The 140135-nt window shown below is 44.5% G+C and overlaps 1 protein-coding gene across 2 annotated transcripts; it reads right to left on the bottom strand.

The window, feature by feature from the left end:
• Positions 1-19258: 19258 nt before the first annotated feature.
• Positions 19259-75761, bottom strand: ELMOD2 (ELMO domain containing 2). Of its 2 annotated transcripts, XM_073549763.1 has the most exons (10): positions 75592-75761; positions 65721-65829; positions 65131-65276; positions 63790-63818; positions 62471-62568; positions 62232-62361; positions 52661-52794; positions 45424-45492; positions 43530-43663; positions 19259-19754 (listed from the first exon to the last, which is right to left on the bottom strand). In XM_073549763.1, the coding sequence occupies exons 3-10, from the start codon at positions 65273-65275 to the stop codon at positions 19615-19617; spliced, it is 879 nt and encodes a 292-aa protein (XP_073405864.1). In that variant the 5' UTR covers position 65276; positions 65721-65829; positions 75592-75761; the 3' UTR covers positions 19259-19614. The 2 variants fall into 2 exon arrangements, with proteins under 2 accessions (XP_073405864.1, XP_073405863.1); XM_073549762.1 differs by lacking the exon at positions 65721-65829 and having other exon boundaries at positions 75592-75760.
• Between the last annotated feature and the right edge of the window lie 64374 nt (positions 75762-140135).

Genomic DNA, 140135 nt, shown 5'->3' with positions numbered 1-140135 from the left:
AGGTCTAAGAATGTTGATCTAGCCAAGGATCAATTACTTTGATCATCCAAGATAGCATACAGTCTTACAGCTTTGCCTCTATGACTCTTTGGGTACACTCTGACGAGGCATATTTTTGAACAGGACCTACTGTCTATTGTCCCTTTACAGACTTCAGTACATTGTGACGTGATCTCTGGCGTAGCTGCATCAATGCTCCTTTCCTCCCCGCCATGCTCACTGTCAGCTGGCGTGTTTTGTGCACTCCATGGAGCTGGCCCAGGGTGTAAAGCAGTGTTATGATCTGTGGTGCCACATTCTGCGCATTTTACACTGACCTTACAATCCTTGGTGAGATGAGTTGTGGATGAGCAGCACTTGTAGCAGATACCATTCTCTTTCTGGAAGCTTCTGCCATCTGGCATAGATTTTCCCCTGAAGGCTCTGCCTTTCAGGAGAGGATGAGGCTTCTGATGGAGTGGGCACTGCTTGTCAGGGTCCTGTACCTTTGTCTCTGATTGAGTGCGGCCAGCAGACCTGTAATTGGAACTTGGAGAAGAAACATAAGTCTTGTGCACTGCCACAGATGTTCTGCGTGGGTTTGCAACTGGTGACGGTGTGGCATATGACATTGCAAAATCAAAGCTGGGATCATTTCTGATTGTCGCTTGTTCATGTATAAAGTCTACAAAAACGGAGAAGGGAGGGAATGGAACACTGTGTTTGTATTTGTACGTGGAACCACGTGTGAGCCACCTCTCCTGTAGATTGTAGGTCAACTTTTGGACTATAGTATAGGGTTAACACCTTTGGCTGTGTCAAGTAATGCAAGTCTTTGTAGGTCGCCTTCATATTTGGCAACTAGGACTTCCTTTAGCAGGTCACCTAGTTCTCTAAGTTTCTGGAGACCTTTGTTAGATATTTTAGGAAAGTCATCGATTCTTTTGAACAAGGCAACATGGTGGCTCAGTGGATAGAATTGCAGCGCTGGGGTCCTGGGTTCAAATCCCACCAAGGACAACATCTGCCAGGAGTTTGTATGTTCTCCCCGTGTTTGCGTTGGTTTCCTCCGGGTACTCCGGTTTCCTCGGTTTACAGCAAATGATCTACTAGCTAGAAATAATATCTTCACCAGCAAGCTAGACAAATACTAGAAATTAAAACTAATAAACTTTATTTTAATTTGATTAAAAAGGGACTTAGTCCATTTTAAAAAATGCACATGTACAAAAACACCAACACAAACAAAAGAACAGCTAAATGCGGTAAGACCAAACTTCAGAAACTTTCCGGTTTACTCTTAGTGTCGTAGTCCAAATAATACACAGGCACTCCTTCAGAGTATCCGCTTAGTATAAATTTGTTTGGAACAAGCACTCTCTTATAGTGCCGTAAATTGTCTATATTAAATCCATTGCTTTTAAATCGATGTGTTACTTCTGTGTTACATCCATCATTCACACTCACAATGATTTTTGACAATTTTTACAACAACAGCCTATACTATACACAATGGCATGGCACACAGTCTGAGATTCTTCAACTCGGTGTGAACCTATACATTGCTCTACTTATGCAGTTCACCACCTCCACAGACTTCTTTTAGAAAAAAAATCTCGTGTATCATGGAGAGATCTCACCCAAATATTACTCAGTAACGGGTTCCTCCATGTGACGCTCCCATCTCCCTACGCGTTTCACCGTCCAGATCATCAGGGGAGTCTCTGGGTCAAACTTAATGCCTTCATGGAAAAAGTGCCATCACAGGGCTGTTCATTTGCTTGCTTTTTATAACATGCACTCATTAGTATGTTCCCGCCTCCTACAAGTAGGCCGGGTGTATGCCCATGACCACTTCCTGTTGATGCGTTACCATAGTGATAGACCTATTACTCATATGTTTCCAATACCACCTTCTGACTCATTCAAATTAAACCCTTATCACAGGTGTACTTAGACATATTACTAATCTATGATTGCGCAGGAATCAACCTTCTCATAGGGTATAAACTCATGCGCGCTCTTTATACTTCGTTCAGCTTATCGGGTTGCCTGGTAACGCGCTGACGTCACTCCTCTCTTCTTCCTTTCTGGCGTGGACGCACCGCGCCTGCGCGCTCTACCGTGTCAAGTCCAACCCTCTTTCCTATGTCAGAGCGCCTATTTCCTCCCATCACTGAGTCACCATCCAGGGGCACACCGCGCCTGCGCACTCCATATGCAGCCGCTTCTTACAAGCTCCATCCTCTGAGTGCATATAATCCCATCACAGGGTTATCACACGGGAGCATTTGTATATCTATCTACCCTTTACATGCGCTTCATCTAACACTTTCTTTGCGTCTGTCAGCTTATGTCAATTTTCATATAAGTATAATCAGCGTTATTTAACGAAGCGACAGTATATGAAAACTTTAGTATTTTTTTAAAAAGTCAATAACGATCTATAACCGCATATAATTACAATTAACATATTTTAGCGTTATATGGCAGATGTCCCCTGCTATTTGATAGTAAATGGCATATATATACTTTAATCACTATTATTAACGGAAGTGTTCCCTCTACAGTCCCCAGGATACATGTGGGCATAGATTTTACCCTTGTATAAGATATTGGAGTTAATACATAACAGTCATTTTGGGCATACTTCACAAATTCATCATCCGATATTGAGATCTTTAAGTAATAAAACTCTGTTTCAATACTTCTTGATTTTCTCTTTTCAGCTATCTCAATCGATCACCTAGGACTATGTACAGTACTTGACTTGGACTTGATACATCTACCTTCGAGACGAAACTTCTTGTCGTCTCTTTGTCTCACTTTAGTTTATTAAACGGCTTACCCCACACTTAAGGGAACAAAAAAAGACCATAAGTCCTATTAAAAAGGTGTAACCCCTTTTACACCTTTTTAATAGGACTTATGGTCTTTTTTTGTTCCCTTAAGTGTGGGGTAAGCCGTTTAATAAACTAAAGTGAGACAAAGAGACGACAAGAAGTTTCGTCTCGAAGGTAGATGTATCAAGTCCAAGTCAAGTACTGTACATAGTCCTAGGTGATCGATTGAGATAGTTGAAAAGAGAAAATCAAGTATTGAAACAGAGTTTTATTACTTAAAGATCTCAATATCGGATGATGAATTTGTGAAGTATGCCCAAAATGACTGTTATGTATTAACTCCAATATCTTATACAAGGGTAAAATCTATGCCCACATGTATCCTGGGGACTGTAGAGGGAACACTTCCGTTAATAATAGTGATTAAAGTATATATATGCCATTTACTATCAAATAGCAGGGGACATCTGCCATATAACGCTAAAATATGTTAATTGTAATTATATGCGGTTATAGATCGTTATTGACTTTTTAAAAAAATACTAAAGTTTTCATATACTGTCGCTTCGTTAAATAACGCTGATTATACTTATATGAAAATTGACATAAGCTGACAGACGCAAAGAAAGTGTTAGCTGAAGCGCATGTGAAGGGTAGATAGATATACAAATGCTCCCGTGTGATAACCCTGTGATGGGATTATATGCACTCAGAGGATGGAGCTTGTAAGAAGCAGCTGCATATGGAGTGCGCAGGCGCGGTGTGCCCCTGGATGGTGACTCAGAGATGGGAGGAAATAGGCGCTCTGACATAGGAAAGAGGGTTGGACTTGACACGGTAGAGCGCGCAGGCGCGGTGCGTCCACGCCAGAAAGGAAGGAGAGAGGAGTGACGTCAGCGCGTTACCAGGCAACCCGATAAGCTGAACGAAGTATAAAGAGCGCGCATGAGTTTATACCCTATGAGAAGGTTGATTCCTGCGCAATCATAGATTAGTAATATGTCTAAGTACACCTGTGGTAAGGGTTTAATTTGAATGAGTCAGAAGGTGGTATTGGAAACATATGAGTAATAGGTCTATCACTATGGTAACGCATCAACAGGAAGTGGTCATGGGCATACACCCGGCCTACTTGTAGGAGGCGGGAACATACTAATGAGTGCATGTTATAAAAAGCAAGCAAATGAACAGCCCTGTGAAGGCACTTTTTCCATGAAGGCATTAAGTTTGACCCAGAGACTCCCCTGATGATCTGGACGGTGAAACGCGTAGGGAGATGGGAGCGTCACATGGAGGAACCCGTTACTGAGTAATATTTGGGTGAGATCTCTCCATGATACACGAGATTTTTTTTCTAAAAGAAGTCTGTGGAGGTGGTGAACTGCATAAGTAGAGCAATGTATAGGTTCACACCGAGTTGAAGAATCTCAGACTGTGTGCCATGCCATTGTGTATAGTATAGGCTGTTGTTGTAAAAATTGTCAAAAATCATTGTGAGTGTGAATGATGGATGTAACACAGAAGTAACACATCGATTTAAAAGCAATGGATTTAATATAGACAATTTACGGCACTATAAGAGTGCTTGTTCCAAACAAATTTATACTAAGCGGATACTCTGAAGGAGTGCCTGTGTATTATTTGGACTACGACACTAAGAGTAAACCGGAAAGTTTCTGAAGTTTGGTCTTACCGCATTTAGCGGTTCTTTTGTTTGTGTTGGTGTTTTTGTACATGTGCATTTTTTAAAATGGACTAAGTCCCTTTTTAATCAAATTAAAATAAAGTTTATTAGTTTTAATTTCTAGTATTTGTCTAGCTTGCTGGTGAAGACTCCGGTTTCCTCCCACACTCCAAAGACATACTGATAGGGAATTTAGATTCTGAGCCCCATTGGGGACAGCAATGATAATGTTCTTAAAGCACTGTGGAATATGTTAGCGCTATATAAAAAATAAAGATTATTATTATAACAAGGCTCTCTCTTTTACCTCTGCTGAGCCATAACACTCATTGAGCCTCTTCCAGATCTCTTTGAGGCCAATGTCTCTGATCCTTACTGCATGTTTGACTGACTCTTCCCCTAGGTATTTGACTAAGACCTTTTGGAAGGAAGCTTTCCAAGCTCTGTAACCTTCAGCGTGGTCAGTGAATTCCATGAGCCCCTTGGCAACCAGATCACGTTGTGTGAAGAATCTAGCAAATTCTGTTGTGAACCGGTTGTCAGCAGAGTATACTGGTGATGGGTCACACTGATAGTGATGTGAGGTGCGTTCATACCTGTTAGTATCCTCAGGGTGGTGCCAGCCGGTGTCATATTGCTTCGGTCTAACGTGCGGTGTGTCAGCACAGTGATTCACATTGGTTACCTGGCGAGGGGCAAGGTAGACATTAGCAGAGTTGTTTTGTTCCACGTTTTCCTGGAGCTGAGCCTCATAATGACTCTCACTCGCTTAACTGGATATGTCGTGTTCTTGGTTATAGTTTGGATCAGGAAGTTCATTAACATATTGAGATGTGCATTGTGGTGAATCTTGCAATGGCAACTTCAGACTTGACATACTGCATCGGCTATGCAGCTCAGGGTTTTACGCAGCTTCTAGTGATTCTGCTTCGGCTAGGGCTGCGGCGGCTTATTTTGCTGCTAGGCTCTCTAAGGCGGCATCCACTCGTGCCTTTTCTAACTGCGACCTTCTCTCTTGATCGTCTCTCTCGTTATCTATGCATACCTTCTCTAACTGTGACCTTCTCTCTTGATCGGCTCTCTCTTCATCTATGCGTACCTTCTCTAACTGCGCCTTTCTCTCTTGATCGGCTCTCTCATTATCTATGCGTGCTTTCTCTAAAGGGCCTGTCACACTAAGAGATATCGCTAGCAATATCGCTATAACTTGTGACGTTATAGCGATATTGCTAGCGATATCTGTGTGTGTGATACTTACCTACGACCGGCTCCCCCGCTGGTTATTGCTGATCGCGCGAGAACATCCTGGACTGTTTCTCGTCATCAGCTTCCTGCGGCGCTTCCTGCTGTGAGGATGAGCGACGTGTGGAGCCGGGCGGGAGGATGCAGGATCGCCTAGTGTGACAGGTAAGTAGCGATCCCCGTCCCCAGCGATGTCGCTGGTGAGATCTGCCTGTGTGGCAGCTCACTAGCGACCACTTAGCGATGTACCAGCGATCCTGACCGCGTCATATCGCTGGTCGAGATCGCTGGTACATTGCTAAGTGTGACAGTACCTTAACTTAAGTTGCATCTCTTCTTCAGCATACCTTGCTCGCATTTTGGCAGCTTCAGCATTTGCACGGGCAATGGTGACCGTGCTGCTAATGGATACAGTCTTTGAGGAGACGGAAGTAACAGATTTTGTCCTGTGTGATTTGTGGGACATGGTGTCTTGGGGGAAATGCTTGGCTGTGCAGAGATTGATGTAGCTGTATCTTATAAGTCTCTGTGTAGCCAGTGACTTGAATCTCACTAGGTGGATTTCTGCAGTTTCACTAGTTCCTGCAGGATGGAAGACTCCTCTTTCTCTGAGTTCCCACTAGCTGGATAGCTGCTGTTTCACTGTTCTGTCCTCACTAAATGAAACAGATTTCACGTAGCTATACAGGCAGCTAAACCGCTATACCGGGGTCCAATAAGGAGACTGTAGGTTGAATCTGTGCTTTATTGAACGTAATGGTATATTGATGCGGTGAAACTACAAACAAAAACATATATGCAATCAATACTGGGTTCATCAGGGATTCATATATACATAATACATCGTCTGCACTAATAGCTAGCCGGTGGAGAATTAACTAAGCAGGCTAGTATGAGACAGGAATTGGATACAGGAAACATAAATACTTACGAGCGATGCTGTCACAAGGGGAGAAGAGAAATGAGATGCTTCCTGAATGCAGGCAGAAGGAAAATGGTGGACTGGAGGGAAAATGGGGGATGAACTAACCATAATCCTTTGCAAAAGGCTACCATAGTGCATTGCAACCTTACCAGAGTACACTGTAAACGGAGAGAAATAGAAAGTGAAAGTAAAACACACAATAACACTGTGGTTATGACTCTGGTCACTAGATGAAGCCATAAAACACTGTAAACATTAACAAGCAGATAATCAGGGATTATGAATTTATGAATTAAATGTCGGAGACAGAACACTGCTTGCTTATGCATTGAATGCAAGGCCTGCTCTGCACCAAAGTTACACGCACCCCAATAAGCTTTTGAACCGAGGTACTAGATGGCCACATGCAACCAAAGTACCAAGTATTCATTTGGTACTCCCATAATGTTTTCTTATGCCATTGAATGCAAGGCCTGCCCTGCCCCAAAGTTACACGCACCCCAAAAAGCCTTTGAACCAAGGTACTGGATGGCCACATGCAACCAAAATTCCCAGTATTCATTTGGTACTCCCATACTGTTTGCTTATACACTGAATTCAAGGCATGGCCTGCCCCAAAGCTACACGCACCCCAATAAGCCTTTGAACACACATACTGGATGGCCACAGGAAAACCAAGTTCACATTATTCATTTGGTACTCCCATACTGTTTGCTTATGCATTGAATGCAAGGCCTGCCCTGCATCAAAGTTACACACACCCCAATAAGCCTTTGAACACACGTACTGGATGGCCACATGAAACCAAAGTTCCCATTATTCTCATTTTTTTAAGTTACCTAAAGTTTGCCCATGAAGTGAATACAAGGTCTGCTCAAAATTTCACATACTCCAATCCCCCAAGGAAGAAATGTGGAGGATGGTCTCCGAAAAATGTTTTCCCAATTTAAAGGAGTGGGTCTCCTATACTTGTAATGCCCATGCACTAAGCACAAGGGCTGGCAAACATTTCCCCTGGGGGTACACATAAACCTACTGAGTAAATATTTTTTTTACGACCATCATAAACACCCTTGCAAAAAACTATAGTGGCTGTTGCATCATGGACCACGATTACCCTGGTGATCTAGTGATAGTGTCGGAAGAGACATGGAGGATGGCGTACTAAAACTGTTTTTCCAGTTTACAGGAGCAGGTCTCGTATACTTGTAATGCCCATACACTCAGTGTATGGGCTGACAAATATTTCCCCCTGGGGGTACACATCAACCTACTGTGTAAATATTTTTTTACTGCCATCATAAACACCCTTGCAAAAAAGTATAGTGGCTGTTGCATCACAGAACATGTTCACCCTCGTGTTCTAGTGGTGGTGTCTGAAGAGACGTGGAGTATGGCCTCCTTTAAACTGGGTCTCCTATACTTGTTATGCCCATACACTACCTCAACATAGTGTAAACATTTTTGGAACGGGCATCATAAACACCCTTGCAAAAATTTCTAGTGGCTGTTGCATCACGAACCAGGGTCACCATGGTGATCTAGTGGTGGTGGATCATGAGGAGGAGAAGGAGGAGGATAACAGCAAATAGCCAAAATCAGGAAGTGTAAAGGTGCATGGGAATATACCTCCCAAAATATACCTCCCAAAAAAAGACACTGGATTTGAGGTTAGGTTTCACTGTTACCACGCGGTGGTGTAATCCAGCCCTTGTTCATTTTTATAAGAGTCAACCAGTCAGCATCTTCAGTTGTCAGGCGCTTGGGCTTATTAGTTATAATTCCACCAGAGGCACTAATGACTCACTCTGATAAAACGATAGCGGCAGGACAGGCCAGGACCTCCAAGGAGTAGAGAGCGACTTCATGCCACATATCCAGCTTTGAGACCCAATAATTAAAAGGCACAGAGGAATCTTTGAGGACTTTGGTACGGTCAGCAAGGTACTCCCTCCCCATCTTCCAAAACTTTGCACTCCTTGTGAGAGTACCCCACACATCAGGGCCACTGTGATGGGAGGGTCTGAGAAAACTCTCCCAGAACTTTTGCCAGTGTTTCCCTGCCTCTGCTGGATTGGAGTTGTGTCTCTCTTGCCAGTACTCCTTGGTTGTCCAACCGTGACATCTGCCGCCAGCGTTTTCAGATGGGAATTTTTTTAATAATTCCGCAACAAGGGCCTTCTGGTACTGCAACATTTTAGTACACCTGTCTGCCTCTGGAAGAAGAGATTGAAAGCTCTCCTTGTAGCGTGGGTCTAGAAGTGTCACCAGCCAGTAATGACTGTCAGCCAAAATATTGACAATACGAGGGTCACGGGAAAGGCAGCGCAACATAAAGTCAGCCACGCGTGGCAGACTGCTAACAGGCCCGACTTCCGTGTCCTCACCAAGAGGACAACTGACCATGCTCTCCTCCTCCTTCTCCTCCCTGTCCTCAGGTCATCCATGCTGAACAGACGGTATGACAGTTGTGCTTGTAGTACCGTCTATAGCGCATGAAAGTAGCTCCTGTTCTTCTTCCTCCTCCTCTTCCTCATTGTTAACCAATCCACATTGGGATGACATGAGGCTGGGCTGTGTGTAATCACCCTGTATGATTCCTTGCTGCATCTCATTGTACTCAGCCTGCAATGCATCCTCTTTGATTGTGATCAGAGAGTGTTTCAGAAGACAGAGAAGCGGGATGGTGACGCTAGTTATGGCATCATCGCCGCTCAGCATCTTGGTGGACTCCTCAAAGTTTTGTAGGATGGTACATGTCTAACATCCATGTCCACTCCTGAGGTCTTATGTGTAGGGTCTGAACTGAACACCGACAGCCTTGCTGATGATGGTAGTTAACAACTGCCCTCTTCTGCTCACAAATCCTTTCCAACATGTGCAGTGTTGAGTTCCAATGTGTGGGGACATCACACACCAGCCGGTGAGCTGGAATCTGCAAACGCTGCTGAAGCACGGCAAGGGTGGTGGAAGCTGGAGCTGACTTTCTAAAATGGGCACACAGGCAGCGTACTTTGACAAGCAGATCCGGAAGCTCCGGGTAGGTTTTGAGAAACCGCTGAACCACGAGGTTAATCACATGGGCCAGGCATGGTATGTGTGTGAGCTCGCCTCACCTCAGAGCCGCCACCAGGCTCCAACCAATGTCACACATGACCATGCCTGGCTATAGGTTCAGCGGTGTCAGCCACACATCTGCCCACAACTCTTCAGCATTGTGCAGTTTGTCACCTAAGCATATTAGCTTCAGTACAGCCTGTTGACGCTTGGCTGAGGAAGTGCTGCAGTGATTCCAGCTTGTGATTGATGTGGTCACTTCAGAGATGGAGGCTGAAGAGGAGGAAGAGGTGCAGGAGCTGTAGACTGTGGGGCAACCCTGATTGATGTAGGGCCCGCAATCCTTGGCGTTGGGAGAATGTGTTCCATTCCAAGTTCCCTCTGGGTCCCGGCTTCCACTATGTTAACCCATTGTGCCATCAGCGAAATGTAGCGTCCCTGCCCACAAGCACTTGTCCACGTGTCCATGGTTATGTGGACTTTCCCTGTAACAGCATTGTTCAGAGCACGGGTAATGTTGTGGGACACGTGCTTGTGTAATGCCGGGACGGCACATCGGGAGAAATAGTGGCGGCTGGGGACCGAGTACCTTGGGGCGACCGCAGCCATCAGGTTGCGAAAAGCTTCCATATCCACAATCTAAAAAGGCAAAATTTCGAGCGCAAGCAGACAAGAAATGTGTGAATTTAGTACTGTGGCCTGTGGGGCGGTGGCTGCGTATTTACACTTGCGCTCCAATGACTGGGGTATGGACAACCGAAGGCTGCGCTGGGACAAGGATGTGGACGTGCTTGATTATGGTGGTAGTGGAGTGTGGGCAACGACAGGTGCAGGGCAGGAGGCATCGTCACATGCAACGTGGACAGGGGATTGGCTTGCATGCACAACAGTGGAAGAAGCAGTGTTTTCACCCACACACACTGTTCCTGGAGCCTGGTGTTTGGCCCACAATGTCGGCTGCTTTGCTGCCATGTGCCTGATCATGCTGGTGGTGGTCAGGCTGGTAATTTTTCTACCCCTGCTGATGCGGGCATGGCAGGTGGTGCAAATGGCCTGTTTGGGGTTATCGGCAGATTCTAAAAAACAACCAGACTCAGGAAGACCTAACAGTTGTACTGCCAACTTCCATCATGTTGGTATTACAGGGAATGGTTGCCGCCTTCTGTCTACAGACACCACACTGGTTCTTCCTGCCTGTTGGGGTGCTATGCCTCCTTCCCCCTGTATGCTGCTGTCCTCTGCATATCCACCTGCCAGTTTGGGTCAGTTACTATATCAGCCACCAACTGGGCTTCCACTTCTGCACCCTGGTCATCCTCCTGACTTTCTGGCAATTGTGTCTCATGATCGTCCACCTGTTGTGACACGATCCCACCGTTGCCTTCGTGTGAACGTGGCTGCTCAAATATTTGGGCATCGCTACATGTGATCCCATCTTGCCCTGGTTCAAGTGGACCGGATTCAGTTACTCTATTGCGGGCGCACACAACAGTAGTTAAAGCTGCCAGCCAATCGGAGGCTGGCAGCTGACGTCAGTGCACGCTTTCAGGTTGGGGTGAAGATCACTCGCTGCTGGAGCGCGATTACAGGGAACGGTTGCCCGCCTTGTCAGTCGCCGGTGAGTGCACGCTTTCAGGTTGGGGTGAAGATCATTCACAGCTGGTAAGGAGAAAGGTGTTTTTTTTAAAATTAGTATCGAAAGTGGCAAGCCGGCAGGATGGAGATGGGGCAGGATTGGAGACACTGGGGGTAGGATTGGAGACATGGGGCAGGATTGGAGACACAGGGGCAGGACTGGAGACACAAGGGCAGGATTGGAGATACGGGGGGCATGATTGGAGACACGGGGGCATGATTGGAAACACAGGGGGCAGGATGAAAGACAGGGGGACAGGATTGCAGACACAGGGGGCAGGATTGCAAACAATGGGGCATGATTGGAGACACGGGGTAGGATTGGAGACACTGGGGGGATGATTGGAGACACTGGGGGCATGATTGGAGGCAGGGGGCAGAGTTGGAGACAGATAGGGCAGGATCATGGGGCAGGATGGAGACAGATCGTGCAGGATGGAGACATATCATGCAGGATCATGGGGCAGGATGGATACGATAGACAGATGGAGCAGGATGCGGAGATCATATGGGGCAGAATGGATACTCATGAGGGCAGGATGGGAGAACATAGGGCTGAAGCCACGAATGAGACACAAGGGGAGCTAATTAAAGGATATTATTACTGCAGTGATGTATTTTATTTTTTGAGTATACGGTTTTAAATGGGGGAGGCGATCCTGTTACTGTGCAGAGTGATACTATGTTGGCTTTTTTCTTCATGTGGTGTAAAGTAAAAGCTCGGAAAAAAATAAGTAATGTGTTCTGCAAGCGGAGCTCTAGATAATTGTGTTATTTCATGCAGAGATGAGCCCTGGCTGGAAGAAGTGATGGCGGTCTGTGCTGGATGAAAGATGAAAAGCGAAGATGAAGGACTTCAGCTAGAGACGTCACTGGTGAGTCAGTGTGTTACCTATACACTGACACTATACACCAGAGGTCTCAAACTACATTCCTCAAGGGCCGCAAACAGGTCATGTTTTCAGGATTGTATTGCACAGGTGATAATTTAATCACCTGCACAGATGATTCCAGCACCTTGTGCAATGCTAAGGAAATCTTTAAAACACGCATGGTTTGCAGCCCCCGAGGAATGCAGTTTGAGACCCATGCTATATACTGTATACTATATACAGAGGTCCTGTGTATATCACCAGTGATCCCTGTATTACCTATACATTATATACAGAGCTCCTGTGTATAATGTTATTGATCACTGTATTACCTGTACAGACACTGCATACTAAGTACAGACCTCTTGTGTATAATGACACTTATGGTGATAGTATTGTTTTTTTTTTTAATACTGATCAGTATTGTAGTATTCAGTCACTATGTGGTGGTATTATGTGGTCTGGACATGGTGTTGCGGTATTTGTCCCTTGTATATGATATTATTCGATCACTGTGGTGGTAATATGTGGTCTGGTCATGGTGTGGCGGTATTTGTTCCTTGTATGTGGTATTATTCGGTCACTGTGGTGGTAATATGTGGTCTGGTCATGGTGTGGCGGTTTTTGTTCCTTTTATGTGATATTATTTGGTCACTGTGGTGGGAATATGTGGTCTGGACATGGTGTGGTGGTATTTGTTCCTTGTATGTGGCATTATAGGTTATTATGTGGTGGTAATATTGTGTCTGTACAAGGTGCGATGGTATTTGTCCCTTGTATATGGTATTATTGGTCATTTTAAAAATTGAAAAATAAAAATATACCTAAATTGTATTGCATATTTTAACAAATATTTAATAGGTTACAGTAGAGTAGAGCTCGGCCAAAAGTGTCTACCGTGTCGTGGTGGGGGCTTAAAAAAATCTTTGGCCAAAACAAAAGCTGCTGGCTATATGTGTGATCTGGTGATGAGAACTGTTAATGTGTGATTGGTGAGAAGTGGAGTTTTTCCAAGAGAGAGCGCTGGGGCTGTGGACCGTTTGAGGGGTGGAGGTGGGGCTGGGGTGGAGCCTGGGCGGAATCTCAAGGGGGGCCCGAAATTCCTAGTGGCAGCCCTCTTACCGTACCACCATCTTTACCAGCTTTCAGTGTTGGTCTATGAGAGTCTCGTTGTGGCTGTCAAAGACTAACGTTGAGTTGTGACTTCCTGATCGCCCAGCAAAGCCAAGGGCTGGGAATTTAAATTAGTTGTGCCATTCTAGCACTGCAATAAAATTTAAAAAAAACACACTGGAGTGGTGCTTCAATCAGGTTTCAAAGTAATGACCAAAAAACCCAGAAAAACGAGAAAAGTGTATGAAATTGTTAGGCCCCACCAACACAAAACAAAATCAAATGTTTAATAGATTTTAGGTTCTTAAAGGGAACCTGTCACCCCCTCAGGGTGTTTTTCAGTGAAAGAGCCACCTTCACAGAATGCAGCCTTAGTGCTGCTCTTCTTTTTCTGATCCCTAGTATCACTGAAATATCGACTTTTATAAATAGCTCCTCATACGTGTAATGCGTCCCATAGGTATGGTGTGTCCCCCTGTATCAGCCACCTACCATCCGTCCATCATGCCTGCCCTGTGTCTCGGCAACGCCTACCATCCGTCCATCATAATGCCCCTGTGCGTCGCTGCCTCCTCTGTTTTGAATGCAGGCGCCTGCGCTGTGACAAGAGCTCTCGGGCATGCGCAGTGCGCGCTGCCCGAGAACCGACATCAGGCTATTGCGTCTGCGTGTTGTGGAGGCCCCAGATCCCGCCCCACAGTGTTATGATGTATCATGATGGACGGATGGTAGGCGGCTGATACAGGGGGACAAAACATACCTATGGGACACATTACAGGTATGAGGAGCTATTTATAAAAGTCGATATTTCAGCATTACTAGGGGTCAGAAAAAGAAGAGCCACCTTCACAGAATGCAGCCTTAGTGCTGCTGAAGGTGGCACTTTTACTGAAAACCACCCTGGGGGGTGACAGGTTCCCTTTAACTATTGATTGTTACATTCCATCTATTGCAGTTTTGCAATGTGGACCCAGTCTGTAGCCATCTACACTAGCTGAATTGCACTTGGTGTTCCCTCTGGTGGCCACATTCCTACATGACAACTAAAAGCATAAGAAACATAATCCCTTCTTGGCAATTTGTACATTGGGTAAAATACAAATTTTTCAAATGAGATGAATTATCCTATGCTAATAAGAAGAAAAGGAAACAAAAAAAACACATCAGCTAGGAAAAAAAAGTTTACTATGAGTATAAAAGTATTCTGGTAGTGAAGAAAACAATATCTATATGGGTATATAGTACAAGAACAAGATACACAGTGACCAGCAGAAACTAGAAGAAATGTAGTTTAAATGCAAAACATAATGGCTCTACACAGAGGAGTGAAGAGGAGCAGAAATTAAACAGATTGTTTTAAAATACGGTACTTCTTATAATTGCAAATTATGTTTCTGAGATGTTACGTTACTTCAAGAATTCTTCAGCTCAATGTTTGATCTTGTCTCTTTGCACATAATGGTTGCATTGGACTTCAAGTGTAAACTGGTAATGTTTCAAAAGTAAAATATTCGTCAGTCTTGCCCACACTTTATGTATATATTATATTCATGCTTTTTACACTTAATGACAAAATATTTTAGAAAAAATACAATCCAGGTAGGGTGAACTAACGTTCCACAACTATGAAAATATATTTGTAAAATTAGGTTTATACGAAAGCCCAATGGCAGTGTAGCTCTGAGCCCTCAATCATTGAGTACTGGTAACTATATAAATCTCTGTATTGTCTGCACGGATTCTCCTGCTCCACAAACAGGGGGTAAAACATATGTGATTGAAACTAATAGTTCTAACACTGTAGCTGACCATCCCATGGAAATTTGTAACAAATTAGCAAAATTAATTTGTGGTAATTGTAGTAGATGTTAGCAAACTGTCAGACTGATATTGTTCTAAAAAAATCTAGATATCCATTAAAGGTTGTCTGGTTGAAAAAATATCTTTAGTTGTGCTCCTAATTTAAATATATAGAACTTCATAATATACTGTCATTTCAAAAGGCTCCCCAATCTTCAGCTATCAGCCTTGGTCCTGGTAGCTCAATGTTCTGCTTGGGTTTGGCATAGGGGTATTCTGGTCTTGGCATATAACTAGTGATATATATAAAGGGAACGAGCTTATTGCTTCATTTTAATAGAAAAGTCAGTCCTTTTCTCCATCGATGCCTCAGCATGACAGCATACGCATCAATGATGATGTGAGGACACAGGAAAAGGGCAGCCTGATACCTGAAAACTGAGATGACTTAGGAAATTCAAGTGGATTAGTAAATTCTACACTTCTAGATCTGGAACACAAACTAAGACAGCAGAACAAGGCCTTTAATATCAGGAGTCTGAATCAAGTTCTGAATGTCAAGAAATATTGAGGTTGACGTGATTATTTTACTAAAGGTATGGATTGTAAATTGTGAAAAATATCAAAACATGTTTTGATTTGCGCTTTTTAGTCATTAGGGAAGAAGGGACTATGCCACTCTTCAAAGACCTCAGGAGGCTGTCTCCAGGCTAGACCTTTATTGCTAGATCCAGCACCACATACTGCAGAGATCTGATTTCAGGGTCTAAACATTAAGCTAGCCCAATAGCATGTGATCTTTAAAGAACAAGCGAGCAATGGCCTCTCTAATTAGAAGAGATGGGATAAGTCGTCCGAATCTGCAGAAGATTTCAGCCGACCATCTCATGTGTATGGGGAGCACCTGACTCTCGCCTGACAGATGACGGAATTTTAAATGCCCGATCCTTTTGTTTTAAGGGAAGACAGGAACTGCCAGACAGATCTTGTAGCGGTTCTTCCTCCTCTCGCCACTGAAAACAGTGCAGGGCAAGAGCTGTCAGTCAAAAAACAAAAGACTATCTCATGTTTTGGAGGAAAGAATTACAGTTCACCTAAAACACACGATGGCAAGTAATAGTACAAGGAATTAGTAGTGTAATAAGGTTAAACATTTGAGCCCATTGCCAGCAATGGACAGCACTCAACAATTAAAAAATAGACTAACTTTAAGAAAGCCCATTGATTTTGGAGAAAAAAGAAAAAACAAGTGACACTAAAAACTTTCTTCATAATAAATCAAAATGATTTTTCTTAGTATTACAGGGACACAAATTTTTACTTTCATTTTAACAGGAGATCAAAATCCAGTGAAATTGTCTCCTTAGTTGTGAGATCCCAACTGTGAAGGGGCTGACTCTTTACAACATTTGAAGGTAAGTGGAGCTTTGTGCACAAATCTTGCAGGACTTTGGGTGATATCATCTATTTTAAGCTTAGCTGACTTGAAGCTACATCACAATCTCCCAATGTAAATCTATGAGAGCCAGAACGAGGCTCTAGTAGACCTGCATTCAAGAGTAACCTCTGGCTCACGACATGAAACACTGGAGCTGCCGGCAGGTAACAAACTGCAGGAGATGGACCGATGTGGCAGCGAAAACGCTGGAAGGTTGGTATCAGACTGGGGGCAGGGAACTTGGAATTTAAGCACCACCCCAGCAGTTAAATAACCCCCCCCCCGCTGGAGTGGTGCTTTAATGTTTTGCCAGCGTTATCGCTCATGCTGCTGCTTCTAGCCAGCTGCTACTCCAGAATACACAGGAACCCATCTTCCATTGCTGCATATGTAACTACAATGAGTATGAAGTGAGGCAGCACAGATGGCTATTGTATTCACATGCTGCCCTCTCACAGCCTCACTCCTCACAATGGTGTCAGCAAGTAAATCTACAATTTGCTGCCTGGAGCAAGCCTGACTTCAGTGTCCCTTTTTTTCAAATGACCAATGCTTTCCATACTACTTCAAGAGGCTTTTCAGGAGCCGACAGGCCATTTTTAAACTAAAGACATAAACCAAAGACATAAAACAAATTCAAATATGTGTATGTTATTATTAAAGATTTCTTAAAGGGAATCTGTCACCCTTTTTTTGGCTTTGCAGCTGCTGGCATAGACATCGGGGGCTTATCTACTGCATTCTGTAATGCTGTAGATAAGCCTCAGATGTAACCTGAAAGAGAAGACAAACACGTTATATTATACTCAAAGAGGTGGGCGGTCCGGTCCGATGGGTGTCGCCGTCCCGTCCGGCGCCTCCCTTCTTCATGCGATGACGTCCTCTTCTCCCATCCTGTAATGGCTCCGGCGCAGGCGCACTGCTCTGCCCTGTTGAGGGCAGAGCAGAGTCCTGCAGTGCGCAGGCATCGGGAGAGGTCTGGCGCCTGCGCACTGCAGAACTCTGCTCTGCCCTCAACAGGGCCGAGCAATGCGCCTGCGCCGGAGCCATTTCAGGACGGGAGAAGAGGACGTCATCGCATGAAGAAGGGAGGCGCCGGACCGGACCGCCCACCTCGGTGAGTATAATATAACGTGTTTTTCTTCTCTTTCAGGTTACATCGGGGGCTTATCTACAGCATTACAGAATGCTGTAGATAAGCCCCCGATGTCTATGCCGGCAGCTAATAGGGGATAAAAAGGGTGACAGATCCCCTTTAAGAGTGCTTACTTAAAGGTGGCATCTGCTTTTAACTACATCATAACCATTAGAGTAGTTTGAGGTATGTGCCCATGAATGGAAATAAAAACGATATTACGTTAACACAAACAGCAAATTCAGTAAAAATAAAATGCATTGAAAAGGGAATATCACATAAACAGATCCTCTGACATCGAGTTCCAATGTAATGAGCTGGTTGTCCTATAGGGCACCTTAGTCCTTTCATTGTAGGTACGTTATCCAGACTTCATCCACTCTTTCATAGGTTGGAGCCCACCAACACCAAAAGAAACGTCTTGGTGAGAGATCATTTCATTCAGATGAAACTGCAGCAAGTACTGCAAAACAGTTTGGAGACCACTACTAACATGGAAAACAGACATAACCCGTGGAAAACATACAAACCTTTTTTAAGGCCTGAATCCAGAATGCTAATGGACTAGAGATTACTGATGGGTTTTGAAAGGGAACATATGGCATCAGATAACGCTATTAACCTGCCGATATAAGGTTAATCTGTGGGTTAATTGTGTTAAAAAGCTGCCCAGTTGCCATACTGAAAGCAGGTTCCCAGGAGAAAATTAAATTTATTCCTGCCGGGAGCCACTGGATTTTAGTTTTACAGGCTTACCGGTAACGCTACAGTCATCATTCAAAGCACTGAAAGTGATGGTTGTAAGCACGCCCCGGCACACTGATCTGCAGTGTAAATGCCACGGTGTGCTCACAGGTATTTATCACGGTGTACTGAGGAGTGACTGAACACTTGCTAGCATGCCTTTATGACTGAAAGCCACCGGCTACTAGGAGGAAAAAAGTTAATTTTCTCCCCACTTTCAATACAGCAGCACTGCACCTTTCTAAGGCTGGTTTCACATTTGCGTATGGAGGAGCTGCGGAGGGATGCAGACTTCCTCCGTGAAACTCTGCCCACGGCCGCACCTCCTCCGGTCAGCTCCGCCTTTGTCAGCTTGCGGCCTGCGTACCCTATCTTTAGCATTGGGAACGCAGGCCGTGCGGATGTATGCGGATGCCTCTGCATGCGTTGTTTTGACGGTGCGGCAACCGCACCAAATTGCAACACGTTGCGCTCGGCTCAGGTCACTGCACCGTCAAAACGACGCATGCGGCGGCATTCACATACATCCGCATGGCCTGCGTACCCAATGCTAAAGATAGGGTACGCAGGCCGCATGCCAATGGAAGCGGAGCTGACCTGAGGAGGTGCGGCCGTGGGTGGAGCTTCACGGAGGAAGTCTGCAGCCCTCTGCAGCTCCTCCATATGCAAATGTGAAACCAGCCTAACACTATTCACCTGCAGATTAACTATATATCTGCAGAATAATAGCATCATCATACGTGACAGGTTCATTACATGACGAAGGATCACAGTCAATTGGGAAAAAGGTGATGGGTTGATAAACTTCTATTTAATGTTACTAGGAAAAAATTTAGTTTTCTACAGTAGCCTCTGCACCATAAACATGGATGATGTCCCTATTAGCACTCCAAAAATAATATTCATTTATAGCATCAGACTACGTGGGAGATGAAGAGTAGGTTAACTCTGGAGTGGTGGGCAAACCCATTGTGATGATAATGACTTTGCCCAATTTTCATACAAACATACATAGAATCTGATTGTCAGTCAGCCTTAGTAAAACAAATATACACATTGATGAAAACAATACATAAAGGACATTTTCATTAAATAATTCAAGATAGCCAGAGCCTCGAATACATAAATTATGATTATGTTAGTGCTGTTAAAGAGTCAGTATGACATCGGGGTCACTGAGGAGATGCTTGATCTGATCATGGAACTTTTCTCTGTATTGGTTGAAATGCATAATACTCTCAGGTTCTTCTTTAAACCAGAACTTGTCAAATTCATACAGAAGATAGCCTAAAAAAATAAAAAAGATACACTTTAAAAGAGGTGTGTTATAAGAAAATCAAATATTACAAAAATGTACAAGCACCTCCTGGAAGGTCAATGCTGCAATGATTACACTATATGCAAACCAAGGAATATAGCAGCACCCTGTATATGCCACGACATGTGCAAACTGCATTACTGCCGTTTGGAATAAACTCATAAATTGAAGGCACATAGGGCCTGATTAATCAAGTGTTTTTGTTTGTTTTTTTTTCTTTACAGTAACTTTTCTTTTTTCTTATCTTGTGGTATTCACTGTAGTTTAATGTGCCAAATTCTAAAAGGTACGCACATTTCATGAATTCTAATTTTACGCAAAGTAAAAAAATGTTTTTTTTTCCTGTCTTTAACCCCTTACTGCCAGCTGACGGAAAAGTACATCAGCTGGCAGTATCCCCCTGCTTTGAGATGGGCTCCGGCGGTGAGCCCACCTCAAAGCCGTGACATGTCAGCTGTTTTCAACAGCTGACATGTCCCCGCAATAGGCGCAAGCGGAATCGCGATCCGCCCGTGCCTATTAAGTAGTTAAATGCCGCTGTCAAACACTGACAGCGGGCATTTAAATGCACTTCAAGACGCCGATCCGGAAATACGCGCAGAGACGACCCCCGTCACGTGATCGGGGGTCATTGCTGTGTTGCCATCACAACTAGAGGTCTCCTCGAGACCTCTATGGTTGTTGATGCAGATTGCTATGAGCGCCACCCTGTGGTCAGAGCTCATAGCAATGCTGTAATTCAGCTACATAGAGGTGAGCTATGCATCACCTCTATGTAACAGAGCCGATCATGCTATGGCAGCTTCTAGCCTCCTATGCTAATGAAGCATGCCAAAAGTTAAAAAAAAAAAAAAAAAAGTGTTTAAAAATATAAAAAAATAAATAAAAGTTCAAATCACCCCCCTTTCGCCCCAATGAAAATGAAACAATAAAAAATCAAACCTACACATATTTTGTATCGCCGCGTTAACAATTGCCCGATCTATCAACAAAAAAAGGATTAACCTGATGGCTAAACAGCGTAGCGAGAAAAAGATCAAAACAGAATTACGCTTTTTTTGGTCGCCGCGACACTGCATTAAAATGCAATAATGGGCAATCAAAAGAACGTATCTGCACAAAAGTGGCATCATTAAAAAGGTCAGCTCGGCACGCAAAAAATAAGTCCTCACCCAACCCGAGATCGCGAAACATGGATTTTTGTGATAACTCACCGTAAAATCCTTTTCTCCGAGATGCTAATTGGGGGACACAGATACTGTAGGTGTATGCTTCTGCCGCTAGGAGGCTGACACTAAGTGAAAAAAAGAGGTTAGCTCCTCCTCCGTCGTATACACCCTCGCCCCTATTGCGGGCGGAACTCAGTTTGGTGCCAAAGCAGTAGGAGGACAACAAAATCAGCTATAATACAAGTACACCATGTCCAGAAAAGGACCACCCTTATATCACATAAATAAATGCGTATTAACTAAACAGAATCAGAGCCAACTGGCTAATAGGGTGGGTGCTGTGTCCCCCAATGAGCGTCTCGGAGAAAAGGATTTTACGGTGAGTTATCACAAAAATCCATGTTTCTCCTTCGCCTCATTGGGGGACACAGATACTGTGGGACGTCCTAAAGCAGTCCCTGGGTGGGAGATTGACTCACCGATCCAAGCTACATGCACGTCGTTTAAAAGGTACGCCACCGCTGCTTGGAGAATCCTTCTATCCAGATTCGCATCCGCCGAGGCCTGAGCATGGATATTATAATGTTTGGCAGGATGGACCAGGTTGCTGCCTTGCAAACCTGTTCCGTCGAAGCCTGGTGCCGAAGCGCCCAAAAGGCGCCCACTGCCCGGGTAGAGTGCGCTCCGATCCCTGCTGGAATCGGTGTGCCTCTAATGCGGTAGGACTCCTGAATCGTCCAACGAATCCATCTGGCTATGGTCGATTTTGAGGCAGCGTGTCCCTTCCTACGCCCTTCGGGGAGCACAAACAGCGTGTCCGTCTGACGAAAGGGTGCCGTCCGCGACACGTACCTCCAGAGGGCTCTTACCAGGTCTAACGTGTGAAGAGCCTTTTCCACATGGCGCACCGGTGCTGGACAAAATGAAGGCAAAACAACATCTTCATTAATGTGAAAAGAGGACACGACTTTCGGCAGAAAAGGAGGGGCTGGTCTCAGGACCACATTATCCTTATGGAAAGTGAGGAACGGAGCTCGGCAGGATAGGGCCGCCAGCTCTGAAGCCTGCCTGATGGAAGTGATGGCCACTAGGAACACCACTTTCCAGGAAAGGTACCTCAAAGAGATATCCTGAAGCGGTTCAAATGGGGCTTCCTGCAGAACACAGGACCATGTTAAGGTACAAGGCGTCCATAGGCGCCTTATAGGGAGGTACCAAGTGGGAGACTCCCTGAATGAAAAGTCTTCACCTGCAAATTGGTAGCAATTTCTGCGCTGGAACAGGACAGATAAGGCCGATATTTGTCTCCTGAGGGAACCTGGGGCAAAGCCTGAGTCTAATGCTCTGCCGACTGAGCTATCCGGGATCTCTAAGCCCGACTGGAGAAAAGCTAAGATGTTGGGGATCGAGAATCCCAGCGGGGAAACACAGCGGCGTCGACACCTAAGCAAAGAACACCTTCCAGGTGTGGTGGTAAATTCGTGCTGAAGCAGGCTTCTGGGCGCTAATCATTGTAGCGACCACCTCGCTCGCAAACCCTGCCTGGGTTAGAATCCAAGATTCAACGGCCATGCCGTCAAACACAGGGTCCCTGAGTTCGGGTCGCAAATCGGCCCTTAATACAGTTGATCTGGGCGCTCTGGCAGGCGCCAAGGAACGTCGGCGAGCAGCTGCATTAGATCTGCGTCCCACGCTCGACGGGGCCAGCCTGGGGTCAGCAGGATTGCCGGCACCCCTTCCGTATTGATCTTTTTGATGACTCTCAGAAGAAGTGGCAGTGGGGGAAATAGATATGGGAGGCGAAACTGGTTCCATGGCAGAACCCACGCGTCCACCGCGAATGCCTGCGGGTCCCTGGCCTGAGCGACATATGTGGGCACCTTGGCATTCACTCTGGAAGCCATCAGGTCCACATCCGGAGCCTCCCACAGTTGACAAATCTGCTGAAAAACTTTGGGATGTAGAGACCACTCTCCGGATGCAAGACCCTGCCGGCTGAGAAAGTCTGCCGCCCAATTTTCCATGCCCCGGAATGTGGACAGCCGAAATCACCGAGTGGTTTGCTTCGGCCCACTGAAGAACGAGCTCCACCTCGCGCATGGTTGCTCTGGTGCGGGTGCCCCCTTGATGATTTATGTAAGCCACTGCCGTGGCGTTGTCCGATTGAATCCAGATGGGGCGGCCTGCTAGAAAGTGAAGAAACTTCTGCAGAGCCAGCCGAATTGCTCGTTTCTCCAATAAGTTGATCGGGAGGCCTGCCTCCTGTGGCGACCACTGTTCCTGGGCTGTGTGGTGGCGAAACACCGCTCCCCCACCGAGGAGACTGGCGTCGGTTGTCATTACCAGCCAATGATCTGGGGGGTAAAGGTTTCCCCTGGGCCAGAGAGGAACTGGTTAACCACCATCCGGGCGACTGCCTGACTTGAGAGGACAGTCGGCACCCCTGATCGAGCGTGAAAGAATTCTTGTCCCAGGCTGACAAGAGGGTTTGCTGCAGGGGGCGAAGGTGGAACTGGGAGACAGGTATTGCTTCCATTGCTGCCACCATTTTCCCTAGAATCCTCATCCCGGATCAGATGGTACGAGGGACTGGTTGGAGGTGTCCGGACTCCCTGCCGGAGAGCTAGCGCCTTTTCCTGAGGGAGAATTACCAACCCTCGGCAAGTGTCGCAGATCATTCCTAGGAAGGAGATCCTCTGAGCTGGCACAAGGGATGACTTCTTTGCATTGCCAACCATCCTAAGCGGGCAAGAGTATCTAGCGTGATGTTGACCTTTTCCTCGCATGCCCGTATTGACAGGCCCTTGACCAAGAGGTCGTCCAGATAAGGCAAGACGACTATGCCTCAAGAATGCAGTGTGGCCATGACAACTGCCATAACCTTTGTGAACACTCTGGGAGCCGTGGCTAGCCCGAAGGGCAGCGCTACAAGCTGAAAATGTTGATCGCCGATGGTGAAGCGTTGAAACCTCTGATGAGGAAAAATGGGAATATGCAGATATGCGTCCTGGATGTCTATTGAGGCCAAGTATTCTCACTGTTCCATGGCCGATATGACTGAACGGAGAGATTCCATCCGGAAATGTTTGATCCTGATGAATTTGTTCAGAAGCTTCAGGTCCAAAACAGGCCTGACAGACCCGTCCTTTTCGGGAACCGCAAAAAGGTTGGAATAGAACCCCTGAGCTCTTTCATGTTCCGGCACTGGAACAATGACTCTGTTGTGCTGGAGTGATTTGATGACTCCCAATAGAGCCCTTGCCTAGGTATCCACCCTGGGAAGCCGGGAAGAAAAAAACCGTCTTGGAGGATATCTGACAAATTCTATTCTGTAACCCGAGGCCACCTATTCCTTTCCCCATGCGTTGTGAGCGACATTGACCCAGACAGAGTGAAACCAGAGTAGGCGGCCGCCCACCTTGCCGGTGTCGTCTGGTAAAGGCCTCGAGTCATTTGGCCGATGATCTTTGGGATCTGGATCCCCTCGATCTGGGCTGCTGAGTATGCATTCTCCCCAATGGGTGGGCTCTATATGAGACCTGCCACTCCCTATCCTGGTTGGGGCGGCCTCAGGCAGCGGAATTGGCCGCTGTAGTCCTCCCGGGGTTGCGAAAGGCCCGAAAACGTGCCTGAAAACGGGTGACGAAAAAGCGTTTTGACCTTTTGTTGAGGGAGAAACCCGCTCTTTCCTCCTGTGGAGTCGGAGATAAGTTGATCCAACTTCTCCCCAAATAGGTGGCCACACTGATAAGGCAGGGAAGTCAAGGACTTCTTAGAAGTAGAATCGGCTCGCGATGTCCTTAACCATAGGGCTCTTCTGATAGAAATTGCATTAGCGGCAGCAAGTGCCGAGCAATTGTCCGCATCCAAAAACGCATTGATTACATAGTCTCTGGCCATCGCCATCTGACCTGCGACCTCCGAAATCTCTGCAGCTAGATCCTGCTCCTGCGCGACCTTGTTTAATGATTCTGACCATGACATCATAGCCTTGGCTACCCAAGTTGCTGCAAATGAGGGAGCGAGCGCTGACCCTGACGCCTCATATACTGAGCGAGCTACGCTCTCTATAGGGCGATCTGTGGGATCCTTAATTGAGGAAACACTAGGGACGGATAGCAGGGTCTTAGTGGCTAGGCGCGAAACCGGAGGATCCACAACGGGGATTCCATCCATTTTTTACGGAGGTCCGGAGCAAACAGATACCTTGTTTCGAGTGCCTTTTGACCCGAGAAACGCCTGTCTGGACGTTCTCTGTGCCGCTGCACTATTTCCTCAAACTCCGGGTGAGAGGAAAAAATTCTGTGCGGGCGCTTCACTTGCTTAAATGCCACTTCATGCCCCGTAGCCGCTGCGTGACGTTGGAGTATCCAGGTCAAGGGGCTCGTCTGAGTCGCATTCTGAGGTCTGCTCGCTTTCAACCACTGGTGACAGGGAGCGAGAAGCAGAACTTACGGATGCCAAGGCACCGGATGGACTGGGCGACACCGTGTGGATTTGTTTCCCTCGGGTCTGCCTGGAGTGAGAGCGGCCCTTGCAGGCGAGGGGCTCTTGTGAGGTGGAGGTCCCCTCTAAGGCCGGCGAGCCACTGTCCCTGCCGCCATCTGAGGCCTGAAGGGACTCAATTGCATGAACTGTGACAGTGATAGGACCCACTCTGGGGGGTTTGGCACACTGGTCGCGGTCGCAGGGGAGGACGGACACTGAGGTTCTGTTAGGCGTCGGGTTGCGGGCGCTGTACAGCGGGAATCCCGAGCCTTGTCCTCTGTGGTCTGCCCACACCAGTATTGTGGGTTCGGTCGCAGGGGAGGGCTCCGGGGCGCATTTGGAGTCGCCGGCTTTGCATAATCGCTTGTTCTGCGCCCGCGGAAACGCAGACCGACAAGAGATGCATGCTGCTTCTTCAGACATGCTGTATCTGTCCGCTGCTGGGGATTGGGGGAAGGAGGTAGCACCTCGTTTTCCCTGTGGTCTCCCGGGCAGCACTTACCCTAGTCCTGTGCCCCCCCATTTCTGGATGCCTCCACACAAATATCGCACGACACCAGTCGTGGGGCGGACCGCCAGCATATAGACTGGTCCAGGTGCGGTATTTCCAGGTCTGCGGCCTAGCCGCGCTCCGAAGCCGGGGACTAAATTTATCCCCCGCCGCCCAGGCCTGGGGGACGGGCCGCCGGAAGTGAACTTCCGGTCGCGGCCTAGCTTCGGCTAAAGCCGCGGCCTCAATTTATCCCCTGCCCGCAACGGGGGAGGGGGGGACGACTCCATGGCGCCACAAAAAAATTGCACTACTTACTGGCGCGGGCTTCCCCGCACCGCTATGCAGCCACTGGCCGATGGCACCTGACAGCTAAGGGCCCCAGCCCCGGATCTTCGCCGCAGGAGCCCTCCCAGGCCCTCTCCTCACTGACGATCCTCTTCAGCTCCCCAGCTCAGGTATGTGAGGGGGCCTTGACAAAATAGGACGGTGCAGGCACTCTAGCTCCATCTAACCCCTTCAGGGGGTGAGGAGAGGGACCGTCCGCCGCCTTGCAGCACCGCAGTCTAAGCATTGGTGGAGCAGTGGGGGCTGCACGGACTAGTCTTGTGCCTCTGTACAGTCCATGGTTTCAATACCTAGGGGTCGTCAGGGCTAAGTCCGGCATAGTGTCCCACGTCGCGGGAGAGGATACGTGGAGGGACACTTGCACGTGCTCGCCTGCTGATGGTTTGGGGAAATCGGACCCTTTCAATAGGATCCATTGCCCCTGTCTCATCTTCATAGACGGTAAAAATAAAATAAAAAAAGGTCTGGGGGAAAACAGCCCAGATATGTCCCAAGGTGAGGGAGAGGATACGTGGAGACGATACTCAACACGTGCTCACCCGTTGATGGTTTGGGGAGATCGGACCCTTTCAATAGGGTCCGTCCCCCCTGTCCCATCTTCATGGAAAAAAAAAAAAAAGAAAAAGTCTGGAGCGAAACCAGACGTGTGTGCCTCCATGGACACTAAGCAAAAAACGGAGTTCCGCCCACAATAGGGGCGAGGGTGTATACGACGGAGGAGCTAACCTCTTTTTTTCACTTAGTGTCAGCCTCCTAGCGGCAGAAGCATACACCCACAGTATCTGTGTCCCCCAATGAGGCGAAGGAGAAAAATGGAGACGCTACGGGTTTTGGAAAATGGCGCAATTTTTTTTCTTTTTTTTTTAGCAAACTTTGGAATTTTTTTCACCACTTAGATAAAAGAGAACCTAGACATGTTTGGTGTCTATGAACTCATAATGACCTGGAGAATCATAATGGCTGGTCAGTTTTAGCATTTAGTGAACCTAGCAAAAAGCCAAACAAAAAATAAGTGTGGGATTGCACTTTTTTTGCAATTTCTCGGCACTTGGAATTTTTTCCCATTTTCGAGTTAACGATATGCTAAAACGAATGGTGTCGTTCAAAAGTACAACTCGTCCCGCAAAAAATAAGCCCTCACATGGCCATATTGACGGAAAAATAAAAAAGGTATGGCTTTGGAAAGAAAGGGAGCTAAAAACAAAAACGAAAAATTGAAAAAGCTCCTGTCATGAAGCAGTTAACAAAAACTTGCATCTTTTTTCAAAATGTTGCAGAAATTGCTCAAAATCGAATGGCATAGATAAAAACACTCCAGTGGTAGGGGGGTCTGTAGTACATTTGCATCAAATTTTGCAACTTTTCGAAACGTCTCTAATGATGAATCAGGTGCAAACATCTGGAAACCCTAAATCATGACCACAGTGGAGAACTTAATATATACAAAGAACAAAAAAGGCCAGAATGTACAAAATGGACTTAAAGGCGCAAATGGAAACAATGAATTTTGTGCAGGAAAAGAACCACCAAAAACTTGCCCACCAACCATGAAAAGGTGTACCTTTCTCTGACAAGACCCTAATCCTAATATTTAAGAAACATGCCTCTCCTGGGCTAAAAATCTACAAACTTAAAGGGGACGATAGAATCCAGCACTAATTAAGGAGCTATCCTTAGGCCGATGGACGCAGAATAGGAAAATAAAATATTGTTTAACCCCTTTTTCTGACTAAGCCTGTTTTCTATTCTATACTAACATGCACCCCATACTAAAAAAACTTCCCAACTTTCTCTTTCCATATACATAGCCATATCAGGGCTTGTTATTCATAGGATGGGTTGTAGTTTTTAAAGACACCATTCACTTTACCATAACAAGTGGGAAAGAAATTGCAAGTGAAGAGATAAAGTGAAAATTAATGCCATCGGGTTTTTTGGATTTTGTTTCTACGATGTTCATTGCAAAATTCGCTGGGCAACTTGTAACTGGTAACTCTCCAACTGCTTTTCAAAAAACTCAAAGTTTTTTTTTTTTCTAAAACGCATAACACTTTGATCTGTATGAGAGCTTGCTTTTTTCCGGGGCTAGTTATCTATTTTATTATTACTATTTTGGGTTGCATTTGTCTTTCTGATCACTTTTTATTCTGTTATTTTCTTGGACAATTGTAAAACAAAATTCTGCCGTTTTGATTCTTTTTCTTTATGGTATTTCAATTATGGGTTAAATAATTTTGCATTTTAAAAGACGGAGCTACCAAATGTGCTTTGTTATTTAGGAAAAAAGTGGCAATTTGAACTTTGTAAGTTTTTTTTCCACATTCTTTTAGGTGGATGATGGCCAAGGATTCCCCTACACACACCTACATCAAAACAATGAAACAATGAGTTTTTAGTGAGTTTTTGATGCAGCAAAAAGGCAACATCTTAGGCTAGTTTCACACTAGCATATGGAGGAGTTGCGGAGGGATGCGGACTTCCTCCATTCAGCTCCACCCACTGACACTATCTTTAGCATTGAGTAAGCAGGCCGTGCCGATGTATGCGGATGCCTCCACACGCGTCTTTTTAACGGTGTGGCGATCACAACAAAATGCAACACGTTGCATTCGGCGCAGGTCACCGCACCATCAAAACGACGCACACACCGGCATAGTTCCAGCGAAGTGGAAGATATTTATAGAAATTTCATGTCAACGGTGCTTTTTTTTTCACAAGCAGATTAAACTGACCTGCGGTGTGTGTTTCAAATACTTAAATATCAACTTCTCTTGCAGGAACTTCGTGACAGAGCCAATTTGGTACTTAATGACCAGGTCAATTTTTATAATTCTGACCACTGTCACTTTATGAGGTTATAGCTCTAGAACGCTTTAACAGACCTCAGAGTTTCTGAGATTTTTTTTTATGAAATATTGTATTTCATGTTAGTGGTAAAATTTCTTCGACATGACTTGCGTTTACTTGTGAAAAAAATGGAAATTTGCCAAAAATTTAAAAAATGTTGCAATTTTCAAAATTTAATTTTTGTACCCTTAAATCAGAGAGTCATATCGCACAAAATAGTGAATAAATAACATTTCCCACATGTCTACTTTACATCAGCACAATTTTGGAAACAATTCTTTTTTGTTAGGACGTTATAAGGGTTAAAAGTTGACCAGCGATTTCTCAATTTTCCAACAAAAATTTCCAAAACCATTTTTTAGGGACCACATCACATTTGGATGGAGTTTTGGGGGGGTAATATAACAGAAAATACCAAAAAGTGACATCATTCTAAAAACTGCACCCCTCAAGGTGCTCAAAACCACATTCAAATAAGTTTATTAACCATTCAGGTGCTTCACGAGAACTAAAGCAATGTGGAAGGAAAAAATAAACATTTTATGAGTACTTTTTTCACAAAAAATTTACCTTGGAACCAAAGTTTTTTATTTTCACAAGGGTATCAGGAGAAAATGGACCACAAAGTTTGTTGTGCAATTTCTCCTGAGTACGTCGATACCCCGTATGTGGAGGAAAGCCACTGTTTGGGCGCATGGCAGGGCTCAGAAGGGAGGGAGCACCATTTGACTTTTTGAAGGCAAAATTGAATGGCATCAATGGAGTGCCCCATTTGGTGTTTGGAGACCCCTTGATGTAACTAAACAGTGGAAACCCCCCAATACTATCTCCAACCATAACACGACCCTAACCCCAACACACCCCTAACTATAAGTCTAACCACAACCCTAACCCCAACACAACCCTAACTTCAACTCTAGCTCTAACACTAGCTCCAACACTAACTATAGCTCTAGCTCCTTACCCTATTGGAAAAATATACATTTTTTTATTTTATTTTTACCTAACTAAGGGGGTGATAAAGGGGGGTTTGATTCACTATTTTTTTTATTTTGATCATTGTTATAGGGTCTATCACTGAGATCAAAATTAACCAATAGGAGAAATCCCCTATTGTTGCCGGGTGCCAGCTGGCAGATCTCGGCGGGTGCACTTGCGCATGCTCCTGTCATTTTCTTCCGGGAAGAAGACACCAAGGGCCGGGGGACACAGCCGGAGGGACCGGGGGCCACCAGAGGTACTGGGGGGGCCTCAGGGGACCCCATTTCTCTCTCCTCTGATGTGCTAGATCATATCAGAGGGGAGAGAAATAAATAGGAAATCTGACTTTTTTTGGCGGTCAATGGTGATCAAAACACTGGGGTTGGTAAAAACTGACCCGAATCATGTTCTACGGGGTCTCGGCTACCCCCGATCGCCGAGACTCCAGAGATTTTCAGATGCTTGGGAGCATTTTTAACTTATTTCTCAGTGCCGTTAAAAAGCGGCGCTGAGCAACAGGTACCCTTAACTGCCGCTGTTAAAAGGGGGCATCAGCTGTTGTTAAGGGGTTAAGTGCAGACTTTCCCCATAAAATTGCAATAGATATACAAAACATTTAGGTGGTTAAACAGCATCAATAGGTTCTAGCTTCCATCGGTGCTGTAAGAAGTCAGCAATTTTCACGTGGGGCGAGGGGACAGCTCACAGCTCTGGAATCTGCTCTATACACTCTCAATACCCAAAAGATGTTTATTTAGGTTATATACTCTAAAACACGCCCATCTATTTTAAGTGCCTTTTCAGAAAAAGACGTCATATGTGTACATAAGGAGCAGAACTATTTCTGGCTACTGGAACAAAGAGGAGAGAGCAGCACTGTAAACATGTCATTCATGTATGGGTGCAAAGCATCCAAGGGTCCAATATATATGTATACTTAGATTTACGCTGTGTCAATATGTGCAACCCTGCCTAATCTATGACATGGCAATCATGGGGTTACTTTCCTATAATGGCTTTATACATACAGTTGTGGCCAAAAGTATTGACACCCCTGCAATTCTGTCAGATAATACTCAGTTTCTTCCTGAAAACGATTGCAAACACAAATTCTTTGTTATTATTATCTTCATTTAATTTGTCTTAAATGAAAAAACACAAAAAGAATTGTCCTAAAGCCAAATTGGATATAATTCCACACCAAACATAAAAAAGAGGGTGGACAAAAGTATTGGCACTGTTCGAAAAATCATGTGATGCTTCTCTAATTTGTGTAATTAACAGCACCTGTAACTTACCTGTGGCACCTAACAGGTGTTGGTAATAAATAAATCACACTTGCAGCCAGTTGACATGGATTAAAGATGACTCAACCTCTGTCCTGTGTCCTTGTGTGCACCACATTGAGCATTGGGAAAAGAAAGAAGACCAAAGAACTGTCTGAGGACTTGAGAAACCAAATTGTGAGGAAGCATGAGCAATCTCAAGGCTACAAGTCCATCTCCAAAGACCTGAATTCCTGTGACTACCGTGCGCAGTGTCATCAAGAAGTTTAAAGCCCATGGCACTGTGGCTAACCTCCCTAGATGTGGACGGAAAAGAAAAATTGACAAGAGATTTCAACGCAAGATTGTGCCGATGTTGGAAAAAGAACCTCGACTAACATCCAAACAAGTTCAGCTGCCCTGCAGTCCGAGTGTACAACAGTGTCAACCCGTACTATCCGTCGGCATCTGAATGAAAAGGACTGTATGGTAGGAGACCCAGGAAGACCCCACTTCTTACCCCGAGACATAAAAAAGCCAGGCTGGAGTTTGCCAAAACTTACCTGAAAAAGCCTAAAACGTTTTGGAAGAATGTTCTCTGGTCAGATGAGACAAAGTAGAGCTTTTAGGGCAAAGGCATCAACACAGAGAATACAGGAGAAAAAAAGAGGCATTCAAAGAAAAGAACACGGTCCCTACAGTCAAACATGGAGGAGGTTCCCTGATGTTTCAGGGTTGCTTTGCTGCCTCTGGCACTGGACTGCTTGACCGTGTGCATGGCATAATGAAGTCTGAAGACTACCAACAAATTTTGCAGCATAATGTAGGGCCTAGTGTGAGAAAGCTGGGTCTCCCTCAGAGGTCAAGGGTCTTCCAGCAGGACAATAACCCAAAACACACTTCAAAAAGCACTAGAAAATGGTTTGAGAGAAAGCACTGGAGACTTGTAAGGTGGCCAGCAATGAGTCCAGACCTGAATCCCATAGAACACCTGTGGAGAGATCTAAAAATGGCAGTTTGGAGAAGGCACCCTTCAAGTATCAGGGACCTGGAGCAGTTTGCCAAAGAAGAATGGTCTAAAATTCCAGCAGAGCATTGTAAGAAACTCATTGATGGTTACGGGAAGCGGTTGGTCGCAGTTATTTTGGCTAAAGGTTGTGCAACAAAGTATTAGGCTGAGGGTGCCAATACTTTTGTCTGGCCCATTTTTGGAGTTTTGTGTGAAATGATCAATGTTTTGCTTTTTGCTTCTTTCTCTTTTGTGTTTTTTCATTTAAGACAAATTAAATGAAGATAATAATACCAAAGAATTTGTGTTTGCAATCATTTTCAGGAAGAAACTGAGTATTATCTGACAGAATTGCAGGGGTGTCAATACTTTTGGCCACAACTGTAGTTCCTGCTAATATATTACATTCAAGGGCCCAGATCGCTATGACCGCAGTGGAACACCTCTGACCGGAGCATTCTGGTTCCCTGATCACCTAGGCAGAACGGGATTTCCTAAGACTGAAAGGTGGAGGGTTAGCGAAAATCTGCCCAAAAGTGAACATTCTGAGTATGACTGGGGGTATTGCCAGGAGGGGCAAGGTGAGATAAAACATTTGAGGCGATATATAGGAAGAGATGCAGAGGACTAAACTTGTTTATATTTCTTACTATTTTATTTATGGTCTTTTAAAAGTTATAAGTCATCAGAAATTAGCCCCATATGAAAAGCCCTCCTCTATTGCTCTATATTATCCTGCTAAGTTAGTAACATTTATGGTTAGCAATGAATAGGACCTGACAGGGTCAGTCATCGCTGAGCAGGGGCGCCATCTGCGTGATTAATAGGGTGCCACCCTCCACGGGCAGGTAGGGCCATCTAGGGAAAGACACAGGTTATATTCTTGGGTATAATTTGGTAATTGTTTTTTTTCTGTGGTAATACATATTTATTTTATATGTTCATCTAAGATATATTTGAGTATCTAGTATTTATAATAAAGGTTAAATTTTAGAGAGTTAATTTTTTTGTAAGCTGTAACCAGAAATGTTGGAACCCATCAGAAGTAGAACAATTGCAGTGGCAAGGAGTGGGATTGTGACCGGGCCCAGAAGGGCCTGGAGGACCCACACAGAGCCAGCAGGTTCCATTGAGTGAAGAAGGAGCGTGGCTACTCCTGCAGTTACAAGAGAAGCAGGCAGCGAGCCTCCCTCCAGCACTGCAGCCTCTGTGATCGCCTGCACCTTTGTGACAGAGCGTCACTAAGCTAATCAATCCACGCACTGGGATGTGGGGTTGGGTTGGGAAGGGAAGGAGGGCATGTTCCCCCCAGGCTGGCCTTCTTTACGATGTTTAGGACTGTACTGGCAGCGGCACACATGGCCAAACTAATTACTGATCTCAGGCAGCTTCAGTCCCTGCTGCTCGGGGGCAAATGCTTCTTGGTTCAGCCTATCAGCGTTTAGCAGACAGGAAACTCAGCGCTGATTGGCTGCCGGCATCTCTCTCACACTTGACTCGGCTCCAAGTTTGTGTGACCTGCATGCTGAGGTGGGGTACACATAGTGCAGCACATGAGTGGGGGTAGAGGTGCCACAGAATGACGTGTGGTTGAGGGGTGAGCGATGGGGGACCTAGTCAAAAGTTTGTTCTGGTGCCCATTGTAATCTAGTTACTACTGGCACCTAAGCATTGAGTGACAAGGAGGTGTGGTTACTGTGCACATATACATTTTTTATAGGAGGAATTGACTTTATACAGCACTATGAAAACACCTAAAAAACACTTACAAAATGCTAAAAAAGATGTTCAAGATTTTTTGTGGTGTCTATTAACTTCTATTGTAAAGTCTGCAGTATTTTCACAGCAGAAAAAGCCAGAAAAATACTACAGTCAAATCTTTTAAACGCTTAGTGTTTTTAGAAACATGAAGCGAATATTAAATCTTAAAAAGCTCGAACAAGAAGCTATTTTTTAATAAAAATTATCAAGAAGAGTCTTTCAAGTGTTTTTTCTTTTCAGAGTGAACCGGTACTGAAAATATTTGAAAAAAAGCTGCGTGACCATGCGCTTTCAAGAACCATAACATTTTTCCTATCAATAAAGCCATATAAAAACTTGTGAGACTAATTGCTGTTTTGAGCGACACCATTCACATTAATGGTAAAATAAAAATAAAAATGTAAATCTACAATTTTTTTTATAGGACTCATGACTTTATATTTTGAATGTATGAGAGCTTTTTTTTCCCAATGCAGGATGTAGCTTTTATTGGTATAATTTTGAGTACAGACAACTTCTTGTTTACTTTTTATTTAACTATATGGAGAAAGCAATGTTTTCCGAGATTACACTATTTTGGTCACGGTAAGGCTGTGTGCACACGTTGCTGATTTTGATGCATTTCTGCAGCGTTTTTGAATGCCTGGAACTGCATCAAATCCACAGTGTAGTAAAGTACCAATGATAGTCAATGAGAATTTGAGAATTGCTGTGCACATGCCGGGGAAAAATGCGCGTGAATTTGCAGCGTTTTATTTTTCGCAGCATGTCAATTCGAAACGCAGCGTTTCTGCACCCATTAACTAAACATTGAGTAAGGCAAATCCGCACAACAAAAAACGCATGACAATCCACAACAATTCCGCAAGTAATCCACAAGAAATCAGCATCAATTACGCAAGAAATCTGCAAGCATTTTGGCCTGCGTTTTCTGCAAAGAGATGCAGATTCTGTGCGGAAAATTCGCAACGTGTGCACATAGCATGCACCAAAAGCCTCCCACCAGAATGGATAGGCAAAAGAATGTATGGTTTAAAAATACATTTTATTAATCTTACAAATTCATTACAATAATATAGTAAGTCCAATTATAATGATGCCTCTAGTCAAAACAGATCACGCTTGATTCCTAACTAGATATAAGAAATCACAGAAGCTAAACAAAGTCAGAGTTTAAAGACAATTTTTATATGGACTTTTTCCCTTTACAACATATAAGGTGCCACATGACACTTAGTACACCGCAGGTAATGTGCAAATAACGCCAATGCAAAGTGCTAAAGTGTCTATAAACTTTACCAGTATACAATAACTGTTAAGCTAAAGGATCACCATTAAATAAATCAAGACAAAATACCTAAGTACATGTACATATTGCTAGCTAATGTGATCAAAATAAAGTGCTTCTCTAGATTAATTACCTTAGTAGAGGAACCGCACAAGACCTGCCACCCACCCCAACGTACGTTTTGATAGATTCTTCTTCTGGAGGCGTGGTTGACAGAGGGAAACATGGATTTTTGTGATAACTCACAGTAAAATCCTTTTCTCCGAGACGCTCATTGGGGGACACAGATACTGTGGGTGTATGCTTCTGCCGCTAGGAGGCTGACACTAAGTGAAAAAAAGAGGTTAGCTTCTCCTCCGCCTTATACACCCTCGCCCCTATTGCGGGCGGAAATCAGTTTGGTGCCAAAGCAGTAGGAGGACAACAAAATCAGCCTTAATACAGGTACAACATGTCCAAAACACCACCCTTATATCAAATTAGTAAATGCATAGAAATTTAAACAAAACAAGAGCCAACTGGCTAATAGGGTGGGTGCTGTGTCCCCCAATGAGCGTCTCCATGTTTCTCCTTCGCCTCATTGGGGGACACAGATACTGTGGGACGTCCTAAAGCAGTCCCTGGGTGGGAGATTGACTCACCGATCCAAGCTACATGCACCTCTTGATTAAAGCTGCGCCACCGCTGCTTGGAGAATCCTTCTACCCAGGCTCGCATCCGCCGAGGCCTGAGCATGGATATTATAATGTTTGGCAAATGTGTGCAAATGTGTGCAGGCTGGACCAGGTTGCTGCCTTGCAGACCTGTTCCGTCGAAGCCTGGTGCCGAAGCACCCAAGAGGCGCCCACTGCCCGAGTAGAGTGCGCTCTGAACCCTGCTGGAATCGGCGTGCCTTTAATGCGGTAGGACTCCTGAATAGTCAAACAAATCCATTTGGCTATGGTCGATTTTGAGTCCCTTCCTGCGCCATTCGGGGAGAACGAACAGCGTGTCCGTCTGACGAAAGGGTGCCGTCCTCGACACGTACCTCCGGAGGGCTCTTACCAGGTCTAACGTGTGAAGAGCCTTTTCCACACGGTGCACCGGTGCTGGACAAAATAAAGGCAAGACAACATCTTCATTAATGTGAAAAGAGGACACAACTTTCGGCAGAAAAGGAGGGGCTGGTCTGAGCACCACCTTATCCTTATGGAAAGTGAGTAACGGGGCTTGGCAGGATAGGGCTGCCAGTTCTGAAACCCGCCAGATAGAACTGATGGCAACTAGGAACACCACTTTCCTGGAAAGGTACCTCAAGGAGATATCCTGAAGCGGTTCAAATGAAGCTTCCTGCAGAACACTTAGGACCAGGTTAAGGTCCCAAGCATCCATAGGTGCCTTATAGGGAGGTGCCAAGTGGGAGACTACCTGGATGAATGTCTTCACCTGCAGATTGGTAGCAATTCTGCGCTGGAACAGGACGGATAAGGCCGATATTTGTCACCTGAGGGAGCTTGGGGCGAAGCCCGAGTCTAGGCCCGACTGGAGAAAAGTCAAGATGTTGGGGATCGAAAATGTCAGCAGAGAAACACTGCGGCCTCGACACCAAGCAAAAAACACCTTCCAGGTGTGGTGGTAAATTCGTGCTGAAGCAGGCTTTCGGGCGCTAATCATTGTAGCGACCACCTTGCTCCCGAACCCTGCCTGGGTTAGAATCCAAGATTCAACGGCCATGCCATCAAACACAGGGCCCCTGAGTTCGGGTGGCAAATCGGCCCTTGAGAAAGTAGATCTGGGCGCTCTGGCAGGCGCCAAGGAACGCTGGCGAGCAGCTGCATTAGATCTGCGTACCATGCTCGACGGGAGCCAGTCTGGGGCCAGCAGAATCGCCGGGACCCCTTACGTCTTGACAATCGGTAGTAGTGTCAGCGGGGGAAATAGATATGGGAGGCGAAACTGGTTCCATGGCAGAACCAACGCGTGCCTGCGGGTCCCTGGCCCGAGCGACATATGTGGGCACCTTGGCGTTCACTCTGGACGCCATCAGGTCCACATCCGGAGTTCCCCACAGCTGACAAATCTGCTGGAAGACTTCGGGATGTAGAGACCACTCTCCAGACGCAAGACCCTGCCGGCTTAGAAAGTCTGCCGCCCAATTTTCCACACCCGGGATGTGGACAGCCGAAATCATCGAGTGGTTTGCTTCGGCCCACTGCAGAACGTGCCCCACCTCGCGCATGGTTACTCTGCTGCGGGTGCCCCCTTGGTGATTTATGTAAGCCACTGCCGTGGTGTTGTCTGACTGAATCCGGACAGGGCGGCCTGCTAGAAAGTGATGAAACTTTTGCAGAGCCAGCCGAATTGCTCGTATCTCCAATAAGTTGATCGGGAGGCGTGCCTCCTGTGGCGACCACCGTCCCTGGGTCGTGTGGTGGCGAAACACCGCTCCCCAGCCGAGGAGACTGGTGTCAGTTGTCATCACCAACCAATGGTCTGGGGGGAAAGGGTTTCCCCTGGGTCAGAGAGGAACTGGTTAACCACCATCCGAGCGACTGCCTGACTTGAAAGGACAGTCAGCACTGCCGGACGAGCGTGAAGGGATTCTTGTCCCAAGCTGACAAAAGGGCGTGCTGCAGGGGGCGAAGATGGAACTGGGCGAACGGTACCGGTTCCATTGCTGCCACCATTTTCCCTAGACTCCTCATCCCGGATCGGATGGTATGAGGGACCGCTTGCCGAAGTGCCCGGACTCCCTGCCGGAGTGCTAGCACGTTTTCCTGAGGGAGAATTACCAACCCTCGGCGAGTGTCGAGAATCATTCCTAGGAAGGAGATCCTTTGAGCTGGGCAAGAGTATCTGGCGTGATGTTGACATTTTCCTCGTATGCCCGTATTGAAGGGCCTTTGACCAAGCGGTCGTCCAGATAAGGAAAGACAACTATGCCTCGAGAATGCAGTATGGCCATGACAACTACCATAACCATTGTGAACACTCTGGGGGCCGTGGCTAGCCCGAAGGGTAGTGCTGCGAACTGAAAACGTAGATCGCTGATGGCGAAGCGTAGAAACCTCTGATGAGGAGGAAAAGTGGGAATATGCAGATATGCGTCCTGGATATCTATTGAGGCCAAGTATTCTCCCTGCCCCATGGCCGATATGACTGACCGGAGAGACTCCATCCGGAAATGTCTGATCCTGATGAATTTGCTCAGAAGCTTCAGGACTAAAACAGGCCTGACAGACCAGTCCTTTTTGGGAACCGCAAAAAGGTTGGAATAGAACCCCTGATTTTTTTCGTGTTCCGGAACTGGAACAATGACTCCGTTGTGCTGGAGCGATTTGATGGCTCCCAATAGAGCCTTTGCCTGGGCATCCACTCTGGGAAGCCGAGAAGGAAAAAACCGTCTTGGCGGGTATCTGACAAATTCTATTTTGTAACCTGAGGCCACCAATTCCTTTACCCATGCGTCATGAGCGACATTGGCCCAGACGTGGAAAAACCAGAGTAGGCGGCCGCCCACCTTGCCGGTGTCGTCTGGTAAAGGCCTCAAGTCATTTGGCTGACGATCTTTTGGGATCTGGATCCCCTCGATCTGGGCTGCTGAGTACCCAATCTCCCCAATGGGTTGGCTCTATATGAGACCTGCCGCTCCCTATCCTGGTTTGGGCGGCCTGAGGCGGCGAAATTGGCCGCTGTAGTCCACCCGGTGTTGCGAAAGGCCCGAAAATGTGCCTGAAACGGGTAACGAAAAAGCGGTTTGACCCTTTGTTGAGGGAGAAACCCGCTCCTTCCTTCTGTGGAGTCGGAGATAAGTTTATCCAACTTCTCCCAAAATAGGCGGCCACCCTGATAAGGCAGGGAAGTCAAGGACTCCTTAGAAGAAGAATCGGCTCGCCATGTCCTTAACCATAGGGCTCTTCTGAACGAAATTGCATTAGCGGCAGCAAGTGCCGAGCAATTGGCCGCATCCAAAGACGCATCGATTACATAGTCTCCGGCCATCGCCACCTGACCTGCGACCTCCGAAATCTCTGCAGGTAGATCCTGCTCCTGCGCGTCCTTGTTTAATGTTTCTGACCATGTTATCATAGCCTTGGCTACCCAAGTTGCTGCGAACGAGGGAGCGAGTGCTGACCCTGACACCTCATATACTGAGCGAGCTAAGCTCTGTATAAGGCGATCCGTGGGATCCTTAATCGAGGAAACACTAGGGATGGATAGCAGGGTCTTAGTTGCTAGGTGCGAAACAGAAGGATCCACCATCGGGGATTCCATCCATCTTTTACGGAGGTCCGGAGCAAACGGATACCTTGTTTCGAGTGCCTTTTGACCCGAGAAACGCCTGTCTGGACGTTCTCTGTGCCGCTGCAGTATGTCCTCAAACTCCGGGTGAGAGGAAAAAAATTCCGTGTGGGCGCTTCACTCGCTTAAATGCCACTTTATGCCCCGTAGCCGCTGTGGGATCATCCTCAACCCCCAGGGTCTGATTGACGGCTTCTATGAGGCTTGTCCACTGTTTCACGTGACCCTGGAGTGTCCAGGTCAAGGGGCTCATCTGGGTCGCAATCTGAGGTCTGCTCGCTATCAACCACTGATGACGGGGAGCGAGAAGCAGAGTTTACGGATGCCAAGGCACCGGATGGACTGGGCGACACCGTGTGGATTCGTTTCCTCCGGGTCTGCCTGGAGTGAGAGTGGCCCCTGCAGGTCGGAGGCTTTTGTGAGGTGGAGGTTCCCTCTACGGCCGGCAACCCAACGTCCCTGCCCCTATCTGGGGATTGAAGGGACTCTATTGCTCTCGTAAGCGACGCCATGGACTGTGACAGTGATCGGACCCACTATGGGGGATTTGACACATTGGTCACGGTCGCAGGGGAGGGCTCCTGTGCGCGTTCGGATTCGCAGGCTTCGCATAATCGCTTGCTCTGCGCCCGTGGAAACGCAGTCCGACAAGAGATGCATGCAGCGTAAAAGAACGTGTGCGTCGAAGCCTTTGCGGACATACTGTATCTGTCCGCTGCTGGGGATGTGGGGAGGAGGTAGCAGCTCGTTTTCCCTGTAGCGTGGCCTCTCGGGCAGTACTTACCACAGTCCTGCGCCCCCCCCGTCCTAGCTGCTTCCTTCAAATCGCGCACAACCAGCTGTGGGAGGGAGCCAGCATGTAAAACCGCTCAAGGGGCGGTGCTTCCGTTCTGCGGCCTAGCCGCGCTCCGAAGCCAGGGCCTAAATTTCTGGGCCGCCGGAAGTGACGCGCGGCTCCAGGGGCGGGACTTACGGCCGCTGCCTAGCTCCGGCTGAAGCCGCGGCCTCAATTTTTCCCCTACCCGAGCGGGGGGGGGGGCTTCAGCTTGAGCGCAGGTATGTGAGGGGGCCTTGGTAAAATAGGACAGTGCAGGCACCCTAGCTCCATTCAACCCCTTCAGGGGGTGAGGAGAGGGACCGTCCGCCACCTTGCAGCACCACAGTCTACGCATTGGTGAAGCAGTGGGGGCCGAAAGACTAGTCTTGTGCCTCTGTACAGCCCATGGTTTCAATACCATGGGGTGGTCAGAGCTAAGTCCGGCATTGTATCCCACGACGCAGGAGAGGATACGTGGAGGGACACTCGCACGTGCTCGCCCGCTGTTGGTTTGGGGAAATCGGACCCTTTCAATAGGATCCGTTGCCCCTGTCACATCTTCATGGAAAAAGACGAAAAAAGTCTGGAGAAAAAACCAGACGTGTGCCTCCATGGACACTAAGCAAAAAACTGATTTCCGCCCGCAATAGGGGCGAGGGTGTATACGGCGGAGGAGGAGCTAACCTCTTTTTTTCACTTAGTGTCAGCCTCCTAGCGGCAGAAGCATACACCCACAGTATCTGTGTCCCCCAATGAGGCGAAGGAGAAATGGGAATGCTTTTATCATGTCCACTAACCAATCAGTGCTCCCAGATACCTCACATGATCTAGTATTACATTTAGGTAACCAATTATTAACAATTGCATTGCTTGCAAAAATAGGACCTTTCCGGACACACGAGACGTAATTTCTTTTACTAAGCGTCTCAAAAATAGGACCTTTCCGGTCACATGACTCGGCATTCCTATTGAGCATGTCTAAAATGGAGCGCACTGCGCTCCAAACAGCAGAAGTGCCCGCCTATCTGACATCAGATACTGGCCCATGTGACCTCAGCACAATTTTCAAATCCAGAACAAGGAAAGCCAGTGACTGGGTGCAGATGTTTATAGCCTGGGAAGGGGGTAATACCCATGGAGATTCCCACGCTATTAATATCAGCTCACAGCTGTATAATTAGCCTTTACTGGCTATTAAAATAGGGGATCCCCCAAAAAATAACGTGAGGTCCCCCTATAATTAATAGCCAGAAAAGGCTATGCAGGCAGCTGCGGACTGATATTAATAGTCTAGGAAGGGGCCATGGATATTGCCCCCACCAGCTGCAAACACCAGCTCTCAGCCGCCCCAGAAATGGTGTCTCTCTAAGATGCGCCAATTCCGTCACTTAGCCCCTCTCTTCCCACTGCCCTGTTGGGTTGATGTCACCTTTGTATTGAAAGGTGACATCAAGCCCGGCTTAGTAAAGAAGAGGTGTCAATAAGACTCCTATCCATTACTAATCCTATAGTTGTTAAGGGGTTAAATACACAGCCAGAATAAATTTAAAGAAATAAAACACAACACAGTTTCCCATATTTATTATACGCCTAATTCCATGCAACTCCCTTGTTCTACTGCAAAAAAAAAAAAAAAACAACACAAATACTCCCTGTTCCGATGTAATCCATTTAAAAACGAGTGTCCCACGACGATCTCCCCTATAGAGCAGTCACATCGGAAGATGTGACCACTCTACAGGGCCTCCAATGACACACTGAAAGGAGATAATACTCCCGCAGTGTACGTCATCGGATTTCATGCTCTCACTTTACAGCACCACTGCTATGTGAGAATTTTCTCACGCAGCGGTGCGGCAAGTGACAGGATGAACTCAGGTGACCTCTAGGTGGCGGAGTGATCCACTGTGGGAGGATTATCTCTGGTCACTGTACACCGGATCCACTTTAGAGCGGTCACATCTCCCGATGTGACAGTTCAACATGGGAGATCTTCGTTGGACAATCGTTATTAAATGGATTACTTCGGAACAGGAAGTATACTGTTGGTTTATTATTTTATTTTTTTGCAAGCGATCGAGGGCGTTGGGGATTAGCTGTTTGGTGAGTATGTACTGTATGTGTATATGTGTTTTTTTTTTTTACTATTTCAACACAGTAGCCGGATGATGGGACTACTACTGTCCCATCATCGGCTAATGGTGTCACTGTAGCAGATATAGCCGAATTGGACGATGCCTGCCTACACACAGACTTGCGCGCGCGCACACACACACACCCGCAGACCCCCACGCGCACACACACACAGACCTGCACACACCCGCAGACACACACACAGATACACATAGACACCCGCACACATTCTCTGCACACACATAACCTCCTCCCACACACTCTTCTTCCTCCCTATCTGCAGCGTTTCTCACACGCAGCTACGCAGCAGAACCGCAAATCTTTTTACACCTGCGGTTTTGCTGCGGATTTGACTGAATCAATGGAAGTCAATGGGTGCAGAAACGCCAAAAAAGATTCACAAAAAGAATTGACATGTTGAGGAAAATAAAACGCTGCAAATCCGCGCATATTTTTCCGCAGCATGTGCATGCACACCAATTCTGAATTTCCCATTGTCTAACATTGGTTGTGCACTACACTGCAGATTTGATGCAATTTCGCGCCTCCAAAAACACTGCGGTTCCGCATCAAAGATCGCAACGTGTGCACATAGCCTTAGATCCCTCACTACTCCAGCATTGTTACACCTGTGCCCCTATCTGGTGCTTGTTTTCATGGCTATAGCAACCATATACCACCTACACATATGCCAGCTGCAGCCAATCATTCATCTCAATGAGATCTTCCTATACACCGCCAGCACAATTTTTATGTTGCTTCAAGTATGTGTGTACAAAAAAAATATACATATACACATACTATACTAATACACTGTGTACAATGCTTAGGAGATAAATAATATTATACAAAAAAAGAACAACTTACAAAAAAACTGATGAAAGCATTTCATCTCCGGGAACCCAGGAACCATGTTATAAAAGTGAGACTTCAGAGCATCACTCTTTAGTAAACTGTATGCCATTTCTGTCAGATTGATGCCAACAATAGCATAGGAATACCTGGAAAACACAGCCTTATTAATTATCACTTTATTAATTGCTGCAAAAAGAAATACTAGATGCCAGCAGACCCTATCAATAGCAGCAAGTAGTTCGTTCAGAAGATGCATCCAATCACAAAGAAAATGTCTACTGTGGGAAAAAATTATATAATTTACCCCACATCCTTTTAAATCGGAATACCGTATTTTTCGGATTATAAGACACAATTTTCTTCCCCCAAATTTTGGGGGGAAAATGGGGGTGCGTCTTATTACTTGAATATACCTTACCGGCCGCGGTGGAGCAGAGTCCCTGCTGGAGAAGGCAAGAGTGGCGCGTTGCTGCAGGCTGGCGTAAGGGGGTGCGACACTGCGGGTGTTCGGTGGTGCAGGAGCTCCGCCGACATTTTGTCAAAGTCCGGGACCTCCGCACTTCCATGGTTTACATTGCAGTGGACTCCGGGAAAATGGCTGCCGTGTGCAGCGCACGCACAGATGGAGATCTCGGCACCAAGATCTCGGGAGATGAGATGTCAGTGCCAAGTTCTCCATCTGCGCATGCGGCGCCCCCGGCGGCCATTTTCCCAGAGTCCACCGCAAAGTAAACTATAGAAGTACGTTCGCTCTGGGCTTTCACAAATAATCAGCGGAGCCCCCACACCACTGAACACCAGCAGCGTCGCACATCCGAACACCCCTTTCTCTCAGTCTGGAGTCCGCAGCATCGGCCAACTCCTGCCTCCAGCAGCAACGACCATGGGATCCCACTTCACCTCAGTTACCACACCCGGTAAGCAATAAGTTGCATGAATTGTAAGAAGCAAAACCATTTTAATAAAAAAAAGGTTTTTTTCCAACTCAAACTTTGTGGTGTGTCTTATAATCCGATGCGTCTTATAAACCACAAAATACGTATATCAAAATCATAAATTGATATTTTGTAATCCTATATAACCAATTTAAGGGGTCTTCTCAGACTAGCATTGATACTGTGTCATTGAGGAGGTCATCAATGTTTAATGACCAGAATCCACCCTTTAGGACAACATTGTGCCCCAGATTTCTTTACACAGGCAAGACCCATTTTGCTTGTATACCAAGCACCCCCTGTACAGAGAAGCAGCATTGCCAGTATAAACGACCCAATGCCTCTTTAGTATGCGGATTATCAGAGATCTCAGAAGTTTAACAGTCACTGGTCAAATATTGAGGGGCTATCCTAAACCATCAATGTTGACGTCCTAATGAAACCCATTGAAGCTGAGCAGCGACATAACATACTTGTCACCTGACCAAATGATCATAATTTCCATGGCTACTACATTGACACATATATTATCTCTTTGTAAGGATAGAAAATAACCAGAGTATGTGGTTAATTTTTACTATACTTGTCAAACTACTACAGGTGTCTGGAATTCTGTACCCCAACATGTCCGATTATCCACGACATTCGGATCCTTCAGATGGAACCTGAAAATTCATCTCTTCAAGAAAGCTTACAGCCTGCAATGACCCCGCTGCCACCTCACCACTACCACCACTGTTGAAACCCCCCATCCTACAGTCTCCTAACCCACCATCCAGTAGAATGTAAGCCCGCAAGGGCAGGGTCCTCTTTGTACCAGTCTATCATTGTTGTTTTGTCCTCTGTAAGTGATATCTTTATTTTGTAGGTAACCCCTTCTCATGTACAGCACCATGGAATCAATGGTGCTTTATAATAATAATAAAAAATATATACCAGTATCTGAAAAGGTTACTTTTTAATAGTCTTACCCAATTTTTGGATGATTGGAATGAGACAGTAATAAACGAGATTCCTCTGTGTAATTTCTACTAAAATACCTACAAGAATAAAAAAAATCAGGAAGTTATTACATGTTAAAAGTACAAGAGTACTTGTCAAGTAGTACATCATGTACATTACTGCCAGGGTCCCCATCCTCTTAGTGCATGCGCACAGTGTAAATGCCGAGCATGCTTAAAGATCAGAGATAGTCTGGCAACCAGGATCAGAATCACGTGCTTAATGTATTGGATCTGATCTTGGCTGAGAAGGGAGAAGAGGATATCTGGTCAAATGACCCACATTGTCACATTAAAATGTAATCACACAATTATACCCAATAATATTTACACGCACCCATACCATATTTGGGCTAAAGTACCCCCTTAAATACTAAAGTTTATTCACAAAAATGATATACCAATATTTAAAAGTATTAAAAGGTCATAAAAAGGGCCAAAGTGCCATGGGGTGCCACATAACACAAGCTATTCAAAAATTAGCAGCCCAATGCAGAGTCATATATAATAATTACAAATAACAATTACTGTGAAAAAAACAGGACCGAAAAGATGCCAGTATATTCTCAATAAACAATTTAATAATAACCAAAAAATATATTTCTCTTTCGTCTCATTGGGGGACACAGAAACCGTGGGTATGTGCTGCTGTCACTAGGAGGTTGACACTATGCATGAAAAAAAATGTTAACTCCGCCTCCGCAGTATACACCCCTCCGACAGGCTGTAGGACAATCAGTTTTTTGCTTATTGTCAGCAGGAGGTGGACAGGGGTCTCTTGCAGACCCATGCCTACCTCAGTGTGCGTCGTTCCTTTTCAGGTATCCATGGAGGGATACAGAGTAGAGCTGCTACATCTGTACTCCCACACCGGGATCATGGGTACGTAGTGTACTGCCACCCTGTATCCTCATGAATCCCACGGGCAGGACCCTATCCCCTAACACAGGACTCGTGTTCAGGTGGCAGCTCCTGGTCCTGACCTTCGTCTCCCATCACTCGCCCACCAAAGCCTGATGATCGAGAGAGACACCCTGCAGATAAGGTTTGGGACAGCACTCTTTTCATGCAGATAACTGACCCCTGTTATGGGGTGAACTGGAGGTAAGAGGCTGCAGCGTTGTATAACCCACTTACCAGCCGCTCTGGCTGAATGTGGCCGCTGTAACCAGCACTCGGGCTTACAGCCCAGGGCTCTATCCTTATGTTAAGAGCCAACACTTTCTTTCAAGCACGCGGTGCAGCACGGTTGCCGCCTCCTCCCGTGGCGGTGTTATGGCCCTGGGCTCCAGCAGGAGCCCAGCAAGGCCGACGCTAGATTCCGGCTTCCGGCAGGCTCCGCCCCCCAGCTTCCTCTTCCTGTACCAGCGCCATCTTGGTGCTCCAGGAGGCCAGAGCAGGGCCCCGCCCACCATTTCCGGGCGGGGATTTCATAAGGTTTCTAGGCAGGGCTGTTCACCTCGCTCTCTCTTTCCCCCTCATCAGCCTTCAGGTGGTAGCTGCGGCGGGCACACAGGTCGTGGGTATGTGAGTACTGCACTACAGGTTGCTCCCTCACTCCACTTTCTACCCCCGATGGTCGGCACCAGGTAAAAACCTGTCAGTATGCCCAAGGGAGAGCAGTCCCGCTCCTCCTCCTCATCCGCTTCAGTGACGTTGGTCAAATATTTTGTATGTACTAAATGAAATGTCAGGCCTCCTTCAAGTCAGTCCTCGCCACTCTGCTCAGATTGCAATAGACCTACGGTGTCACCTACGATAGAGAGCAGGTGTAGCCCCCCCATTTTGCCTGTCAGAGCTCCCACATTACCCCTGGAGCAGGAGGAAGCACCTTGCCTGCCGCCCAGGGGCCATCCATCCCCACGAGAGACCGCAAGTGTCCAGGATGGGCCTCTTCCTTATCGTGGCCGACCTTACCAAGGTATCACAGACCTTGGTAACGGCGCGTAACAGATTGCTACTTCAGGTTCCAGTGGACATAGGAGCACCAAAGGAGCCTCCTTTTGGGCCTTCTAGAGGCCGTGAAAGGTTTAGACAGGACCATCAACCCAGGTCCCCTTCTCACTCCGTCTCACTGCCAGAATTCCTCTGGCTGGCTGCCTCCTCCCGGTCCTCATTCCCGGAATCAGGCGAGGCATTATCGGAGACTCACTCAGAGGAGGGTTCTGAGTACGGGCCGGAACAGTTCCAGGTCAAGGATATGGTTCAGGGCCTCATTGCCGCAGTCATTGAGACCTTTTAACATTGGGGGTCGCCTCATCAAAACCTAATGATCAGGCTTTTTCATTTAAGCGTCATAGGTCCACCTCTAGGGTTTTCACCTCCCACAAGGATTTTGAGGAAGTGTTGGCCAGGGAAAGGGAAAACACAACCAGGCGATTTCAGAGAGGAAGTCGTATCCCTTCTCTCCAGATCTCACCGCCAACTGGACCGTCTCCCCTTCGGTGGATCCACCAGTGTCCAGACTCACTACCAATACAGTCCTCCCACCCGCCAGTGGGGCAGCCCTAAAGGATCCCAATGATAGGAGGATAGAATCCCTGGCAAAATCCGCTTTTGAGGCAACAGCCGCCACATTGTGTCCAGCCTTCGCCTCAGCTTGGGTAGCTAAGTCTGTTACAGAATGGGCCAAACAGCTTAGACAGGGCATAATGGCCGGGGCAACACCAGCCGAACTGGCGGAATTCGCAGATCAAATCTCCCATGCCGGGAGGTATATAGTATCAGCAGCCCTGGATGCCGCGTCTTGCGCAGCTCAAGCATCCAGTAACGTGGTAGCCGTTCTGCGGATGGTCTGGCTAAAGGCTTGGCAGGCTGATTTGTCCTCAGAGAAATCACTGACCAATCTGCCGTTTCAGGGCATTCGGCTCTTTGGGTCAATGTTAGATCAAATCATTAAGGATGCAAGGGGGTACACGCTTCCTTCTCCCTCAGGCCAAGCTTCATCGATATGTTTTCAAACGTAGGGCTCAGCCCTTTCGCCGTACCCCAGTGACAGGCACTTATGCTCAGGGCCCACAGAGGTCGCAAGCACCGAGAGATAGGAGGAAGGTATACTTTCGGGCCACCCCTTCAAGGCATTCCCGCAGTTCCAACAGCAGAACTACCAGGTCAGGGCCGGGCACAGCCACTTCAGCCTGATGCCAGCAGGGAGTCCAACTCCCTTTCCAGTACCTCTCCCTGACTAGGCCGCCTTCTCCTCTTCAGAGATATCTGGCGGAGTTCAGTAGAGGATATTTGGGTAAAGAAGGTAGTATTGACAGGATGCAAGATAGACTTCAACATGCTTCCGCGAGATCGCTTCTTTCTATCGCAACCACCAAAAGGACACTGCTAGGGCTCAAAGTTTTCTGCGGCAATCTACTCTCTTCTCAACGCAGGAGTAATCGTCCCCGAGCAGGAACGTTTTGCCTGCTTTTACTCAAACCTGTTTGTGATACCAAAAAAGGATGGCTCAGTTCGTCCCGTACTAGACCTAAAAAGGCTAAACAAGATGGGTCCGCTTACGACATTTCAGGATGGAATCGATTTGGTCGGTAATTACGTCTATGATTTCCATAGACATCCGGGACGCCTATCTACACGTCCCCATTTTTCAGGGACATCAGATGTTTCTGCGTTTTACTGTCCAAAAGCAGCATTTCCAGTTTGTTGCCCTGCCATTTGGGCTGGCAACAGCCCCCAGAATTTTCACAAAGATTATGGCAGCGATGGTAGCTATATTAAGGGTCAGAGGCATAATATTCATAATATTAGTACCGTATCTCGACAAGTCGCCCTCCTTCGCTGAGGCCCAGGAAAATCTAGTGGTAGTTTTAAATACGCTGTCCCGGTTTGGTTGGATCATAAACAGCGAGAATTCTCACCTAACGCCAACACAACGCCTAGAATTCTTAGGAATAGTAATCAACACCCGCTGCTCGAAGCTCTTTCTCCCAGAAAGAAAATGGATTACCCTCCAGCAGGGAATTCGCGCTCTGTTGAAATGCAGGCTTCTATCCTTTCGCGCTGCCATGAGAGTCCTGAGAAGGATGGTGGCAGCTTCAGAGGCAATACCCTTTGCCCTGTTCCATTCCAGGATACTACAGAGGAATATCCTCCTTCAGTGGGACAGGTCCATCTCTTTGCTGGATCGCCCCTTCCTCCGTTCCATTCAGACCACGGAGTCCTTCAAGTGGTGACTGACCTCCACCCTTGTTCATCTGGATGGCCTTTTCCCTCTGTCCATTGGCAGGTAGTAACTACAGATGCCAGTCCCCTGGGCTGGGGTGCGGTATTCCGTCACCTGACGGGCCTGGGACAATGGTCGAGGCAAGAATCCTCACTATCAATCAACTTTCTAGAACTGAGGGCGGTCTTCCTAGCACGTCTACATTGGGAAAGATACCTCAACCATCAGCCAGTCCGGATTCAAACGGACAATGCCACGGCGGTGGCATACATCAATCACCAAGGGGGAATCAGAAGTCCCAGGGCACTGGCCGAGGTATCCAGAATCTTCAACTGGGCAGAAACTGCAATTTCGGCAGTTTTCATTCCCGGCACAGACAACATGGCCGCCGACTTCCCCAGTCGGGAGGGGCTCGCGACAGGAGAATGGTCCTTACACCAGGACGTGTTCCGTCAGATATGCCAGCTATGGGGGACTCCAGACGTAGACCTCCTGGCATCGCAACAGAACAGAAGGGTCCAACAGTTTGTCTCAAGATACAGCGATCCTCTAGCAACAGGGGTCGACGCACTGGTCACTCCCTGGACACAGTTCAGACTCCCTTACCTGTTCCCTCCCCTTCCTCTCCTGCCCAGACTGGTAAAGAAGATCAACGTGGAAGGGGTGCCGGTCATATTGATCGCCCCGTACTGGCCCAGGAGGGCCTGGTTCGCAGAAATTATCAATCTTCCCGCAGGCACCCCCTGGAGACTCCCCGACAGACCAGATCTCCTGGCTCAGGGGCAGTTTTACCATCCAAATTCTCGGTGGCTCAATTGGACGGCATGGCCGTTGAAACCACGATACTGAGAGCAGCGGGATTTTCAGACCATTAATCCCAGGATTTTTGGACCATTTCAGAGTCATTAATACAATGATCCAGGCTAGGAGGCCATCCTCTTCCAAGGTCTATTATCCAGCCTGGAAGGCCTATTTTGGCTGGTGTGAGTCTAATCACATCACACCTATGCTCTGTTCCCTGCCATCTGTCCTAGCTTTTCTCCAGGCAGGGTTAGATGGCGGTCTGGCCCTAAGTTCCTTGAAAGGCCAGATGTCTGCTCTCTCTAGTCTTTTTCAAAGAAATTTGGCCTCCCGCTTACAGGTTAGGACCTTTCTGCAAGGAGTGGCCCATGCGGCCCCTCCTTACAGATCCCCTGTGGCTCCAGGGGATCTTGACTTGGTCTTGGAAGCCTTGACAGGTTCACCCTTCGAACTCCTCCAGGAAGCTCCCATGTCTTTGCTGTCCTGGAAGGTGGTATTTCTCGTAGCCAACATCATATTAGGCAGGTTTCAGAATTAGCGGCTTTGTCCTGTCGCCCTCCATTCCTAATTATGCACCAGGACAAGGTTGTTTTGCGGCCTCCTCCTAACTTTCTTCCAAAGGTGGTATAGGCCTTCCGCCTGAACGAGGATATAATCCTTCCGTCATTTTGTCCTGCTCCAACCCATGCTCTGGAGCGTTCTTTGAATAAGCTAGACCTGGTAAGGGCGATAAGGGTCTATCTGGCCAGGACCGCTCCCTTCAGGAAGGCGGACTCGCTCTTTGTTATCCCCAATGGGGTGAGAAGAGGTCAGTCGGCCTCCATGGCAACAATTGCCCGCTGGATCAAAATGGCAATTCTGGAAGCCTACCGGGTGAAGGACAGGGTGTCCCCTGCTGGGGTCAAGGCCCATTCAACCCGGGCAGTGGGCGCCTCATGGGCGGTACACAATAAGGCATCAGCCATGCAGTTGTGCAAGGCTGCCACATGGTCATCCGTGCATACCTTTTCAAGATTCTATAAGGTCCATACCTATGCTTCAGCGGACGCTAGCCTAGGCAGAAGAATCTTGCAGGCGGCAGCAGTGAGTTCTCTGACCTGAAGGAAGTTTCTGTCTTTTTCCCACCCCAGGGACTGCTTTTGGACGTCCTACGGTTTCTATGTCCCCCAATGAGACGAAAGAGAAAACAGGATTTTGGTTGCTTACCGTAAAATCTGTTTCTCAGAGTCTTCATTGGGGGACACAGCGCCCTCCCATGATTTTATCATCTGTAATGATTATATGATTGACTTACATGATAATGTCTCCTCCTACTGCTTTTTCACTAACTGATTGTCCTCTACAGCCTGTCGGAGGGGTGTATACTGCGGAGGCGGAGTTAACATTTTTTTCATGCATAGTGTCAACCTCTAAGTGATAGCAACCCTCACCCACGGTTTCTGTGTCCTCCAATGAAGACTCTGAGAAACAGATTTTACGGTAAGCAACCAAAATCCTGTTATGGCCAGATAAAGAAGCAGACTGTGGTAAAAAAAAAAAAAGCAGGAAAACAAATGGCAGTAACAGAAGTTTAAACCTGTATTGTTAAGAGGCTGTAATCACGACTTACCATGTATAGGCAAAGATAGGTACACTATCTTAAATACTGCAATCTACTCAGGAGCTGCTACTTAGTGTAAACATAAACCGCACTACTGGCAAACAGAATGTATGAAATATGATAAAAATAGGGCATATAGTACCTGTGGTGTGCATGTGGCTATCCCAGTTGTCCCTCTGCCCCGACACGTGTTATCTCACTGCTTCTTCGGGAGGCATCACATTAAAAGTCAAATTAAAAATAGTGTCCGCCTTGAAGAGTTATTTACTAATTTCTCCTGTATGTAGAATTTAAAGTATTTCTAATGAAAGATAGCCTTGCTTTTAGGCTACAGTTAAACAGTGACTTTGGGGTCACACGGCATGAAGATCACAATGTTGCATTGTGACATCAGATCTAATGACTTGACAGTTGTGAAAAATCCAAACCTACTGGATTTTTTATTGCAGTTGGACACAACTTTGCAAGCTTAAAGTACTATATAGTATGACTAACTAGCTTTCTAAATATTTGCATTTTGTTTTATCCTCACTTCTGCACTGTAATTGTCTTCCAATATAATTAGAGGTAGACTTTAAATTGTCCATCATCACCCTAAACATTAAACAACAAAATCAGAAACATGATGAACCTACAATAAATTGGCCAGTCCCAGAAAGCCCATGCCACGGAAATCTGTCTTGGGATCATCACCTTGAAAGCCAATATCACCCCACTGCTTAGTGATTCTCGATTTCAGCTTCTCGTGTGGCATTAGCAAATCCCAGAGCTGAAATAACATAAAACAAAGTTACAGTGGTAGTTCAAGGGTTTGTCTATTTCTATAACACATGCAATTCTACTTCTATTTAGTGTTCACTAGTAAGTGAAAACGAGATGATATTATGGTTTCAATTAAATGAGAACATTTCCAATGCTATACGATGATGACCACTAGTGACTACTGGAGACAAGCAGTAAAATCTAACATCTTAGATGCCATCAAAATGTTGCTTATATTTCAGTAATGTTCGGATGGTGGGGGCTTCATTGGATCACTGTAATAATAACCAATGAGCTGCTATTCCAAAAGAATTAACAAGTTTTTTTGGCATCAGTCTGAAGTAATTCACACATTAATCTTCTTAACACCACTGATTCTGAGACTGTTTTTTCGAGACATATTGTACTTCATGACAGTGGTAACAATTGTTCGATATGACTTGCATTCATTTGTGAAAATATCAGAAATTTTGCGAAAATTTCGCAATTTTCAAACTTTTGATTCTTATGTCCTTAAATCATAGTGTTAATGTCACATAAAATAGTTAATAAATAACATTTCCCACATGTCTACTTTTACATCAGCACAATTGTTGAAACATTTTTTCTTTTGTTAGGAAGTTATAAGGGTTAAAAGTTGACCAGCGATTTCTAATTTTTTCAACAAAATTTACAAAACCATTTTTTTAGGGATCATATTACATTTGAAGTGATTTTGAGGGGTCTATATGACAGAAAATATCCAAAAGTGACACCATTCTAAAAACTGCACCCCTCAATGTGCTCAAAATCACATTCAAGTGGTTTATTAACCCTTTAGGTGCTTCACATGAGTTAATGGAATGTGGAAGGAAAACTTGAACATTTAACTTTTTTTTTTTTTTTAAATTTTACTTTAGACTCCATTTTTTTTATTTTCACAAGGGTAACAGGAAACAATGGTCCCCAAAATTTGTTGTGCAATCTCTCCTGCGCATGCCAATAGCCCATCTGTGGGGGAAAACCACTGTAGGACAGGGCTCAGAAGAAAAGTAGATGACTTTTTGAATGCAAAATTTGCTGAAAAAATTAGCAGACGCCATGTCTCATTTGGAGAGCCCCTGATGTGCTTAAACAGTAGAAATCCCCCACAAGTGAACCAACTGGAAACTAGACCCCTCAAGGAATGTATCTAGAAGTGTGGTGAAAACCTCAAACTCTCTCAGGGGCTTCACAGAAGTTTATAATGCAGAGCCATGAAAATAAATAAGAAATTTTCACACAAATGTATGACGCTTTGGAACGCAGACTTTGATGGAATGGTCTGCGGGTGTCATGTTGCATTTGGAGAGCCCTTGTTGTCAACTAAACAGTAGAAACCCCCCACAAGTGACCCCATTTTGGAGACTACACCCCTCAAAGGGGTATAGCGAGCATTTTGAGCCCATGGGTACTACACAGAATTTGATAACATTAGGTCGCCATATTGAAAATTTTCATTTTTTCACGAAAATGTTGTTTTTGCCCCTAATTTGTAATTTTCACAACGGACAGTAGGTGAAAACAGACCCCATAATTTGTTACACAATTTCTCCTGATATGATACCCAATATTTGGTCAAAAATTTATTTTTGAGCACATGGCAGGGCTAAGAAAGAGTGCCATTTGTCTGGAATAGATTGTGAATGCCAAGTCACATATGAAAAGCCCCTGGCATGCAAAAAGAGCAGTAACCCCCCACAAGTGACCCTATTTTGGAAACTAGACCCCTCAAGGAATTCATCTAGGGGTGTACTGAGCATTTTTAATCTACAGGTGATTCACAAAACTTTTTTTTTCCCTAAAATACTGTTTTAGCACCAAATGTATAATTTACACTAGGGATAATGGAAAAAATTGGAACCCACAATTGGTTATACAATTTCTCCCGAATGTGGCAATATCCCATATGTGGGTGCACATTACTGTTTGAGCATATGGCAGGGATCGGATGGGAAGGAGCCCAACTTGGCTTTAAGAATGCAATTTTCGTTTGAATAGATTAGCTGAGCCAGAACAGCAGAAATCCCCCAGGTGACCCCATAATGGAAACCTCACTGCCTCAGGAATTCATCTAGCGGTGTAGTGAGTATTTTGAACCCACAGGTGCATTACAAAATGTTATAACACTGAGATGTGGAAATATGAAATTTTATTGGTAAAAATGTGATATTTGTATTTTCTACAAATTTGTTGGGTACACAAAGCTAATAGGTGACACTAGACCCATAATTTATTGCACAATTTCTCCCAAACATGGTGATGCCCTGTACGAAGCAGCGCTATTTGGCTTTTGGAGCACAGATTTTGCTTGGATTTTTTGCGGGCGACATTTGCAGAGCCCCAAAGGTGTCAGAACAGCAGAATAACCCCAAAACATGGATTTTTGTGAGTACTCACCGTAAAATCCTTTTCTCCGAGACGCTCATTGGTTGACACAGAGACTGTGGGTGTGTGCTTCTGCCGTCTGGAGGCTGACACTAAGTATACAAAACAAGATTTAGCTCCTCCTCTGCCGCATACACCCTCGCCCCCAGACCGGGCGTAACTCAGTTTAGTGCATAAGCAGTAGGAGAACGCGCCTTAAATTCAGGCAAGAAATTATACGTCTGGAAAAGGGACCACCCTGATCCTTACATAAGGATTTGTATAACTCAAAATAAGCAAAAGCCAACTGGCTAGTAGGGTGGGTGCTGTGTCCCCCAATGAGCGTCTCGGAGAAAAGGATTTTACAGTGAGTACTCACAAAAATCCATGTTTCTCCTTCGACTCATTGGGGGACACAGAGACTGTGGGACGTTCTAAAGCAGTCCCTGGGCGGGATCTTAGCTCACCCAATCCATGCTATTTTGCGCCCCTGATTAGAGGTGCGCAACTGCTGCCTGGAGAATCTTTCTTCCCAGGCTTGCATCCGAGGATGCCTGGGTATGTACGTTATAATGTTTGACAAACGTATGCAAGCTGGACCAGGTAGCTGCTTTGCACACCTGTTCCGCTGAAGCTTGGTGTCGCAGTGCCCATGAGGCACCCACTGCTCGAGCCGAGTGTGCCTTGATCCCTGCCAGAACCGGCGTGCCACTAATTTCATAAGATTCTTGGATCGTCAGGCGAACCCATCTGGCCAAAGTCGCTTTGGACGCAGCGAGCCCCTTCCGCCGCCCTTCTGGGATCACGAATAGAGAGTCTGTCCGGCGGAAAGGAGCTGTCCTTGTCACATACCTCCTAAGAGCTCTTACCAGATCCAAGGTGTGCAATGCCTTTTCTACCCTGTGCACCGGTGCCGGGCAAAACGAGGGTAAGACAATGTCTTCGTTGATATGGAATGCAGAGACAACCTTCGGCAAGAAGGGAGGAGCTGGCCTTAAAACTACCTTATCCTTATAAAAGGTCAGGAACGGCGGTTTACAAGATAAAGCCGCCAATTCCGAAACCCGCCTAATAGACGTAATAGCTACCAGAAAAACGACCTTCCTGGACAGGTAAGGTAAGGAGACTTCTTGTAACGGTTCGAAAGGAGCCTCCTGAAGGGCCCTGAGCACCAAGTTCAGGTCCCATGATTCCGTCGGCGCCTTATAGGGGAGTACTAAATGTGCGACCCCCTGCATAAACGTCCTAACCTGCCAGACCGAAGCGACCTTTCGTTGGAAAAGCACCGACAGAGCCGAGATCTGCGTTCTGAGCGAACTCGGAGCCAATCCTGTGTCCAGCCCTGCCTGCAGAAAAGCCAGTACGTTGGGGATCGAAAAAACCAGAGGAGCCACTCCGCGATCCCTACACCAACGGAAAAAAACTTCCCAAGTCCGATGATATACTCTCGCCGAGGAAGGCTTTCGGGCACTCACCATCGTGGCTACCACATCGCGCCTGAATCCTGCCTGTGTTAACAGCCAAGATTCAATGGCCACGCCGTCAAACACAGGGCCCCTAAGTTCGGATGGTAGATCGGCCCCTGGGACAGCAAGTCCGGCCGATCTGGGAGACGCCAGGGTACATCCACCACTAGCTGAACCAGATCTGCATACCAGGCCCGCCGAGGCCAGTCTGGGGCCAGCAGAATTGCTGGAACCTTCTCTCTCCTTAACTTTCTGATGACTCTTGGAAGCAGAGGTAGCGGGGGGAACAAGTACGGGAGACGAAACTGGCTCCACGGAAGCACCAGAGCGTCTGCTGTGATTGCCTGCGGGTCGAGGGACCGAGCGACGAACCTTTGTACTTTGGCGTTCTCTCTGGATGCCATAAGGTCCACGTCTGGTGTCCCCCACCGTTGGCAGATCTGTTGAAAAACCTCGGGGTGCAGGGACCATTCCCCTGCCGCGACCCTCCGTCGGCTGAGAAAATCTGCCGCCCAGTTTTCGACTCCCGGAATGTGCACCGCTGAAATTACCACGTGGTTCTTCTCTGCCCAACGCAGTACCAGCCCGACCTCGCGCCTGGCTGCGCGTGCCCCCTTGATGGTTGACATATGCTACTGCTGTAGCATTGTCCGACTGAATGCGCACCGGCCGGTGTCTCAGGAAACACTGGAAATGTTGCAGGGCCAATCGTATTGCCCGTATCTCCAGAATGTTGATCGGGAGAATTATCTCCTGAATGGACCACCGCCCCTGGGCTGTGTGACTCTGGAAAACTGCTCCCCAACCATGCAGGCTTGCATCGGTCGTCACCACCAACCACTGCTCCGGGGGAAAAGGTTTCCCCTGGACCAGAGACGAGTCGCGAGTCCACCACCGGAGTGAATGTCGGACCAGCGGAGACAACTTGCACCGATGACTGAGAGACAGCAGCCTCCGGTCCCATGCTGACAAGAGCGCATGCTGAAGCGGACGGAGATGGAACTGGGCAAACGGGATTGCCTCCATTGCCGCCACCATTCTGCCCAACACACTCATGCCGTACCGGATGGATCTGGTGCCCGGCTGCAGAAGGTTCCGTACTCCTTGCTTGATTTTTCGCGCCTTGTCCTGAGGGAGGATCACCAGCCCCTGGGAGGTGTCGAAAATCATGCCTAGGAACACGATTCTTTGGGCTGGAACCAAGGACGACTTGCTCCGATTGATCAACCAGCCTAGCCGGGCCAGGGTATCCAGCGTGATACTGACATTCTCCTGGCACGCCTGAAACGACGGCCCCTTTACCAACAGGTCGTCCAGGTAAGGTAGTACCATTATGCCCCGAGCATGCAGGATGGCCATAACCACCGCCATTATCTTCGTAAAGACTCTGGGAGCAGTGGCCAGACCGAAGGGCAGAGCAACAAATTGAAAATGTCGCCCTCCGATCGCAAAACGCAGGAACCTCTGGTGTGGAGGAAAAATCGGAATGTGCAGATATGCATCCTGCACATCGATCGAGGCCAGGAACTCCCCTGGATCCATGGCTGCAATGACCGAACGGAGGGATTCCATCCGGAACCGCCTGACTCTGATGAATTTGTTCAGGATTTTTAGATCTAGTACTGGTCTTACTGTCCCGTCTTTTTTGGGGACCGAAAACAGGTTGGAGTAAAAACCTTGTGTCTCTTCGCTTTTCGGCACTGGGACAATGACCCCGTTGCGCCGTAGCGTCGTTATGGCCTGTAACAAACCCTCTGCCTGCGATACTGTTCCGGAAAGCCGGGAATGGAAGAATCGCCGTGGCGGGGGTCCGACAAACTCTATCTTGTACCCGGACGATATCAATTCTGCCACCCAAGCGTCGCGTGCCACTGCGACCCAAACGTGGCTGAACCTTAGTAGGCGTCCGCCCACTCTGTCGTCCGTAGGTACGGAGCGCCTCGAGTCATTTTGCTGGAGGCTTTTGGGATCTGGCCCCCCTCGTTCTGGGCAAACGGCCTCGGCCTCTGCCCAGCGGATTGGCTCTGTAAGAGGTTTGCCTTTCCCTAATCTGACCATCATTTGCGGAGGTGGATGCTCTGGCCGAAGTCCCCCTCCAGGGGTTACGAAAAGGCCGAAAACGCCTCTGTGTCTGCCTGAATGCTGGCCAAGTCCTCTTCTGCGGGAGGAAACTACTCCTCCCCCCTGTGGCTTCTGAGATAAGCTTATCAAGCTTCTCACCGAACAACCGATTGCCCTGAAAAGGCAATGAGGTCAAGGATTTTTTGGAGATAGAATCCGCTTTCCACAATCTCAGCCATAATGCTCGCCTAACGGCGATCGCATTTGCTGATGCCACAGCAGAACACTCGGCCGCGTCCAGAGAGGCGCTGACGAGAAAATCACTTGCCCCTGATATCTGATTTGTAACCTCCAAGACCTCCGCAGGCAGATCTCTGTTTTGGAGGGCATTATGCAGAGCGTCCGCCCATGAAACCATGGCCTTCGCCACCCAAGTAACCGCAAAGGAGGGGGCCAGGGCCGACCCCGCTGCCTCATACACTGAGCGGGCAAGCCCCTCAATAAGGCGATCAGTTGGGTCCTTGATAGAAGAACCGCTGGGTATCGACAATAGCGATCTTGATGCCAAACGTGATACCGGTGGGTCCACTACTGGCGACTCCACCCATCCTTTATGGAGTTCAGGAGGAAACGGATACTTTGCTTGCAGCGCTTTTTGCATTGCAAAACGCTTATCCGGGTGTTCCCTATGTTTCTGGACTAGCTCCTCGAACTCCGGATGCGTGGCAAACCTTCTATGCGGTCGCCTGGTCTTCTTGAAGGAGACCTTGTGACCTGAGGCCGTGGACACATCGTCCTCGATCTCTAATGTCTGGTTGACTGCCTCAATGAGGCTGTCCACTGAGTCTTGGTATCCCAGGCTTTCTGGATTCCAGGCCTCCTCCCCCTCCTCCTCGCCCTCATCCTGCTCGCTTCCTGAGCTTGGCGACGGGGAACGCGATGCCCTAATACCCGCCGCCGAAGCCCCAGAGGGTCCGGCCGACGGGGAACGAGCTCTTTTGCTATGAGCTTGTCTGGTGCTGGAGCGGCCTCTAACGGTCGGAGGGTCCTGAGACGTGGACGAGCTGTCTTCCGCTGGCAGACCACCATCCTTGTCCCTGCCCGGGCCTCGAAGAGACTCAATTGCCCTTGTAAGGGACATCATAGAGTGTGATAAAGACACCGCCCATTCTGGGGGGTCCTGACTTCTGGGCTCTGCAACAATGGGGGGCTCCTGGGCTCGCTCCGACTCGCAGGCTTCACAAAATTTACCCGGCTGCGCTTTAGGCAGCCTGACCCCACAGGAAACGCAAACAGCATATAGGAAAGAATGAGCTTTCCCTTTGCCAGACATATTGCAGGGTAGGGTAGGAGGAGGAGGATAACCCCTTCCTTGACCACTAGTGCGGCACTCGAAACGGGGTTGCACTCACCCACCGGTAATGTCCACCTTGCGTCTCTTCCACGGGGCGTGCGGCGTTACTCGCCGGGGCACTTGCGGCGCACTCCGGGAGATAGGCGGCGGCTTCCGGCCGCACTTCGCGAGGAAATGAGGAGGGGGAGGGGGGCGGGGAGCTTCCCGGTAACTGTGCGCGCCCGCCGCTCTCCGCCCCCGGAAGTTAGTGGGCGGGGCTTCCGGCTACCCCCGGAAGTCGGCGGGCGGGCGCGCGGAACTCCGGACCTCCCCATACAGCGGGGACCGCGGCCGCCGACGGGGCTTCTGGCCGCACTACACGTGCGGCGTTCGAGGGAGGAGGGCGGGAGCTCCCCGGTAACTGTGCGCGCCCGCCGCTCTCCGCCCCCAGAAGTTAGTGGGCGGGGCTTCCGGCTACCCCCGGAAGTCGGCGGGCGGGCGGAACCTCGGACCTCACCATACAGGGGGGCCGCGGCCGCCGACGGGGCTCTGGCCGCACTCCACGCCCATCAACAAAAAAGGTGAGCCGGGCCGCCGTGGGCTTGTGGTGCTCTCAACCCCATCCCTGGGCAGGGAGGGGGAGGCTACTGCACCGGTCTTCGACGCTTCTCACTTGCGCCTCCAGGACCACCCCTGGTCTCCTACCTAGGGGTGGTAGGGGCATTAATGCATTCCCACGTTGCAGGAGAGTAACAACGTGGAGGATCACTCACACGTGCTCGCCCGCTGGGGTTTATGGGGAACCGAATCCTCTTATTAGGACGCGTTGCCACCTCTTTAAAAAAATAACAAAGAAAAATGGTTTTCTGGGGAAAAGTCCCAGATGTGTCCCTCGGTGCGGGAGAGAAAACACGTGGAGGGCTACTCACACGTGGTCGCCCGTTGATGATTTGGGGAGATCGGACCCTCTCTATAGGATCCGTCGCCCCTATCTTATCTTCATAGAAAGAGGCCAAAAAAAAAAAAAAAAAAAAAAAAAATCTAGTCTGGAACTCCAGACTGCGTGTGCCTCCATCAGACACTAAGCAAAAAACTGAGTTACGCCCGGTCTGGGGGCGAGGGTGTATGCGGCGGAGGAGGAGCTAACTCTTTTTTTGTATACTTAGTGTCAGCCTCCAGACGGCAGAAGCACACACCCACAGTCTCTGTGTCCCCCAATGAGTCGAAGGAGAAAGTGATTCCATTGTAGAAACTCCACCTCTCAATGAATTCATCTACGGCTGCAGTGAGTATTTTGTAACATCCATGCCAGGCTATTTTTCTGGAGAATTGCAAATATGCCAGTTAAGTCCCCATGCATTGTGCCCCCATAAAGTGTACAGCCTCCATACATTGTGCTCAGCATGTGACACGCACCCCGTAAAGTCAAACATGTGGTCGCTTATTGTGATTTAGGCACAGTGGGGCTCAGAAAGGAGGGCATTTGAATTTGGGAGAGCAGAATTCACTGGATTTTTTTTTTTTTTGGGGGGGAGGGGCGTCACGTACAGCTGACACCCACATGAATTTCATCCGCTGGGCAGCGCTATACACTTGTTCCTCAGCGTCGTTAACAAGCGGCGCTGAGGAATAAGGCCCCTTAACAGCAGTCGTCAAGTGGTTAAAGAGGATCATGCAGTTAATTTTTTACATTGAACTAGACAAAGATCGCCTCTCTATTGCAGAGATATTAGCAAAGTTTTTGGCCCCCAACAAGTTAATTTTCGTTAAGTCCCAGTGGATGTTATCAGATAGTTTTCACTGGGGGCATGTACTTCTTTCCCCTGTATGATGCTGAGCAATCAAAAGTAGGCGGCAACACTAAAAAAATAAATAAATAAAAAAAGAATACGTCCTCAGTCAAAGCCGTCAGATAACACCCACTTGTACTTAATGAAAATAAACTCATTATGGGCCAAATACATTGATTGCTAAAATTGCTGCAACAGAAAGGTGAAATAAAAAAACAAACAAGATTTTATTCTGCTCTGCAGCTGCTATTACATTGTGTGTCCAGTTCAACATGAGACATTTGGTAAAAGGTCGAGTGTTCACAAACTATTCTGAAAAGTATATCTATATATGGCAGCAGACATGGCGATCACTGAATCACGAATGTGCTGGCTTGTCTCATGAAAAGGACTATGAGAAGTTACTCACTTCCAGCAGCTGTTGCTCATGCTGAGGATTGTCAGCGTCATATGGCTGTTTCCTTACACTCTCCACATCCAAATATAGCTTCTTATAACCAGAGATCTGTAATAAGCATATCCTTAGGTTTATCTGAATCCTGAAAGAAAAGGCAAACATTTTTAACTAAAGCAAGGATTTTTTTCACGGTATCGAATATAGTAGAGTCAATGTCATACAAGTATGTGCGTTCTGTACAGGCTACGAACCTTTTATCTTTTTCCACATTCATTTTCTTTTCTTTTACAATATCTGCCACATATCTGTCAACTTCATTTTCAACAATATTAATAGCACATCTCAGAATCTGTTGAAATTGAAAGGGCAGAACATGTAAAGCATTATATTTAGGATTTCCTTTTTATGGTATTCGGTATGGTAAAATGTTAAGGGTTGTCTTGCCTTTGGATAGTTCATTAAGTTCAGATACACCCAGCGACCCCACCATCATCATAGTCGAACTAACCCACCCCATACACTCCCCAACACCTGGCACTGTTAATATGGTGGATGGAGCCCTGTACGTATTTCATGAGCGAGGCAACAATACGCTACTATCATACAGCCATTTTCAAATGTGAGGAATGAAAAAGGGGCAATATTTAAGTGTAAGGATCGGCATAGATCAAGTATCGTCTGTCGGCTCACAAAGTATATAATGCAGAAATGGGTTCTAAATATTGTTGAAGAACATGATATGACAGCTCCCCTATTTCTTAGGAGAACCTTTGGTGGCAATTTTGCTTCATCCTCAATCTTGGCCGCCAGCTCTCTAGGAACTACTCATTCACGGTATACTAGAAGAGAGCATAAGGAGTCACTAGCACCCACCTATTCCATAAAGATCTACACATTCCAGCTAAAGATCTACACATGATATTTCCAGCGATTCCACTACAAAAATATACACGGAATTTATGTCCAGTGAGAAACAAGACACATCTTATCTCACGGCAGAAACAAAGACTATTGCATGTTGAAATCTAGCTCCCCCCCAAACATTTCATCATTAATTATATTCTCACATTGGACAATTACATACTATCCCCATGTTGGGTCCTCCCAGGAATTAGCTGTGGGAAATCCTGGGAATCTTCAATTTCCCTGTAGTGCCGCCACAAGCAAAACTAGTACACTATTAAAGAGGTTTTTTGGTCTTGTGATATTGATAGCTTATATCATCAATCAGATTGGCAAGGACTGACACCAGACATCCCCATCAATCTGATATAGATGATCTAGCCTAAGGATAGGTTATCGGCATCTCAAGGCTGAACAACCCCTTTAAGTATCACATAGTATTCATTTAATGTGATGGGTTTTCTGTGTAAGGCAGGACAGGACAATTCCTCTACAGTAAGAGACGCTCTCTGAAGCCGCCCTAAAAAATGACCAAAGTATAAGGATCCTGAACTCAGGAACCTCTCTATTATCTCACAGCTCAATGAAGGGGTTTTCTGCATGGAATAATGGATATATTATGTGATTTCTATTTCTGACAATGCTTACAGATGAATATTGCTCTTACCTTACTTTTTGAGTGTTCCAATGAATATTCTAAAATAGAAACAGAAAGCAGTTTAGCTGCATAATCATATTATACGTGGCGTAACTGAATCAGTCAATATACGAAAAGAACTTTACTTACACTTGTTAGTTGTCCCATTTACTAAACCTCAGCATAATCCATTTTATATGGATGAGTTACTAACAAATCGGTGGTGCGGAGGTGCATTATACAAGGCAGCACGTAAAGGATGCAAGTTTCACTCATTTCCTATAATTGCTAGTGCGTCTTGTTAAACAGTCTATGGCTCTATGCAATTCCCAGGCTCAAACTTGCCCGCCGGCGAATTCCCCAGTGGGCCCCTGCTAAGACCCTGAGCTGGCCATACCAATCACGGTCACAGATGGTGTGACCATGACCACAGCAGAAGGGGCCCGCCGGTAAAAATGCTAGTTTCAGCTGCACAAGCTCGGATACACAACCAGCTGAAAATATTGCAGAGCACAGAGCCACTTGTTCCCACCCCACAATACCTCTACACGCCGCAGGCCCTTTAGAAGACATCGAGTGACATCGCAAACAGCGTAATGACTGCATTGCGCTGCCTGCAATGTGCGATCTGAGATACAAGAAGCAGCTGGAGAGAGAACAGGTCAGCAGGATCATGTTTGGTTTCTTTTTTTTTAAATTAGCATGTAAAGAAAACAACATTATACCAGAGAAAAGGACGTACTTTGCAAATGTCTCTCTGGCCTCCATACTGTATAATGTCCCCTTCTTTGGCCCCTAAATAGTATACAGTAGGGGGGACAATACAACACATGGATAGAAGAATTGGGGACAATACACTATATGGGAGCCAGAATGGGGACATTATACTGTATGGGGGCCAGAAGCTTGATGCAAAATGACCGTCAAGGGAGTTTCTTATAGGTGAGGTCTTATTAATACCACTGTGCATGTACTTTAGTATACATGACACCCTTTTCCTTTTTTATTAAAATTGTCTTAAAGCATTGATTACCTTGTTTTTTTTTTATTTATGAGTATCCATATTCAGTGCTTAGACATTAATTATTCATACTCTTTATTGTTTTGCTCAAACATTCAAGACTGTGTGGTCATTGCTCACCTACTTGTTACTTTATTTCATGTGTCTGATTTTGTATGTTGATTAACTGTTTTTAATCAATGTCAACAATAGAATACATTTTATTAGATTTTTGGACCTTTGCACGTTTTTTTGCATAAGTATTTCTTGATTTTGCTGTGCATAGGAGTTTTATACTTGAAGCTTAGGATACTAATGTATGTTTGGCCCAGGATTTAAAAAGTAGCAAAACACAGCATAAGAGACTATACCTATCCTATGTGTCCTTCGGGCACCATCCTTGGTGCCGTTACAAATCCTTTGCAGCTCACATTTGCCATCTATTCGCCTTAGGAACCATTTCAACCAAAATCTAAAGTAATTGCTGTAGAAATACTGCCAGATATAGAGAAGCATCCTAAAAAAAAAAGACATAATTAACGTTTGCAAACAAATCTTCAGATAGAGAACCTTCACTGTGAAAATGCAACCCACAATTATACAATAAGATGGTGTAACAGACTGTAATTGGAAAATAAGGAAATTTGCTTAAAATATAACTGTAGGGTTAAGAAACCTGTGACACGCCAAGTGTTGTGAAACTAAAAACTCCCAACATCCTTCTGACTGTCGGTAGCTGTGAGGGAATGAATGAAGGGGTGGTTTCACAACAGTGGAGTGCTGAAGGTTGCGACAACAGGACTTATTTAACAAGTCTTTAAAAAGTTTTGTCCTCTACTTTTCTATTGATGATCTACACTTGGCTCTGTGGGACCCGGCACCCCAACTGGTCAGCTCTTATCAGCTTCGGTGGCGGCCGGATGTAAATAGTGTAAAGAGCACTGGTCTGTACAGTGCTTACCGGCTGCTGCAGATGAGCTCCTACTAAAGAGAAGAAGTGATCTGCAGTACTCGGCAGCTATGCCCGTCTGTGCAGTACACCGCTTACACTCAGAGGGTGCGCCACAGATCTAAGTACAACAAAAGAGAAAAAAACAGAACAATAGGGATCGGACACATTTAGTATTTTATGTGGAGTTCATGTATTTATTAGTGTGCATATGTTCGTATATTGGCCACATAGCATATTTATGTACCTGTACATTATGGTAATACTAAAGTGTGCGGGCTGGTTTTTTTTTCCTTTTTTTTTGTAGTAGTGTGCTGGGATAAGGTGATATCTGAGCATGCTCAGGTGCTAGCAGAGTGTCTCCAGCGTGCTCGAATAATATGTTTGAGTCCGCGCGGCTGTATGTCTGCACCCTTATCCACACATCTCTCCCATACAACGCTTTAATAATTGATAGCTACACCTGGTTTCCTTTTCACTCTCCATTCGGATGAAGCCTTGTTTGGCACATGGAGAGGTAGGACATATAGCAGTTAGGGACCTGCCATATTAAAAAGTGCTCCTTGATCAAAAAATGCTAATGAAGTACCTTACGTTTTTAAAGGGAACCTGTCACTAGGTTTTTCCCATATAACCTATAGCCACTAATGATGGGCTAGTAGCATCATTGCTCGGGTGATCTCCGAGTATTTTGGCGTGCTCAGAGATTTAGTTTTCTTCGTCTCAGCTGCATGATTTGCGGCTGCTAGACAAGCTGAATACATGTAGAAATTCCCTATCAAACAGGCATTCCACACATGTATTCAATCTGTCTAGCAGTCGTAAATCATGCAGCTGAGGCGATGAAAACAATTTCCGAGCACGCCAAAATACTCGGAGACCACCCGAGCAACGAGTATACTCGCTCATCACTAAATTGGCCACCACCTTTCAGCCCGATGTTATTGAGAGCTGTATATAAGTCTCTAAGCCGCCATGCATAAGAAAGAAAAGAGATTTTATTATACCCACCTACAGAGGTGTCTGGTCTGGCGCCTCCTCTCTTCTTTAGATGCCATCCTGCTCTCTACTTTGTGTGGATGACGCATCCTTTGTCATCCACACAGTATTACTAATCACGCTCCTGTACAGGCTACTTCTCTCTGTCCTGTCAAGACCAGAGCAAAGTACTGTTCTGAGCATACATGGAGAAAGGCCAAAGAGCGCTGGCGCATGCATGCTATAGTACTTTGCTCTGCCTTCAGCAGGACAGAAAGAAGTGCGCCTGCGTAGGAGTGCAATGGCGACCGCTGTGTGGATGACAAAGGACGCGTCATCCACACGAAGCAGAGAAGCAGGATGGCAACGCGAGAGGTGTCGGACCAAGACCAGCGATGCCCAGCATACCGAACCACCGCCTAGGTGAGCATAATAAAAGCTTTATTTATTTTACTTTGCGGAAAGACTTGAAACTGTAATTATGCACTATTAAGACATGAGATGAGATACAAGGGGCCTGTTCATATATGTGTAGTAGTGCCCGCCATGTACTGTGTTCAGATATGTGTAGTGCCCGCCATGTACTGTGTTCCTGTATGTGCAGTAGTGCCCATGTACTTTGCTCCTGTATGTGCAGTAGTGCCTGCCATGTACTTTGCTCCTGTATGTGTAGTAGTGCTCACCATGTACTGTGTTCCTGTATGTGCAGTAGTGCCTGCCATGTACTTTGTTCCTGAATGTGCAGTAGTGCCTGCCATGTACTTTGCTCCTGTATGTGTAGTAGTGCCCGCCATGTACTGTGTTCAGATATGTGTAGTGCCCGCCATGTACTGTGTTCCTGTATGTGCAGTAGTGCCCATGTACTTTGCTCCTGTATGTGCAGTAGTGCCCATGTACTTTGCTCCTGTATGTGTAGTAGTGCTCACCATGTACTGTGTTCCTGTATGTGCAGTAGTGCTCACCATGTACTGTGTTCCTGTATGTGCAGTAGTGCCTGCCATGTACTTTGCTCCTGTATGTGCAGTAGTGCTCACCATGTACTGTGTTCCTGTATGTGCAGTAGTGCCTGCCATGTACTTTGCTCCTGTATGTGTAGTAGTGCTCGCCATGTACTGTGTTCCTGTATGTGTAGTAGTGCCTGCCATGTACTGTGTTCCTGTATGTGCAGTAGTGCCCATGTACTTTGCTCCTGTATGTGTAGTAGTGCTCACCATGTACTGTGTTCCTGTATGTGCAGTAGTGCCTACCATGTACTTTGCTCCTGTATGTGTAGTAGTGCTCACCATGTACTTTGCTCCTGTATGTGTAGTAGTGCTCACCATGTACTGTGTTCCTGTATGTGTAGTAGTGCCTGCCATGTACTTTGCTCCTGTGTGTGTAGTAGTGGTCGCCATGTACTGTGTTGCTGTATGTGTTGTAGTGCCCGCCATGTACTGTGCTCCTGTATGTGTAGTAGTGCCCGCCATGAACTGTTCATGAATGTGTAGTAATGCCTGCCATGTCATGTACTGTGTTCCTGTATGTGTAGTTATGCCTGCCATGTACTGTTCCTGTATGTGTAGTAGTGCCTGCCAAGTACTGTTCCTGTATGTTTAGCATTGACCACCATGTATTGTTCCTGAATGTGTAGTAGTGACCGCCATGTACTGTTCCTGTATGTTTAGTAGTGACCACCATGTATTGTTCCTGAATGAGTAGTAGTGCCCGCCATGTACTGTGTTCAGATATGTGTAGTGCCTGCCAGGTACTGTTCCTGTATGTGTAGTAGTGCCTGCCAAGTACTGTTCCTGTATGTTTAGTATTGACCACCATGTATTGTTCCTGTATGTGTAGTAGTGACCACCATGTATTGTTCCTGAATGTGTAGTAGTGATCGCCATGTACTGTTCATGTATGTGTAGTAACGCCTGCCATGTACTGTGTTCCTGTATGTTGGGAAACCAGAGAACAACAGGAGTTTTCAATAAAAACATACACAATTTTTATTAATGTATACAAAGATAAAACGGCATTACAAAAATAGACAATGCATAGAAATCGGGCAGGCGCTGCTGTGCCATTGATGTGAGTATTCACTAGCTCCTCTCTCTTCCCTCCTCCATGATTGAGTTGGTCATGTGTGACCATGGGTGTGATATGTGGTATAAAGTAAGGCCATATGGTTGGCCGTGCTCCATTTTACCGTGATGGGACCCTTTATTGGTAATGAATGAGGTTTAACCCTTCTTAGCATGGGAGGATTACTATTTGGGGAGAGATATCTTGGCTTCACCTTACAGTTTGGCGCTATATACTCCAGATTTTTGGTGTCGATTTCTATGCATTGTCTATTTTTGTAATGCCGTTTTATCTTTGTATACATTAATAAAGACTGTGTATGTTTTTATTGAAAACTCCTGTTGTTCTCTGGTTTCCCAACATACAGGAACATAGTACATGGCAGGCATTACTACACATACATGAACAGTACATGGCGGTCACTACTACACATTCAGGAACAATACATGGTGGTCACTACTACACATACAGGAACAGTACATGGCAGGCAGGTTCTCTGGTTTCCTATCATTCTTCAGTGGAGTGGCTAAGTGTACCTACTGGGTGTGTGTACACTCGGTGCAGCTAATTATGGTTTTTGAGATATTAATTGTGTTCCTGTATGTGTAGTAGTGTCTGCCAAGTACTGTTCCTGTATATGTAGTAGTGCCAGCCATGTACTGTGTTCATGTATGTGTAGCAGTGCCTGCCATGTATTGTGTTCCTGTATGTGTAGTAGTGCCTGCCATGTACTGTTCCTGTATATGTAGTAGTACCAGCCATGCACTGTGTTCATGTGTGTGTAGTAGTGCCTGCCATGTACTGTGTTCATGTATGTGTAGTAGTGCCTGCCAGGTACTGTTCCTGTATATATATAGTAGTGCCTGCCATGTACTGTTCCTGTATATATATAGTAGTGCCTGCCATGTACTGTTCCTGTATATGTAGTAGTGCCTGCCATGTACTGTTCCTGTATATGTAGTAGTACCAGCCATGTACTGTTCCTGTATATGTAGTAGTGCCCGCCATGTACTGTTCCTGTATATGTAGAAGTGCCCGCCATGTACTGTTCCTGTATATGTAGAAGTGCCCGCCATGTACTGTTCCTGTCTGTGTAGGAGTGTCTGCCATGTACTGTTCCTATATGTGTAGTGTCTGCCATGTACTGTGTTCCTGTATGTGTAGTAGTGTCTGCCAAGTACTGTTCCTGTATATGTAGTAGTGCCAGCCATGTACTGTGTTCATGTATGTGTAGCAGTGCCTGCCATGTATTGTGTTCCTGTATGTGTAGTAGTGCCTGCCATGTACTGTTCCTGTATATGTAGTAGTACCAGCCATGCACTGTGTTCATGTGTGTGTAGTAGTGCCTGCCATGTACTGTGTTCATGTATGTGTAGTAGTGCCTGCCAGGTACTGTTCCTGTATATATATATAGTAGTGCCTGCCATGTACTGTTCCTGTATATATATAGTAGTGCCTGCCATGTACTGTTCCTGTATATGTAGTAGTGCCTGCCATGTACTGTTCCTGTATATGTAGTAGTACCAGCCATGTACTGTTCCTGTATATGTAGTAGTGCCCGCCATGTACTGTTCCTGTATATGTAGAAGTGCCCGCCATGTACTGTTCCTGTATATGTAGAAGTGCCCGCCATGTACTGTTCCTGTCTGTGTAGGAGTGTCTGCCATGTACTGTTCCTATATGTGTAGTGTCTGCCATGTACTGTGTTCCTGTATGTGTAGTAGTGCCTGCCATGTACTGTGTTCCTGTGTGTGTAGTAGTGCCTACCATGTACTGTTCCTATATGTGTAGTGTCTGCCATGTACTGTGTTCCTGTCTGAGTGGTAGTGTCTGCCATGTACTGTTCCTATATGTGTAGTGTCTGCCATGTACTGTTCCTGTCTGTGTAGTAGTGTCTGCCATGTACTGTGTTCCTGTATGTGTAGTGTCTGCCATGTACTGTGTTCCTGTATGTGTAGTAGTGTCTGCCATGTACTGTGTTCCTGTATGTTTAGTAGTGTCTGCCATGTACTGTGTTCCTGTATGTGTAGTAGTGTCTGCCATGTACTGTTCCTGTCTGTGTAGTAGTGTCTGCCATGTACTGTTAATATATGTGTAGTGTCTGCCATGTACTGTGTTCCTGTATGTGTAGTAGTGTCTGCCATGTACTGTGTTCCTGTATATGTAGTAGTGCCTGCCATGTACTGTTCCTGTCTGTGTAGTAGTGTCTGCCATGTACTGTTCCTATATGTGTAGTGTCTGCCATGTACTGTGTTCCTGTCTGTATAGTAGTGTCTACCATGTACTGTGTTCCTGTCTGTGTAGTAGTGTCTGCTGTTGTGAGTTCATTTTCCCCTTCGTCACTGAGATCTGGTGAACTCCCTATTCTGGTAAAGGAAGGTAATGAGCCTGATTATCAGGCACCTGAGCCTAATGATGATGACTGGCTGAGTGGAGTCACGGACTGGATATAAGGCTGCCGACGCCCTTCTGCCCTGCGGGTGATTTCTCTGTGGACTTCTTTGAGACCAGTCTGATTCCTGCTCCTCTAAAGCTAAGTTTTCTGCTTTGCCTGTTAGCATTTGTGTTTTGTTTTTTGTTTGCCTTGCTTTTCTGGATTCTGCCATTCCCTGCTGGGGTGAGCTGAATCTCCTTTTGCCTGTTGCACTGTCTTCAGAATATTCCCGAGTACTGACATAGCTTTTTGAAGTTTAGCGTCTTCAGGGCCTTTTTTCACTGTCAGTTTGTTGGCTCTTATTTTTGTAGGGTTTTTCACGGATTGCAGACAGTGGCCTTCCTGTCCTTTCCTATCTAGTTAGCTTGGGCCCCGGCTTTGCTCAGTCTATCTTTCTGTCTGTGTTAGTGTTCTTTCTTCTTGCCTCACCGTCATTATATGTTGGGGGCTGCCTTTTGCTTTGGGGTCTGCTCTGGGGCAGTTTAGATTTCCTTTTCTGTCTTTAGGTTAGGCAGTTCTCCGGCTGTGATCGAGGGGTCTAGGGCATCGTAGGAACCCCTCACGGCTACTGCTAGTTGTGTTGATAGGTTCAGGGGTCTGCAATCCGATAGCTGCCAACTTCTCTGGTTTTCTGGACTTAGCTAGCATTTCTGTCTTTGCCTCCTACGGTGACTCATTCATAACAGTCTGCCATGTACTGTTCCTATATGTGTAGTGTCTGCCGTGTACTGTGTTCCTGTATGTGTAGTAGTGTCTGCCATGTACTGTTCCTATATGAGTAGTGTCTGCCATGTACTGTTCCTATATGTGTAGTGTCTGCCATGTACCGTGTTCCTGTATGTGTAGTAGTGTCTGCCATGTACTGTGTTCCTGTATATGTAGTAGTGCCTGCCATGTACTGTTCCTGTCTGTGTAGTAGTGTCTGCCATGTACTGTTCCTATATGTGTAGTGTCTGCCGTGTACTGTGTTCCTGTATGTGTAGTAGTGTCTGCCATGTACTGTTCCTATATGAGTAGTGTCTGCCATGTACTGTTCCTATATGAGTAGTGTCTGCCATGTACTGTTCCTATATGTGTAGTGTCTGCCATGTACCGTGTTCCTGTATGTGTAGTAGTGTCTGCCATGTACTGTGTTCCTGTATATGTAGTAGTGCCTGCCATGTACTGTTCCTGTCTGTGTAGTAGTGTCTGCCATGTACTGTTCCTATATGTGTAGTGTCTGCCATGTACTGTGTTCCTGTCTGTGTAGTAGTGTCTGCCATGTACTGTTCCTATATGTGTAGTGTCTGCCATGTACTGTGTTCCTATATGTGTAGTGTCTGCCATGTACTGTGTTCCTGTCTGTGTAGTAGTGTCTGCCATGTACTGTGTTCCTGTCTGTGTAGTAGTGTCTGCCATGTACTGTTCCTATATGTGTAGTGTCTGCCATGTACTGTGTTCCTGTCTGTATAGTAGTGTCTGCCATGTACTGTTCCTATATGTGTAGTGTCTGCCATGTACTGTGTTCCTGTATGTGTAGTATTGTCTGCCATGTACTGTGTACCTGTATGTGTAGTAGTGTCTGCCATGTACTGTTCCTGTATGTGTAGTAGTGTCTGCCATGTACTGTTCCTGTCTGTGTAGTAGTGTCTGCTATGTACTGTTCCTGTCTGTGTAGTAGTGTCTGCCATGTACTGTTCCTGTCTGTGTAGTAGTGTCTGCCATGTACTGTTCCTATATGTGTAGTGTCTGCCATGTACTGTGTTCTTGTATGTGTAGTAGTGTCTGCCATGTACTGTGTTCCTGTATATGTAGTAGTGCCTGCCATGTACTGTTCCTGTCTGTGTAGTAGTGTCTGCCATGTACTGTTCCTATATGTGTAGTGTCTGCCATGTACTGTGTTCCTGTCTGTGTAGTAGTGTCTGCCATGTACTGTTCCTATATGTGTAGTGTCTGCCATGTACTGTGTTCCTGTCTGTGTAGTAGTGTCTGCCATGTACTGTTCCTGTCTGTGTAGTAGTGTCTGCCATGTACTGTTCCTATATGTGTAGTGTCTGCCGTGTACTGTGTTCCTGTATGTGTAGTAGTGTCTGCCATGTACTGTTCCTGTCTGTGTAGTAGTGTCTGCCATGTACTGTTCCTATATGTGTAGCGTCTGCCGTGTACTGTGTTCCTGTATGTGTAGTAGTGCTCGCCATGTACTGTTCCTGTCTGTGTAGTAGTGTCTGCCATGTACTGTGTTCCTGTATGTGTAGTAGTGTCTGCCATGTACTGTGTTCCTGTATGTGTAGTAGTGCCCGCCATGTACTGTTCCTGTCTGTCATGTACTGTTCCTATATGTGTAGTGTCTGCCATGTACTGTTCCTATGTGTAGTGTCTGCCATGTACTGTGTTCCTGTATGTGTAGTAGTGTCTGCCATGTACTGTTCCTGTCTGTGTAGTGTCTGCCATGTACTGTGTTCCTGTGTGTGTAGTAGTGTCTGCCATGTACTGTTCCTGTCTGTGTATTGTCTGCCATGTACTGTGTTCCTGTGTGTGTAGTAGTGTCTGTCATGTACTGTGTTCCTGTGTGTGTAGTAGTGTCTGTCATGTACTGTTCCTGTATGTGTAGTAGTGTCTGCCATGTACTGTGTTCCTGTATGTGTAGTAGTGTCTGCCATGTACTGTGTTCCTGTCTGTGTAGTAGTGTCTGCCATGTACTGTGTTCCTGTCTGTGTAGTAGTGTCTGCCATGTACTGTTCCTGTATGTGTAGTAGTGTCTGCCATGTACTGTTCCTATATGTGTAGTGTCTGCCATGTACTGTTCCTATATGTGTAGTGCCCGCCATGTACTGTTCCTGTCTGTGTAGTAGTGTCTGCCATGTACTGTGTTCCTGTATGTGTAGTAGTGCCCGCCATGTACTGTTCCTGTCTGTGTGGTAGTGTCTGCCATGTACTGTTCCTATATGTGTAGTGTCTGCCATGTACTGTGTTCCTGTATGTATAGTAGTGCCCGCCATGTACTGTTCCTGTCTGTCATGTACTGTTCCTGTATATGTAGTAGTGTCTGCCATGTACTGTGTTCCTGTGTGTGTAGTAGTGTCTGCCATGTACTGTTCCTATATGTGTAGTGTCTGCCATGTACTGTGTTCCTGTATGTGTAGTAGGGTCTGCCATGTACTGTTCCTGTCTGTCATGTACTGTTCCTATATGTGTAGTGCCAGCCATGTAATGTTCCTGTCTGTCATGTACTGTTCCTATATGTGTAGTGCCAGCCATGTACTGTTCCTGTCTGTCATGTACTGTTCCTATATGTGTAGTGCCAGCCATGTACTGTTCCTGTCTGTCATGTACTGTTCCTGTATATGTAGTAGTGTCTGCCATGTACTGTGTTCCTGTGTGTGTAGTAGTGTCTGCCATGTACTGTGTTCCTGTGTGTGTAGTAGTGTCTGCCATGTACTGTGTTCCTGTGTGTGTAGTAGTGTCTGCCATGTACTGTGTTCCTGTGTGTGTAGTAGTGTCTGCCATGTACTGTGTTCCTGTATGTATAGTAGTGCCCGCCATGTACTGTTCCTGTCTGTCATGTACTGTTCCTGTATATGTAGTAGTGTCTGCCATGTACTGTGTTCCTGTGTGTGTAGTAGTGTCTGCCATGTACTGTTCCTATATGTGTAGTGTCTGCCATGTACTGTGTTCCTGTATGTGTAGTAGTGTCTGCCATGTACTGTTCCTATATGTGTAGTGTCTGCCATGTACTGTGTTCCTGTATGTGTAGTAGTGTCTGCCATGTACTGTTCCTGTCTGTCACGTACTGTTCCTATATGTGTAGTGCCAGCCATGTACTGTTCCTGTCTGTCATGTACTGTTCCTATATGTGTAGTGCCAGCCATGTACTGTTCCTGTCTGTCATGTACTGTTCCTGTATATGTAGTAGTGTCTGCCATGTACTGTGTTCCTGTGTGTGTAGTAGTGTCTGCCATGTACTGTGTTCCTGTGTGTGTAGTAGTGTCTGCCATGTACTGTGTTCCTGTGTGTGTAGTAGTGTCTGCCATGTACTGTGTTCCTGTGTGTGTAGTAGTGTCTGCCATGTACTGTGTTCCTGTGTGTGTAGTAGTGTCTGCCATGTACTGTGTTCCTGTGTGTGTAGTAGTGTCTGCCATGTACTGTGTTCCTGTGTGTGTAGTAGTGTCTGCCATGTACTGTGTTCCTGTGTGTGTAGTAGTGTCTGTCATGTACTGTGTTCCTGTGTGTGTAGTAGTGTCTGTCATGTACTGTGTTCCTGTGTGTAGTAGTGTCTGTCATGTACTGTGTTCCTGTGTGTGTAGTAGTGTCTGTCATGTACTGTGTTCCTGTGTGTGTAGTAGTGGCCGCCATGTACTGTTCCTGTATTTTGCCGCCATGTTTAGCCACCAGAGGGGGCAGATAATTATAATGGGAGAACAGCACAGCCCTCACCTGGTGAAGAGGAGCAGACTCCGTGTTGGTCGCAGCACTGCACGTATAATAGCAGATGTGTATCGTTACACACGAAAGATGCCAGGACACGTCACTGCAGTGCACAAGCGAGCTGCTACATTGGAAGTAAGTCAGGAGCAGCCATTTTGTTGGCGTCGATCCCATAGAGCCCAGAGCAGTGCTGCCTCCGCCATAATGGCTGCTGTTGGAGACCTATTTGCCTCCTGTCGCGCGGCCTCTAGTGTTGAATGACGCAGTAACTGAGCGACGAGCACCCGTCACTATGGAGACCCCCAGAATTCAGCAGTGGCGCCGAGGGAAGCTGTTCTGTGCGGCGCTTCATACTGTAATGACATTTACCCACGTGCTAGTGCCCCGGATATAGCCTGCCCCGGATATAGCCTGCCCTGTGCCCGTGTCACCAGTAGTGGCCGTACTCTACACTCCACACTTACCCTGATGGTGCCCTGCAGCCCTACGCTGTGTTCACATCTACCATGCCTGTCGTAGCTCACATTGCGGTGTGGCGCTGGTCTAGTCAAGACCATGGACCCAGAGCCCGGACCCCGGTACTAGTCAATGTGGCCCATATTGAGGTGACTGTGACTTCCATCAATGTCTGTTTCAGCTCTTCCCTCAGAACAGCAGAATTACCCAGCTGCCACCTGTACGGCCTCCTTCACACGTTCGAGCACCCATTATAATCTATGGGGCTGCAGCACGGATGACATACGTGTGACATCTGTGTGACAAGTACCAGAACGGAATACAGAATAGTAATGAAAAATTCTTATATGTTAAATATGTGTAAAGAGACCGTGGGTACGGAAAGTATTCAGGCCCCTTTACATTTTTCACTCTTTGTTTCGTTGCAGCCATTTGGTAAACTCAAAAAAGTTCATTTTTTTCCTCATTAAAGTACACTCTGCACCCCATCTCGACTGAAAAAAAACAAATGTAGAAATGTTTGCAAATTTATTAAACAAAGAAAAATATCACATGGTCATAAGTATTGAGACCCTTAGCTCAGTATTGAGTAGAAGCACACTTTTGAGCTAGTACAGCCATGAGTCTTCTTGGGAATGATGCAACAAGTTTTTCACACCTGGATTTGGGGATCCTCTGTCATTCTTCCTTGCAGATCCTCTCCAGTTCCGTCAGGTTGGATGGTGAACGGTGGTGGACAGCGATTTTCAGGTCTCTCCAGAGATGCTCAGTTGGGTTTAGGTCAGGGCTCTGGCTTGGCCAGTCAAGAATGGTCACAGAGTTGTTCTGAAGCCACTCGTTTGTTATTTTAGCTGTATGCTTAGGGTCATTGTCTTGTTGGAAGGTGAACCTTCAGCCAAGTCTGAGGTCCAGACAGGGTCGGTCTGGCCTGCGGGGTACCAGGGATTCCCCCGGTGGGTCCTTGGCAGTGGGAAGAGAAGGAGAGGAGAAAAAAAATGCACTTTTTTGGGGTGCGGGCCCTTTAAAAGCACAGGAAGGTAAGAGGAATCTTTTTTTTCTCTCGCTCTCTCTCTCTGTCTCTCCATGAAGCCAGGATAGGGGGCCAGGAAAAAAGGACCAGGAGGAATTTAAGGGGGGTGGCAGGATGGCTATATAGTGGGCAGGAAAAAAGGACCAGGATGAATTTAAGGGGGGTGGCAGGATGGCTATATAGTGGGCAGGAAAAAAGGACTAGGATTCATATAAGGGGGTGGCAGGGTGGCTATATGGTGGGCAGGAAAAAAGGACCGGGATGGATATAAGGGGGTGGCAGGATGGCTATATGGTGGGCAGAAAAAAAGGACCAGGATGGATATGGGGGAGGGTGGTGGCAGGATGGCTTTATGGGGGGGCAGGATGGATATAAGGGGGGTGGCAAGATGGCTATACGGGGGCAGGAAAAAAGAACCAGGATGGATATAAGGGGGGCGGCAGGTTGGCTATATGGAGGGCAGGAAAAAAGGACCAGGATGGATATAAGGGGGGCAGCACGGTGAATATATAGGGGGGCAGGAAAAAAGGACCAGGATTGATATCGGGGGGGGGGCAGGATGGCTATATGGGGGGCAGAAAAAAGACCAGGATGAATATAAGGGGGCGGCAGGATGGCTATATGGAGGGCAGGAAAAAAGGACCTATGGATATAAGGGGGCGGCACGATGAATATATAGGGGGGGCAGGAAAAAAGGAGCAGGATGGATATAAGGGGGGGGGGAACAGGATGGATATTTGGGGGCAGGAAAAAAAGGACCATGATGGACATAAAGGGGAGTGGCATGATGGATATATGGGGGCAGGAAAAAAGGACCAGGATGGATATAAGGGGGGTGACAGGATGGATATATGGGGGGAGGGCAGGAAAAAGGACCAGGATGTATATAAGAGGGGGTGGCAGGATGGATATATTTGGGGCAGGACAAAGAACGAGGATGGATACATATGGGTCACGGGGAGCCAGGATGGATACATATGGAAGGCCAGGATATATATATGAGGGTGCAGGATGCAGATATATGGGCGACCAGGATGGATATATATGGGGGGGCAGGATCGATATATGGGAGGCCAGGATGGATTTATGGGGGGGGCAGGACAATGGAACAGGATGCATATATATGGGGGGCCAGGATGGCTATATGGTATGATATATATATATATATATACACATACATCCTGGCTCTATATATATAGAGGGCCAGATTCAATATATGTGGGGCAAGGGTGGATTTATGGGGGGGCAGGACAAGAGAACAGGATGCATATATATGGGGGGCCAGAATGGATATACAGGGGGGTCCAAAAGTAGGTGGACAGTATGTGTAAAATAGGGTAATGAAACATTTCCTAATAAATGGATTGGCCGAAGAGGCCCACTTGATTGGCCATCACGTTCACCAGACTTGACCCCAATGGATTTGTTCTTTTTGGGAGTACTCAAGGACAAATTTTATATTCGAAAATCAAAAAGTATCAGTGATTTGAAAAACTACATAAGAAATGCATTTCAAGAAATTACTACCCAAAGAGACTTATGCAAAATTGTTTGTCGAAGCGTAAGAGGCAGAAGTCAAAGCTGTGCAAATTGTAATGTAACACAGTGTGAGCATCTGCGTTGATAAAATTTAAGGGCTTTGTATATTGTTCAGAATAAAATTTAATTGTCAATGTTATGCTTGTGTTAGTAAATATAATTTTATATATAAATTAAAATAAATGTTATTTTCAGATAGAGTGAAATATACACGGGCGCTACCCAGCCACAAAATAGCTCAGATGCAGCGGATAGGGAGACAGGACTGTGTCGATTCCTGTTTAAAACCAAAGAATTGTATAATAAAATACCTTACCGCGCTATACTGAGCAGATATAAAAAACAGAAACAAGGGACAAGGAAAAAAAGGGGGGGGGGGGGAAGAGGGGGTTTATAAACCAATACTTACTTTTAATTGAAGGGATTTTGAGGAATATTCTTAGTGATATAGGGCGTTTGTCTGGCGGATACCTCGCCTGTGATGTTGTATTCGTGATTTCTTGTAGTGATCAGTGATACTGATAAAAGAATATATTAATAGGATTAAAATATCAGTAGTGTTAATATCCTATACTAAACCTTAATGAATTAACTGTACTCACTATGATTTACTGAATATTGCTATTTCCTTCAGGTTGGTACCGTGGTGTTTACTGTGGTGCTTGCTGATAGCCCACTTTCACAGTGCTGACCAAATAAAATTAAATACAATTAGTATTAATAACCGTGATAAAGAATCACAGCTATGGAGTAGCCGCTGCACTTACTTATATTTGTATGTAAGAAGTAAGCAGGAACAGTATCCTCTCATGTAAGCATTGTAATGAGGCTTTAGCTGTAAAGAAACTTTCACTTGTAGAGTGCTTGTGGTAATTCCTGCTAGTTGGATAAAGCAGGAGCAGGGTTTGCTGGTTATGTCAGGCACTAGACAGGAAGAAAACCACTTGATATAGTGATGTTATAGTAAACGGTCAGTCCGAACAGGACTTACTTACTTGTACCGCTTGCTGAGTGCCGCAATCAGCCTAGGTAGTGGCTGTTGGCGCAAAAAATCCCTGCACACGGGGAGGATGAGGCTGCACCGCACGTAGCGGGGGAGCGGGAGAACGCCGGCACCTCGTGTGCTCCGGCCGGAAGCAACAGCGAGGACGCGGCGCGATGGGGGGGCGGAGCTATGTGTCGTCACAAGCTAGGTAAACAAGGACGGGAGCACAGAAGGCACAAACCAACGCGTTTCGAGGGTGGCTTCCCTCTTCGTCAGGGCTATGACAAGTGTCTATCTGCCCGTCCTTATATATTAGGTCTCCCAGCTGCATTCAATCATCCTTAAACAGGTTGTGGTGCTAATGGATAATCATTAATGACTTGCGGTAACCCTGCTTTGTACTGATTAATGGAACCAATGGGGTTGTAGCACTTATTGTATACTATAAAATGTATCATCATAATCCATCTAGTAGATTATTAAAAGAGGAGAATATGAATAATCATCCATTTATATTAAAACTTAACTTTTATTGTTAATAAATTAAATTAAATAAACCTCCATCATATTAATACATTTAAAATGAAAAAAATTAATCACAATAAATACTAAAAAATTAATTACGATGAATACTAAAAAATGTGACTTAATGAATAAAAATGAGGATAAAAATATATATATATGTGTATATTTTTATATAAAAAATGCAAACAATGCCTCACTTATTTTTATTTTTAAAAAAGGTCCATCACTGGGACCAGGGACAGAGAAAAAGGGGGGGGGGAAATTTACAAGAGAAAAAAAGAAAGAAAGAGACCCTCTATGAAAGAGGGGGGTAAAAGGGGGGTGTTAAAGGTTGTCGTATACACGATTGGTATATCATGAATGTCATAAATTGTAGTATACATAATTGGTATGTCAAAGATTGGGAAAAGAAAAAGGGGTAAAAGATAATATAGAGGAAAAGAAGTGGGTTGATATTTCCCAGCTAGATTTAGAAAGCATGTAGCTCAATCTCATGATTTAGGCCTTTCGGAGCCAAGCTGTCAAGGGTGAAAATCCACTTAGATTCCACCCTTGACATAGCTTTCAAAAAGTTTCCCCTCCTGGGGTTCTGGGGGACCACCTGGATTCCACAATAGGATACCCCTTTATAGGATTGATTGTGTTTGTCCAAAAAATGACGTGATAAGGGATGTCCTTTAAAACCTTTCTTAATATTATCCAAGTGTTCTTTTATTCTATCCATTAACCGTCTCTTGGTTCTACCTACATATATTTTATTGCAGGGGCACCTGAGCATATATATCACTCCCTTTGTTTGGCATGTTATTACATCTCTAATAGTGAACTCGTTTTTAGTCATATCTAAAAAGGAAGTATGTAATTTCCTTTGTGTCATTGTTCTTTTGCAACAAGAACATCTCCCACATGCCAAAAAACCAGACAACTGCATATTTTGGTTGGTAATAAGTGATTGACGTAGGGATGACCCTGTTGCCGATTTGATGGCTTTTGTAGTAGGTGCTACAAGAAGTCCAAGGTTTTTTGCTCTAGTGTACACAAATCTAGGACGTATGGGAAATAAATCCCCTATATGTTTATCTTGCTGCAATATTGGCCAATATTTTCGTATGATATTATTAAATTGCTTATGGCCTGCATGGAACTGTGTGATGATAGGTAATTGTTTGATTTGATCTTGGATGGTTGGTGAAGGATTACTATTGCGGGGTTTGTATATTAGAGAAGTTCTGGACATATTTTCTACCTCCCTTTTAGTTTCATTTAATATTTGGGAATCATATCCCTTTTCCTTAAACTGATCTGTCAGACGTTCTGTTTCCTTGTGAAAATCTTCAATATTTGTGCAGTTTCTTTTTACCCTCATATATTGACTCTTGGGTATGTTTGTTAACCATACTGGTAAGTGACAGCTACTTATATGGATATAGCTGTTTGAGTCCACCTCCTTGTGGTACCCTTTAGTAATTAATCTATTGTTTTCTACACAGATGGTTAGATCTAGAAAATTTACACTTGTCTTACTATAAGCAGGTGTAAATTCCAGCCCGAATGAATTTGAGTTAAGGCTGGAAATGAATGTCTGCAGGTCTATAAGTGTACCATCCCAGATGAAGAGTATGTCATCTATAAATCGTCTCCATAGTCTCAGGCCTTTATGGAGACTACTATTTTTGAAGATGAGATTATGCTCCCACATACCTACGTATATATTTGCAAAACTTGGCGCGAATCGCGTACCCATAGCAGTGCCATGTGTCTGCAGATAGTATTGATTATCATATGAAAAGTAGTTGAGTTTGAGGATGAATTCAATACACTCAACTATAAATGCTATCTGGGAGTTGTGGTACAAACCCAACATATGGAGAGACCATTCGGCTGCTTGGCATCCTTTTGTTGGATCAATAACCGTATAGAGAGACTTTATGTCTAACGTCCCCAAGATAAAATTGCTATTCCACTCTAATGAATTTAAAATTTGTAGAGTGTGAGTGGTATCTTTTAAGTATGCTGGTAATAATGCCATGCACTTTTGTAGGTGTGTGTCTACGTACCTTGATAGATTGGCAGTTAGGCAGTTTATGCCGGATATAATTGGCCTGCCAGGGGGGTTTTTTGTATCCTTATGAATTTTTGGAATGTGATAGAACACTGCTATAGAGGGGGTTTTGTTGTTAATATATTGGCATTCTTTTTTATTTAAAATCCCTAGAGCTGTACCCTTTATGGCTAATGTATTCAATCCCTTCATGAATTGTGCAGTGGGGTCAGATAGTAATTTCTTATAAGTAATTTGATCCCCTAGAAGTCTCAAGGACTCTTTATGGTACATAGTACGATCCATTATTACAATGCCCCCTCCTTTATCTGCCGGGCGGATTACAATTTCATTGTTTTCCTGAAGTTGAATGATGGATTTTCTTTCTCCTAAACTGAGATTTTGAGTGACCGTCTTACTTGGTCGATTGTTCATTTTTCTTATTTCTGCCGTTACTAGAGTCTCAAATGTTTTAAATGAATTAGAATATTCATTCAAAGGGTTGAAGGTAGACGGTAAGGAAAGCTCGGTGTGTATGAAGGGTATAGGGCTTGTATTTGAGTATGTGGGCCCTGGATGATTATCCCCTTTTTTTAGAAAATATTTCTTTAGGGCCAAATTCCGGAGATATTTCTTCATGCTAATATATAAATTGAATGGTTTTGGTAATGCTGTTGGTGCAAATTTCAAACCCTTTTGAATTAATTGTTCCTCATTTGGTGAAGGTTGATATGAGCTTAAATTAAAGATTTTTTGTGTGCTAGTGGGTCCTACGTGGTTTTGTTTATTTATTTTCTTTTGGGAGAGTGACCTACCTCTCTTGCCTCTTTTTGTTTTGTATTTTGGATATGAAAAAAATCCTTTATGGGTGGATGTGTTTGTAGACCTACTTGTCTTTTGGATTTGGTAACGTGGTTATTGGTTATTTTTGATCTATAGCCAGGTTTGTAATTTTGGCCATAATTCGAAACTGATGGTTTTAGTGTTGATTGCTTCCCATTTGGAGTTTTATTACTAAATAGAATCCTTTTGTGCATTGGATTATTGGTTTTTACCCTTTTGGTCATACCTGATAATGTACTCATAGATCTGCTAGGTAAATTTACCTGCAAAGCATTACTTCCTGATGGGGTGGATTCCTCCCAATTATTGGTATTATCTGATTCTTCCACCAATGCAGTTAGTTCCGAATATCTGTTGGTGGTGGGGATGTTTTCGGTGTCAATAAAGGGAGAATCTATAATAGTTGGCGGATCCTCTTGACAGTAGAGGTGGTTGGAAATGTCATTTACCTCTACTGATTGATTTTGTAAAGATTTTGGTTGTGTTCGAGTTGAGACAGGTGTATATTGTGTTGAATTACTATATGTGGAAAACACCATTGATGTCTCTGATAAATTTTGTGTTGAGGACAGATTATATTCATCAAGAGTTATGAATTTATCATTAATAGTGGGGCTATGGTTTGTATTGGGGTGATCTTGTCTATAGGTCTCGTCTATAGGGATATTATCTCTTGCAAATTTTCGCATTTTCTTGGTTATTATTTCCTTCTCCTTTTGCTTTAGCCTATACATGATATTAGTGGTTAGGATTTCAAGCCCCTCTAAATCATTAAAGGTGCTTAGTTGGTCAAAAAGTGCGTTAATTGTACAGCTCGTTTTTTTGAGGTTCGCTGCTCTTTTAGAGATAATAAATTGTAATATATGATTGGAGAAGTTTGTGAACAAATTGTCCCATTCTGATTGTATGTTGGGGTCTCCAAAGTCACCTGCTAGTGTTTTATAAACTACCAGGCCTTTGGGGACCATCCCTGCTTGGACATATCTTTCCAAGGAAGCAATTTCCCACATATCTCGCATTTCATTTATTAATAATTTTTCCAATGATTTTAAAAGGTCCTTGGCTTTACCTAATTCATCCTGGGAGTGATTATATTCCGGAAACTGTTTGTTCATAAAAGTACGGCGGAAGATTCGATCTTCCCTGAGGGCCTCAATGGCCATAGTGGTGCTGCCAACGTGTGTGACACAGTAAAAGTATAAAACGGATAGAGTGAAATATACACGGGCGCTACCCAGCCACAAAATAGCTCAGATGCAGCGGATAGGGAGACAGGACTGTGTCGATTCCTGTTTAAAACCAAAGAATTGTATAATAAAATACCTTACCGCGCTATACTGAGCAGATATAAAAAACAGAAACAAAGGACAAGGAAAAAAAGGGGGGGGGGAAAGAGGGGGTTTATAAACCAATATATAAAAACAAACAAAAGCCAGCTCACCAAATGTAGACCGCAGACCTCGGAGCTCCGTCTGGACTGACATGTGATCAATAGGAAAAGGCAATTAGTTCCAGCTGCGTGTAAAAAAATTTCTTCTTTATTTCAACATTAAAATTATGTCATCTTCATAGTATGCCATACACACGGACACGGCAACGCGTTTCGATCTGTAAGATCTTTGTCAGAGCCATAGAGATACACTGATCTCAGCTGCATATATACTGCATTTGATCCAATGACATGCACAAAAACAATCACATGACAATTAACTCATTAAAATTACATAGCAATGTACAAAATAAATTAAAATACATGTTGCAAAAGAAAAATATTTATCTTTTCAACAATAATGAAGCATTAGGTCATTTCGTTTATTTAAACCATTCGGGGATCGGACATCTAGGTGATAAATCCAAAAAGCCTCTCTTGTTAACAGGCGTCGCTTTGAATCTCCGCCGCGGAAAGGAATTTTAACCTGTTCTATTCCTTGCACTTTAAAACTCGAGATGTTTCTAGCATGGTGCCTAATGAAATGCTGCGACACAGCTGATATATTACGATTCATGTTATTCGTATTTTCAATATCATGTAGATGTTCCCTAATGCGCATCTTCATTTTTCTAGATGTACACCCTATATATGATAATTTGCAAATGGTGCAATCTATCTTGTATATTACATTAGTTGAATTACAATTAATATATTGTTTTATGGTATATTGCACTTTATTTGCCGCATCAGAAAATTTTTTTGTAACATTTGCATATCTACATGTTTTGCATTTTGTAGCTCCACATCTGAAAAAACCATTACAGGTTAACCAGGTTTTATTAGTTGTATTTTTAAGAGAAAATAAATTAGGTGATAATTTGTCTCCCAATGTAGGTGCTCTTCTCGATACTATATTAATACCTGGCTTTAATATATCTGCCAATTTACTATCTTCATATAAAATGGGCAAATATCTATTAATGATTCCCTTGATTTGTGGAAATTGGCGACTGAACTGAAAACAAATATACGGTTTCTTTCCAATAACTGTCTCATTTGCGTTGCCACCAGAAAAAATCATTTCATTACGTTTTTTATTTTTTACTATTTGTTGTGCTCGATTCAAAGACCAATCCGGATACATGCGATTTTTTAATTTTTTCTTTACATGTTCCAGTTCACTATCTAGATTACTCTCTTCACTACAATTACGTTTAACCCTTGTGAGTTCTCCTACTGGTATTGCTTTAAGGGTATGTTTATTGTGACTGCTGGTTGCATGTAAAATAGTATTCCCACTATAGGGTTTATGATGTGTTTTCGTAGAGATTATTTCCCCCTCAACACCAAATAAATCCAAATCCAAAAAAGATATATGTTCCATATTATGTTCATGCGTAAAACATGGAACATGTAAAGAAAAAATTAAAAAATCGCATGTATCCGGATTGGTCTTTGAATCGAGCACAACAAATAGTAAAAAATAAAAAACGTAATGAAATGATTTTTTCTGGTGGCAACGCAAATGAGACAGTTATTGGAAAGAAACCGTATATTTGTTTTCAGTTCAGTCGCCAATTTCCACAAATCAAGGGAATCATTAATAGATATTTGCCCATTTTATATGAAGATAGTAAATTGGCAGATATATTAAAGCCAGGTATTAATATAGTATCGAGAAGAGCACCTACATTGGGAGACAAATTATCACCTAATTTATTTTCTCTTAAAAATACAACTAATAAAACCTGGTTAACCTGTAATGGTTTTTTCAGATGTGGAGCTACAAAATGCAAAACATGTAGATATGCAAATGTTACAAAAAAAATTTTCTGATGCGGCAAATAAAGTGCAATATACCATAAAACAATATATTAATTGTAATTCAACTAATGTAATATACAAGATAGATTGCACCATTTGCAAATTATCATATATAGGGTGTACATCTAGAAAAATGAAGATGCGCATTAGGGAACATCTACATGATATTGACAATACGAATAACATGAATCGTAATATATCAGCTGTGTCGCAGCATTTCATTAGGCACCATGCTAGAAACATCTCGAGTTTTAAAGTGCAAGGAATAGAACAGGTTAAAATTCCTTTCCGCGGCGGAGATTCAAAGCGACGCCTGTTAACAAGAGAGGCTTTTTGGATTTATCACCTAGATGTCCGATCCCGGAATGGTTTAAATAAACGAAATGACCTAATGCTTCATTGTTGAAAAGATAAATATTTTTCTTTTGCAACATGTATTTTAATTTATTTTGTACATTGCTATGTAATTTTAATGAGTTAATTGTCATGTGATTGTTTTTGTGCATGTCATTGGATCAAATGCAGTATATATGCAGCTGAGATCAGTGTATCTCTATGGCTCTGACAAAGATCTTACAGATCGAAACGCGTTGCCGTGTCCGTGTGTATGGCATACTATGAAGATGACATAATTTTAATGTTGAAATAAAGAAGAAATTTTTTTACACGCAGCTGGAACTAATTGCCTTTTCCTATTTATAAACCAATACTTACTTTTAATTGAAGGGATTTTGAGGAATATTCTTAGTGATATAGGGCGTTTGTCTGGCGGATACCTCGCCTGTGATGTTGTATTCGTGATTTCTTGTAGTGATCAGTGATACTGATAAAAGAATATATTAATAGGATTAAAATATCAGTAGTGTTAATATCCTATACTAAACCTTAATGAATTAACTGTACTCACTATGATTTACTGAATATTGCTATTTCCTTCAGGTTGGTACCGTGGTGTTTACTGTGGTGCTTGCTGATAGCCCACTTTCACAGTGCTGACCAAATAAAATTAAATACAATTAGTATTAATAACCGTGATAAAGAATCACAGCTATGGAGTAGCCGCTGCACTTACTTATATTTGTATGTAAGAAGTAAGCAGGAACAGTATCCTCTCATGTAAGCATTGTAATGAGGCTTTAGCTGTAAAGAAACTTTCACTTGTAGAGTGCTTGTGGTAATTCCTGCTAGTTGGATAAAGCAGGAGCAGGGTTTGCTGGTTATGTCAGGCACTAGACAGGAAGAAAACCACTTGATATAGTGATGTTATAGTAAACGGTCAGTCCGAACAGGACTTACTTGTACCGCTTGCTGAGTGCCGCAATCAGCCTAGGTGGTGGCTGTTGGCGCAAAAAATCCCTGCACACGGGGAGGATGAGGCTGCACCGCACGTAGCGGGGGAGCGGGAGAACGCCGGCACCTCGTGTGCTCCGGCCGGAATCAACAGCGAGGACGCGGCGCGATGGGGGGGGAGCTATGTGACGTCACAAGCTAGGTAAACAAGGACGGGAGCACAGAAGGCACAAACCAACGCGTTTCGAGGGTGGCTTCCCTCTTCGTCAGGGCTATGACAAGTGTCTATCTGCCCGTCCTTATATATTAGGTCTCCCAGCTGCATTCAATCATCCTTAAACAGGTTGTGGTGCTAATGGATAATCATTAATGACTTGCGGTAACCCTGCTTTGTACTGATTAATGGAACCAATGGGGTTGTAGCACTTATTGTATACTATAAAATGTATCATCATAATCCATCTAGTAGATTATTAAAAGAGGAGAATATGAATAATCATCCATTTATATTAAAACTTAACTTTTATTGTTAATAAATTAAATTAAATTAAATAAACCTCCATCATATTAATACATTTAAAATGAAAAAAATTAATCACAATAAATACTAAAAAATTAATTACGATGAATACTAAAAAATGTGACTTAATGAATAAAAATGAGGATAAAAATATATATATATGTGTATATTTTTATATAAAAAATGCAAACAATGCCTCACTTATTTTTATTTTTAAAAAAGGTCCATCACTGGGACCAGGGACAGAGAAAAAGGGGGGGGGGGGGAATTTACAAGAGAAAAAAAGAAAGAAAGAGACCCTCTATGAAAGGGTCTGAAGGAAATAGCAATATTCAGTAAATCATAGTGAGTACAGTTAATTCATTAAGGTTTAGTATAGGATATTAACACTACTGATATTTTAATCCTATTAATATATTCTTTTATCAGTATCACTGATCACTACAAGAAATCACGAATACAACATCACAGGCGAGGTATCCGCCAGACAAACGCCCTATATCACTAAGAATATTCCTCAAAATCCCTTCAATTAAAAGTAAGTATTGGTTTATAAACCCCCTCTTTCCCCCCCCCTTTTTTTCCTTGTCCCTTGTTTCTGTTTTTTATATCTGCTCAGTATAGCGCGGTAAGGTATTTTATTATACAATTCTTTGGTTTTAAACAGGAATCGACACAGTCCTGTCTCCCTATCCGCTGCATCTGAGCTATTTTGTGGCTGGGTAGCGCCCGTGTATATTTCACTCTATCCGTTTTATACTTTTACTGTGTCACACACGTTGGCAGCACCACTATGGCCATTGAGGCCCTCAGGGAAGATCGAATCTTCCGCCGTACTTTTATGAACAAACAGTTTCCGGAATATAATCACTCCCAGGATGAATTAGGTAAAGCCAAGGACCTTTTAAAATCATTGGAAAAATTATTAATAAATGAAATGCGAGATATGTGGGAAATTGCTTCCTTGGAAAGATATGTCCAAGCAGGGATGGTCCCCAAAGGCCTGGTAGTTTATAAAACACTAGCAGGTGACTTTGGAGACCCCAACATACAATCAGAATGGGACAATTTGTTCACAAACTTCTCCAATCATATATTACAATTTATTATCTCTAAAAGAGCAGCGAACCTCAAAAAAACGAGCTGTACAATTAACGCACTTTTTGACCAACTAAGCACCTTTAATGATTTAGAGGGGCTTGAAATCCTAACCACTAATATCATGTATAGGCTAAAGCAAAAGGAGAAGGAAATAATAACCAAGAAAATGCGAAAATTTGCAAGAGATAATATCCCTATAGACGAGACCTATAGACAAGATCACCCCAATACAAACCATAGCCCCACTATTAATGATAAATTCATAACTCTTGATGAATATAATCGGTCCTCAACACAAAATTTATCAGAGACATCAATGGTGTTTTCCACATATAGTAATTCAACACAATATACACCTGTCTCAACTCGAACACAACCAAAATCTTTACAAAATCAATCAGTAGAGGTAAATGACATTTCCAACCACCTCTACTGTCAAGAGGATCCGCCAACTATTATAGATTCTCCCTTTATTGACACCGAAAACATCCCCACCATCAACAGATATTCGGAACTAACTGCATTGGTGGAGGAATCAGATAATACCAATAATTGGGAGGAATCCACCCCATCAGGAAGTAATGCTTTGCAGGTAAATTTACCTAGCAGATCTATGAGTACATTATCAGGTATGACCAAAAGGGTAAAAACCAATAATCCAATGCACAAAAGGATTCTATTTAGTAATAAAACTCCAAATGGGAAGCAATCAACACTAAAACCATCAGTTTCGAATTATGGCCAAAATTACAAACCTGGCTATAGATCAAAAATAACCAATAACCACGTTACCAAATCCAAAAGACGAGTAGGTCTACAAACACATCCACCCATAAAGGATTTTTTTCATATCCAAAATACAAAACAAAAAGAGGCAAGAGAGGTAGGTCACTCTCCCAATAGAAAATAAATAAACAAAACCACGTAGGACCCACTAGCACACAAAAAATCTTTAGTTTAAGCTCATATCAACCTTCACCAAATGAGGAATAATTAATTCAAAAGGGTTTGAAATTTGCACCAACAGCATTACCAAAACCATTCAATTTATATATTAGCATGAAGAAATATCTCCGGAATTTGGCCCTAAAGAAATATTTTCTAAAAAAAGGGGATAATCATCCAGGGCCCACATACTCAAATACAAGCCCTATACCCTTCATACACACCGAGCTTTCCTTACCGTCTACCTTCAACCCTTTGAATGAATATTCTAATTCATTTAAAACATTTGAGACTCTAGTAACGGCAGAAATAAGAAAAATGAACAATCGACCAAGTAAGACGGTCACTCAAAATCTCAGTTTAGGAGAAAGAAAATCCATCATTCAACTTCAGGAAAACAATGAAATTGTAATCCGCCCGGCAGATAAAGGAGGGGGCATTGTAATAATGGATCGTACTATGTACCATAAAGAGTCCTTGAGACTTCTAGGGCATCAAATTACTTATAAGAAATTACTATCTGACCCCACTGCACAATTCATGAAGGGATTGAATACATTAGCCATAAAGGGTACAGCTCTAGGGATTTTAAATAAAAAAGAATGCCAATATATTAACAACAAAACCCCCTCTATAGCAGTGTTCTATCACATTCCAAAAATTCATAAGGATACAAAAAACCCCCCTGGCAGGCCAATTATATCCGGCATAAACTGCCTAACTGCCAATCTATCAAGGTACGTAGACACACACCTACAAAAGTGCATGGCATTATTACCAGCATACTTAAAAGATACCACTCACACTCTACAAATTTTAAATTCATTAGAGTGGAATAGCAATTTTATCTTGGGGACGTTAGACATAAAGTCTCTCTATACGGTTATTGATCCAACAAAAGGATGCCAAGCAGCCGAATGGTCTCTCCATATGTTGGGTTTGTACCACAACTCCCAGATAGCATTTATAGTTGAGTGTATTGAATTCATCCTCAAACACAACTACTTTTCATATGATAATCAATACTATCTGCAGACACATGGCACTGCTATGGGTACGCGATTCGCGCCAAGTTTTGCAAATATATACGTAGGTATGTGGGAGCATAATCTCATCTTCAAAAATAGTAGTCTCCATAAAGGCCTGAGACTATGGAGACGATTTATAGATGACATACTCTTCATCTGGGATGGTACACTTATAGACCTGCAGACATTCATTTCCAGCCTTAACTCAAATTCATTCGGGCTGGAATTTACACCTGCTTATAGTAAGACAAGTGTAAATTTTCTAGATCTAACCATCTGTGTAGAAAACAATAGATTAATTACTAAAGGGTACCACAAGGAGGTGGACTCAAACAGCTATATCCATATAAGTAGCTGTCACTTACCAGTATGGTTAACAAACATACCCAAGAGTCAATATATGAGGGTAAAAAGAAACTGCACAAATATTGAAGATTTTCACAAGGAAACAGAACGTCTGACAGATCAGTTTAAGGAAAAGGGATATGATTCCCAAATATTAAATGAAACTAAAAGGGAGGTAGAAAATATGTCCAGAACTTCTCTAATTTACAAACCCCGCAATAGTAATCCTTCACCAACCATCCAAGATCAAATCAAACAATTACCTATCATCACACAGTTCCATGCAGGCCATAAGCAATTTAATAATATCATACGAAAATATTGGCCAATATTGCAGCAAGATAAACATATAGGGGATTTATTGCCCATACGTCCTAGATTTGTGTACACTAGAGCAAGAAACCTTGGACTTCTGGTAGCACCTACTACAAAAGCCATCAAATCGGCAACAGGGTCATCCCTACGTCAATCACTTATTACCAACCAAAATATGCAGTTGTCTGGTTTTTTTGGCATGTGGGAGATGTTCTTGTTGCAAAAGAACAATGACACAAAGGAAATTACATACTTCCTTTTTAGATATGACTAAAAACGAGTTCACTATTAGACATGTAATAACATGCCAAACAAAGGGAGTGATATATATGCTCAGGTGCCCCTGCAATAAAATATATGTAGGTAGAACCAAGAGACGGTTAATGGATAGAATAAAAGAACACTTGGATAATATTAAGAAAGGTTTTAAAGGACATCCCTTATCACGTCATTTTTTGGACAAACACAATCAATCCTATAAAGGGGTATCCTATTGTGGAATCCAGGTGGTCCCCCAGAACCCCAGGAGGGGAAACTTTTTGAAAGCTATGTCAAGGGTGGAATCTAAGTGGATTTTCACCCTTGACAGCTTGGCTCCGAAAGGCCTAAATCATGAGATTGAGCTACATGCTTTCTAAATCTAGCTGGGAAATATCAACCCACTTCTTTTCCTCTATATTATCTTTTACCCCTTTTTCTTTTCCCAATCTTTGACATACCAATTATGTATACTACAATTTATGACATTCATGATATACCAATCGTGTATACGACAACCTTTAACACCCCCCTTTTACCCCCCTCTTTCATAGAGGGTCTCTTTCTTTCTTTTTTTCTCTTGTAAATTTCCCCCCCCCCTTTTTCTCTGTCCCTGGTCCCAGTGATGGACCTTTTTTAAAAATAAAAATAAGTGAGGCATTGTTTGCATTTTTTATATAAAAATATACACATATATATATATTTTTATCCTCATTTTTATTCATTAAGTCACATTTTTTAGTATTCATCGTAATTAATTTTTTAGTATTTATTGTGATTAATTTTTTTCATTTTAAATGTATTAATATGATGGAGGTTTATTTAATTTAATTTAATTTATTAACAATAAAAGTTAAGTTTTAATATAAATGGATGATTATTCATATTCTCCTCTTTTAATAATCTACTAGATGGATTATGATGATACATTTTATAGTATACAATAAGTGCTACAACCCCATTGGTTCCATTAATCAGTACAAAGCAGGGTTACCGCAAGTCATTAATGATTATCCATTAGCACCACAACCTGTTTAAGGATGATTGAATGCAGCTGGGAGACCTAATATATAAGGACGGGCAGATAGACACTTGTCATAGCCCTGACGAAGAGGGAAGCCACCCTCGAAACGCGTTGGTTTGTGCCTTCTGTGCTCCCGTCCTTGTTTACCTAGCTTGTGACGTCACATAGCTCCGCCCCCCCATCGCGCCGCGTCCTCGCTGTTGATTCCGGCCGGAGCACACGAGGTGCCGGCGTTCTCCCGCTCCCCCGCTACGTGCGGTGCAGCCTCATCCTCCCCGTGTACAGGGATTTTTTGCGCCAACAGCCACCACCTAGGCTGATTGTGGCACTCAGCAAGCGGTACAAGTAAGTAAGTCCTGTTCGGACTGACCGTTTACTATAACATCACTATATCAAGTGGTTTTCTTCCTGTCTAGTGCCTGACATAACCAGCAAACCCTGCTCCTGCTTTATCCAACTAGCAGGAATTACCACAAGCACTCTACAAGTGAAAGTTTCTTTACAGCTAAAGCCTCATTACAATGCTTACATGAGAGGATACTGTTCCTGCTTACTTCTTACATACAAATATAAGTAAGTGCAGCGGCTACTCCATAGCTGTGATTCTTTATCACGGTTATTAATACTAATTGTATTTAATTTTATTTGGTCAGCACTGTGAAAGTGGGCTATCAGCAAGCACCACAGTAAACACCACGGTACCAACCTGAAGGAAATAGCAATATTCAGTAAATCATAGTGAGTACAGTTAATTCATTAAGGTTTAGTATAGGATATTAACACTACTGATATTTTAATCCTATTAATATATTCTTTTATCAGTATCACTGATCACTACAAGAAATCACGAATACAACATCACAGGCGAGGTATCCGCCAGACAAACGCCCTATATCACTAAGAATATTCCTCAAAATCCCTTCAATTAAAAGTAAGTATTGGTTTATAAACCCCCTCTTCCCCCCCCCCTTTTTTTCCTTGTCCCTTGTTTCTGTTTTTTATATCTGCTCAGTATAGCGCGGTAAGGTATTTTATTATACAAATGTTATTTTCAGTCCACCTACTTTTGGACCACCCTGTATATGGGGGGGCCATGAGGATATATGGGGGGGCAGGACAAGGATGGCTATATATGGGGGAGCCAGGATGGATATATATTGTGGAGCCAGCATGCATATATATGGGGTCCAGGATGTATATATGGTAGAGCCAAGATGCATATATATGGGGGGGGCAAGACAAGTGACCAGGATGCATATATATGGGGGGGTCCAGGATGGAAATATATGGGGGAGCCAGGATGCATATATATATGGGGGAGCCAGGATATATATATATATATATATATATGAGCCAGGATGGTTATATATGGGGGAGCCAGGAAGCATATATATGGGGGGAGGCCAGGACAATGGACCAGGATGGATAAATGGGGGTCCAAGAGAGATACAGTGCCTTGCGAAAGTATTCGGCTCCCTGGAACTCTTCAACCTTTTCCCAATATGCTTCAAACATAAAGATACCAAATGTAAATTTTTGGTGAAGAATCAACAACAAGTGGGACACAATTGTGAAGTTGAACAAAATTTATTGGTTATTTTAAATTTTTGTGGAAATTCAAAAACTGAAAAGTGGGGCTTGCAATATTATTCAGCCCCTTTAACTTAATACTTTGTTGCGCCACCTTTTGCTATGATTTCAGCTGCAAGTCGCTTGGGGTATGTATCACTTTTGTACATCGATAGACTGAAATTCTTGCCCATTCTTCCTTGGCAAACAGCTCGAGCTCAGTGAGGTTGGATGGAGATCGTTTGTGAACAGCAGTTTTCAGCTCTTTCCACAGATTCTCGATTGGATTCAGGTCTGGATTTTGACTTGGCCATTCTTACACCTGGATACGTTTATTTGTGAACCATTCCATTGTAGATTTTGCTTTATGTTTGGCATCATTGTCTTGTTGGAAGACAAATCTCCGTCCCAGTCTCAGGTCTTTTGCAGACTCCAATAGATTTTCTTCAAGAATGGTCCTATATTTGGCTCCATCCATCTTCCCATCAATTTTAACCATCTTCCCTGTCCCTGCTGAAGAAAAGCAGCCCCAAACCATGATGCTGCCACCACCATGTTTGACAGTGAGGATGGTGTGTTCAGGGTGATGAGCTGTGTTGCCTTTACACCAAAAATATCGTTTGGTATTGTTGCCAAAAAGTTTGATTTTGGTTTCATCTGACCAGAGCTCCTTCTGCCACATGTTTGGTGTGTCTCCCAGGTGGCTTGTTGCAAACTTTAAACAACACTTTTTATGGATATCTTTGAGAAATGGCTTTCTTCTTGCCACTCTTCCATAAAGGCTGGATTTGTGCAGTGTATTCCGGTACGAGATACACATGTTCACACGGAAGGCCAACAAAAAACCACATGGATAGTAAAAACAGACCATCTCACACATATGTTTTTAAAAGCGGGCTTGTGAAGGGGGTCTAATAAAAGGACAAATAATGCGGTACATATAGCCTGCCGCAGAAATTATTAATTTACTCAGAGCCACTGCCAGTACCTGACCTCGCCCAGTACTTAATATGTTCTAGCGAAGCCGATTCCTGTTCAGAAACAGTACCGTACCTCTGTCATGGCCCCCACAGTGCATTCCTCACAACTACCACACAGTAGGATTGCCCTAAAACTCGTACACACAATGTGATGCCTTCACACAAGTATCCCAACTGTGTATCTTGTGTCTCTGGTGCAAACCAAGTGACTGGAGAATGTCACATAACCTGAAAGTTCTTCAGGCTCTGTCCAGCCTGAATGGTGGCTTAGAGATCTGACAGTTTCCTGCTCGACCGTTGTATTCATCTATAACATCAGGACGTAAACAGGTGAAGTCGGGACATGCTTCCGTTCTCCCGGGACAGTTGACATGGCTCAGAGACCTGTTTTGCAGGAATATCATGTAACCAGAGGGCCTTATACAAATCTTCATAAAGTAGGAACCGGTTGTGAGTGGCCACTACACATAGTTGTCGGCTGTGCTCCAGCTGCCACGGGTTCTACAAACAGCTGATCTGTGGTGTTGCTGAGTGTTAGACCCCCATCGATCTGATATTGGGGAACTATCTTAAGACGAGGTCATCATTATCATAGTAGTGGAAAATCCCTTAAACGTGTTGTACATGGATTCTTTCCCTCACAGTCTGAAATTGAGTTTGATGAGCCATGCCGTGTCGTCTGACTCCAGTAAATATCCTGCACACATCACAGTCTGATAGAAATGATAAAAAATAATGGGATATCGGTAACTGGGAGAACCACTCTGCTAGGAAAAATAAGATTAAATTGAAGTATAACTAAAGATTTGCTACAGCAGAGGCTTAGTTGGATAAGCAGGTGCAATTACCAGGGAGAGTAAGGGGATATATTCAGATGTCCTAATTCATTAACACTGGCGTTGTGCACTGTAGTCTTATTGTAAGGGGCTGCTGGAGTAGGATGCACCTAATTCAGAGTTGCATGCCACTTATTAGGTGCATCTTATTGAGTCCTTGTGGGGCAGTGCTGATGACCGATTATTTCACTGACAGAATCTGCTTGCATGCTGTATTTTCACTCCGAAGTTGGATCTCACTCATTCAAATCTTTGGGTGTGTGGAAAACAATGGATTGGATTTGGATGACATCTGAGTGCAGTCTAATTTCCGGGGGCTGGAATTTTGTTCTCCATCTTCTCCTCACAGTGAGCTCCGATTCTCGCATCCCAGAGAATCTGACCCCACTATGCTGACACTCGGATCACACTCTGATTAGAGTTAGATCACGATGTCATTTGCGTAATCGACCTGATTCTCTGGGATGCGAGAATATATGGCCATCTGACTGTAGCCAAGCTTCAGCTGTACATGAAGCTAGCCAAGATTGACTTGAAATGCCAAAAGCAGAAATGTTTTTATGTAACTTTTGTGTTGTTCAAAAAATATTGCAACATGTCAAGGTGTTTTACACCAGAAAACTGTGAAAAACACCTTCCATGTTGAGACTTTATGCTGACATAGCAGAGCTTAGTCAGAGCACAACGGCGTGAATATCACACTGCTGTGCTGTGCGTGGGTTCACACGTGGCTTTTTTTCGCGTTTCCGCGGCGGTTTTTACTGCGAAAAATAAGCATCCCATGCATTCCTATGGGATTCCGCAATGCTGTGCTGATGCTGCGGTTTTTACAGCGGCGGATTTGCTTCACGGTAAAAAACGCAACATGCTCATTAATTTCGCAGATTCGTGGCGATCCCGCACCCATAGGAATGCATTGTTCTGCTTTCTTTACGCATGTGGCTGTGCACACCATGCGAAAAGTAAGCAGAACATTTGCGGATGGTACCCACGGTCCGGAGGAGAGGAGACTGGGCTTTGGGTACCATATCCCTGTAAAAAATAGAATTTAAAATAAAAAATATTGTTATTCTCTTCTCTTCCGACGTCCCGCGCTGCCTTCCCGCCTCTCTCCACGCTCCCGGTCCCAGTAAGCCTTTGCGAGCGATGACGACAGTTCTCGTGGGATCGTGAAGTCTCGCGGTCATTCGCGCGACATCATCGCGAATGACCGCGAGACGTCGTGATCCCGCGAGAACAGACGTCATCGCGGTAATTGTCGCAAAGGATTACTGGGACCGGGAGCATGGAGAGAGGCGGGAAGGCTGCGCGGGATGTCGGAAGGTGAGAATAACAATATTTTTTATTTTATTATTATTATTTACATTCTATGGCGGCCTCAATAGTAAAAAGTTGGTCACACTAGCCAAACACTATGTTTGACGAGTGTGACCAACCTGTCAATCAGTTCTCCAAGCGATGCTACAGATCGCTTGGAAAAAGCTAGCAATTCTGCAAGCTAATTACGCCTGCAAAATGCTAGTTTTTCTGCTGGAAAATCGCGGGAATTTAAAATGCGATTTTCCCGTGGAATGGAATTCCGGAACGCTCGCGGTAATTTCTGCGAGAGTTCCGCTACGTGTGAACCCAGCCTAACAGCAGTGGTGAGTCCAGGTCTGGCATCCTGGTATTGTATTACTAATCCCAGGCTGCAGACCTCTTCTCCCCACAAGAAGTCACCTCCACAGCACTGCGCTCACCGCTCAAAGCTGGACTGCAGAGGTGATTCCTTCCAGTGGTGAAAACAGCTTGGTAGCCTGACGTTATTAGTAATTAGTAGCAATGTCAGGCTGCTGACCTATGTTCACAGCAGCTGTGAACTGGACAGTAGGGGGCGTGCCCAGTTCACAGGGGAGACAGCCACAATGTAGAAGATGCAGTTGAATGCCAACCCGAGTCTCCTGTGCCCTGTGGCTGCTGTATTTGGGTGTGTAAGTGTCCTGCTCAGACACTTACACATCAGCAAATAAAATTTGCAGCAATCCAGCTGCTGCAGAAAAAAAAGAAGTTAAACATTACATTTAATTTTGTATTGCAAATAATTGATTACATAATGAGTAATTATAATAAAATTAAAATCGAGACCTATTTCTTTTACCCTTAGTACCAGGGGATGGTCTGGCATAAGAAAAGGGAACAGATCCAATGGCACAAAGAGTTTCAGCCAATTAAATAAAATTACTGATAACAGAGAAGATTTGCATGTCAGGAGTTCTGTAGCAATAAACTGTTTTCCTCAACTCATACCTCAGGCTATGGGCTTGTTTATACTGGCTAATGGTTGGTGACTGTTAAGCAACCGCCGATCAGCTACATGGTCGTCAGGTTATTAACATTCTTAACACTGGCCAATTGTGGAGGTAGAAGCACACCTACAAATGCTTCTTCATTATAATCAAGAAAAGCACCCTAAGGGTATATGCACGCATCACATTTTTGTTGCTTTTTTTTGCACAGTTTTGTCACAAAACCTGAATGATTTCGTAGTACCAGCAAAGTGAATGAAATTCCTGAAGTTGCTTACTTTTTATTTGCAGATTCAAACCTGCAGCATATTAATTCTTTCAGTGTTTTTGTCGTAGATTTCACCTATACTAATGAATGGGGAAATATTCACTACAAAAACGTGTAAAAAAAAAAATCAATAGAAACTTGTGTGTTTTACGCAGTGTTTTTCCTGCCAACACATCAGGATTCGCAGCAGAATTTCCAGCTGATCATTGGGCCAACAGCCATCTCAGCCGACTCTCCCATACACAGGAGCGCTCATTCGGCCGAGCACTAGTGTTCTCTATGAAAAAGCCATTGTTGGCTTATCTATGGGAGAACAGCAGTCCAAAAACAGACATGCACAGTTGACATCTCTCCTAACCATCGGTCTGAAGGCACCCTACACACCCTACACACATTACATCGATGACCGAACATGTCAATATCGGCGTGTTTTGCCGATGTTAGTCTAATGCAGTGGCGTAGCAACTGTTTGTGGCGACCGGGGCGGTCGAAAAATTTGCCGCCCCTTTGGTTGTTGATAATTCGGAAGCATCCGAAGAGCCCACGCTACACTCAAAGATCTAATTTTTAGTCTGCTACTAACTCTGCTGTTATTATTTCTAAATTTCTAGACTTTCATCTTCTTGCAGTTCTCTATCTATATCTATTAGCTTGATGATGCTGGATAAAGACCTAATGGCTTTTTTAATAATAATTTTTAATAATGTGACAGAAAAAAACAGAAAGTACAAATTATTTTGGCGGACACTGACAACTTGGGGCCCCTGTGCAAAAAATGTGTCCGGGCCCCCCTCCTTTTATGGTGTCAAAGCTACGTGTGTGTGTATGTATATATACATATAGATAGATAGATATTGATATTATATAGCCACACACATACAGGTATATAAATTACATAGTCTCCTTTATTATGTATATTGCTGTCCCTTACACAGTGCCCTCTCTTGTTATGTACAGTACCGTCCCATACATACTGGATTATATAGAGCCCTGTTTTTTATTACATACCGTCCTGTCTTGTTAGCTGTATAATGCAATGATGGCTGATGGAGCATGGGAAAGCTTCCTTTCTAATGGAGGAGCTGATGGACTGGTAGTTTGGTCACCGGCTCCTCGATCAGCAGTCATTTTATATCTAAAAAGAGAGGGGACTATGTAATAAAAGAGGGCACTGTAAATAACAAAATTAACAAGAATACACTATGTAAGAGAGCACTATACGTAACAGCAGAGGAAGCTATATAATAAGGGACGGCATCATATATAACTAGAGAGGATGATACGAAATAAGGGATGGTGTTATACATAATAAAAGAGGAAACAATGTAATTAAGGATGGTGTTATACAGAAATAGTGAGTACACTATATACTAAGGGGCTGTGTTAGACATAGTGAGTACACTATATACTAAGGGACTGTGTTAGACATAATAAGCGATAATGTCTTCCTCCACCTCCCCCTGTTCCTAAGGCCATTATAAGTCCCCCTTCCTCCCATCCCAATCCCCCACACCCCTCATTGTCCTCCCCTCGCATCCCATTATTGTCCTCTCCCCCACCCCATCATTGCCCTCTTCACCACCTCCATCATTTTCTTCTCTCCCACCACTATCTTTGCTTTCTCCCCCACCACTCCCATCATTGCCCATTCCACCACCTCCATCATTTCCTCCTCCACCACCCCCATTTATTGCCCTTTCCACCACCACCATCATTGCATTTTTCCCCCCACCCCATCATTGCCCTCTCCATCACCCCCATCATTGCCTTCTCCCCATCACCCCCATGGACACCGCATCTGGAGGCACGTTTGCCCCTCTCCTATATACTGACAAGCTCATTACCTTAGAGAGATCATTCTCAATGCCTAAAGCACCATCGTCCTTTCTGATAGATGCCTATAAGCGCTACACAATCTATATACTACACGTAACTGAAGAAGGTCACATTGACCGAAACGTCTTTTTTCGTGTACTACAATAAACCGCCTTACAAATACCTTTAAGATGAGTGCTAGGTTCATATTTGTTGCTTTATCGGTTTGGGAACCTAACCTTAGCACCATCTTGAGTTGTGCTCACGGTGTTCTTTCTATACACAGACAGACAGACATACACACATACAGTTGTGGCCAAAAGTATTGACACCCCTGCAATTCTGTCAGATAATACTCAGTTTCTTCCTGAAAATGATTGCTAACACAAATTCTTTGGTAGTATCTTCATTTAATTTGTCTTAAATGAAAAAACACAAAAGAGAATGAAGCAAAACATTGATCATTTCACACAAAACTCCAAAAATGGGCCAGACAAAAGTATTGGCACCCTCAGCCTAATACTTGGTTGCACAACCTTTAGCCAAAATAACTGCGACCAACCGCTTCCGGTAACCATCAATGAGTTTCTTACAATGCTCTGCTGGAATTTTAGACCATTCTTCTTTGGAAAACTGCTCCAGGTCCCTGATATTTGAAGGGTGCCTTCTCCAAACTGCCATTTTTAGATCTCTCCACAGGTGTTCTATCGGATTCAGGTCTGGACTCATTGCTAGCCACCTTAGAAGTCTCCAGTGCTTTCTCTCAAACCATTTTCTAGTGCTTTTTGGTGTGTTTTGGGTCATTGTCCTGCTGGAAGACCCATGACCTCTGAGGGAGACCCTGCTTTCTCACACTGGGCCCTACATTATGCTGCAAAATTTGTTGGTAGTCTTCAGACTTCATAATGCCATACACACGGTCAAGCAGTCCAGTGCCAGAGGCAGCAAAGCAACCCCAAAACATCAGGGAACCTCCGCCATGTTTGACTGTAGGGACCGTGTTCTTTTCTTTGAATGCCTCTTTTTTTTCTCCTGTAAACTCTATGTTGATGCCTTTGCCCAAAAAGCTCTACTTTTGTCTCATCTGACCAGAGAACATTCTTCCAAAACGTTTTAGGCTTTTTCAGGTAAGTTTTGGCAAACTCCAGCCTGGCTTTTTTATGTCTCTGGGTAAGAAGTGGGGTCTTCCTGGGTCTCCTACCATACAGTCCCTTTTCATTCAGATGCCGACGGATAGTACGGGTTGACACTGTTGTACCCTTGGACTGCAGGGCAGCTTGAACTTGTTTGGATGTTAGTCGAGGTTCTTTATCCAACATCCGCACAATCTTGCGTTGAAATCTCTTGTCAATTTTTCTTTTCCATCCACATCTAGGGAGGTTAGCCACAGTGACATGGGCTTTAAACTTCTTGATGACTCTGCGCACGGTAGACACAGGAACATTCAGGTCTTTTGAGATGGACTTGTAGCCTTGAGATTGCTCATGCTTCCTCACAATTTGGTTTCTCAAGTCCTCAGACTGTTCTTTGGTCTTTCTTTTCTCCATGCTCAATGTGGTACACACAAGGACACAGGTCAGAGGTTGAGTCAACTTTAATCCATGTCAACTGGCTGCAAGTGTGATTTAGTTAATGCCAACACCTGTTAGGTGCCACAGGTAAGTTACAGGTGCTGTTAATTACACAAATTAGAGAAGCATCACATGATTTTTCGAACAGTGCCAATACTTTTGTCCTCCCTCTTTTTTATGTTTGGTGTGGAATTATATCCAATTTGGCTTTAGGACAATTCTTTTTGTGTTTTTTCATTTAAGACAAATTAAATGAAGATAATAATACCAAAGAATTTGTGTTTGCAATCATTTTCAGCAAGAAACTGAGTATTATCTGACAAAATTGCAGGGGTGTCAATACTTTTGGCCACAACTGTACATATACCTACACACACACAGACATACATACACACAGATACCACCTCTCTCCTCTCACCTGTCCGCAGCATCGCCCGCGCTTCCTCGCTCACACAGCAGCGGCTGCTGAATGATGACGTCATTCAGCTGCGCTCCTCTGTGTCAGACAGGAAGCGCGGCCTCCGGGCAGGAAGCAGGACGGACCCTTGCAACTCCGCTCCTGCTATTCCCTCTTGCAGGCAGCGGAGCTGCTGTGATCGCTCCCTGCCCGCCACTGCACTGTGCCTCCGCGCTTCTCCCACAGAGAGGAATTGCTGCCGCGCCGCCCCCACACACGTGCCGCCTGGGGCGGACCCCCCCCACGCTACACCACTGGTCTAATGTGTATGGGGCCTTTAGGCAGAATTCCGACATACTTTCATATACATTCATACATGCATATACCTGTAGGCTTTATAAAAGGAATCACCAATGTTCCCTTATACCAGGAGTGCACGACATTTTGTGGTCCAAAGACAATTTTTTGAACCACCATCAGTACATTAATACATCACAACAACAAAATGTTTAGAATTTTAGAAGGATTTGGAGAGTTTCTGCTCAAAAAGCAGCGTGAACACATGCTGGCTTAAACTGAGCTTTGTACAGCAGAAACTCGCCAAATCCTCCTTATAATCTCAAATTAAACCTCTAGTTTTTGACACTTTTTAAGTATTATCATAGCCATGAAACACGCTATGGATTACTACATGTGTAAAAGATCAGAACCACTAACAGCACATGAGTAAAGCACCAGAACCACCATCAGTATATGAATGCAGCATCAGAGCCACCAGCACCAGAACCACAGTCAGTACATGAATGCAGTCCCATAAACACTATCAGTACATGAATGCAATTTCAGAAACACTGTCAGAACATGAATGCAGTGCCAGAAATACCATCAGTACATGAATGCTTCAAAAGAGTTTCCATCAGTACATGAATGCAGTGCCAAGCTTAGTACAGTGTTCAATTGTAATGTTAGGCCAGACCCATATACATTTGTATTATGTGAACCTACAATTCCCAGTATGTCCTTAACAATGGTATGGAGATGCTGGGAGTTGTTACCAGCCATCATCGTCAGACTGCAGAGAATACAGTAACCACAGTACTGATGAAAAGCAGGCAATATCACAAATAAACATCTCCTTCGTCTCCACGAGGCACAAACGCCATGATTTCAGAGCTTTCTCCACACTTGACTCTTCTTCATCTTCAGCAGCACGTCCTGACACGGTGCCCTTAAAAATATAAGCATCATTATGCTGCTCTATAAATAAAAATATCTCCCATGATCTGCACCCCCCAAGTAACCAAATAAATAAATTTCCTTCACTGTGCTTCCTGCACAAAATATCCTACACACACACACAATGTTCCCTCTACACTTCCCCTTTACAAAATATAGTCCCCACTGCACTTGTTTATAATTACCACCACACACTGCCCCTTTCCAAAATACTTCACATTGCCGCTCTCTCAAATAGTCCCCCACACTGCTCCTCTATAAAATACACACACACACTGTCCTCCAAATTATCCCCCCACTCTGCCATCTGTATACTATCCCCCACTGCCCCTTCTCCAAAATATACCCCTACACTGCCCCTATTTAATATCCCCCCACACTATCCCTCTCCAAAATAACCCCATACTGCCTGCCTAATATCTACTCCACATAATTTCTCACACACAACCCTCTCCATTATGTCCCCCACATACTATCCCTTTTCAATTCCCCACTGCCCCTCGCTATACTATGCACTCTTTCGCAATCCCCCTAATTGCCCCATAATGTCCCAAATTGCCCCATAATGTTTCAAAATGCCCCATAATGTCCCAAATTGCCACATTATATGCCCTTGTAGTAACACTACCCTTTCCTCCCCAGCCCGTCATCTAAAATGACCTGACAATTAATCTTCAGCTCCTTCATGGAGCATTTACCAGTGCCCAATGTCTCCTCTGGATGTGCGGTGTGATGACGTCAGCAGTGTGATGACGTCAGCTCTTTCTCTTAACTTGTGAGGGTTGAGTCTTGCCCCTACTCCCTGGCAGCACCTCTGCTGCCCCCACCGGAGAAGAAGGGGATGGTTGCAGAAAGACAGCAGAGATCATGTCATGATCCAGGTTGGATATGACAGAGAAAATGCACAAGTAACCTTTTTTTTCTGTGAGCTGGTGTGCTTAGAGATAGTTTTCCCCCGGTGGCCAGTATGGCCATTGCACTGGTGTTTTTAGAAATAGTTTTGCCCCGGTGGTGGTGAGCGTCATTGCACTCTGTTTCTTTAGATAAGTGCACAAGATTAGATTGCAGGTGGGATTGCTGGCTCTGCTATAAAAGAGTCACAGGTGTTGCAATCAGTGTTGGTGATAGTCCTCAGTTACAAGCAAGCCTGGGTGAAGGATGGAGCTGAAGGAGAGTCCCGGGCAGCTCAGTGAGAGTCCTGGAGTGGCAACTATGGTGTCTGCGAGGAGGGCTGGCATGGCTTGGTGGAGTTGCAGCTATGGTGTCAGCAAGGAGTTCTTGCATGGCTTGGTGGAGTGGCAGCTATGGTGTAGAGCTGCACTCATGATGATGGACTCGGTTGCTGGAAAGCTGGACTCAAGATGCTGGACTCTTTTGCTGGAAAGCTGGACTCATATGCTGGACTCTGTTTCTGGACAGCTGCATGCAGGTGGTGGACTCTGTTTGCTCCAAGGATGCACTATGGTGTTGGATCCGGTCGGAGGAAAAGATGCACGCAGGTGGTGGGCTCTGTTGCTGGGAGCGTAAGCAACAGAGCAAAGCTAAGTGGTGATTCCCTGTTTTGTCTCTTTTTCTTATGTGTGTTTTAGTGCAGTGGTGGGATTAGTTTTCGCACCGGCCATTACACTAGAAAGGGGTAGGTGGAGGGCAAGCTAGGTTTAAAGGTATCCTGAGCGGCGCCCAGTGTGGAACCGGCCTAGGGAACGTTAGGAGTGTAGAGACACTGACTCAGGGGAGTACAGGAGGTCTCCACTTCCCCGTTCCCTATCACAGGGCCACCATTGTTATTGTTACCCAGGTTTTCCCTTTTATTGTTTAAATTCGCCTTACTGGAGGCGGGGTTTCCAGACATACATGTACTTCCGAAATTCACCTGTTGGAGGCGGCGTATCCAGCTGCATGTTTTATAATTTAAATTCGCCCAACTGGAGGCGGTGTATCCAGGGTCAGGCATGTCATCTAAATCCGCCCTGCTGGAGTCGCTGTGTCCAGCCACGTGTGACCATGACATTATCACCAACCCTACATTTTTTTTTTCTGCTGAGCTTTGGGCCATGTTCAGACCTGTGAGCATTTGCTGCTGGGCCTCACTGAGGTGTGGGAGGAGCTGCATGGTGTGTATGCAGTTCCAGCAGCAGTAATCAGGGTCTGGGGCCTTCCCTTTGACTCAACCGGAAAATCAAATAGCAGCTGGCAATGAAGCCCCCTAGAGTCGCTGCTGGGGAGCGGGACTTGCTCATACAGGTGGACGCACCCAGACAGGTGGGTGGAGTTGGTGTCCCCATGGTGCTGTCTGGGGTTCCCCGAGGTGAATGGGTACGTCCCTGTAGTGAGCAGACTGGTGTTATAGTCCGTGGGGCTCACGCCAAATCTTCCATATCACTGAAGAAGCCGCCCCCTCCTGGTCGTGTGGAGGAAGGTGACCAGGGAGTGTATTTTTCCTCCATATCCCAGGCCCCTTCCTCTCCAGTGTGAGCAGCAGGTGCGCTGCAGGGGAGTAGGGGCAAATCTCCACCCTCGCCATTAGCCAACCCTGGGAGGCGCAGACCTCGTGGTGTAAAGGGCTGGAGGGTGGTGTTCCCTTGGTGAATAGCGGGGGTGTGAGTGTGGTGACACAGGGGGATGCCTCTGTTGTCGATCCCAGAATGAGTTCACCGAATATTGACAAATGAATGTGTGGCAATAAACATTCAGGTCCGGACCTGTGTGTGAACGAGCATGTATGGGTGGCCACCACAAAACATCCTGTGGAAGTGTGTTGCGGAGTCTTGCAAGCTCATACCGAACATACACATACATAACTCGTTCCCCAGGTCGGCGCTTTGGAGATGTGTGGTGCCTCCAGAACGTACATTGCCTATACCATCGGTGTGTTTGTCATTAACCTGAAGTGTCAGGTAGTGGTTGAGGTGAACTCTGGATCTGGGTGTCCCCGCTATAGGTGGTTCCCTAATGAGGAGTGGTCTTGAGGGTCCAGAGGCCCCTCATTAAGGGGAGGGTACTGTCTTGATCCAGGTTGGATATGACAGAGAAAATGCACAAGTAACCTTTTTTTTTCTGTGAGCTGGTGTGCTTAGAGATAGTTTTCCCCCGGTGGCCAGTATGGCCATTGCACTTGTGTTTTTAGAGATAGTTTTGCCACCGGTGGTGGTGAACGTCATTGCACTCTGTTTCTTTAGTTAAGTGCACATGATTAGATTGCAGGTGTGATTGCTGGCTCTGCTATAAAAGAGTCACAGGTGTTGCAATCAGTGCTGGTGATAGTCCTCAGTTACAAGCAAGCCTGGGTGAAGGATGGAGCTGAAGGAGAGTCCCGGGCAGCTCAGTGAGAGTCCTGGAGTGGCAACTATTGTGTCTGCGAGGAGGGCTGGCATGGCTTGGTGGAGTTGCAGCTATGGTGTCAGCAAGGAGTTCTTGCATGGCTTGGTGGAGTGGCAGCTATGGTGTAGAGCTGCACTCATGATGCTGGACTCTTGCTGGAAAGCTGGACTCATATGCTGGACTCTGTTTCTGGACAGCTGCACGCAGGTGGTGGACTCTGTTTGCTCCAAGGCTGCACTATGGTGTTGGATCCGGTCGGAGGAAAAGATGCACGCAGGTGGTGGGCTCTGTTGCTGGGAGCATAAGCAACAGAGCAAAGCTAAGTGGTGTTTCCCTGTTTTGTCTCTTTTCCTTATGTATGTTTTAGTGCAGTGGTGGGATTAGTTTCCGCATCGGTCATTACACTAGAAAGGGGTAGGTGGAGGGCGAGCTAGGGTTTAAAGGTATCCTGAGCGGCGCCCGGTGCGGAACCGGCCTAGGGAACGTTAGGAGTGTAGAGACACTGACTCAGGGGAGTGCAGGAGGTCTCCACTTCCCCGATCCCTATCGCAGGGCCACCATTGTAATTGTTACCCAGGTATTCCCTTTTATTGTTTAAATTTGCCTTACTGGAGGAGGGGTTTCCAGATATACATGTATTTCCAAAATTCGCCTGTTGGAGGCGGCGTATCCAGCTGCACGTTTATTATTTAAATTTGCCCAACTGGAGGCGGTGTATCCAGGGTCACGCGTGTCATCTAAATCCGCCCTGCTGGAGGCGCTGTGTCCAGTCACGCGTGACCATGACAGATCATAGCTCCCAGGCAGCAGTCCTTACATGACTGACCCCAGCTGACTACTTTCCTGGACCGCCAATCTATGACTGGGTTGTGTTTTTTCAACCAAGGTAGTCCTAAGACCATGGGAGTTGGCATACCCTCCAAAACCCCATCACCACAATAGTGAATCTAGATTGTTTGTAGCTAGGGGTACTGATATTTTGCAACTTGGGCCAAGGGGAGGAGATTTTGGGAAAAACCTTGCCAAGCTTAAATGAAAATGGTTTTATGCACTTAATGAGAGTTTTTGCTTTGGTGCATACTTATAATTGGGGCTCTTTTGGTCTATTTGTTCTTTTTGTCTTCTTATTTTAGGTGATATGGGGTTTTATTTTTAGGGTGTGTGCACACGCTGCGGATCCTGCTGCGGTTCCGCAGCGGATTTGGCCGCTGCGAGTCCGCAGCAAAAAACGGTGTACAGTACCATTATTCCCTATGGGAATAAAAAACCGCAGTGCAGACGGTGCGGATTTTTCCGTGCGGTTTTCCTGCGATTTTGAAACCGCAGAAAAAATTGACATGTCAGTTCTTTCTGCGGATTCCGCTGCGGTTTGCCATCTCCTCCATTGTGGAGATGAAAAACCGTAGGGCAAAGCCGCAGGTCAATCCGCAGGTAAAACCGCAGGTCTTTTGACCTGCAGATTTACCTGCGGATTTTACAAAATCCGCGCGGCCAAATCCGCACCCCAATCCGCAGCGTCTGCACGTAGCCTTAGGGTCTTTTTGATATAATCATTTATTGTATTTTATTTATAGTTTAGTTGGAGTATTTTTCATGTATGGATGCTATATTCTGTGATGCCAAGAAGATTCACCATTTTTGTCTTATACAGAGTGATGAAAACTTCTATCAAGAATTTTTCACTCTTGTCATTGTGTCTTTTACTTTTTATGTTTTTTTGTGCACAATTCTGTAGTGTTTTTTGTATCTAGCTGCATATTATTGCTGTATAATTGTGTAACATTCAGTTACATTATTATAGTCTATATAAAATGAATAATTTATTGTGATAAAATGATCAATGTATGAAAAATATGTCTATTTATAGTACACTGGATATATCACTTTTACACATATAATTATATGATAAAAGTTTGTCTAGTTTTTAATTTTTTGTATGTATGGGTGTATTTTCACATAAATGTATAATGCACTTGTATTTATTATATATATATATTTATATATTTATATTATATATATATATACGCATTTGCACATTTAATTATTCACAATGAGATCTGTATTAAATTTGTATATTTATGATTTTTCATAATGTCTGCTAGATGATAGTAGATTTTCACATGTATGTATTAGCACTGTTATTCATTGTACGCGCATTTGCATATGCATAATGAAATTTGCACTTATGTTTATTATCTAATATATAAAGCTCAATGTGTGTATGTATGTGTGTACAGTGGGGAAAAAAAGTATTTAGTCAGTCAGCAATAGTGCAAGTTCCACCACTTAAAAAGATGAGAGGCGTCTGTAATTTACATCATAGGTAGACCTCAACTATGGGAGACAAACTGAGAAAAAAATTCCAGAAAATCACATTGTCTGTTTTTTTTTCATTTTATTTGCATATTATGGTGGAAAATAAGTATTTGGTCAGAAACAAGCAATCAAGATTTCTGGCTCTCACAGACCTGTAACTTCTTCTTTAAGAGTCTCCTCTTTCCTCCACTCATTACCTGTAGTAATGGCACCTGTTTAAACTTGTTATCAGTATAAATAGACACCTGTGCACACCCTCAAACAGTCTGACTCCAAACTCCACTATGGTGAAGACCAAAGAGCTGTCAAAGGACACCAGAAACAAAATTGTAGCCCTGCACCTGGCTGGGAAGACTGAATCTGCAAAAGCCAACCAGCTTGGAGTGAAGAAATCAACTGTGGGAGCAATAATTAGAAAATGGAAGACATACAAGACCACTGATAATCTCCCTCGATCTGGTGCTCCACGCAAAATCCCACCCCGTGGGGTCAGAATGATCACAAGAACGGTGAGCAAAAATCCCAGAACCACGCGGGGGGACCTAGTGAATGAACTGCAGAGAGCTGGGACCAATGTAACAAGGCCTACCATAAGTAACACACTACGCCACCATGGACTCAGATCCTGCAGTGCCAGACGTGTCCCACTGCTTAAGCCTGTACATGTCCGGGCCCGTCTGAAGTTTGCTAGAGAGCATTTGGATGATCCAGAGGAGTTTTGGGAGAATGTCCTATGGTCTGATGAAACCAAACTGGAACTGTTTGGTAGAAACACAACTTGTCGTGTTTGGAGGAAAAAGAATACTGAGTTGCATCCATCAAACACCATACCTACTGTAAAGCATGGTGGTGGAAACATCATGCTTTGGGGCTGTTTCTCTGCAAAGGGGCCAGGACGACTGATCCGGGTACATGAAAGAATGAATGGGGCCATGTATCGTGAGATTTTGAGTGCAAACCTCCTTCCATCAGCAAGGGCATTGAAGATGAAACGTGGCTGGGTCTTTCAACATGACAATGATCCAAAGCACACCGCCAGGGCAACGAAGGAGTGGCTTCGTAAGAAGCATTTCAAGGTCCTGGAGTGGCCTAGCCAGTCTCCAGATCTCAACCCTATAGAAAACCTTTGGAGGGAGTTGAAAGTCCGTGTTGCCAAGCGAAAAGCCAAAAACATCACTGCTCTAGAGGAGATCTGCATGGAGGAATGGGCCAACATACCAACAACAGTGTGTGGCAACCTTGTGAAGACTTACAGAAAACGTTTGACCTCTGTCATTGCCAACAAAGGATATATCACAAAGTATTGAGATGAAATTTTGTTTCTGACCAAATACTTATTTTCCACCATAATATGCAAATAAAATGAAAAAAAAAACAGACAATGTGATTTTCTGGATTTTTTTTTCTCAGTTTGTCTCCCATAGTTGAGGTCTACCTATGATGTAAATTACAAACGCCTCTCATCTTTTTAAGTGGTGGAACTTGCACTATTGCTGACTGACTAAATACTTTTTTTCCCCACTGTATATCCAGGATTGGCATCTGCACCTTCGCAGCTACAGCCACAAAAATTTGCACAGTCACACGTCTGGACCCCCGAGAGCGTGATAGGCTATGTTGTGAGGCGAAATTTTAACCCCGCGCATTCCAATTCACCAAACAATTTTGCCTATTATTCTTATCATTTCTATGGTGTTATCGTCCTTCTGTAAATCTGGAAATAACACAATTTATTACCGTGCCAACACAGACCACCCTCTGACAGACTGTAGGGGGAGCCCAGTATCACACAGGATAGGATTAGATACACGGCTGAGCAGTCAGTATCACACAGGATAGGATTATATACACAGCTCAGCAGTCAGTATCACACAGGAGAGAATTAGACACATGGCTCAGCAGTCAGTATCACACAGGATAGGATTAGATACACGGCTGAGCAGTCAGTATCACACATGATAGGATTAGGTACACGGCTCAGCAGTCAGTATCACACAGGATAGGGTTAGATAAACGGCTCAGCAGACGCTATCACACAGGATAGGATTAGATACATTGCTCAGCAGTCAGTATCACACAGGATAGGATTAGATACATGGCTCAGCAGTCAGTATCACACAGCATAGGATTAGATACACAGCTCAGCAGTCAGTATCACACAGGAGAGAATTAGACACATGGCTCAGCAGTCAGTATCACACAGGATAGGATTAGATACACGGCTCAGTAGTCAGTATCACACAGGATAGGATTAGATACACGGCTGAGCAGTCAGTATCACACATGATAGGATTAGGTACACGGCTCAGCAGTCAGTATCACACAGGATAGGGTTAGATAAACGGCTCAGCAGACGGTATCACACAGGATAGGATTAGATACATTGCTCAGCAGTCAGTATCACACAGGATAGGATTAGATACATGGCTCAGCATTCAGTATCACACAGCATAGGATTAGATACACAGCTCAGCAGTCAGTATCACACAGGAGAGAATTAGACACATGGCTCAGCAGTCAGTATCACACAGGATAGGATTAGATACACAGCTCAGCAGTCAGTATCACACACGATAGGATTAGATACACAGCTCAGCAGAAAGTATCACTCAGGAGAGGATTAGGTACACAGCTCAGCAGACATTATCACACAGGATGGGGTTAGATACACAGATACACATGTTGTTTACCAAAAGGCTCTTGAATGAGTTGAAAATAAAATACTGTCAGTACTTGGGTAATCGTTTAGTTAATTTGTGTTGCAAATCTGTAGTGTCGAATATATGATGATCATTATAATTTGTTATAACTAACCACAATTGGTTACTATGCCCAGGCAACGCTGGGCTCTTCAGCTAGTATGATATATATTTGTAAATTGTGTATTATTCTGTATAATATTTGCTAGATATTTGTCATTGCACATGTTCACTTTAGATTGATTATTGCACAAGGATAGGGAGATTTCAACAGTTTGAACTCCATTGAGCACGCTGGTCTTTTGCACTTGCTTACAGATTCTGATTTCCCCGGCAATTATGAGACAGCTGACTTACACGTAACTAGTACCATGGCTACGGATTTGTTTGCGTTTCTCTGACCGGGGCTGATGAATCTATTTAGGTCAATGACTCGGCGCGCCGCTATGTGGAGGGTCACCTGTTGATAGACACATGATACAGAACTGACACCTGATTGGTGTAAGGCTGTTTAAAAGATCCGCTTTCCCTCATCCCTGAGGAAGAGGACGAAACGCGCGTCGGGGTGAGGGGCACGCGGCATTTGCTCCACCACATGTGAGTTATTAGGGTACTTATTTCATGTTTTTCATGATCGCTTTGTTTTTGTGGAATTATTGCCATCTTTGCTATAACGTATTTGTTCATGGGTATGGCTTATTGCCGGGCCAGGTGCTAATTTACTGATGCTGGATGTATTTCTATATTTATCACCAACTAGTGGTCTGAGTAATCCTATATTACACATAGTCTTTTTTAGACTTGTAATTGTATGTTTTGATTGTGTGGTTTATAGGAGCCAATAGCCTATGCTGTGTCCCACAACGGAGGTTTATCAGTTTATATATTCATATGGCAACTTTAATTATTTGATTAATAAAATTATGTTTGTTTATTAATTTCTAATTGTGCTGTATCTGTGCTCCGGTTTTTTTACTTTTGGTGGGACAGACGGGTCACTGTAGAATGCTCTAACACCGACAGTCAGCTGATGCATCAGGTAACCTTTTAAAGGGTGGTGGGAGTGGTCACCGCCCACATCAGCTGACCCAGCAGCAATACAATTACACCAGATTGCCAGCGGGGAAAAAATGACATTAACCCCCACTGGCAGGAAAGGAAAAAACGTTTAACTCCATGAAACCAGATCTGTTGTGAGTTCATTTTTCCCTTCACCAGTGAGGTCTGATGAGCTCCCTCTTCTGGCGAAGGAAGGTAGTGAGGCTGATTACCAAACAGCTGAGCAGGTAGATGATGACTGGGTCACAGGAACTGATGACTGGATATAAGGCAGCCGACGCCCTGCTGCCTTGCTGGTGATTTTCCTGCTGGATTCTTGGAGACCAGTCTGATTTCTGCTTCTCAAAGCTAAGTTTTGCTCTGCCTTTTGTACACTTTAGTTCTGGTTTTGTTTGCCTTGTTTTTTGGAGTTCAGCCATCCCCGGCCGGGGGTGAGCTGAATTCCATTTTTGTCTCTGATCTGTTGATCTCTGGCTCTGTCTTCAGAATATACCTGAGTGCTGATATAGTCTTTTTGAAGCCTAGCGACTTCAGGGCCTGTTTTTCCTATCAGTCTGTTGGTTCATTTTTGGATAGGGTTTCTGCGGATTGCAGACAGCAGCTTTTCTATCCTGTCCTATTTAGTTAGCTTTGGCCCCATCATTTGCTCTACCTATCTTTCTATCTGTGCTAGTGTTTTTCATCTTGCTTCAGTCATTATATGTTGGGGGCTGCCTATTGCTTTGGGGTCTGCTCTGGGGCAGTTTAGATTTCCCCTTTCTGTCTTTAGGCTAATTTAGTTCTCCGGCTGTGATCGAGGGGTCTAGGGCACCGTAGGAACCCCCCACGGCTACTGCTAGTTGTTGTGGATAGGTTCAGGGGTCTGCAATCCGATAGCTTCCAACTTCTCTGGTTTTCTGGACTTAGCTATTATTTTTGTTTTTTCCTCCTTCGGTGACTCATCCATAACAGAATCACCAGCCATACCGCAGATCCTAGGGTACTCAATAGCAGGAAAGAATTGTAAGAGAAAAAAAAAAAAGGGTGTCAGAATTTCTTTGTGTATATTTTTTCCTCTATATCTGAGGCCGTAGGGGGAATTTTTTTTCTCTCAATGGAGATGAAGCAATTGTCTGATCGTGTGGAGCAGCTCGCTGCGGAAGTGCGGGGAATTTCCGCCTATCTTACTCATTCACATGCTGCTGAACCAAAGATCCCCACTCCTGATGTGTTTTTTGGGGATCGGTCTAAATTTTTGAATTTCAAGAATAATTGTAAATTATTTTTTGCCTTGAAGCCTATCTCGTCGGGGAGCTCCGCGCAGCGGGTTAAAATTGTCATCTCTTTGCTGCGCGGCGATCCCCAGGATTGGGCGTTTTCTTTGAAACCTGATGATCCTATTCTAAATAATGTGGATGCATTTTTTCAAGCCTTGGGGTTGTTGTATGATGAACCTAATGCTATTGATCAGGCTGAAAAGGCCCTGTTGGCACTGAGCCAAGGTCGGGATTCTGCAGAGTTGTACTGTCAAAAATTCCGGAAGTGGGCGGTCCTTACTACCTGGAATGATGATGCCTTGGCAGCTCTCTTTCGGAAAGGTTTGTCAGAAACCGTAAAAGATACTATGGTGGGATTTCCTGTTCCCTCTGGTCTTGACGATTCTATGTCATTAGCCATTCAGGTTGATCGGCGTTTGTGTGAACACAAGACCGCACGAGAGGTGTTGCCACCTGTTGAACAAATGTCTGAACCTATGCAATGTGATAGTTTTGTCCAGGGCGCAACGTCAGGAGTTCAGAAGGCATAATAAGCTGTGTTTTTTTGTGGAGATGCCTCGCATATTATTTCTGTCTGCCCTAAACGAGAGAAACATTGTGCTCACACGTTTTCTGTGGGTGGTGTTCAACCTAAGTTTCTTCTGGCAATTACTCTGATCTGCTCCTTGTCCACATTTTCCGCCAAGGCTTTTGTGGATTCGGGAGCAGCTCTGAACCTGATGGACTTGGACTTTGCTAAACGTTGTGGATTTCCTATGACGCCTTTGCGGACGCCTATCCCTTTGAGGGGTATTGATGCGACTCCTTTGGAGAAAAATAAACCTCAGTTTTGGACCCAGGTGGTAATGCAGGTCGCCCCAGACCATCAAAAAAATTGCAGATTTTTTGTGTTGCATAATTGCATGATACCATTGTTCTGGGGTTTCCCTGGTTGCAAATCCATAATCCAGTTTGGATTGGAAATCTGTGTCTGTGGTGAGTTGGGGTTGTCGGTGTGCCCTTAGTGATGCTCCTGTTTTCTCCACCTCTCCCCAGTCGCATGATGTCCCTGACTATTTGGCTGACTTTTATGATGTATTTAGTGAGAATGAGTCTGCGTCTTTGCCTCCTCATAGGAGTTATGACTGTGCAATTGAGCTGAGCCCGGGGTGTAAATTTCCCAAGGGTCGGCTTTTCAATTTATCTGTACCCGAGCACGAGGCTATGCAATCCTATATTAAGGAGTCGCTGGAGAAGGGTCATATTAGACCATCCTCTTCACCCTTAGGTGCTGGGTTTTTTTTCGTGGCTAAAAAAGATGGTTCATTAAGGCCTTGTATTGACTATCGTGCCCTCAACAAAATTACTGTTAAATATCAGTATCCGTTACCCCTGATTTCTGATCTGTTCTCCAGAGTTAAAGGTGCTTGCTGGTTTACCAAGCTTGACCTCAGGGGGGCGTATAATCTTATTCGCATTAAGCATGGGGATGAATGGAAGACGGCGTTTAATACTCCGGAGGAACATTTTAAGTACCTGGTGATGCCTTTTGGGCTCACTAATGCCCCTTCTGTCTTCCAATCCTTCATGGACGATATTTTCCGAGACTTTGTGGATAAATTTTTGATTATCTATCTGAATGATATTTTGATCTTTTCCAAGGATTGGGACTCTCATGTGGAACATGTTCGGACTGTGTTCCGGATTTTGAGGGAGAATTCCCTGTATGTCAAGGGATCGAAATGCCTTTTTGGGGCACAGAGGATTTCATTTTTGGGATTCATTTTGTCTCCGTCAACTATTGAAATGGACCCGGCCAAGGTACAGGCCATTTATGATTGGGTTCAGCCCACTTCTTTGAAGGCCCTCCAGGAATGTTTTTGGGTTTTGCTAATTTTTATCGGAAATTTATAGCTAATTTTTCTAGTATTGCCAAGCCATTGACTGATTTGACTAAGAATGGGGCTGATGTGCTGAATTGGTCTCCGGAGGCCGTTTCTTCCTTTCAGGAGCTGAAGCGAAGATTCACTTCTGCTCCGGTTCTGCGGCAACCTGATGTCTCACTCCCGTTTCAGGTAGAGGTGGACGCCTCTGAGATCCCAAAAAGATCCTGTGACATCTAAAATGAATCACTGTGCTTTCTTTTCCCGAAAGTTCTCCCCATCCGAACGTAACTATGATGTGGGGAATTGGGAACTGTTGGCCATGAAATGGGCATTTGAGGAGTGGAGACATTGGTTGGAGGGAGCTAAACACCAGGTCGTGGTCCTTACTGACCACAAGAATTTGATTTACCTGATGTCGGCCAAACGCTTGAATCAGGCTAGGTGGGCCTTGTTTTTCACACGTTTTGATTTTGTGGTCTCTTTTCTTCCTGGCACTAAGAATGTCAAGGCAGACGCCCTCTCTAGGAGTTTCTTTGCTGATTCTCCTGTTGTGACCAAGCCTGCTACCATCTTAGGCGAGGGGGTAGTTCTTTCTGCTATCTCGCCCGATTTGAGACGTGCTCTGGAAGAGTTTCAGGAGGACAAACCTGAGCGTTGTCCCAGTGGAAAGTTGTATGTTCCTGACCAGTGGAGGAAGAGAGTGATGTCTGAAGTTCATTGCTCTGCATTGGCTGGTCATCCAGGTATTTTTGGTACTAGAGATCTGGTGAGTCGGTCTTTTTGGTGGCCCACCTTGTCTCATGATGTCAGGAATTTTGTGCAGTCCTGTGGGACTTGCTCCCGGTCTAAACCTTGTTCTCGCTCTAGTGGGTTGTTAATGCCTTTGCTGGTGCCCAAGAGGCCATGGACCCATATTTCAATGGATTTTATCTCTGATATGCCTGTCTCTCAGAGAATGACCGTTATTTGGGTGATTTGTGATAGATTCTCTAAGATGGTCCATCTTGTGCCACTCCCTAAGTTGCCATCTTCCTCTGAGTTGGTGCCCTTGTTTTTGCAACAGGTAGTTCGCTTGCACGGGATTCCTGAGAACATTGTGTCTGACAGCGGAGTTCAGTTTGTGTCTAGATTTTGGAGGACTTTCTGTTCCAAGCTGGGAATTCAGTTGTCTTTCTCCTCTGCATTTCACCCTCAGACCAACGGGCAGACGGAGAGAACAAACCAGACTTTGGAGTCGTATTTGAGATGTTTTATTTCGGCTGATCAGGATGATTGGGTTTCATTTTTGCCCTTGGCCGAATTTGCTTTAAATAATAGAGCTAGTTCTGCCACTTTGATGTCACCTTTTTTTTGTAACTTTGGGTTTCATCCTCGATTTTCTTCAGGGCAGGTGGAGCCTTCTGCCTGCCCAGGTGTTGACACTGTGGTGGAGAGAATGCACCAGATCTGGGACCAAGTGGTGGATAAGTTGTCTCTCTCCCAGGAAAAGGCCCAGCGGTTTTCCAACCAGCATAGGACCATTGGTCCCCAGTTTAAGGTGGGTGATATGGTTTGGTTGTCATCAAAAAATATCGCTATGAAGGTGGCTTCTCCTAAGTTTAAGCCTAGATTTATTGGACCTTACAAGATTTTGGAGATTATTAATCCGGTCTCTTTTCGGTTGGCTCTTCCTGTCATGTTTAAGATTCATAATGTGTTCCATAAGTCCTTGTTGAAGAGGTTTGTTGAACCAGTAGTTCCTGGGGTGGCACCTCCTGACCCTGTATTGGTTGAAGGTAACATGGAGTATGAGGTAGAGAAGATACTGGATTCCCGTCTGGCTAGACGGAGACTCCAGTATTTGGTTAAGTGAAAGGGTTATGGTCAGGAGGATAATTCCTGGGTCTCTGCCTCTGATATTCATGCCGAAAGATTGGTGCGTGCCTTTCATCGGGCTCGCCCTGATCGCCCTGGTGGCATGGATGAGGGTTCGGTGACCCCTCCTCAAGGGGGAGGTACTGTTGTGAGTTCATTTTTCTCTTCACCAGTGAGGTCTGATGAACTCCCTCTTCTGGCGAAGGAAGGTAGTGAGGCTGATTACCAAACAGCTGAGCAGGTAGATGATGACTGGGTCACAGGAACTGATGACTGGATATAAGGCAGCCGACGCCCTGCTGCCTTGCTGGTGATTTTCCTGCTGGATTCTTGGAGACCAGTCTGATTTCTGCTTCTCAAAGCTAAGTTTTGCTCTGCCTTTTGTACACTTTAGTTCTGGTTTTGTTTGCCTTGTTTTTTGGAGTTCAGCCATCCCCGGCCGGGGGTGAGCTGAATTCCATTTTTGTCTCTGATCTGTTGATCTCTGGCTCTGTCTTCAGAATATACCTGAGTGCTGATATAGTCTTTTTGAAGCCTAGCGACTTCAGGGCCTGTTTTTCCTATCAGTCTGTTGGTTCATTTTTGGATAGGGTTTTTGCGGATTGCAGACAGCAGCTTTTCTATCCTGTCCTATTTAGTTAGCTTTGGCCCCATCATTTGCTCTACCTATCTTTCTATCTGTGTTAGTGTTTTTCATCTTGCTTCAGTCATATGTTGGGGGCTGGACTTAGCTATTATTTTTGTTTTTTCCTCCTTCGGTGACTCATCCATAACACAGATCTGACACAAATCCAAAAATGGATCGTGACAATTTGTGTATGCATCATTTCTCAGTCCTAGACATAGTTTGTTGTGGGTTCTGTCCATTTTCCCAATTGCTGTGCTTCCCCTTGCTAAGCTCTTAGCTATTTCCGTGACCAGATTTAATAGTTTTCTTTTGTTAGTCTTTTTTATGTCATTCAATTCTATATACCATATTGTTTTGTTACCATTTTGTGTCCTTTTTGTATATTTTGTGATAAAGTAATGGGATCACTGGTGGGTGGGATTTCCAGCGTGCTTGCCCGAAGCGCAAGTTAAATGCCGCCGTCAGAAATTGACATTTAACTAGTTAACAACCGCAGATGGATCGCGATTCTACCCACGGCTCTTGCGGGTACATGTCAGCTGTATATATCAATTGCGTAATTGTCCTGATAATTTTAGGCAGCGGAGTTGCATTCTCTTGACAACAGCTGGCAACGGTGGAATCTGTGTGATCTCTACGGCATCATCTGTGACAAAGTAGCAACAGTGGCAGTCTGAAAGATGTGATTACATTGTTCGGCGCGGGCCATATGTTATGCAGGCCTACATTACATAATCACTCCTTTCATTTACCAGAAAAAGTTTACAGACAGGCCATGTTTTCTTTCCAGTGTGCTGGACCAATTTTTACTCCATCAGGACAGGACATCTCCGCCTTTGGAGGGTTTTTTTTGCAGGCAGCGTTCTGCAAGTAAAGAACACCTGAAAGGTACACTCATTGTAATGGGTCCGTTATCTATCTGTAAAAATATTGGCTAGTGCACTTACCAAAAAATATTTATCTATGAAAGAACTGTTACTGTCTAAAATTTGTTCGCTCCCTCTCAAGGGTACATGTTACAAAATGGTTTCAATTGTTAAAACGTATAACATCAGGGGCTGTCGCTTTATGTTCCTTTTATTTTATACACTGACTCTTAGACCTTGATTTATCAAATTGTTTTTCAGCAGAAATCTGGCATAAAACTCATGAAAATTTTGCCAGATTTTTGTGCAACATGTAGTTCTGTAAAAATATTCTAACATTTCCATTATGTAATGCCAGCGCTGATGATTTTTTTGACAAGTGCGCAGAGCTTACTGGGAGGTCTTATGGAGTAGAGGTCTTATGGGATGAGCTTATGGTCTAGCTCGACCTTACTTTTATTACAGTGTTCTCACTACCGGAGTACATCTCTTACGCTAGTGCATGACTTCCAAAAGATGTGCCAAATTAATTCAAAGACACAAGCCTAGTAATTAATTTGGCGAATCTTTCTCCAGTGCACTCACCATCAATATTGCCATGCTACTGTATATGCTGGTCTTATTGAATTGGCCCCTTAGTGTATATGGGTCGCCCTCACACCCAGGGCAGCGGGCTACCCGGTACCGGGCCGGTGTCAGGGGGAATGTGTCACAGCAGCAGTGGCCCGGTCCGTGGCCATGGGCGCCCAATATCAATGGCGGTGATGTTAATGTTGTTAAAGTTTATTTGAATAGTTCGTGACGCCACCCGTGGTGTTTGGCCAGGGAAATGGTAAGCCAACGCTGCATGCAGATCCGCTGGGACTGATGGTGTGGTGCAGCCAAGATGGTATAGCTCCCCACACTGCCCTGGAGCTGTAGTCCCAGGGCAGTGTAGGTGCAATGGATGAGGAGAGGCGCAGAATGGTATAGATGCTGGTACCCAGATGTAGCGGTGCTGAAGTTGCTAACGGCGAATGAATGGAGGACACCAGGGCTTGAAGTTTCAAAGCTTTACTCACAGTTCGTGGTACCCACTGGTGCCTGCCTCCGTGCCGTGTCCTCTGGGGTAGAGACTCAATCAACCTCCCGGGCAAGTCAGGGTTCTCCTCTCCAACACTCCGCCAACATGTGCCTTTCCTGAACGACTCCTCTATTGCGCCTTTTAGTGTGAAGAACTCCAGTACCGTAGTTCTCTGGAATTCCTCCTGTCAGATGTTCCTAGAACCTTATTTGTATGACAGAAAGCTGTAGCCTCTATCGGGGACTCCCTTCTCAGAAGTCCTGGCTCTCTATCCAGTTGCTGTTGTGTCCCAAGTCTTAGAAGGGAGTAGTGCATTTACAGCCAACTACTCCACCGGTGTCTGCTGCAGAACCATAAGTGTCCATACAACCTCGAGGACCGGGCCCTGGCCTTGCGCTGAGAACCTATAGGCAGGGTTTCTCTTCCAACCCACAACTCCTCTGTTCTCCTACTCCTTCGTTCCGCGCTGTTCCTTCTCTCTCTTATGGAAGCTGAGGTTGTAGGTCTACGTCCTTCTCCTCTTCTCTTTCCCGTGCCAGCTGGCTCAGATCACTGAGGCAGCTGCAGCACTCTTTCTAAACTGAACTCAAAACTAACTTCAGAACTGAACTTCTCTGGGACTCACCCCGGACTGACCTTCTGTCAGACTGACCTACTATTCTCTACTTTCCCCCTCTTTTATACTAACTCCACCCACCTCCCAGCACATCTCTTGTTATGAAGCAGGGTTCCACGAAGGGTGCTCTGCTACCCCCAGCCTGAAGCTGCTAGGCGGACCTACTGAACTATCCTGTGTGTGGGATGCAGGTGTTGGAGTGTGGAAAGGAGTTCCCAACTTACCTAGGTTTTGGGGCACTACACCTTAGGAGAAGGTGCAGTACCTCTGTGGCGACTGAGCCTCAGGGACGCCACATATACACAGACCTGAGACGAGCCACATGGAATATTTTAACAGTAAGCAGTTATGAGGTTTATTTTAATTCTTCTTTTGGGAAAATATCTGATCTTACAGACTAACATTTTATGATTACTAATAATAAGATACTGCAAGAAATTGAAAAAGCGTTATATCTTCTTTAAATAAAACTATTACTTCAGGGCCTTTTATTTTCCCACAAGAAAACTAGCTGCCTGAGCTCCCTCTTGGGATATTCTCGCTGTAAATAGGCAAACTTCACAGCTGAGCCTCCCTGCATATCTCATGGTGAGAACAGTTACAGAGGAAATCTGTCTTTATAAATGTATAAGGCATTATTCAGATGTGTGTACTGTACCCATGTAATATCTTTTGGAAGTAGTTCGGGAAACCCTCATTATTCTTGTGAACCAAAGTTACAGTGTCCTAAAGCCAAATAATGTGACAAAGTCAGCTATGACATAAATAGGGAAAAAAAGTGAGGGTGGATCTTACAGTGGCTCAGGATTTTATTTAGCAAGCCTTAAAAAAGAAAAACAGGGTTTAAAAACTGACACTTTTCTTTTGTATCATAGTAATGATAGTAAATTATAGTAATCATACCATAAGCAAACTAAACTAGATTGACAAAGGTCCCAAACATTAACAACTAATACTAAAAAAGAGACCCTCCTACTATTTACAAAATATTTATTAAAAATTACAATAAAAAGGGGGACTTAAGCTAATTAGGCCCATTCCCCCTCCCCAATGTGACTTAACACTATAATAGCCTCCTGTGTTACCCCTACCTTGCCACGGAGGTTGGCACCCTAGTAATACGATGTGGCGCCCCAGCTCCTTTTTGGCTTTCACTCCCTGACCCTATTACACCCTAGATATAAATACCATAGGTATGTGATCAGGTGACAATAATAGTGAAAAAAAAATAATATCAAAACATTCACGTATCAAAAGAGGTCAGCAATAAGATCAATAAAAATATATTTATATTTTGGTCACTTTGCAAGGACAGACTGAATCAGTTTAGATGAAAGACAAATCTCTCAAAGGGTCACATTCTCCCTCCCTCTATCTTTATTATTTTAAGTCCCCCTTTTTATGGTAATTTTGAATAAATATTTTGTAAATATTAGGAGGGTCTCATTTTTTAGTATTAGTTAAAATCCTTGTTTTATTGAGCCACTGGAAGTGCCGCGCTCCCTCTTTTTTTTCCTTCTAGTGTTGCTGTGCTGTACCAGCTGGATACATGGCACCCACTGGTTCTGCCGCCCATGGACTCTAATCTTACAAGCTCCATCCACCCCTTTTTTCTATTACATATACTGTATAGTGTGGATTCATGCTCTTTGGTAGCTGGTAGAGTACACAGTTGAAATAGTGAGTAGTTTATTCAAAATCCATAAACGATCACAGCTCACAAATGAAAACAGACTTTTCTTGGCACAAAGTTATGACAAAGTAACCAAAACAGTTAACATATAGTAGTAGAAACGGGCTCAACCATTTAGAATGCAGTCCAAGCTCTTCTTACCGCTCCTAGAACCCGATCCAAAGTCAGGTGCCATTAAATCTTTTCAGCAACCTACTGTTGCTGGAACCGAATTTCCACGGTTTACATCTCAGAGGCTAAGCACCTTGGTAGTACCTATCTCCAGTCCAAGACTTTACCACCTGCTTTCCTACAATATGTCCATACTGACACCATTATTTTCCATGCTAGGAAATGTTTTAGTCCTATGATATTTGTTTGTTTCTAGTACATACCTGAAAAAAGGGCGCAGAAAGATTTCCATGGAATTATTTGTAAAAATTGTCCTTAGCAGCCTTTATACCCATAGTATGGCAGTTCTCAGCAGTCTTTATGGCCCCAGCTGGACAAACCCACAAATAGGGCACTAACTTCACCCTTGACCTTCTCTATTCTCTAGTATGGTATGCTACAGTATATTCTCGATCTCAATACTAAAAAGCCGTTTTCTTGGTACAGTACAAATCTCTTGTCTTTCTTCGTCTTTCTCTTGTCCACATTTTACCTGCTTCCTACAGGATACAGTGAGTGCTCCCGTTGCAGTTAGCTGGGCATGTGGAAGGTCAGGGGTCTTATTAATCACCTCTTTTTCTCTAGTAGCATCTAGATTCAAACAGACTATAGCCAGGGTTGGAAAACTAGGGCATTTGACCCGGTTACTGGGTGTCAGGGGGTTGTCAACAAGTGGCTTTGCCTGAACAGAGATATTTAGATTTAGGCCAGGGTCAGACTTGTGAGAAAGTCGCACGAGTCTCGCACGTCAATATCTGTCACTGCCGCCGGGTCTCGGGTCGGAGCGTTCAGCTGAGTGCCGGAGGCAGTGTCGGGTATTGGCGTGCAAGATTCATGTGAGTTTCTCGCAAGTCTGACCCCGGCCTTAGTGTGAGTGGAATACACTGTACATTTTGCCCTGGATGAAGGCATTGCACTGATCCGCCATGACATTAAAATCACTGACCGCTATAGTAGAACAGATATTAGCTGAACCAGGAGTAAAGGCAAGTGATCTCAAAAGCAATCACAATTATTGATAAAAAGATTTAATGATTGTTACATATCAATATATGTCTTCAGAATTAATTGTTATTTTATTCCTCGGTGCTTGTTTTTACAATCTTTTCTTTTTAAAGGTTATAATACAGTTTAACTTTATGTGTTAAACTAGCTGAAGAGCCCGGCGCTGCCCAGGCATAGTAACTAACTACAGTTAGTTATAACAAATTATAATGATATCTATATATATATATAAAGCTGAGTGTATAGCCCCGCCCACTCCGCATAGCCACATTCATTATAATATCCAACATCATCCCGTCAGCCAGAGCTACCGGACTACTTCCCCTAATATCCCACATCGTCCCATCAGTCAGAGCCACCGGACTACTAATATCCCACATCATCCCGTCAAAGCCACCGGACTACTACCCCTAATATCCCACATCATCCCATCAGCCAGAGCCACCGGACAACTACGACTAATATCCCATATCATCCCATTACAGCCGCCAGACTACTACCCCTAATATCCCACATCATCCCGTCATAGCCGCTGGACTACTACCCCTAATATCCCACATCAGCCAAAGCCACCGGACTACTACCCCTAATATCCCACATCATCCCGTCAGCCAGAGCCATCAGACTACTCCCCCTAATATCTCACATCATCCCATCAGCCAGAGCCACCGGACTACTACCCCTAATATCCCACATCATCCCGTCAGCCTGGGGTCAGAACCAGAGCGCTGAGAGGAACGGTCCTAACTTCCATACCAGGGATCCCTTTAAGAGAGGCCTGGGGTGAGAATCAGAGCGCTGAGGGATTTACCCTAACTTCCATACCGGAGATCCCTTTAAGAGAGGCCTGGGGTCAGTACCAAAGCGCAGAGTGGATTTGCCCTGACTTCCATACCGGGGATCCCTTTAAGAGACCCTGAGATCAAAACCAGAGGACGGAGTAGATTTGCCCTGACTTGCATACAGGATATCCCTTTAAGAGAGCCTGGGGTCAGTACCAGAGCATTTGAAGGCAATTGCCCTGACTTCCATACCAAGGATCCCTTTAAGAGAGCCTGGGGTCAGAACCAAAGCGCTGGATGGATCTACCCTGACTTCCCTACTGGAGATCCCTTTAAGAAAGGCCTGGGGTCAGTACCAAAGCGCAGAGTGGATTTGCCCTAACTTCCATACCAATGATCCCTTTAAGAGACCCTGGGGTCAGAACCAGAGCTGAGTGGAACGGTCCTAACTTCCATACTGGGGATCCCTTTAAGGGAGGCCTGGGGTCACAACCAAAGTGCTCTGTGCTCCTTTCTGTGGGGCAGACAATGGCTGGGAGCTTATGTTCTCAGGGATTTCTCCCACCCAGTCAGTGTCGGTTGAGGTGTTGTCAAGTGGGAAAACTTGCCCATAGAAACCAATCACAGCTCAGCTTTTAACCAGCTCTGGTGAAATGAGAGATGCTTGGTGATTGGTTGCAAGGAAAACTGTTGCTCATAGCAACCAATCACAGCTTAGCTTCTTTTGAACAGCTCTGGTGAAATGAAAGATGCTTCGTGACTGGTTGGTGATACACGCATACATGCATTCAGTTTTATAGGCTGGACAAACTGATTAGAAGGGCCAGCTCTGTACTGGGATGCCCCCTTGATCCAGTTCAGGAAGTAGGCGACAGGAGGATACTGGCCAAGGTGAGCTACATGGTGCAGAATGATTCCCATCCAATGTATGAGACCGTGACAAAGATGTGCAGTACTGTCAGTGACCGGCTACTTCATCCTAAATGTGAGAGGGAGCGCTATCGAAAGTCCTTCCTTCCTGCTGCAGTTAGGCTGTATAACCAGCACTGTCCAAAACGGAGAACGACCCAAACAGTGAACTGATAGATCCAAAAGTTGTGATAGTCCGGTTACATCTTTTTTTTTTCCGTATATGTACCTACCTACTGTCAATGTAATGCGTTTATGCATCTGTATCTGTACTTGTTCCTGCCTTGCTGCTGTAATGCTCTGAATTTCCCCATGGTGGGATGATTAAAGGATCTTTTATATATATATAGATGACCTTTCACAGTGAAAACTGAATTGTTTCGAGGCTTGTTTAACAGGTTATTTTTCAACCCACATTGAACTTTATGTATACCCTTTTAATGCTCCAAATCAAACATACATAATCACTGGTTTATCAAGGATTACAATGGATAAGTTTTTATATAGTAGATTAGCTGGAATTGGATGGCCTGCGTTCTAAAGGCCCTGTCTCACATAACGAGATTGTTAGCAAGATCGCTGAAATGTCACAGGTTTTGTGACGCAACAGCGACCTCGCCAGCGATCTCACTACGTGTGACACATAGCGGCGACCGCTGCCCCCCGCTGGATATCGCTGATCGTGCTCGAATGTCCTTGGCCATTTTTTGATCGTTGGTGTCCCGCTGGCCAGCATGCATTGCTGTGTTTGACGCCGACGAGTGACCTCGTTAACGACGCAGAACTCAGGGACGCAGGCGTGAGTCGTCAGAATAACTGCTGTGTGACAAGGTCCCAACGACCGCCGAGGTCGTTATATGGATCGCCGTATCGTTGCTGCGTCGTTGAATAGATCTACCTGTTTGACAGCTTACTAGCGACCATGTAGCGACGTACCAGCGATCCTTACCAGGTCGTATCGTTGTCGGGATCGCTGGAGCGTCGCTATGTGTAACGGGACCCTTAGGCAGGAACATAAAGCAGCACATTCTAGTTTTGGGGGGTTATATTCCACTTTGGAGTAAATGTTACATTCCAAGGATGTGACTACTATTTTTGCTAAATGCAAAGTACAGTGGGTACGGAAAATATTCAGACCCCTTTAAATTTTTCACGCTTTGTTTCATTACAGCCATTTGGTAAATTCAGAAAAGTTCATTTTTTTCTCATTAATGTACACTCTGCACCCCATCTTGACTGAAAAACAGAAATGTAGAAATTTTTGCAAATTTATTAAAAAAGAAAAACTGAAATATCACATAAGTATTCAGACCCTTTGCTCAGATACTCATTTATGTTGCATGCAGTCCATTACCTTGTGATCCTCCTTGAGATGGTTCTACTCCTTCATTGGAGTCCAGCTGTGTTTAATTAAATTGAAATGACTTGATTTGTAAGGGTACACACCTATCTATATAAGACCTCACAGCTCACAGTTCATGTCAGACCAAGTGAGAATCATGAGGTCAAAGGAACTGGCCAAGGAGCTCAGAGACAGAATTGTGGCAAGGCACAGATCTGGCCAAGGTTACAAAAGAATTTCTGCAGTACTCAAGATTCCTAAGAGCACAGTAGCCTACATAATCCTTAAATGGAAGAAGTTTGGGACCACCATAAATCTTCCTAGACCTAGCCATCCAACCAAACTGAGCAGTCATGGGAGAAGAGCCTTGGTGATAGAGGTAAAGAAGAACCCCAGATCACTGAGCTCCACAGATGCAGTAGGGAGATGGGAGAAAGTTCCACAAAGGCAACTATCACAGCACCCCTCCACCAGTTGGGCCTTTATGGCAGAGTGGCCCGACGGAAGCCTCTCCTCAGTGCCAGACATATGAAATCCCGAATAAAGTTTGCTAAAATACACATGAATAACTCCCAGACTGAGAAATAAGATTCTCCGGTCTGATGAGACGAAGATAGAACTTTTTGGTGATAATTCTAAGTGGTATGTGTGGAGAAAACCAGGCACTGCTCATTATCTGCCCAATACAATCCCATCAGTGAAACATGTTGGTGGCAGCATCATGCTATTAGGGTGTTTTCAGATGCTGAGGCAGGACGACTAGTTGCAATTGAAGGAAACATGAATGCGGCCAAGTACAGAGATCCTGGATGAAAGCCTCTTCCAGAGTGCTCTGGACCTCAGACTTGGCCCAAGGTTCACCTTCCAACAAGACAATAACCCTAAGCACACAGCTAAAATAACAAAGGAGTGGCTTCAGAACAACTCTGTGACCATTCTTCACTGGCCCAGCTGAGCCCTGACCTAAACCCAATCGAGCATCTCTGGAGACACCTGAAAATGGCTGTCCACCAACGTTCACCATCCAACCTGACGGAACTGGAGAGGATCTGCAAGGAAGAATGGAAGAGGATCCCCAAATCCAGGTGTGAAAAACTTGTTGCATCATTCCCAAGAAGACTGATGGTTTTACTAGTTCAAAAGTGTGCTTCTACTCAATGCTGAGCAAAGGGTCTGAATATTTATGACCGTATGATAGTTGTTTTTCTTTTCTAATAAATTTGCAAAAATTTCTTCATTTCTGTTTTTTTCAGTCAAGATGGGGTGCAGAGTGTACATTAATGAGAAAAAAAAGAACTTTTTTGAATTTACCAAATGGCTGCAATGAAACAAAGAGTAAAAAATTTAAAGGGGTCTGAATACTTTCCATACCCACTGTATATGGAAAAAAAAACATTCCAGCTCACATAGGTGTAACGTTGGCCTGTAGAATTGCTTTATTACTTTTCTCACCACTCTCATACCAAGTCCATAGATACCAGTTCTATCAAAGTCCTATTGGCAGTGTTACTCCTGTGTTCATGAATTGGCACATTACAAAATGCTTCTTGCTATGGTTTACTCATACTTGTCAACTCTTCGAAAACATACGGGAGAATGATGGGAAAAATAGGCAATATACTTTCTTTTGCTAGAAAAATGTGTGGCAAAATAGACAAGCAGAATATTGCTTTTTAATAGCAGGTGGCAGTAAGGAAGCATGTAACTAAACATTTAGGTACAGTGGTTATAGAAAGTCCACACAACCCTGTTAAAATACCAAGTAAAATCATTTCAGAACTTTTTCTTTTCCAAAGTTTTATTTTTCAAAACAAAGCAAAACAAGACAATAACATCGAGTCATTAATTGACGCAACAGACGTTAGATCATACAAAATCAAGTGCAAGCGCAAACATAGCGATCGAAGTAATGGATAAAGTACAATAAACGTTATGTCACAAATCAAGTTGAGGGACCATTTTGTTAAATAAAAATCCTACCAAACTCATACTAACAGGGGAGGGAAGACATGGTCCCATACAGACCATTTCTTGAAGAATTTTTTGAAGTGATCATTATGAAGAGCGAATTGTAGCTCATGTGATCTATGTTGATTGATCAGTTTAATTATGTCATTAGAACTAGGCAAAAAAGTGGATTTCCAATGGTATGCTATGGTGTTCTTCGTGACGAGACATATATGATTGAAAATAGGTTTCAGTGAATGATCTATTTCATCCAAATTTAATGAAAGCAGGGCAATGCAGGGAGTAAGGTTGAATGGCTTTCCAATTATTTTGTTGATTATAGATGAAGAGATTTGAGACCATAACAATTTTGTCACTTGGCATCCCCAAAAGACATGCAGAATATCCCCTTTTTGGCCGCATCCTCTCCAACAAAGTGGGGAGTTTGAGGAACCTATGTGAGCCAGTCTGTTGGGAGTGTAATACCATCTGGAGATAGTTTTATAGTGGGTCTCCTGTAGTGGGATGGACATTACAGATTGGTAAGCTGAAGAAAGAGCGTCCTCCCAACTTTCAGCAGAGAATGAAGAGTTGAGATCCTTCTCCCAACTCAACATTGAGGGATTTTTAAGTAATAATGTGTCGTTATTAAAATTATCATATATGAAGCTATGGCTCCAAAAGATCTGGTGCTCATGATTATTCAATAACTTTATAGATGCGTCAGAGAAATTGAATTTTAGGTCCAGAAAGGATTGTATGGTGTCTTTGAGGATTTGGTACTCTAGGAAAGAAGATGAGGAAATATTATATTTTCTCTTGAGAAAAAGAAAACTCGAGAATTTGTTTTCGTGGAAGATGTCTCTTAGTTTGAAAATATTGGAATCTGCCCAGATAGGAGATAGAGTACGGTTGACGAGATTTGCTATGAAGGTAAGGGGGAGTTTTTTTTTTATTTCAATTTGCTGAATTTTTAGTCTTGTTTTTGAGAACTTATTCCAGGCCGTAGCAATGGCCTGGAAGATTGGGTGAGCAATCGTGTTGGGGAGGTTATAGGTAATAGCTTTGATAAGTATGGCTTTGGGGTGTACATTGTTATTCAGAGTAGTTTCCAAATCAAGCCAGGCTGGGCTGTGAGAATCATTTAGCCAATGAGCACTCTGATTAAAAGCGTGTTATAGTGAGCTGTGATATTTGGTATGCAAATGCCTCCGTGTATTTTTTTATATAACATTTGTGTTGCAACTCTTGGCTTCTTATGGCCCCATATAAAGGAATTTATCTGTGATTGCATGCTGGTAAGGTGGATAGAGAATATTGGGAGAGGAAGACATCTAAGTATGTGAAGAAGTTTAGGATTAGTGAACATTATTTTCATTGTCAAGACCTTCCCCCACCAGGTTAAGTGTTAAGTTTTGTAGGTGGCATTGTCTTTATTGATGATTTCAGTCATTTTATTAAGATTGGATTTGACCATCTGTGTGAGGTTTTTGGAGATGAGTATACCTAGGTAGGGAAGAGTTTTATTGGTCCAATTAAGAGAAGTAACTGTTTTGATATAAGAGACTGATTTTTCATTAACGTTAATCGGGAGAATATATGATTTTTGGTGGTTAATTTTAAAGTTAGATATGGCAGAGAATTGGTCAATTTCAAGGATAGTTTCAGGGATGGAGATGCAGGGGTCCGTAAGAGTAAGGAATAAGTCGTCGGCATAGAGGCTAATTTTATATTGGCGGTTTTGCGTGTCTATACCTTTGATAGAAGGATGGTTTCTAATTCGTTCTGCTAGGTGCTCCATGGCAAGATTGAAAAGGAGAGGAGAAATGGGGCAACCTTGCCTAGTACCGTTTTTTATGAGGAATGTGTCAGATACATGGTTATTACAAACTACTCTGCCTTTGGGGGATGAGTAAAGAGCCATTATGGAGGTTACTAGTGAATCATTGAATCCAAATTTAGTTAGGGTTTCTCGAAGGAAAGGCCAGCTTAATCTATCGAACGCTTTTTCTGCGTCGAGCGATATTAAAGTCATAGGGTGTTTGGTAGTATTGGCCCATTTTATGGAGTTTATCAGTCTCCTTGTGGAATCTGCTGGTTGCTGCTCCTTTGATAAAGCCCGACTGATCATTGTGAATATGCTTAGGGAGAATGGAGCTAAGCCTGTTCGCTAGAATTTTAGAATATAATTTAACATCAGTGTTAAGGAGGGATATGGGTCTAAAATTCTCGATAGCCTCTGGATCTCCTTTGTTTTTAGGTAGAACTGAGATGGAAGCTTCCAACATCTCAGAGGGAAATTGACCTGTATTGGAAGCATGGTTAAAGGCCAAGGTGAGGTGAAAGGATAGCGTTGAAAGCTTTATAATACGTATTGGTGAACCCGTCGGGGCCTGGAGATTTGTTGAGGTCGAGCTTGTTGATGGCTTCCTCAATTTCTGATTTGTCTATTGGGGCAGATAAGAACGAAAGGTCATTTTCAGAAAGAAGGGGGAGGTTAATAGATGAGAGGTAATTGGCAATTTCTGCTGTATTCTGAAGCGAAGATGTGGGGTTGGTATTTAAGTTGTAGAGATTGGCGTAAAATTTTGCGAATTCATTTGAAATCTCTTTATTCTGTTTATTTTACTTTGAATTCTGCTATTTTTAATTTTGTTGGCCATGTATTTTGTGGGTTTGTTTAGCGAGGTATAGTAATTGAATTTGGATGATCTCACTACGGCTTCATAGGGGGCCTGAATTAGATTCCTAAGGTCAGTTCTGAGTTTTGATAGGTCCGATTGATGTTGTGGTGATGGCGAGGGCAAACCAATTATAATGTTCTCTATTTTCCGAATTGATTTTTGGATATTGAAAATTTTTAGGTTATTTTCCTTTTTGTTCTTAGAGGAAATCTCTATTAGGATACCCCTTACCACTGCCTTGTGAGCACACCAATTTGTTAGCGGACTGGTGTCTTCTGGCTTGTTCTCATTAAAATAGTTGTTGATAGCATTTTGTAAGGTAACTTTATGTATGGGGTTATTGACAATGTTGGCGTTACATCTCCAAAGTTTGGTATTTCTTAGCGGAGGACCTAGAAAAATGTTTCCAATAACCGGTGCATGTTCGGACATTGTTCTGTGGCCAATAGAGACATCTTCAAATCTGGTAAGAGAAAAAACATCAGAAACGATGAGGTCGATTCGCGATGCGGATTGGTGGGTATCGGAGAAATGTGAAAATTCTACTGAAGAATTTAGGCATCTATAAGTGTCGAACAGCTCATTTTATCAAGCCAAGTGTTTAGGTTATCAGTAATGGGTCTAGATAGTGAGGATGAGTCTATCGTGCTGTCTGGGGTGAGGTTAAAATCGCCCAGGAGAAACAGATCTCCTCTCCTCACAGATGATACCTTTTTCATCAACTTATTGAGAAACTTATGTTGGCCTCTATTGGGTGCGTACAAATTGACTAATGTGCAGACCTGATTATTCAATTTGCAAACTAATATGTGGAACCTACCCTCCTCGTCACCATGTTCCTCGAAGGGGATAGATCCATTAATCAGCGTTATAACCCCTGCTTTCTTGCTAGAGTTGCAAGACTCATAAATATGAGGATACTTGCTGTGTTGAAAGTATGGGTGGTTGTCTCTGAGGAACTTCGACTCTTGAACACATGCAATGTCAACACGTGCATTTATCAACTCTCTCCAAAAAAAGTGTGTCTTTTCTTAGGGCTGTTTAAGCCTTTAACATTGTAAGATAAGAATTTAAGACTCATATTTGAGGAACGACAGAGACGGACCACTGATATGAGGAGAGAGCTGGTAAATGGTTTAGGTTGGAAGCCAACAAAGCAACTAGACCAATTAATGAAAAGAAATAACTATCAAATGTTATTTCAACTTTTGCTTCAAATTATATATAACGGAACAATTTAAAATGTAAAACTGTTCAAGTAGTTAAAAGCAAAGAAACTAACTCTATAATATCATAGAATCATAGAATCGTAGAGTTGGAAGGGACCTCCTGGGCCATCTGGTCCAACCCCCTGCTCAAAGCAGGATTCGCTAAATCATCCCAGTCAGATGTCTGTCCAGCCTCTGTTTGAAGACTTCCATTGAAGGAGAACTCACCACTTCTCGTGGCAGCCTGTTCCACTCATTGATCACTCTGTCAAAAAGTTTTTTCTAATATCTAATCTGTGTCTCCTCCCATTCAGTTTCATCCCATTGCTTCTAGTCTTTCCTTGTGCAAATGAGAATAAAGTTGATCCTTCTACAATGTGACAGCCCTTTAGATATTTGTAGACAGCTATTAAGTCTCCTCTCAGTCTTCTCTTTTGCAAACTAAACATTCCCAAATCCTGCAACCTTTCCTCATAAGACAGGGTTTGCAGACCGGTCACCATTCTGGTCGCTCTTTTCTGAACTTGCTCCAGTTTGTTGATGTCTTTTTTAAAATGTGGTGCCCAAAACTGGACACAATATTCCAGATGAGGTCTGACCAAAGAGGAGTAGAGGGAAATAATGACTTCACGTGATCTAGACTATATGCTTCTGTTAATACATCCTAGAATTGCATTTGCCTTTTTTGCTGCTGCATCACACTGTTGACTCATATTCAGTCTGTGATCTATTAGTATACCCAAGTCTTTTTCACATGTGCTGTCACTTAGCCCTATTCCTCCCATTCTATATATGCTTTTTTCATTTTTATTGCCCAGATGTAGTACTTTGCATTTCTCCCTGTTAAAAACCATTCTGTTAGTTGCTGCCCACTGCTCCAGTTTATTTATCTTTTTGAATCCTCTCTCTCTCTTCTCTAGTATTAGCTATCCCTCCTAGCTTTGTGTCATCAGCAAATTTAATCAGTTTACCCTCAATTCCTTCATCTAAGTCGTTGATAAAGATGTTGAACAATACAGGGCCCAGGACAGAGCCCTGTGGTACCCCACTTGAGACATTCTTCCAACTGGATGTGCAGCCATTTACGACCACTCTTTGGGTCCGATCACTAAGCCAGTTATGAATCCACCTAACAGTTGCCTTGTCCATTCCATACTTAGTCATTTTTTCAATAAGGATTGTATGAGAGACTTTGTCAAATGCTTTGCTGAAGTCAAGATATACTATATCTACAGCATTTCCTTGATCCACCCAATCAGTGATACCGTCATAGAAGGAAATTAAGTTAGTCTGACATGACTTATTAGTTACAAACCCATGCTGACTCTGTTTAATCACTTCATTCTTATCCAGGTATTGGCATACATGTTGTTTAATAATTTGTTCAAAGATCTTTCATGGTATAAAAGTCAGACTCACCGGCCTATAGTTCCCTGGGTCCACCTTCTTCCCCTTTTTGAAGATAGGAACAACATTTGCTCTTCTCCAGTCTTCTGGCACTTCTCCTGTTCTCCAAGAATTTTCAAAGATTATGGAGAAGGGTTCAAAAATTTCTTCTGCTATCTCCTTCAGTACTCTGGGGTGTAATTCATCTGGACCTGGAGACTTGAATTCATTTAGGTTAGCTAAGTGTTTCCTCACTATCTTTCTGTTTATAGATATCCTGGATTCTTCTATTCCCTTAATAGGACAGTGAATAACAGTTGATGTTACATTTCCTTTCTGAGAGAAAACAGATGCAAAATAGGAATTTAAAAGTTCAGCCTTCTCAACATCCTGTCTTACCATTTCATCATTTTCATCCTGTAAAAATCCTATAGCATCTTTGACTTTTCTTTTACTTTTGACATATCCCCAAAATCCTTTATTATTGTTTTTGACATCTCTTGCAAGCCTCAATTCATTTTCAGCTTTAGCTAATCTGATTTGTGCCCTGCAGGTTCTGCAGACGGCATTATATTCTTCTTTAGATATGCCTCCCTCTTTCCATTTTATAAACATTTTTTTCTTCCTTTAGCATGTGCTTAAGTTCTGTGTTCATCCATCCTGGTTTCCTTAAATGCTTCCTATTCTTCCCTCTTTTCGGAATTGTTAACAACTGTGCTTTGAGAATTTCATTTTTCAAGATTTCCCATCCCTCCTGGACATTTTTGTCTTTTAGGATATCCAGCCATTGGATCCCTCCAATTCTCTTTCTGAATCCCTTAAAATCTGCTTTTCTGAAATCTAACCTTGACGTCTGAGTCTTCACAGGTCTTCCGCCTCTAGCTATCCAAAATTCTAAAATAGCATGGTCACTACCTCCTAGGGTCCCAGCCACTTTTACCTCCTCAACCATTTCCTCCCTGTTTATAAGGATTAGATCCAAGGTAGCAGTTCCCCCTGTTTTCTCCCTTACCTTTTGGAAGATAAAGTTGTCAGCAAGAGAGGATAAGAATTTCCTTGACCTGTTAGTTTTGCCTGAGAGAGATTCCCAACAAATGTCTGGATAGTTGAAATCTCCCATGACAACTATGTCATATTTTTTGGAGAACTTGGCCATTTGATGCATAAAGAGTTCATCCATATCTTCAGCTTGCACAGGCGGCCTGTAGTAAATGCCTACAATGGTGTCCTTTCCATTGTTCTGTCCTTGTATTCTTACCCAAACAGTTTCCACAGAACTCCCAGTCTCTGAAGCTTCAATCTCTGTGCAGATATACGTGTTTCTAACATACAATGCGACACCCCCTCCTCGTTTATCAAGTCTGTTTCTTGCAAATAAGTTGTATCCTTCTAGTCTTGTATTCCAATCATGTGTATTGTCCCACCAAGTTTCAGTGATTCCAATGACATCATATTTCTTTTCCTGTGTTAGTAGTTCCAATTCTCCTTGTTTGTTGCCCATGCTTTGTGCATTAGTATAAAAGCATTTTAGTTTGTGATTGGTTTCTCTTTCTCCAATATTTTTATTAATTAGATTCTTTCGTCTTTGTTCTTCCTTTCCACTTCTAATAGCAGAGTTCTTAATAGCATTTGTCAGGTGTATGGCTTTTTTTGTTCTTTTGCTTCCCTTCCCATGTTCTAGTTTAAAGCTCTCCTTACAAGTGTAGCAAGGCGACTTCCAAATACATGCTTTCCAGTCTTCGTAAGGTGCACCCCATCTCTAGCAAGTAGTCCATCGTATAAGTAGTTCACTCCGTGATCCAGAAATCCAAATCGTTGCTGACGGCACCATCGACGTAGCCAGTTGTTCACCTGCAGAATCTTATTCCACCTCCTTGTTCCATGGCCATCCACTGGGAGGATGGAAGAGAAGACCACCTGCGCTCCCAGTTCTTTCACTTTCTTGCCTAAGTCTTCAAAGTCTCTGCAGATGGTTTCCAGGTCGTTTCTTGCGGTGTCATTTGTCCCCACATGTAGTAGCAGGAATGGGTAGTCATCTGTAGGTCTGAAGAGTCCTGATATCCTGTCAGACACATCTTTAATTTTTGCACCTGGAAGACAGCACATTTCTCTTGAAGTTATATCCTGTCTGCAGATAGCGGCCTCTGTTCCTCTCAACAGGGAATCCCCCATGACCACCACTCTCCGTTTCTTCTTCACAACATTTTTCTTTCTCCATCCAGGAGGACTCTGAAGGCGTACAAGGTTGCTGTTTGTGGGCAAAGTCTTATCCTGATGTATTTCTTCATCGTTTTCCTGCGTGAGAGCCTGGTACTGGTTTCTGAGCAGTATGGGTGCTGACTGCCTCCTGATCCTCCTGCTTCTCTGGGTCACATGTCTCCATTCCTCTGTTTCTTCAGGTGCACTTCGAATTTCTTCTCTTTCTGTAACATGAAGAGATAATTCTGCTCTGTCCAAGAACTCTTCACCTTCCTTAATGATCTTCAACGTAGCTAACCTCTCTTCGAGATTTTGCAACTTTTCCTCCAACAGGGACACAAGCTTGCATTTGTGGCATGTGAAGTTTGGCTTTTCCACTGGTAAATCTGTGAACATGTAGCAAGAAATGCAGCTCACCAAATGGCTCCTGGCCTCTTCCATATTGAGATTTCTTAAAAACTATGAAAGATGAGCCAAAATTCGCGCGCCGATAGGCCAAAACCCAGTGATCGTTGAGCTCGCGGTGACTCTTCACTTATCCCAGAAGGCACTGGGAATATGCAAATGATTTCCTCAAGACTCTTCCCCTGGTTTTCCGATTTCCTCTTTTCAGCTGCAACGGCCAAAACCCAGTGATCGTTGAGCTCGCGGAGACTCTTCACTTATCCCAGAAGGCACTGGGAATATGCAAATGATCTCCTCAAGACTCTTCCCCTGGTTTTCCGATTTCCTCTTTTCAGCTGCAACGGCCAAAACCCAGTGATCGTTGAGCTCGCGGAGACTCTTCACTTATCCCAGAAGGCACTGGGAATATGCAAATGATCTCCTCAAGACTCTTCCCCTGGTTTTCCGATTTCCTCTTTTCAGCTGCAACGGCCAAAACCCAGGGGGTAATTCCGTGAACTAGAATAGGATGGTAAACCTCCATTATAAGAGACTACAGGCCTGAGTACCTGTGGAAAAAAAGGTTAATAAGCAGGCAGGCTGTGTATGATTACATCAATTATTATGCCTGGAATGACTATTGCTAATTGAATCCAAGAAATCACCTCCTTCCTCTGGAGTGAAGATGGGGATCGTTCTCCCTCTATAGTTCACCAGCAATTTGACGGGAAAACCCCATTTATAGGGTGTGTCCTTGTCCCGAAGGGCTGCAGTTATATTATGAAAGGACCGACGAAGTTCCATCGTTTCCTTGGATAGATCCGGGAAAACTTTGAGATCTTTGTATGGGTCAGCGAAGGATTTGTTGGTCTTGAGATAATTTAGGATCCTTTCCTTAGTTTGATAGAAATGGACTCTAAGAATTGTGTCTCTTGGAAGTTCCTGAGAAATTTTTGGCGGGCGAGGGAGCCTGTGTGCTCTGTCTATTATCAAGTCCGATTCGGATAGGTCAGGGATGGCTAGCTTGAAAATTTCTTGGATATGACTTGTAAGATTTTCTTGGAGGATGTTTTCGGGGATCCCCCGGATTTTAATATTATTCCTCCGTCCTCTATCCTCTAGGTCGGCCATTTTGACTCTCAGTTTTTGTACTTCGGCTGATAAGTATTGAATGTTGACTGAGGACTCCTTCGACTTTCGTTCAAGTTTGCACAGTCTTTCTTCATGATTGGCTAGTTGCCTGTCGATGGTCTCACAATATTTTTTAAAGTTATTATCCATTTTTTGGCTTAATAGCTCAAAATTTTTGTTCATAGAATTAAACAGTTTACTGAGCATGTCTTGGCTGGGGTCTTGAGGGCTAGCAGATTGCTGAGATGGTGGATGGTCAGGTCCTGGATCCAGAGCAGATTTTTCAGGTCTAAATTTGGTTTTAGTGGGAGTTGGATTAGGTGATGTGTCGCTTGACACTCCTTCGGAGTCTGAGATCCTCTTGATTTGAGCAAGATTCGGCCTGAGCTCCTGGAGTTCTCCTTTTTTTGTTGTAGGAGGTATCCATAGTTTCCGCTGAATAATATGTTGATATCTGTTTCGAATTATGGGTATTGAATTGAGAAGACAGATTTGTTCTTCTAGTTTGACCTGAAGTAAGAGGAAGGTCCCTTGTAGGAGACCTGGATCTCAATGGACTTGAGGTATTGTCTTGTGGACTAGTTTGATGCCTGTTCCAGGAGGAAATTTCCATCTTTCGTTGATTTTGTGACTTGGGAAGAGATGGAGTAGAGAGTTTACCTTTGGACTTGGAATAGCTCATAGTGGTAATAAAATTGCGTTGAAATGGAGAAACAGAAATATAAAAGATTTTGTGGCGTCGCAGTAGCGATCTCAAATGGAGTCGCACAGAAATTGTAATGCGGTAAAGACTCCGCGGGGATTTTTAGTGCAATACCAAAGGATTGCGATGAGGAAGGAAGACTTAGTAAAGTCTTGTTTGAGGACGCTCGGTTCCACTGAGTCTCGTTAGGGAACTTGCGAACGGAGTCAGGGTCTAGTGGAGACCAAATAGGGACGCTTGCGTCTCCAGCAGTAAGAGAGATCGCAGGGAGGATCGCGGAACCTCGCAAAGGTAGGTCGCAGCTGCGTCCCGATTATGGAGCTTGCAGACGGTCACAACTGCGACCCGATTTACGGAGCTTTGTGGCAAAAGAGGGCCTCTCTGCTTACCAGTCAGTCCCGTTCGGTGTCCACAGTCCTGATGTGTCTGCAGGATGCTGATGGTGTGTGGTCTGTACCAAGAGGGCCTGTATTCTCGGCTCCGGTCAGAGTTGTGATGAGGCTGACAGCTCTGGAAGTTAAGTCGGTCGCTGCCAGCTACTTTAGCCCCTGGCTTTGCGGCCTAGCAGCAGGTTTTAGGCCTCATTCCTCTTTGGTGCCCTGGAAGATCAGAGGTCGATTTTTACCGTGCCTGAAGTGATCTCTTGGGTGTCAGAAGATTTAGTGCTGAATGGCCTGTTTTAGCTGCTGTGGAAGTCAGATAAGGGAGGTATACTCTCCAGAGCTCCAAAACCTACATCCACCTCATGTGGGATCTAGGCCACGCCCCCTTCAGAACTTTTTCTACCTTAAGGGTATGTGCATATGTTGCAGATTAGTCAGCGGAATTTTCTGCACAAAATCCGCATCTCTTGGCAGAAACCGCAGGTCGCTTGCTGATTTAGGCCGGTTTCACACTAGCGCATTTTCAGCGCGCGCACGGCCGGGGGTAGCTCCGCCCCCGATCCGGCTCTCTGCCCGGCGTGCCCGCCCCTTCCTTGTTGCGCCGCCTCCTAGCGGACAGCGGTGCCTGCGATCGGCGCACCCTATC

This window comes from Dendrobates tinctorius, unplaced genomic scaffold, assembly GCF_039654945.1.
Source record: "Dendrobates tinctorius isolate UK_male_01 unplaced genomic scaffold, ASM3965494v1 ptg000161l, whole genome shotgun sequence".
Classification (NCBI taxonomy): domain Eukaryota; kingdom Metazoa; phylum Chordata; class Amphibia; order Anura; family Dendrobatidae; genus Dendrobates; species Dendrobates tinctorius.
The sequence above is the reverse complement of the archived record's forward strand: the minus strand, read 5'-3'. Positions and strand labels throughout refer to the sequence as shown.

Excerpts from the sequence above, each read along its gene's own strand:
- ELMOD2 (XM_073549763.1), bottom strand. The coding sequence starts at position 65,275 with ATGCTTCTCTATATCTGGCAGTATTTCTACAGCAATTACTTTAGATTT. Across the intron at positions 62,569-63,789 it reads TGGAACACTCAAAAAGTAAG|ATTCTGAGATGTGCTATTAA; the intron begins GTAAGAGCAATA and ends CAATTTCAACAG. Across the intron at positions 43,664-45,423 it reads TCCAATCATCCAAAAATTGG|GTATTCCTATGCTATTGTTG; the intron begins GTAAGACTATTA and ends TGTGTTTTCCAG.